This window comes from Vanellus vanellus (assembly GCF_965231255.1).
Source record: "Vanellus vanellus genome assembly, chromosome: 2".
In the NCBI taxonomy this organism is placed as follows: Eukaryota; Metazoa; Chordata; class Aves; order Charadriiformes; family Charadriidae; genus Vanellus; species Vanellus vanellus.
The window spans coordinates 145,630,971-145,766,814 of NC_138906.1; the positions used below are offsets into that span (position 1 = coordinate 145,630,971).

The 135,844-nt window shown below is 41.4% G+C and overlaps 2 protein-coding genes across 2 annotated transcripts; both read left to right on the forward strand.

Moving 5' to 3' along the window:
• The first annotated feature begins 8,494 nt into the window (after positions 1-8,494).
• MTDH (metadherin) lies at positions 8,495-43,967 on the forward strand. The gene is made up of 13 exons (XM_082480002.1): positions 8,495-9,071; positions 15,907-16,011; positions 20,354-20,435; positions 20,899-21,078; positions 22,580-22,648; positions 25,170-25,421; positions 27,547-27,633; positions 29,624-29,722; positions 32,042-32,166; positions 32,721-32,840; positions 35,280-35,399; positions 39,290-39,446; positions 41,065-43,967. The coding sequence occupies exons 1-13, from the start codon at positions 8,667-8,669 to the stop codon at positions 41,133-41,135; spliced, it is 1,872 nt and encodes a 623-aa protein (XP_082336128.1). The 5' UTR covers positions 8,495-8,666; the 3' UTR covers positions 41,136-43,967.
• Positions 43,968-58,658: 14,691 nt separating this feature from the next.
• LAPTM4B (lysosomal protein transmembrane 4 beta) lies at positions 58,659-121,635 on the forward strand (the record flags this gene model as incomplete). The annotated part of the gene is made up of 7 exons (XM_082479384.1): positions 58,659-58,859; positions 75,814-75,925; positions 82,964-83,037; positions 83,685-83,807; positions 91,918-92,016; positions 99,600-99,695; positions 121,561-121,635. Exons 1-7 carry the CDS (start codon positions 58,764-58,766, stop codon positions 121,633-121,635), a joined length of 675 nt encoding a protein of 224 aa, XP_082335510.1. The 5' UTR covers positions 58,659-58,763.
• Between the last annotated feature and the right edge of the window lie 14,209 nt (positions 121,636-135,844).

The following is a 135,844-nucleotide window of genomic DNA, read 5'->3' on the forward strand; positions in this document are numbered from 1 at the left end:
AAGAAGACAAAGGGACGTGCAGAATTTTCTTAAAGTCAAAGGCCATAGGCCAGTGAGGCGTGCTGATAGCAGGGAGACAGCACAGCTGCAGGTAGAAAGCTGGGATGCTGCCCAGAAATGCGGTGTGCAGTCTGCAGTGTTTGCATCATACTGGTTCGTGACCACGAAGATGCTTTGAAAAATATGTGGAATTAAATACCTGTGACTTTTTAGGTCTTCATTTTTTTAATGAAACACTTAGGCCTGTTCACCTTTTGGAAGCTGTAAAATGCTTCTTAAAGTTCAACACACAGAAGAATCGGTTAATAGTGAAGATGGTAAATGGAACTAAAGGGAAGTGTTCGTGAATTTGAGTTAAACTGCTGACTAGCAGTTTTAGCTAGAAGATAGGGTGGAAAATCCATATAAATTGAAACAGTTCAACTTCTTTGCAATAAAATATTTCTGCTTAGAAATGCCAAAAGCTTTAAAATACAATTTTTTGTTTCAAGAGAACTTTTTCTCATTTCAAAAATAGCCTAAGTTAAAACAAGAAAAAGACTAAGCAAAAGACATAATTCTAAATGAAAAAAGAAAAAAAGGCATGTTTCACATTTTGGTTGGCCAAAATGGTTTCTGCTTTTTCAGAAAGGAATTTTTGCCATTGTCCCCATTGTTCTGGTTTAGCTTTCAGCCCAAAATATCTGTTTATTTCCAACTTTCTCTTTATTTACAAACTGATTTTCAGGCTCCATTATGTATTTTCACAGTGTAAAATTCATTGTTTTCATCAGTATTTTTTTAATACTTAGAAGGCGGGAGCATACGGAGGAGAGTTAGTTTTGGTTTGCCTACAGAAGGGAAGGCCAAGAGGAAATTAATCGCTGTCTTCAGCCAACTAAAGAAGAGTTATAGAGAAAACAGGGCCAGACTCCTCTCAGATGTGCACAGCAAAAAGACAAGAGGCAATGGCTGTAAGCCGCATCACAGGAAATTCCAGTTGGATATAAAGATAATATTTGTCACAACAAGAGTGAGCCCAAGCACTGAAACTTGAAACTACCGAACCTGAAAAATATGCGTTCTTGGAGACTTTCAAAACCTGACTGGACAAGGCTGAACACCCTCATCAGACTTAAAGTTAGCCCTGTTTGTGCAGCGGATGGGCATATATGGGTCACTCCGACCTAATTTACTCTGTAATTCTAAATGTGAATTTTTTGCATAGCAGTGCTCTAGTTTAGAGCAAAACCATACATGGAATGATTAAGTAACGACTACATGATTACCAAAAAGCATTGGTTTGGCAGCTAATGTACAAAACTTCATAGAAATCTAGGTGGTATATCATGCTCTACTTTACACTTTCAGGTTGAGCTTGGCTAATGTCTAGGAGGAAATATTCAAAAGCAAACACTTCTATTCAATACCTATGTTATGTTAGGTGTTTTAGATATTAGATATTTGAGATATTTAGATATATTATGTTAGGAATTTTAGATAGGCCTGTTAGACAGGACCTGGACAGGCTGGAGAGCTGGGTAGAGAAGAACCTAATGAGGTTCAACAAAAGCAAGTGCAAGGTTCTGCACCTGGGGAGGAAGAATGCAAAGCACCAGTATAGGTTAGGGGCGGACCTGCTGGGAAGTAGCTTGGAGGAGAAGGATCTGGGGGTCCTGGTAGACAGTAAATTATCCATGACACAGCAATGTGCCCTTGTTGCCAAAAGGCCAATGGAATCCTGGGCTGCATAGGGAAGAGTGTGGCCAGCAGGTCGAGGGAGGTCATTCTCCCCCTCTACTCTGCACTGCTGAGGCCACAACTGGAATACTGTGTTCAGTTTTGGGCTCCCCAGTTCAAGAGGGACAGGGAACTGCTGGAGCGAGTCCAGCGAAGGGCAACTAAGATGATTAAGGGCTTGGAGCATCTCCCTTATGAGGAAAGGCTGAGAGAGCTGGGACTCTCTAGCCTGGAGAAGAGAAGGCTGAGGGGAGACCTTATTATGGCGTACAAGTATCTAAAGGGTGGGTTGAAGGAGGATGGAGCCAGGCTCTTTTCAATGGTTCCAAGTGACAGGACGAGGGGCAATGGGCACAAGTTAGAACATAGGAAGTTCCGTTCAAATACACGGAAAAACTTCTTTACGGTGAGGGTGACAGAGCACTGGAACAGGCTGCCCAGGGAGGTTGTGGAGTCCCCTTCTCTGGAGATTTTCAAGACCGGTCTGGATGAAGTCCTACTTACATAAATAAAAGAGGACAAAGAGCAAATTTGAATCATTTACTCTGAGCATTCACAGTCCTTAACCATTAGTTTGAATCCTGGGTTTGTTTTGGACCACTCCAGCTAACTTTCCAACCAAAATTCAGGCAGCGTGCTCAGGATAGTTTACTGTAAGCACTGTTGACAGGGTTCGGCTTTGTCTGGCCTACACAGTCTTCATGTGTTGAAACATCTTCACAGATCCTTATGGCACACAGCAAAGCATACACCCTTCAATTTCATTCTATAAAAACCTCTCTCTGGCAAGCTGCAATGACAGCACGTTGTTTCAGACAGTTTGACCTAAAAAAAACCTACAAAAAAACATAGGTCATAGGAACATCACATCAATGAAACCCAGGGGCACAACATATTCAGTATGGAGGAAGCCCGTCAGCTACAGGAGAGAGCTACGGGCACACGTGTGAGCCAGCGTGTGCCACCCAGGGCCAGGAATTGAGACAATCCCTGGGATTATTTTATTGAGCACTATAGACATATATACTACAGACAGTGCGGTCTTTCAGGGAGTCAGAGTTTTTACTCTGTATAGGAATAATTTCAATCTGAAGTAGGCTTTAGGAAAACTTTTTTTCCTATTTGATTTTCTAAAAAGTCTAATTGGTATGTAAATTCTCACATTAAGAATAACTAAGAATGCCAAATCAAGTACCCAAAAGTTAGGAAATGTCATTTCTAGCATTGACGGCGTAGACTGAATTCACATATGTTCTATGTATTATTCATCATTTCATAACTGACTGTTGTGGTTTTTTCTCCTCCCATGGAACTATACAGCTTTCCATCTACTAAAAAAGGGACTGAAAACCATGATACCCTAGCTCAGGCAAGGATTTGGGGCTTCTTGGTTTCCAAGAGTACAGCTGCCCAGAACAGGTCTTCTCTGTGGTAGACCTCACAGCCAAGGGTGCTCAGCCTTCACAGCACCCTGCTATATGAGCCAGCAGGAGAACAGGACCAGGTTAGGCTTCCTGCAGGAGCCCCAGGTGTGCTGCATCAAAAGCTCACTGAAACAGAGACAGTTCCCTCTCTGACTGTCATTTCCCTGAACTGGAGTTTTCTGATAACATATGGTATTTTGGAATATCCCTGCCTTCCTCTAGGTCAGAATGACAGAAAACAGTCCAGGACTGTACCAAAATTATTTATAGTAGAACACATAGGAACAACTAAAAGAGCTTGAATATGTCCCCACTGATGTCCCTGCTGCTTCTGTCACTAGCTAGCTCAGGTATTCACAGCACAGGAGTCAGCAACGTAGACTGCAGTGCAAAAGGCTAAATGCATAAATGAGCCTCCACTCTTGGATTCCGTAACTGTATTGCTAATAAATGAACCACATGGTTTCAGGTTAACTTGGCGCCATCTGTATGAACAGCAACCACCTCTCAATTAAAATGCTGTATTAGGAAAACTGTCTTGCCTATAAACTAAAGCTGTGGAAACTCTCCAAAGATAAATGTTAGAAGACATATTACAGAAGATATTTAATGTACACTTGAAAAAATACAGAAAACAATTTCGTGTAACCAGTGATATGAGCTAATCGGCCTATAATTTGGTGTTTGCTTTCTGTTAATTCGGAGGGTTTTTTTCTCAGCTGGGTAGCAAATCTTTGCATATTTATTTTTCTCAGAGCTTAGGGCTGATAGAAAGTTGAACGTGAACAGGCTGCCAAAGTGTTCTTCACCTCCCAAGACACTTATGAGCTCTATCAGTCATAACAACAATTTAACTTTGATGACTAAACACTATTTATGTCAAAGGTTTAATGAGAACAGACTTATCCTTCATCCAGGCAATTAAGTTTATGATTTTTGTCAGAATGTTTCTATATTTGAATGATATGGTTACGCACAAGAATGTGAACTATAATGAAAAATAATGTAAAATTAAGACAGACTTTGAAGAACACAGTACTCCTTGTACTTGTGTTGGTGGAAACATAGCCCCACATACCCCAAACGTTGTGTTGGATGAGACTTAAGACCAAAATATGCTAGACACAACTCAGATAAATATGTCCTCATGTCAGCTGAAGCTCAGCACAAGATTGCAGGCATGGCCCAGGTGGAAAAGATCTCAGGAGAGAGTCCTTTTGACACTCCACTGTTCCCTTTAGCAGGCCCTTTCCAGACCACTAAACTGGAGTTCCCACTTTTTGTGTCTCTTCTAACCCTTACCCCAAAACGCGGTGTCAGCTGAGCCCTACCCAACATCCTCAGCCATAGCCCAGGTGAACAAGTCCTCAGAGGACAATTCTTTTTGTCCCCTGCCCCTTCCTTTGGCAGTCCCTTTCCAATGCCCGTCCAAGTGGAGCTCTAGGCTTTCTCTCTTCTCCCAACCATAAACAAAACCAGATCCCTAACCATAGGTGCGGGCTGAGACTTAGCCCAAAGCCCAAGGCCATGAATCAGATGAAAACAGAGAAATTTCTCAGAGGGTAATTCTTTTTGCAGACCCTTTCCTGCCCCACTCCAAATGCAGATCCAAACTTTGTCTGTTCCCTGTCCCTAAGCCTAACTGTAGCCCCAACTCTAACACCTGACACCAACAGAGACTAGCCCAAGACCTCAAGCAAGGATGAGCAAGTTCTCAGAAGATAATTCCTTCAGCAACCCTTTCTCAGGTTGACTCAAAGTGGAAGTCAAGGCTTTGCCCTTTAAAACCTCTAACTTGGGCTCTGCCCTGTTAAAACTTTAACTTAGTCTGAATGCAAAGTATAGGCTAAGCCTTTGCTCCAGACCCTGAGCTAGCACCCAGATGAAAAGAATCTCAGGGAAGAATTATTTTTGCAGCCTACCGCTTACTCTGGCTGTTCCTTCTCTACCCCACACCAACTGTAGCTTTAGGCTTTATCTCTCTCCCAACCACATATATAACGTTAATACTAACCCTAACCCCAGACATCAGCTGAGCCTCCCCCAACACGCCCAGCCGTGGCCCGGATGAAAAATCTCTCAGGGGAGAATTCTTTCCATCATCCTACTCCTCTCTGGTGGCCCTTGGTAGCTCCACTCCAAATGCATCTCTAGGCATGACAACTCTCCTGCTCCTAATCCAATCCTTAACTCTAACCCTAATCCTCAGCCTGGGCTAAGACTTAACCCAAGGCACCCAGCCTTGACCCAGATGAGCAATTTCTAAAGGAAAATTCTGTCTGCAGACTACTCATCCCTTTCCTGGCTATTTGTTAACATTGTCGAGGATGGTGATTGTTGGATTGGGGAATTGTTGTTGTTCCCTCCTTCAGGATAAATAACGAATATCTGCCTTCTTACTTTCAGTGAATTATGTACTGAGTTCACGTTAAAGCCATTTGGAGTCATGATCTATGTGAGATAGTGTAGTTACCTATTGTTCAAGACTTTTTCAACTTCAGACACAAGAGAAAGTTTTAATGTGTTTTATTGGGATTCTGCTTATTTTAATGCTGAGAGGCTTAATTTGCTTCTGCTGTATCCATCTGACTTCTAGTCTAAAGCCTATATAAGCTGCAAGACACGGGGCTTCAAGAGTTTGAGATAATCATAAAAAACACATGGAACAGGTATTTTGAGATCTATGAAGCAATAACTCCTTTTTCCTCATGCCATGCCAAATGGCAGGTGCTGAGTTTTAAATATGGTTGTGGAAAGGTATTATACAGGGTATGCCTAATAGCAGTTGTGGTAAAACAAGGAATGTTTGCAGGGACAAGAGAGATTTAATTTAAAAAAAAAATAAATTAAGCTTTTTCTTCATTATTTTCTCTTTTGTAATGTGTCATTCAACCTTTTGTTGTGACCCTTGGGAGAATGTCATGAGAAAGATTTTAATATTAAACTAATATTAGTACCGAAATTAGTATGAAATAGAACGATTGCTTTATTTAATGAATACTGTGAGAGTAGTATGTATGTTCCTGCCATTTCTAATGAGTCACACAAACTTTCTTCAACATACTTCAATTTGCATGCCTATTTATGGCTGTATCTCATTAGTTCATAATAAAAAGATACTTATTATTTTCAGATTAACTTACTTCACCAGCCGAATCAGATTGAAAGTGGCTATTTTCAAGTGAGGATCTGCTACCTTTTTTTTTTGTTCGCATAAATCGGTCTCTTGCGATTGCTCAGCTATTCACGACGCTGCCACTCGGTGGTGCCACGCTTCTGCGTTTAAAATGCTTCGGCGGGTTTTAAATTCAATCACTTCATGTTGTGGAATTCAGCCCCATCAGGTTCTTGCAGCGTTTTATTTAAAATGAACAGTATCTACTGTTCTGTGGCCTGAGTTTTAAAAATATATCCATTGTAGCTGAATGATGCTTTCAAATTTGTTAGGTGTATTTTTTCAGATAATGTATTTTAAACTAAATCTACAGGATCACTGTTCTGTGACCTCATTTATGTAGGGCAACATCTCAAACAAAGAAACTACTTATAATTTATTTGACAAGCTAGGGTGGCTCAGTTATGCAACAACCAGCACAATGATAGTTAATATTTTCCAATAAATGTGCATGGTCTATGCTGAAGCATAAAAGGCTTATAAGAATACCAAAGTCTTATGACTTTGAATAGAAAAGTTAATCTTCTAAAAGTATATAAATGTCTACCAGTAAAATGCTCTGTCTGAGATTGTTGCTACCACTACTTCCAGAAATACCCTGTGTTCTAACTGAAGTCAATTAGGAAAGCAGGAATTGACTGCCTGGTGGCATCATAAAAAAAAAAATAGGACTTAGGAGCACTGTAGGAGTACTTCACTAAAAAACTTTGAGAACAGTAAAAACATATAAATACTTGTATGTGAAAGATATATTCACTTTACAAAGTAAAGCAAAGTTATAAGTATATGAAAACAGCATAACCTATCACTGTGTGGTTTAAACAAATGAATTTTATTTTACTACATTTTAAATTTTAAGTAACCCGTGCAGATTTCAATGCACTAAACCCAGATATTTTTCTAGCAAGCTATGAGAGAAGAACATCTTTTATAAGTAGAACTGCAAATGGAAAGAATGGGACACAACATTACTTTCCAGCAACGCACCACTGCAGAGGACGATAGTCACTGTGAAGCCACTGAACAATGCCAGCTCTGAGGTTCTGACAGCTCAAATTCTGCAGGAATTCTGGATGCTGTGAGACCGAATTTCTGAAAAATCAGGACAATGTGTTTGGGGTCAAATTTTTTAGCAGTCATTTTAAAATTACCTGGAGAAACACAGTTTGGGAGTTCCTAAGAACAAAATAACTCCCATTGTGGTATACACAGAACTGTATTTTTCATAAAACTATTTCATTTGATGTGTCAAACCTGTTCGTGAGTTAAAATCTTAGAAAACATGGGTCTCAAAAAATATCTATGTTGTTATATTGCCTCGTCTAGTTTATTTAGTAAAAGCACACACATTTGGGGTTTTTTTGCAAAATTTTGAAATGCCTTCCCTGCAGAAGAGACGGCCTCTGAGGGACCCTGGTCCTGGCCTGTGCAGCCTGACAAGGAGGAGCATCTACCTGCACGTCCCAGAGACCCCTGACAGGGCCCCAGGGCCGCCTCTGGAGTGACACTGGTGGTAACGGCACCCACAAACCGGCAGTTTTAACGTCCCCGCAAGTGAGCTGCGCCGCCTCTCGGGGGGGAACCGCAAACTAAAATAGAGCCGATTAGTGACCGTCACCGTGGCAATGCACCCACGTCGCCGCGGGTCTGGCAAGGCCCCGCTGTGGGGCAGGGACATCAGCGCCGAGGCCAGGCCTCACCCGCCGCCTCGTCTGGCGGCCCGGGGGCGGCCCGCTGCGCTGGGGGTGCAAGGGAAAGGGCACGGCCCGCCTACACGGTGACCGCCTCAGGCCGCGACGCGGCCCCACCGCCGGGCGGCGCCCAACCGCCCCTCGGCCTCCGCCGCTGCCGCCCCGTTCGCTGGCTGCCACGTCGAGGTTGCTCTCTGCACCGCCCCTCCCCGCGGCCGGCACCGCCCTGGGCAGGGCAGGGCAGGGCAGGGCAGGGCAGGGTGGAGGAGGCGGGGGAGGAGGAGGGCGCCAGGCGGCCGCTGAGGGGGCGGGAGGCGGGGAGTTGCGTGCCCGCCCTTCAGGCGTCGCCCTCCGCCCCGCGGTGATGGCGGCGGCGCGCTGCGGCAGCGGCGGGCGCTCGGCGGGGTGGTGACGTTGCGCGCGAGGCGGAGGGCGGGGAGGAAGAGGAGGAGACACGGGCGCCCGCGGGGCTGAGGCAGCTGCGTCCCGCCGAGGCTCCGTTCCCGTCCCCGTCCCGTCCTCTTCCCCCACCACCCCCCCACCAGCGGCTGCAGCTCGGGCAGGCGAGCGCGGCTCTCCTGAGGCCGCCATGCGCTCGGCCTGAGCGCTCCCTCGCCGCCCCGCCCGGTTTGGGCCTCTGCGGGGCAGGGGGCCGCCATGGCTGCGGGGAGCTGGCAGGAGACGGCGGCCCAGCAGGCCGAGGAGGCGGCAGCGCGGGTGCGGGACGTCCTGTCGGGCGGCCTGGGCCTGCTGCGTGCCGAGCTGGGCCTCGAGCTGGGCCTTGACCCGCAGGGCCTGCCAACCTGGCTCGCCCTGGTGGTCCCGGCCGCGCTGGGGCTGGGGCTGCTGGGGTTGCTCCTGGCCGTGGCCTGCGGAGGCGGCCTCCGTAAGAAGCCAGCGCGGAGCTCGGCGGAGAGGAAGGCCGACGAGGCGGCCGGCGCGGGCCTGACAGCCGGCGGGGGCCAGGGCAAGGCGGCGGGCACGGGCCCCGGGCAGCTGCACTTGAAAGGCGACGAGCAGAAGAAGCGAAACAAGAAGAAGGTGCCGGAGAAAACGGCGCGGGTGAGAGGGGGGGAGCTGCGGCACTGCCAGGGCCGCGCCGCTCGGGAGGGAAGGGGTGAGGACGCGGTGGGGCGGGGGAGGCGGCTCGGCCCGGGCGCCGGCGAAGGGGGGGGGGGGGGGGGGGGGGGGGGGGGAATGAAAGGCTCATTGACAGCGGCAGGATGGGGCCGGCGGCGGTGGGGTTGGCGGCGGCAACCGACCGGGCGCGAGAAGGGGGAAGGTCGCGTCTGGCGAGCGGCTTCCGAGCGCGGCTGCTTCTCCCCAGGGCTTGTACCCGGTGCCCGCTGCTCGCCGAAGCGCTCGCAGGTTAAATAGGCACCGATGAGAAAGGGGGAAGACCGCCCGCAGGGTCTGGAGGCCGTAGAGCCGCCCTGCGATTCACCTGGGTGATATTTGTCTGTGTAAGGGATGGGGACTGGGGGGAGGGGGTGTCCTGGCTGGCTGCTCTGGAGCTGACTCGTGTCGTCTGGGTTACTCGGTTGCTTTGAAAATCTGGAGGAGCAGCGCGCACACACGGAAATTACACGTTAATAGTCCCGGGCGGTGAGGAAAACGCTCGTCTCTTTTCTAGGAGCCTTTTAATGGAAACAATTGTATGAAATCATTACTTTTTTGGTATTATTAATCGAGTGCTTGCAGGGTTAGGAGCCAGTAGGGGAGACCTTAGTATGGCTTAGGTTTTCGAGCCAGGAGTTGCATCCAAGGCAGGTACAGACTATTGGAAGTAGCATTGTAAGCCCCATAAAAGCTGTGGTGATTCAAACTTGAGTAAGGATTTTAGCTGTGTATTTTCGACAGAACTTGTTAACATCAGTCTTGTGGTGAGCTTGCCTCAGTAGGAATATGTCTGATTTAGTTGTTACAGTAAGGATCATCTCCTTTAATAAGGAAATCTGTGTCTTAGCAGCCCCTTAAAAACAGCTCATTCCTGTATCTTTTTTTTTTTAAATCCTTAGTATGTGCTGTGGGAACCTTCCATCTTTGACAGGATGTGTACACTTCATGAGAAAATGAGTAGAATGCAGAAATTATCAACTGTTCTTTTAAAGCTTCTAGTTATCATAGTTTTGGGACTTGAAGGGATTGCTTCTGTAGCTTTTATATTGTTAGTATGTTTGTAATCCTATTTATGTCCAAATGGATTATAGGAATGAAAGTGGAGCAGATGTCCCCTGCCTGTTGAAACTGTCTTTTAATTATATCTTGCTCTATAAAATCTGAATTGTTTACCACATGACCAGAAAAAGGAGAGAAAATGGGTTTGTACCTTCGTTTGAGTCTGTGGCAGTATTAAAATTTGAGAAGTTTGGGGGGGGGGGGGAGGGTTAATGAGAAGCTAAGGCTAGAATATCTTAAAAGAAAACAAACAAAAAAAAAAGCCTGCATACACCACCAACCTGTCTTTGAGCAGTGAACTACTGAAGTTGATTCTGGAAGTTGCAAGAGACTGAACGCTGAGCACCAAGAAGAGGAAGCACTGTGGTGCAGAATCTTTCCAGTGTAGCTAGGTCTCCATTTTGGAGAAGGCACATTGAAGATGCAATTTTTTTTTTCCATCTGAACAGCAAATCCTTCAAAATTTAGTAGATCTGTTATGCTGTCTTGAAAACAAAGACTGATGCTAGAAGTAATTTAGGTTTTGCTTGTTTTATTTTCTTTAAACTCCAGTATGAAAACAAAGCATAAACTCTTGCAAGTCATCATTGAAGATATTAAAAAATGCCTCAACAGAAGATAGAGTGAAGAGATAGATACCCAGTTAACCTGACAGTGGTCTGTAGTGCAGGGCTTCCTAAAAGCAACCTTTGTATTAATTTTATATAAAACTTAATTAACTGATATTTTTGATGAATATAAATACTTGTACTGTGTCAAGCTTGGTTTACTCAGGCACCAAATAATGAAAATTAAGGCTATGTAAGAGCAAATATTTTCATAATCAATAAAATAGTTCTTAAGCTGTCAAGCTGTATTGTGAAGATTTTTGGTTATTTTTATAGTACTCTGTATTCATTATTTCCAAGTGGGGGGGGGAACCCACACCTCACCTTTTCCAAAAAGAAGATGCACAAACTGAATCATTACTGCAAATTTATACCAATGGCAAAGTTTAATAGGCCTACCTCATGCTTGTTTTCCAAGATAAGTTCATAGATACCTGTATAAGTATGTCCCAATATTTTCTGACTTTCACATGAAAAATTCTCAAAATAACATTGGAATTTAAAGATGTAACAAAAATTCTTACTGATTGTTGCCTAGTCATTCTTGTCTTGTGTTTCTGTATTCTGCGATGCTAATACTGAGGTCTGTGAAGGAAAAAGAGTAAGCCTCTTATCAGTAGATTTACTACAGGGTTTGCTATGCCTGGGTCTAGATTTCCATTGCGAGCATTTCGGAAAGCTTAGAGCAACTGGTCTGTAGCATTAAAGAGCACACTACAGATGTCTAATTAAAAGCTGTAGGGTTACTTTAATACAGAATTACTGAGCTTATTGTATGGCAGGTGATGCGTAACTCTCATCATTCAGGATCAGAAGTGTTCTTCCTTTCTGAGGAAGAGTATTACTGCTTTGTTTCTTGCACATGGCTTTATTCAGTTCCTGTATAGATAGGGTACAACTTACATGATATTTTTAGTAAAATAAGTTTGGTTAAATAGCACTGTGTTGACTGGATGCAATAGCAACTATGAGATTCTGTTTATTTACTTGCTATGGGCAGACTGACGGGGGGGGGGGGGGGGGGGGGGGGGGGGGGCTGAAACAGTGTAGTGTTCATGAACAGTATAGTTTACCGAGCCAGTTCTGACTTTCTCCAGCTGGTTGGAGCAAGGTAATATCGCGGTATGCTTACTTTAGATTCTGTGCAGTAAACCCGAAGCCCCCCCTCTCTCTGTTTTTTGGTTTGGTTGGTTTTTTTTTAGCTCCTGGCAGTGTAATATCTTTTTGTCTCCTGTCAGATTTTTTTGGCCCCTGTTGAGAATTTTTTTTTCTTTCCAAAAATCTCTTGATCTGTAATTTTAATTAATTTTCTTTCTGAATAATTGCTGTGCCTCTCTCTCCTACTTTTTAAACCTTCAGCAGAAAAAGGCGAAACTGTTCTTACATGGTTTCTGTACAATGTGCAAAACACCATGGAAACTTGAGAGTAACCATCTTCTGTACTCTGCTACAGCTTTAGAAAGCAATTCATATAATCTATTTGTAGATGCAGAAAATACCAAATTGACTATGTATTTCCTATTGTTTGAAGTACACCTGGACAGTAAATGCTACACATTTTAGTAAAAATATTTGCATTCATTTGAGAAAGTTTCCTTCTTGGTCTGTTTGAAAGAACTTTTCAGGCTATGACTGCACTTAGTGTATGCTTATTGCACTTAGAAACAGAACACATAAAGACTTTTTCATACTTTCAACTGATACTTACATGTTAGTTTTGTGTTTACGTTAGCCAAATTGCACAAGTAGGGCTGCAGGAGTGCTCAAAGAGAAAATTGCTTAATTTCTTTCTTAATTTCTTTCTTAAGAGAAGCTGACAGAATATTTTCTTGGTAAACAGATTCTTTCACTGGCCAAAGATATTCTGAGTAGGCATATCTTAATAATGTGTAAGTAAGGACTTTGGCTAATACAGCCTTTGTAAGACTAATGATAGCAATTTCATTACTGCCATTTGAACTGTGAGACTGAGTTATCTGTTGTGCTGTACCATATTTAAAGAACAATATTTTTCATTTTGACAGTCTCAGCAAAACCTTTATTCTACTTTTGGGTTACCTTAACACCCTCAAATGAATATGTGTGAAAAAGGTTTATTTAAATATTGGGATTTTAAGGTCAGTAGGCAAGAAATGCATTCAGAAATCAGTAGTGCTATTGACAACACTATTTCTGCCTTGTTTCATCTTCCCTGTAGCTTTTAGGATGAGGAAAAAAAATAACTAAATTGCGCAATTTGAATGCATTAATATTGTATGTGGATGTTTAATATATTACCATAAAGTTTTAAACTTAGTCTTTTTGGCTGTAGTTGTCGTTTAAGAAATGTTTCTTTTAATACTATAGAAAAGCTTTTTTCTTTCCCGCTTCTGTTACTATCTTTGCTATATCCAAAAATGGTCACATGAATTTTGGTTAAAATTCTATGATTCATCTGTGGGCAGAAAATAAATGTGGAAAGCTTCCACTGAAAAGGAGGCAATTACAATTCAGGGATACATTCAGGGAGAAATGCATCAAAGTACAAGTTTTTAAACACATTTCTTACGGTTGTTGTTTACATGATCAGATGATCAGACAGCATTTCAAACAGTCATGTGGATGAATTTTTCCAGAGGGTTCTTAATGGATGTGAATTGGTTTATTACTTCAGAGAAACAGCTGAATTTTTTTGAAACTTTTATCTGTTGAATTTTTGAGAGGGATTAAGAAAGTGGTTTTCAATTTAAGGTATATACATAGTAGCAGAGAAGCAAAGCAAGGTACAGAATTAAAAAAAGATGGCTGTAAACATTTTTTACACAATTCCAGTACTAGATGCAGCAAATCTGTTATCTAACTCTACTGCTAAATAACTTAGAAATAGTGATTCTTTCTCCTACTTAAGATCTTAAATGTCAGAGGTACTAACATGGATTGAAAGACATCACACCACTAATAGCCTGGCTGTGCAGAGTCTGGAGAAAATAGAGGGGTTCAAGAACTGTTTTTTTGGCAATGAGTTATTTTCAAAGATTGAATATCAGGTCTTTGGTATCCCTGTGGAATTGAGTACTGTGAGCTTTGTCGAGAGGAACTTTTAGAGAGTTTTGAAACACAGATCTGTAAAATATACTTAGTTTTCAGAATGCTGAGGGAAATGTACTGTATCTTAGATATGAAAAGTCTAGTTTAAAGCTGGTTGCTGCAGTAGAAAGAGGAGTTAGATGACCTGATCTTTCAATTTCTATTAATAGTTAGAAAAGAAGAAGTTGGCATGCTGGCTAACTACAGTAAGCAATACTGTGTTATGCACTGGTGAAATCATGCCAAGGGTGATTTGTAAGCATAATATAACATGCAAGACTTCAATACCTGTACCAGTTGAACTGAGGATCAGATCTGATATTTGAAGGGATAGGTCACACTAAGTTGTAATATGGCTTTTGTTTTATTTTAGAGCAATCGGGTTTGTGTGATGCAGAGTTAAAATAGCTTTTGGTTTTTTAATAACAAAAATAACTAAAGACAATATAGTTTGAACTTTATTTTAAAAAATGCAGAAATCAAAGCAACTATGAAGTAGTTATGCTTAATGTCTTATTTAATTTTCAGTCTTTATCTGAATCTTTATGAATGTGAATCTATGAAAGCTGTGTGGACTCAATTACTCCTCTTGACAGTTATTTTTCACTTGGTGAGATTAATGGCTAACAGTATAATCACAGAATCACAGAATTTTCAGAGTTGGAAGGGACCTCTAGAGATCATCTAGTCCAACTCCCCTGCTAAAGCAGGATTGCCTAGAGCACATTACTCAGGACTGCATCCAGGCGGGTCTGGAAAATCTCCAGAGAAGGGGACTCCACAACCTCCCTGGGCAGCCTGTTCCAGTGCTCTCTCACCCTCACCGTAAAGAAGTTTTTCCGTGTATTTGAACGGAATTTCCTGTGTTCTAACTTGTGCCCATTACCCCTCGTCCTGTCACTTGGAACCATTGAAAAGAGCCTGGCTCCATCCTCCTTCAACCCACCCTTTAGATACTTGTACGCCATAATAAGGTCTCCCCTCAGCCTTCTCTTCTCCAGGCTAAAGAGTCCCAGCTCTCTCAGCCTTTCCTCATAAGGCAGATGCTCCAAGCCCTTAATCATCTTAGTTGCCCTTGGCTGGACTTGCTCCAGCAGTTCCCTGTCCCTCTTGAACTGGGGAGCCCAAAACTGGACACAGTATTCCAGTTGTGGCCTCACCAGTGCAGAGTAGAGGGGGAGAATGACCTCCCTCGACCTACTGGCCACAATGCCTTGCTTATTTTCATCTTTTCTGCAGTTAAGCACAGTAACTTAAGTCATACCTTTTTGTTAACTATAAACATGACTTAAAAATTATTGCATTTTTGCATAGTGAATATACAGGCCAAGATGTATGCCTTTGCTGTCAAAGGTGATGATAAACACCAATTTAATGATTGTCTGGAGTTTTAACTTTATATGTTAAATAATACATGCTAATTTTCTTTCCTTTATTACGTGAGGGGAAAATGGTAAACTAATGTAATGCTTATAATCAAGTCTGTCTGAAAAGAACAATGGGATGTCATGCTTAGTCATGCTTCATGTTTGACTTCTAATTTCTGTTCTACTATGAAATTTAACTTGTGAAGGAAGTGAGCTGTGAGGGATATGCAGAGGTAGAAACTGCAGAAATTTGGTCAAGGTAGAAATGATTTTAAAAATTCAGCCCTTTGCTGAACTGCTACAAAGTGCTAAATGCATTCATTTAATTAGATAATTTATGGCACATACAACTGTAGCTCTTCAAATCAGTTTTCAGTTCAACTGTATCTGTTCTGAAAGCTGGTAACTTTTAGAAATTTACCTTTTGATAAGCAATTCCTGTGTTGAGTAAGATTGAGATGAAATGAGGAGACCTGTTTTCTCTCTCACTTATATGTTTGAATATAGAATTGCAGTAGATATTTTGGGCAGGGATCCATGATTCTTTCTGCTTTACTTAATAATCTTGCGAGTGTTTTTCAGTCAACAAATAGTTGCATGTCAGTAATAGTGTAATTTGAGCTTAGCTTCATTTGCTTTCTCCAAATTTTGTATTATTCACACTTACTGTTTACACAGCCTAATGGACGGTCTTTCCTTGATGTATCTGAGGATGAAGTAATACAAACGGTCCGTAAAGAAAATATAAAGCAGCCTGTGGACGCAGAAAAGAAGAATGAAAAGGTCAGTTATGGATATGAAATGACAATGTCAAAGTTTAGTGCACGTTATTTCAATATCTAATAACTCTAGTTGTGATTTGAAATCCTGTCGCTTACGTGAGTGAAGGTGCATGTTTCTTACTATGAAGAGTACTAATCTAATTTGGCGTTGGAGCTAAAGTAGTACTTTCTTAACTTCTGAGATCGTGCCTTATCATGGAATGTTTGTATCAAGCAAATCCCCTTCCCCGCCCTCAGCTAAACACTGATATCTCTGTTCACCATGTGAAAATGTTAAGCCTACAAAAATTGTGTTTCATCTTTGCTGGCTTCTATGGAGATGCAATATAATGATAGTATTGTTAAGTGGCTTGTAAATGGTCTAACAACTGGGGGACTACTATTCAGAGGATTAAGACCATGTGCCTGTTTATTTCTTTTGTCAGATATATCCATTAGTGATTAGAGTTCTTAATTTCTGGTGACAAATATGGGCTTTGAAGTCTGGTGTGAGCTTTTTCTTACGCAAATTGGACAGCTACATTAAAAACGTCTTTTTAAAGCTTGGTCTGTGGCTTTATCTAAAAGGTAACCATACTAATGCCAATGTTATATTTTTGCACTGTGAGGACTAATACCTTCTAGCTTTATCATAAATACTATCATTCATAGTAAATGTGGATATATTTATAATAGGCCTTTGACAACAATTTTTGGCTTGGTTCTTTTGCTAACATTGTGCATGAAATTTTCCTACATTCGTGGATTTCTGATTTATTTTCTTCAACAAAATGCATTTGTTCTAACTATACCAAGGAGTATTGGAAGAAAAAATGACTATGCATAAACAGGCAGAAACCAGTAGTTGATGATTGCAATTTGTTTAGCTAGTTCAAGCTTTAATTAACTTACTTGACTATCTTGTAATAACGTCTTTTGCAGTTAGTATATTGGCTAAAAGACTGTATCCTCTTAGTTGGCTATAGGGCATTATAGTTGGCTACATATGCCACCGGCAAATAGAAAGAATTTTCTGTGAAATGAGTTTGCCTTAAAATTTCATGCTGCACACTTCTTTCTCTTTTCCATGTGTCACATAGCAGATTGACTTAGTGAGATTTTTTAAATAACATAATAAAATTTGGTCCTGAAGGAATAAGTATATTTTTCTTCTCAACTTTCACTTTATTTCAAGCAGGTTTCCAAGTAGGTAAGCGGTTTAAATGTTGAACTCAAGCTTTACCTTGAAATTGCAAATAAAGTGACGTGAATTTTAAAATGTTAAGTTGAAACTTAACATCAGGAAGTCAGTACCACTATATGGATATGAATGCTTGTTCAATTAGTTATGTTTTTGTATCACTTTGGGGAACCCTGAGCAAAGCATGATTGCCTCAGGAGTTGATTGTTACCCTTCAATTAAAAACATCCCCAAAAACTTTCTTTAAACTACAGGTAATTTTACAGGCATCTAATTATTTGGTTAAGAGTCTCGAGGCATCTGTTACATTTGTAATGTTATAAACATGCTAAGATTGTAATGGGTCCTGTGTTTGTGTCTTTGTATAGCTTGGGATGGGTGGTGTAAGTCAATGGATGGGATTTAAGTAGTATGTGCATGTGTGTAGTTACATGAATCTATATAATTTATGACCTGAAGGGTATATTTTTTTTGTCTTTGAATATATGCTTTCAGTGAAAATCACACTCCCTTTGTGTTTCTGTTTTTCTTATCTGCTTTAGGGTTGTGAATTTCATGAATGCTTTTTCAGGATAGTGATTTATGTTGTATCCTCTTGTTCTGCTTTGGGGGAGGGGAAGCTTTGGGTAATGTCTGGATTGTGGCTGTTCATAGGGTTTATGATTCTCTTGACGCTTTGAATAGTTTCTTCCCTTTTTTCCATTTTAGTGACTTGCACAGTACAGGGTTTCTTTTGTTTTTAGTGTAAGGGACTGTATCTAAGAAGTGACTCTGAGGGTGAAATTGCAGGATGTTAAAATTCCGTTTCCCATTCTGTTCGCAAAGACACAACTACCTTGTCTTGGATACTAGAAATGAGCAGACCATTAGGGATGAGGAAGAAAGGTTTATTTTTCTATCGTTCTAGTATGGGGGACAGTCCATCTTAAAGACTTAAAATTATGGCAGGCTTTCTGAGTTCCTCATGTTCTCTTTGGCTTGTTGCAGAGCCAATGCTATTTCTATATTGCGGAAGGTGACGCTTTTTGAACATATAGGCTTCTGCAAAATGATCGGCTAGCTTGCTCAGTAACCTTTAACATCTTGCTGTTTCAGTCAGTTTATTACCGAGATAGCAACTGTTACAGCATTAAGCTTGGCAGGCAGTGAGTAAATTGGATAATTAATCATGGTTCTGGTTTCTCAGATCAGGTTCGAGTAACTCAGGTTAGGAAAGTAAATATGTTTTCAAGACTGGAATTCTTGATCTTTTTAAAAACTGTGTTTGTTAGTAAGAAACTTATTTTTAAAACTGTTAAATGTTGATATTTTCATGTTGCTATCTCTGTAGGACCTAGTTATTTAAGAAACTGGAGTTATAACTTTGAGGAGCAGTCATCTAAAACTGCTGTCTGGGAGACATCTAAAATCATTTCAGGAGTTCTCTTAGTGCCAGAGGACAGTTGGGTAGTTACGGCTTTGTGGGTGGGAGGTTCCAAGACCTCAATTTCCATTCTCAGTGTAGCTGAAAATGGGAGGCATAGGTACAAACTTATTAATCTTTGCTCTGCTTGAGCTCCAAGAAGCAATTCATAACTGTTTTTCATGCTGTTTTACACTTTCCTTTTTAATTCTTTCATTCAAAGTCGCTCTAGCAAATAATTTGGCTTGTTCATATTCTTAGAACCAATTCTTCTTGGGTTGCTTTTGAAACTGGCCCTTCTATTTTGGAGACTTTTCAGAAGTCGCGTAGCTGGTGGGTGGGTAAAGGTAGACTGCTGAGCAAGTAAGTGAGATAATTCAGTTTGGGCGCATCTGCATTGTGGGTCCCCTAGTGCAGTAAACCATGAATTAAGTGTTCAGGTAAGCTCCCTAAGTGTTATAGGTGTGTTGGCACAGCATTGCATGTAAGCAGTGCAATTTTTATTATCTTTGGTGCTGCACTAACAAGCTATACTGCTTTCAGTACCTGTATTGAAGCTACGTGATACTTTTGGGGCTTGCTAACTCAAAGACATGTGAGCTGCATGCCATTGTGGGCCCATAGGATGTCTGCTGCAGCCGTGGTGATAGTTTGGCAATTCTGAATTCTAGAGGGATTGCTGTACTCTTCTTGGACATGGAAGACAAGACAATCATACAGTTTGAACTCTGGCATAAAGCTGGCAATTACTAGTCTTCCTCTGGCAGAAGCGTGTATTCCAGAAAGACATCCAGCATTCTTAGAATATCCTTATTCAAATATTCCAGAGACAGCGAGTCAGTGAATAGTTCCCCTTATAGCATTTGAGTGGATAACCATTTTTCTTCAAAAAGTCTCTTTTTCTTCATTCAGGTTTAACTGGTAGTCCTTATACCTTTCTTCACTGGATTGAAAAGCTATTCAATACTGTATTTTCTTTCTAAGAAGGTAGTCAAATCAATTTGCCATCACTTTAGCTTATCAGAAGATTAAATGCCAAGGCTTTCTGCAATATACCGTTTCCCAATATCTTGGGTCGTTTTTCATCTTTTTTTTCCTCAGTATTATCTCTTTAACACTTCATATTGCTACCTGTTGCACCAAAACTGCTTGCAGAAGTAGTCATCTCTGTTTCCGCTGATTTATCTCTGCTTGTGTAGCCAAGAAGCCATAACTGGTAAAACCTTGGGGAAAAAAAAAAAACTGTATATCTGGTCTATGGACTTTAATTGCGGTTCCTGTTTTGAAGTCATTTTCCAAGCTGAAATTCTCTTGCCCACTTTTTTTAAAGGGGTCACTGGCATTCTTTATTTCTCCATGTATAACTTCATACTTCCATCTGCACAAAACGGATTTTGCCAGAGTGGGATCTGCCTGCCAGACAGTTCATACTTATCTGTGACTGTGGTGGCCATCGCCATAGCTTCTTCCACCCGGCTTTGTGCTCTGTAGCATAAGTAATCGTTCCCTGCACCTGCCGTTTATGTACTGCCTAAGTCTTTCATGTTACTTCAATAGTCTTACTTATGTTTAGGAATTAGTGTTGTTTAGTATTCCTTTCAAGGGACCGTCCATACAAAGGGTTGTTCAGGAAAATCTGTTTTAAATGTACTCCTGTATTTTGGTAGGGAGGAATTCTAAATCCCTGTGACAAGTGATCATGTTTTTTATATGTGTGTGTACATATATATATTTATCAGTACTGTTTTATTTTTATTCTAGTCAAAGAAAAAAAAGAAATCAAAGGGAGATGCTAAAACGGTTCAGGATATGTCACGCCTAGATGGAAAGGAAGTTGATGAAGGTACTGAACACAAAACACATACAAAAAATGAAATTAGACATATTTTTTGGCTTAAATGCTGTTTAAGATTTACTTGTTTGTGCTTCACGAAGAGACACAAATTCATTTTGTCATAAGTCCAGTCTCATATTATATCTGAAAATCTGATCTTTGAAACAACAGTATTTAGTAACTTTAACTGATTTTAAGTTAAAGTTACAAAAACTTGAGAAAAGTTGTGAATAGTAGGGCCCTCATGTTGTTCATGTTTTGTTATGTGAAACAAAGTATTGTGTTGCATCCAGAAAAACTTACCTTTGGCCAGTTGTTCATGTTTTCAAACAGATGTTGAAGCTGTCTGCCATGTCTGTGATATCTGAACTAAATCTCTACTCAAACTCGGCTTGATATGAAACAAGCTAAAATTCTTTCCTTTTTGCTGTCTGACTTATTTAGTGATGTTTTCATTTGCGGGATGTTTTAGGAACCTGGGAAACTAAAATCAGTAACAGAGAGAAACGACAGCAGCGTAAGCGAGACAAGGTGCTGACCGATGGTGGCTCAGGAGAAACAAATCTCCAAGGGGTGGAAAATACAGTTACTGTATCCATTGAACAACTGATGCCTACACCATCACTTCTGGCTGGTCTCAGAAAAAATAAAGGTATGATCATTGATAGGTCTGTAAACATGATCTAGAAAGATAACTTTACTTGAATGCTTAAATAGTGACTCTGTTTTGGATGTACAGTAGGTGTAACTCTTGAGGAAATGTTTTCAGGCCATTTAAAGGTGGTACTCATGGTGCAAAACTCCCCCTTTTTTTGAGCCACACTATTGGGGAAGCTCAGGAGAGAACATTCTGGAGTAAGTGGCTGAGATGCTGGCCTCCACACCAGTGCTCTGTCAATACCTTCACAGCTGCATAGGCATATGTCCCCATTCCTTCACTTGTGCTCTGCTGACTCTGCCCTTTATGTTTCTGGAAACTTCCAAGGCACCCTCAGCACTGCTGCAGGCAGCACCAACTCCTTACCTTTTTGACCACTTCCCTGTGGGAAGGTTATGCCCATGAGTTCTCTTTACACATTATTCACGGCTTAACATTGAGACATATTTTCCAACATTGATTTAGTAGTACCTGTGCTAAAGCTGTTCATAGTGGTGGGGCACATCTGGCTGAGACTTGGTGATCAACTATGATAGCTAAGGTTTCAATAAGGAAATATAGGCTTTAGCTTCTATGGCTGCTACTGTTTAAGAAAAAAGTTGCATGCGCTGGTTTAAACTGTGTGTAGGCACAGGAATTCATATTTGGCTGCAACTATGAAAGGTTTAAGAAGCTAAAAGAATCTGAAGACAAACAGTTTAGCTTTCTGACATACTTCTAACCTACTGATACAGTTGGTGCTTTAATTAGAAGAAACTTGATGTTCTAGCAAAGTGGCAAAAAGACACGACCTAGCAGCTATCTGATATGCTGTAACAATATATTGAAATTTGCATGCCTTACCTAGTGTTTTTATTGAAGCTTGTTTGCATCTTGATTGACTGAAAGGTTCTTGTCCTTGAGGACTAGATCAGTTGTTTCCTATCTTCTTTTTTTTTTTTTTTTTCCTGTCCATTTACACACAAACAGCTTCACAAAATGGTAATTCCAACTGTCTACATACTCTGTGGCTAGCCATAACTACTGTAACCTCTCCAGCCAGGGTCCTTTATGCATCATATGTTCTTTTGTATCACCTTGTACCAGACTAATCTAAAAAGAGTTCATCTGTATCTAGTGTTTTCATGTTAAGGTAGGAGTTAAAAAAAGGTCTATATTTCTGAAATACTTAGAGCTGCCCTTTGCTTGAAAATGATAGGCTCTGTTTTAGATTTCTGCTTGGCATTCTTGGGGAAACTGCTAGAGTTCTTTGAAATCTGCAGTTACTTGATTTATAGGCCCCAAATCAGTTTTGATTCATTCTGTCCACAAAATAAACACAAATAATAAAATATCTTAATTTTATTCTTAAGTTTTTGGAAAATGTCTTAATTTACTTTGAGGTATTGATGGCTTTTTTCTTAAAATATCAGTGATGGGTACTCTTTTAGAAGATTTTTACAGGTGTTGCTATTTGAAAAAACTTACTTTAGCTCTGTTTCCTCTTCTTAATCAGGTGATGTGCTTCTGAATGCACAAGTTAGCAGCTCTAAGCCTGCAAAGGGGGAGTCGTCAATTCCACAAGGTAAAAGGCTTTCATTATTAGGCATCCTAATTAACTAGAAAAGTGTTTTACAGAAGTGAAAACACAAGTTGTCGGTGCAGGATTTTGTGGAGTTATTGATCTGGAACTTTATTATGCAGCTGGCTTTTATGGGTATGCAAATGTTATACTTCTAAGTTGCAGTTACTGCTTCATAGGTTGAAAACAGTCTCCTTTATATGTAGAAAAAGGATTCAGTGTCTAGAATTTTCAGCCAGATTACCTGTTACACAAATTGTTACTTACAACACAGTAAATCTTGTTCTCAAGCTCCACTTAAATTCTTTATGCTAGCTTTTCAGACTTGCTCACTTTCATGTGTTAATGAATTGAGCATTTGCTCAAAGAAGAGCTTAATATAGATAAGTGCAAAGAGCTCAGATACCAGTCCTGGTTATTGTAAAGCTTGCACTTGTTTAAGATTGTATACATGACTTACTCCATTGAGAGGCATACTTTAAATACATTTATATTTACTTACGTTCAAAATGAATGCATGTTTATAAATAAATATGCATGATGTTATATATGTCACATGTAATTGTTAATATTTGGCTGGTTTTAGACTGTGATTGATTAGTGAATCTTAGTGGTTTTCTGATAAGAGATATTGTTATAGTAATACTTGAAGTGAATTAGTTTGGCATAATGAAATCAAAATGGTTGTTTCTTACTCATAGCCAAAATCAGTGGTGTTGCTTTAATGAAAAGTATTCAGTGCAATTAAGCAAGCCAACAAATGAGTTATTAAAAGCACCCACATCCAGAAAGTGAACCACTTTCTACTTTTTGAGAACTTTACTTTGCATGCAAACTTCCTGGACCATGGCATAGAAGGAGGGAGCTGTGTTCTTCAGAGATGCATTATGGAAGGACAGGAGGCAATAACCAGGCTTCAGTAGGGGAAATTCTGACTGGCCATGAGGAAGAAAGCTCTTCATAAGATTGCCCAGAGATGCCTTGAGCTACCAGCCATTATGATTTCCAGAACTTGAGTAAAGTGGTATAATTTTGAAGTTAGCTGTGCTTTGAACAGAAAGTAGAGGAACTAGGTGACTTTCAGAGATCCCTTCCAGTCTTAGGTATTCTGCGAAATCTTACTAGTCACATAGAAGGTAAATATTTGTGACAGGAAAGTAGTATGATAAACACAGAATAATCAAGCTCCTGCTTCAGGACTTCTTGCAAGCTATCTTTTTGCAAGGTTGCACAAGACTTTTTCCGTCAGCTACACTTCAGTTTCTGTCTCTTTGCTATTTTTTTGTTGCCTTGCCCTAAGATGTCATATTACTCTTAAAGGACGTTGACTGACATGAGTGTTAGTGCTGTGGAGTCACATAGAGAAGGGGCAGTGTTTTCAGGTACAGCAATGGTCACTTTACAGATATCTATGCTGGAAATTATTTGTCGAAGAAAATCTAGGCACATCTCACCTAATCAATACCTTGCCAGTGAGGCCACCTTGAATATGGTATGTTCATGCTGCCTGAGCTATGAGTTCATTTAAGGACTGAAGTATTTGGTCTGTAGTTTTTGTTGGCATATGATACTGACTTACTCATGCATCAGGAGATGTAGATATTTCTTAATCGTTTATAAATGAGAAGTTTTTCTGGTGTTCACATTGCATGTATAAAAAGAGAGAGGATTTGATATACAGAGGCCTATGAGAAAGACTTGTGATATATATAGGAGGTCAGGCTGGGTGTACCAGATGACCATTAGCCTTTATGTTTTAGAGAGGCATAAATTAAAAATAATTTTTTAAAGTTTCTAATGATCTTTGTGTCTCAATGTACTACTGACTCCTCTTAAAGTACACATTAAACTTGCTATGACTAGTAATTCCTCAGCAGCGTAGACTGTTGCGGATAGACTTGTGGTCTTTTACCTTAATGTAACATAAAATGTATTGCTTATGAATTATTTTGAGGGTGTTATGATTTTTTTTTTTCGTCTTAACTTTTATGAATTCTGTAGTCGATATGATAGCTCTTTGCAAATTCTGTGTCATGTTTGGGAAGCTTTTTCTAATCCTTGGTCACTCCTTCCTGCCTAGAGAACTCCTGTGTACAGGTATGAAACAGAAATTATTCTCAATTGAGTACGTTAGGCTTTCCACAAATCATCAACATACTCTGTAAGAGAAATTACCTGGCAGTGTTGGAAGCACCTCCACTCCCTTTTATTTTTATTTTTTTGTGATCTAGCAGACTGGTTCACCAAGGTAGTAGCCCTATAAAGAAAGGGGCGCAGGAAGGAGAGTACAGTTTAGTACTGTTTTTTTCCTCACTCTTCAAGTTAGTAGACAGATGGTGCATATCATCTCAACTGGAAAATCAGCTGAGACAGAGCACCAGCTCTTCTATATCACACTGGTGTAGCAAAGCTGCTGTTCATTTGTACTCTTTTTTGTTATTAAGTCAATGTGCATGTAAGTAATACTTTAATTCTTCATCTAGTTCTTATTTTATATAATGCTTTCATTATGCTTGTATTTAAGTTTCTCCAGGATTGAGTGAAAGCCATACAGTAAATGGAGGAAGCTGGAATGAGAAGTCTGTAAAAATCTCCTCACAGATTGGTGTAGGGGAGGAGAAATGGACGTCTGTTCCCTCAGCTGCAGCTGGGAAGAGGAAGACTGAGACATCAGCGTGGAGCCAGGACACTGGAGATGCTAATGGAAATGGAAAGGACTGGGGTGTAACCCTAGTGGGCAGGCCCTGGAAAGAGCGTTCTTTGTTCACTCCTATTGGTAAGCTTTTCTGTAGAAAACTTGCTTCACTTAAGTATATTTTTACATAAGTATATTATTTTAGTAGTCAGTCTCTTAAATAGGTTTATGCTTATATATTAAAAAAAATGTTGGAGTAGTCTACTGAAATATGAACTAAGCAGGTAGTTTAAGTTCTAATGGTGTAACATCTAAGTCTCTGTTTACAGTTCAGCTGGGGTTTTGGAGTTTATCTGAAATAATTTTATTTCTGTGAAGGAATCAAATTTTTATATCACTTTCCTAAAATTCTGAAAGTAATTACTAAGTAATTTTGAAGTGTAACTTCTTTTTTTTTAATGAATGTCTTAACACTTATGACATTTGTTCTGTTGATCCAATACAATGGTTTTTGCAGATGTTTGTTTCAGCTCTTGTGACATTTAGTATTACACTGTTTTTCTTATTAGAAATTCTTTCTAGTCTTTTCCGCTGTTGTTTTTTGCCTCTATCACCTGTACTTGTACTATAATAATAATGACGAGAATTCTTCGTTTCTCTTTGGGCATCAATCTTCAATTTATTAGTAGATGCTGTAATATGGTCCTTCCCACTGTTCAGTCTGTGATCCTAGTCTCTTCCAGAAAGCAGTGTTCCTTTGCAGTCAGCGAAGTTGCTTTAGTCTAGACCTCTTGTGTCTTGCATATCGTGAAATGTGGTTCCTGAGGCTGGACCTGCTATACCGTTGGAAGCTTTACTATTGCCAAGTAGAGGCAAAGGGCTTTTTTCATATTCTAGTTAGCTGTATTCTGCTGTATGTTCTAATAAGGTAGTTCTCAGTCACTGTGACCAGCTGCATGTTGGTTTTGTTACTGAGCATACATCATGCCTGACTTGGCTGACTTGCTTCTGGTAAAATGACTAGTTTTGTAGATGGGGTGGAGTAGCGGTTGTCTTTTATGATGACTTTTGTAATGGTTTCAACGCAGTCTCTCACAGTATTATTGTATCCAAGTTAGGATGATTGAAAAACTGGTTAGGCTCAAAAGGTAGTGTTTCGTGAGTCATACTCTTCCTGGAGGCTGGTAACAAGGGGGATATCACAGGGTTCTACTTAAAGCTGTCCTATTTATTATCTTTATGAATGACCTGGAGGAGGCAACAGAGCGTTATGCACATCAGATTCCCAAACTACGCCAAACTTGAGTGGGGAACCAGTTTATACAGTCCAGATCAGGGGTGCCATCCAGAGGGACCTAAACTAACTGGAGGAATGGGCCAACAGGAACCTGAGGAATTTCAGCAAGGACAAATGTGAAATGCTGCACCTGGGTAGGAAGCACCCCTGGCTGGGGACTGACTGTCTGGAGAGCAGCTCTGTGGATGACGGGTCCTGGTATATGCCAAGCTAGACATGAGCCAGCCATAGGCCCCAGTAGCAAAGGACAACAACAGTATTCTGAGCTGTATTAACAGGAGTCAGTAAATTGGAGATAGTGATTATCCACTTGGATCACATCTGGAATACTCTGTCTGGTTTTGAGCACACTCCCCTCCAGTTAAATATAATTCTAAATAAAAGCTACTACTAGTTTTTATTTAGAATCACATTCTAACCAAATGTTTCTTTTGACACATAAGTGCCACTGATTATTTCTGCTTATTTTCGACCTTACATTTAACAGTCAAGTATATCTTAATTTTTAAGTACTATCTCCTACTTGTCAAAAATTGTTCTGAACTCACTTCTGTTCTTTAACATATGTACAGTTTGCCCCAAGCTAGGTTTCACCTACAGAGTAAATAAATATGCTTTTTAATAACTTAGTTGATTGCAATAATGGGAAGGAGAATAATAGTATGGGGCTTAAACCAGAATTTACTGTTGCTTTGTGAGAAGTTTATACATACAAAAGGCTGTAGAGGGAAGATGATCTTAGAAATCTTGAAATTTGTTTCAGACTCAGTGTTCATACAGTCACATCTCTATCAGCACTGATTGTCTGATGTAATAGGCAAAATAACGCCCTCAAGTTATGTGAAATGTTAACATGGCTGGAATGCCCACTGTTTTTCTGGCTCTATTCATAATTAAATAGCTAACTTTCTCAACATTGCCAGCAGTGTGAAGTTTTTTTCTTTTCCTTTTTCTTTTCCTTCCCCACAGCTGCTTGGAATGTGGATGCAAGGATTAATACCTCTGAACAGAATTCTACTTCTTTCTCTTCATTTGGATTAACTCCTGGAGTTTCTGGTATGTATGCCCTTCCAAAGATTTTTCCACTCTCTTCTAATCCACCAGGTAGAAATAAAATTTGCCAAGTGTTCTTTGAAAATAGTACTGGTAACTGGAAACAGGATGAAGAAAACATTTTATGAAAGCCTAGAAAGCTTTTTTGTTATGCTGAAATTATACAATAAAGTAACTAGTTTAAATTGATAATCAAAAGCTAGATTAGTAAGAAGGTGATACTTACTTAGCCTTCTTGTTTGTGCGTGGAATCTAAATAACGGACATAAGAGATTGCTCAGTGTTGCTATGCCTCAAGTTGAAGATCTGAAGATAGCTTTCTAGGAAAGCCTTGTTTACCCTGATCATCTACGAGATTTGTTATTTGATGGTTTGGATTTTCCCCTTCAAGGAACGGAAGACTACTTTCAAGATATATCCCATAGGCAGGATTTAAAGTCTTGAGTCTTTTGTCTATATGACAAGTGGGAAGGCTGAGCTCTGGGGTTTTCTTTTTTTGAAGGGTGAAATTGCTATAGAGTGCAAACCTGGCTTCATGTGTGTTAAACTACTGACATAAGTGCTACAGTGATTTATTATGCAATAAAGGGATCGTATGTCAGGTTTTCTGCTCTTGCTTGCTTACTCCAGTTATCTAACGAGCTTGGCACATCTATTTTCTTTTAGGAAGTAGTTGGCCAAGTGCTTATGCACTTAGGCTATGTTTACTTGTACTGCAATTTACAGTCTTTTAACTGTGGAACTCAAGCTCAGTGTCCTACAGCTCGCAAGTGCTTCCTTCTCTGTGCACATCTGAGCCAGGATAACAAAGAAGTTATAAATGCCAAGGTCTAATTTATCAGACTCTCTAAAGAACAGTTTGCTTAACGAAAACTTAACAGAAACCTTGTCTTAAAGAAATGAAGAAACAAAGTCTTAATGGTACAGAGCATTTTAATAAAATACCATTTCCCAGGAAGCCATTTGAATTGAAGTTCAGTCTCTAGGCTAAAACCTAAGAAAGTTTAGTTAATAAGGTGGGGCGAAAGACTGATCTGAGATTCATCTGCAAAACCACCATTCCAACTTTAATTGACAGAAGTGTGAAGACAGTGAAGTATATCGATCATCTTTGCAGCTTAGCCAACAATGTTGTAATGCAAAGTGACCACATGAATAAACATTTACTTCATTCTTGTGACTGGCTAGCAAAAAATGAGAACATGTCAAGTTTCCTGTCATCGGGGGATCTTTTGCAGAGGTGCTTATAAAATAGAGAGACCCACGTAGCTATGGTCCTATTTAAAATTCACTTCAGAAGTAAATCTTATCATAAAGTAATATTAATTTCTTTTAGTCTTGCAGTTAAGGTTTTGGGGTGTGGGTTGTTTTTTGGTTTTTTGTTTGTTTTTTTTTATAAAATGGTTTCTGTTTGCTGATGCCTTTTCTTAAAATAACGATGTTAGATGTCTAACACTTCCTGTTATCATGACTGGTATTTGCCTTAACTGTTGTTTTTCATGATGCTTTTATGTTCCTGAAACCTTTTACTTGAAATGAGAATTAGACTCTTAGTAATGAATAATTTAATTCCTATATCTGCAATGTAATTGATGAGGTTTCTTTCTACTACCCTTTTCTTTTAAGCTTCTCTCTGTAAGTGTTGTTATTGATATAGGGTAGTAATTTTACTACCCATAAAACTTCATTGTATTTTGCAGTTTGAGGAGACTACTGTAAGCTTTATAGAAGGCTGGTATTCACCCTTCTTATCTCTTATTTCTGTATTCTTTTCCAGACTTAATTTTGTCTTCCTCCTTCAGTTCCCTTATTTTCTGAATATATCTCATTTTCAAGAGCCTTGTCGTTTTCCTGTCCCATGCAGTCCTTAGGATCAGATGTCTTTTCGTTGAGCCTTCTGTCTTCCTTTTCTACTTCAATTGGAATTTCTTTACCCAAGAAAATCCAGGAAACTTGCTAACTTACAAGTGCAATTTTGTTTATTCCCTTTCAGGATCCAACAGTGAGTCAGTTTCTCAGGCTGGTACTTCTGATTTTCAGTGGGATTTGAGTCATGCTCAACCCCCGGTTGATGACGAATGGTCTGGGTTAAGTATGTTCCTCTAAAATGTTCATTAACAAAATTTTGTTAATTACCCTACTTTAAAGTGTGGTTACTTATACTAGCTACTTGTATTTGCCAGTTGTGAGAATCTGAAGAAAAACATGGAATGTTTCACTTCTGTAAAGCTAATTGACAGTTTGAAGAAAGCAGGAAGAAGTATTTTGAAAAATTATAATAGAAAATGGTTAATTTTTAGGAAAAATACTTGGATATTGAAACTCAGAAGTGAAAGGGATCATGCATTTTAATGTAGTTCTGGCTTTTGCTAGAAAACCTTGGTAATCAATTAAAACAGTCTTACTGCAAATGATGAGAAAAATCTACTGCAAGCCTGCAAAAGACACATTTCAGTCAGAGTTTGCTTTTACATGTCTGTACCTTACTGAAAACTTAATGTGATGCACAACGCCTGTATTCAGTCTACCTTACTTTCTCATTTAGCAAACATTAGGAAGTTCTTACACGTGTAGAAAGCATATGCAGGGTAGAAATTACTGAAATTACTTGGGAATTATAGTAAAACTGGTGTTTGCTCGTCCCTTTCCTGCCAATTTTAAGATATTCTTGTAGATCTTGCCAGAGTCTCTTCCTAAACAGGGCTGAGTATAATAAAGTTATGGCCATTCTTAAATATTTACTAGTGAAACTGTACCTGTGAAGAAAGCTTTCAGCCTTAAATTCAGCCTTAAAACTGCCTTGTAATATAAAGCTTTATTCAGTCAGATCTAAAAATCTTTAAGAAAAGCAGTTTAGTGTCTCTCATGAGCTGAAAAATTGGTCAAGAAATTGACCAGAAAAGGTGCCTTGCTTGGTACCTTCTCTCTAAGAACAACTTCTTGTTTAATGACTGCAAAAGTGGAATGGATAGATGCAGACCTTGATTCCACCACTTTTGGCATGACTGCTTTGATACCAGATCCTTTTGAAACTTAGCTTTTCTCTTTTATCTGGTTTAAGGATAAGGGAAGCACATTACTTTCAAATGATTAACTGAAATCAGTTTTATGTATTATCAAAAGCATAGTTTATTCACATTTCTAAGCATAGAATGTTTGTCTGTAGCTTCTGTTAATAGAGTAATTCAGTCATAGATATCAACTAATTGAAGTGTACGCTAATAGAAGTGTGGAAATTACAGATGTTTAGGCCAATGTCATACACAGATACACCTTATTGCGTTATCAGATTCAAGACAAGGAAATTAACTGTATGTACAATACTAGTAATTTAATTATTAATAAAAAAGAATGGATTTTTTTTTTCCTTTAAGCAGCTAGTGAGAGGGCAGTCTATAAACTGTAAAGTATTATGTTAGGTAGTAATTGTTTTCTCAAATGAGTAAATTTTAGTGTCCAAAGTGTAATTGAGGTAATACTTTTATATGAAAGCAAGAGGTAGATAAGTATTACAAGTAATCTTGAGGTCTCTTAGCGTATGTTTGGTTTCATAATGTTTGCCACTAATTGGGTTTATTACTGCTTTTCACTTTGACTTAATTTTCAAACGTTTAAACTGAATCTCACTGTGGTTGGCAGACCAAGTTTCCCTTTCCTCCTTCAATTTGGCATAGATTGAGGCTGAGAAGTATTTGTGATATTAATACAAGTGTGAAATGAAAGATGATCTTTTACAAGGTGTTCTGTTTTAAAATGGGCTTGCTGTAACTCTGCTAAACAGACAGTCTATGGCTTAGCTCTTCCCTTCAGGTATTTTTAATTTTTATAGAACTGATCCTTTAAATTTAATCATTCCTGCGTGACAACATAAATATGTGCCATCATAAAAGAACGATAGCAAAATGGAGTAGAGACTTAGAGTCTTAGAAAAAATGTTACTAAAAAATGTCAGTGTTACAAGATGACTCTTAGCTCAGTAAGATTTACACTTTCAGATATATCACTTGTAAAGGATTCTTACTAAGGTAAGACTGATCAGTGTTACAGTTCATCTTCATTTTTTTCACAAAATAGTAGGAAGGTTTAAGATAGAGAACAACTCTTAAAGTTGTCCCTCGTCACAAAGTCTAGAAAATGTATCTCAAAGTGCTTTAATTGCTTCTAGCTAGCTGCTGCTGTGACTAGTTTGTAATCGGATTGCTCTGTAAAATAACCAAGTCCTACTCGTTACTTACAAAAGTCTTCCACCTACCATTAAAATCTTTAAATTTTTCAGAAATATGGGACATGAATATTTATATCTTGATATCAGAAGTGGTTTTATGCATAGATTTTATTTTTTCATTTTTAAACTGTCAAAGAGCACCTTAAACTAAGGAGACATTCCTGAAAATCTTTTTAATCTTTGCAGATGGACTCTCTTCAGCTGATCCCACCTCTGATTGGAATGCACCAGCAGAAGAGTGGGGAAACTGGGTAGATGAAGAAAAAGTTGCTTCTGTTCCTCAACCTGAAGAGATATCTGATGTTCAGAAGGTAAAAGGTGATATTTAGCCCTTAGCTCCAAGACTTTGCCCTTACCACTGCTGTTTCTTAAAGCAATTTAAGGGTGATGATAAAGGTAATCTCTCATATCGTTTACACTGATAAGAGTAGCACAATTGTGTTTAATGTGTATACAGAGCAGGAAAATGCTGACTGTTACTATTGAGAAAATAGAAGCCACTTAGCTCCATGTCAAATCTTAGCGTCTCACCATAATGTAAGGATTATCTTATCATTGTAGACTGAGAGGATTTACATCTGTTCTCGTAAATACTTCTTAACACTATTTAATTTTCTGTATGAAAAACAACATTTCTGTGCCACCAGTACATGGTGCTCTGTTGCCTTTTTCATTCCCATCTCCTGCACCTATATTACCAGATAGCATGTAAAGAATGCAGTCTTCTGAAAATGAACTGAACAGATAAGATTGTGTTCATTTATACTTTTATATAAGATTAAATTCCTTACATTCTTGTTTAGTCTATAGAAGGCATGTTTCATTGTCATCTTAAATGCTAAATACCTTATATTCCTGTGTGAAGGCTTCAGATAATGAAAGAGAAAAAGCCGAGCCAATTCTTCAGAGTTCGACAAGTGGCAAATCCAAGAAAAAGAAGAAGAAAAAGAAGAAGCAGGGTGAAGAAGCTAACTCTCCTGCACAGGTAAATAGAACAAAATCTGGATAGTCAGAAAGGCAATTGTGAAGAAATCCCAAAATCACCTTATTTTGTGTATTGGTGTCTTAAGCAAAAATTATTTTGGGGAAATAATTTTCCTTATGGTATTAGATTGTCTAGTATTGTTTCTCTAGAGTTAAAGTAATACCTCTCTTACTAGTATTTCCTTTAATTTGAATTATTCTATGTTTGGCTTGTGTATACAACATAGCTTAGCTGGATTTATGGAAGGCATGAAATACGTGGAAAGTATTCATCCTGAATTTTTTATTTTCTATCAAATCAGGATTCTGTACTGTAGGGACTCCTCCTGTCCTTTGAAAGACAGCTGCCTTGGTGGACATAGCTATCTAGGAGAACAGGAGAAATTGAAGTTTTCTCTTAGGCTGTCTTAAAGGACAGTCTTACGAGAACATAGTGGTTTTCTGAAGTGGTGTCATAGTTTGATTTATATGAAAAGGTAAGTAGCAATGCTTCAAACTCAGTAGGTGGAGCTACTCTCTGAGTCAGATTTGAATGAGAGAAATAGTATTTGCAAACTGCGGATGGTTGGAATTTTCTGTTGCTTAAATAGCTTTTGAAGAATTACATTGAAACAGATTTGTTGTAAAAATAGCAAAAGCAGATTGCACTTCACTTGGCAATTGAATCATGTTTGAATAGATGAAAACAAGTACTTTCCTAATAGGAAGAAGCTTTTAATAGCTGATGATCAGAATACATCCTGCTTCTGCTTGTAGTGACAGCCATTCATTATTTACATTCTTTACAAAATGTTAAATAAATGCTCGGTTGAATCTGACTGGGTGAATTGGAGAAAGCAGGGGGGAAGCATTACTTCAGTCATTCTTGCTTCAGATTTGCTTTTTATGATTATCATGCTTTCAGTCTGAGATTTTATTAAAGCAATTTTAAAAGATTAAATTCCTATTACATAGAATTCTCTTAAAGTTGTCTGTGTTGAGGTGGACGCTTGTGTCAGTTTGCAGTGTTTCTTTTGAGGCAAATTCAAACTGAGGGTACTAGGACTGCAGCTTTTTTTTGTAATTGAAATCTGTCATGTTTTGGTATCTGCAATGACTGTAAGCGTAAATCAAGATTAATAGGTTATGGTCAACAGGTGTTTGCGGATGTCTCGCATGGATCTTATGGTCAGGGAGTGCATTCTGAAATTACTTTATTTTCCGTTGCCTGTGAGCTGCCTTTTACGTTGTGTATGTCAAATGGAATCCTACTGTCCATATTAGCATAATCAGATTCACTTATTCTGCACATTGGTCTCCAGCCACTCTGATTTTGTTACCTTTTCTTTCAGTCCATCAGCCTGAGATCATCAGTTTAAAGATGATAATTTCTCTGTATTAAGTTTTTATGGAAAATTAGGGGGTGTTGCTTGATAGGAGCAGACAGAACTGCTAATACATCACAGATAATTTATCCTTATTATAGCAGTTTAGTAATTTAACTTGCCAATCCTAATTCAAACTCACTTAAAATTTGTGTGTTTATCCTCTGAAAATTGAACGTGTTCATTTAAACAGTGCCATCTTTCTCACTGATTGTACTTAAACACTAAACTCAACAAATATGAGTGTGAACACTTGTCAAGGCAGTGGAAGCTACCTTCAGAGCTAGATAAGACAATATATATTCTTTCATGTCAGGAATCAACACACTTAGTGACTGTGTTTTCACAAAGTTCCAGGGGGAATAAGTGAAGGAGCATTGTTTCAAGAGGTATTTCCAGCTTAAAACCAGAGGCTTGTGTTCTGTTCACCGCCACAGGATTCTTCTGGTGCTATAGACAAATGTAACTACTCTAATTCCTCATGTAAAATGAAAACTTTCCACCATTAGAGCGTTTAAGAAGTAAAGGTTGAGACTCTTGGATACTTCAGATACGTTTTCAGTTTCTGTACTGAGAGGTTTGTCTTACAGGCATCATGGCAGACTAAATTAGATTGCAAAAATATTTCTAAAGCTTAATATAGGATAGAAAACTGGACAGGTTAATATGCAGAGCTTGCATTTAAGAACATTTTACATGCAGCAAAGCACAGAATAGACAGCAGTCAAGTCTCGTCCTGATATTTTTGCAACATTTTTGGAGTAACTTCAGTTTAATTTCACAGGACTGAAGTGGAGTTCATTCAGAGATTGGGATTTTTGTTAGCAAATTGCATGAAGAGTACTGCTTTCCAGGATTTATTGGGTTCTATGGGTATTCTTGTGTTATGGTCTATAAATTTTGAATGTTAGCATAGGCTAATATTAGCTTGTACGTAATTTTTTTTAGATATATTTTCCTAGTTATAGAAGCTGATTACCACAACAGAACTGATGTGCAGGGAGAGTCAGAACTTTACTGCAAACATAGGCTCTTTTTCTTTCTCCTCCCACATCCCCCCCCCCCCCCTTTTGTAGGACACTGAAGAACTGGATAGAGAAGCTGGAGAAGAATTTCAGGAGGACACCTCAAAAGTTCAACCACAGCAGGAAATAGCTTTTTCGCTGAAGACCATAAGTACTAGTGAACCAGCTAAGGTAGGGATACAAAACTTGGTTTATGTTACACTTTCTGATTTTGAAGTGCTCAAAGTCCATTGAAACATTAATTTGTGTAGGTAAGGTTACAGTAAGAAGACTGCTTCAAGCTCTATGCTTATGAATATAAAGGTGATGGAGAGGTTGAATTTTAGATGTAGGTCAGGAGTTTTAAAAAGCATGTCTATGCTGAAAAGCAATATCTTCTAAATCAGTAGTCACTTTCATGACACTCAAGTTATTTTCTTGTTTGAATACTTGAGCAATAGTTTAAAACTTTGAAATCTGGAAACCTAAGACCTAATAGGTCAGTGCAAAACTAATAGCATATTTTACTACTTCATTGCAACAGAATGAAGTGTTACTAACTTACTACACTCTGACTTAAATGCAGCCTAAATTTGACTGACTGACTGCTTAAGCTCACAGTTGAAACAAATATTCTAGAGAATACAAATTCTCTTTAATCTTTCTCCAACTAACAGCTTTTCTAGATACTGTTATCCTACAAGCATCACATTGTAGGAAGAAGTAAAGTATTTAATATTTCTAGTGGTATTTGGTTTGTGTTCCATGAAGTATGAACAATACCGGTGAGACAGCAGTTTGGTACTACAGAATATCTGTCAGAATATTGAGTTTTACTTCTTAATTGCTAAGCATTTGTTTTGTAAAGATAACAAGGTCTTAAGATTCAAGTGAAAACGTTAGAATGGAATCCCTTATAAGAGGTTGCAGGTCACCAAAGAAAAAGAACAGTGTTTATTGAGAACACGTGCCTTGAAAAGCGCGTTCAGACATACTTTTAGCTTATTCTGAATATCCTACGTCAAAGTAGAGCTTTTACTATAATTATTTAGTTTAGGTTCAGTTCAACCTTTATTCAGGGTTAGCAACATATTCTGACTAGAGCAAAGTTGATTTTTGTGGGTTTTTTTGAACCTGTATCTGAAAAAAAAAGACATCTGCCTATGTGTGCAAGTGGCTTTGTTCCTGGCAGTGTCTGTTTTTTTTAAAAAACTTAAAAGCAAATACATGGGTTTGTTTTGGAGGCCATAGTTGAAAATGTATAGACAGAAAACTCACACTTGGATTGTGACATCACGGTGGGGGTTTTTTGACGTCTAGAAAAAGGTGTACTGGTGCATCCCAAAAGGCTAACTTTTGCTCTTTAGAAATCTAAATTGATTCAAGAAATACTTTTCAGCTAAATGTAATGATTCTTTTAATCTGCAGTTAGTTAGTTTACTTTTTTCTCACAAGGGGTTGGCACTGCCAAAGTATCAGCCCGGTTTCAGCAGACTTCGCTCAATTGTTTAGTGTTTAAAACCATACCAAACTCTAAGTGATTCAGTGGCATCAGCTCTGATGTAGACTTACACTGTGCACTATTTTTTGCGTGCTCGAGTGCTCCTGTTATTCTTGAGTCTTAAATTCAGTCTGCTCATATATGTGCCTGTATAGCTGTGTTAGTGGCCATTTTGTGAAACAAGTCATAGCCTATATTAAACTTTGTGTGAGGGCAAAAGACAAACAAAACTATTAACAACATTCCCTGGAAATTAGTTGGACTTGATAAAGGACAATTTGTGAATTGTTGTATCTGACAATGCAGATGGTCTGTCAGTCTTTCTCAAGTCTTCTTGCTATCAGATTTGGCTGTGCTGTAATTTCACACATGCAAAGATGCCTTCTGATGTTGTTTGACTTGACTGTTCCAAAAACTTTTAGAAACAGTCTGTGACTGATGTGTGAAATGAATGACTTAAGTTTCCAAGGTTGGTAATCTAGTCTTGAGCAAATGCTTCAAAACATGAGAACCAAATATGAGGAAAAATAAACTGATATTAGAGTACAAATAAGTTGTTATCCAGAATATCCTCATAAAGACCAGAAACAGCTGAATGTTGAACACTTCAAATTTTTACCTGGTAATGATGTTTTTCCCATATTATACATTGGGCAGTGTGGAAACCTTTTGGCATTTTATCAGCAGGCACAGGTTTTTAATGAAGAGATATCTTTGGAATCCTTAATTTGTAACAGTTTCACAAGTCACTACTTCATTAATAAATCGTAGAGTTATGCATATAACTATATTATCAGATAGGCTTTATTCATTGTTTCAGGTTTCCTTTCTGAACTCGTTTGTTAACGCAGAATATCCTAGCAAAGAGTAGTACCCAATTCTTAATGTTTGATATCGCTGTCCACTTCCCCTCATCCAAAATTCAGACAGAAGTATGGTATTTGGAAAAATATCCAGATAATGCTGTATGTAGCTGTATCATTACATTTGCAGTAATACTGTGTGCATTAATATTCAAGCTGTGGCCTGTTTGTTAGTCAACCTGAGACAGCTGTATGCCATTTAAATCTTAATTGAGTTGCTTTACCCGCAGGTGGAGAGTGACTCTGTCCTAACGAAACTATGGTACCAGTGACCTGAGTCAATTCCCTTGCACAACTAGGAGCTTTAAGTCCCCCTTCTGTTTTAGAGGCCACATCCTTTTTGTAGAGTTCACGTTATTTACGTAGCTGATGATTGCTAACCATTAGACAACGTTGGAATTAGCTAAGCATGGAAATCCTGTAGGATGGGAGTTCATTTTATCAGCATGGTTGATGATATAGTAATCTTGAATTATTTTTTTTATTTTCAGTAGATTAAGAGGAAATATTGAAATTCTAGTTATTAAAAAGCTTGATTCAGTTGATGTGTAAGGGCACACCAAACTTCTCTATTCATAAAGGCTAGAGAATGGCTACCCTCTTAAATTCATATGTTGGGTTTGTTGTTTTTTTTTTAATTAAAGCTGTTTAACTTCTTGCTCGGTATGGTGTGATTAAAAAGAAAAGTAAAAAAGTGTCTCCTGCTTTTTTGTATATTCTGACTAAATTTTTGAGATGCTTAAATTACAGTGATGGAAACAGTACAAATGGGTGACTATATTGTAGGATCTGTGTTACATTCACATCAAGGGCTGGATGTAGACTTCACTGTTTTGTTATGATGATTCCAAGTCCTGTCTGTTGTGGTGCAACTACAGCCATGACTTCTTAATCGCATCCTAAAGTTTGGGGCTTATTGCCTGACTGAGCACTGTTTTGTAATACTCTTTTACTTGAATTCTTTTGTCAGTAGGTCACCTGCTGTGGGATCATACGGTTTTTCTGTTCTGACTTCCCTATTGGAATGTCAAAATGTTTTTTGCATTTTGACTTCTGTTTTACTGTACTTCAATTTCAGTAAGTGCTACACAGTAAGCTACAGTTACATCTTGTCTCTGTAGTGGGAACCTTCAAAATAGACAGGATAATTGGAAAATACTAGGAGTATCTTTTACTTGGCAGCTCTTCCTAAAATAGTTTCCACTGAAATACTTTTTGACTGCTCTTGCAAATATCTTATGTTAATATAAGCGTACAGAGTGTATTGAGCAGTTGATAAGAATGGCTGCAATTGCTTTCTAAATACTAAAAGTTTTTATTTATTTTGAGTTGCATATTTGGACCTATGCAGCTTGCCTGTTTGCCTTGCAACTAAATGCATATGTGTCACCGTCTTGCATCTCTTCTGAATATGTATTCTAGAATCTTTTTAGGATTTTAGTGGTTTTTAGATTGTTCTCCCTTTGCATGTCATGTCTTTTAAGAATTCGTGTAGTTTGTCTTTGTCTGCAACTAAGAGTTTTGGCGCTAGATGGCAGTGATAGTCTTGCAGCCTTGATTTAAAATTTTAAAGGTTTTTAATATTGGCTTAACTTTTCAATGCCATCTTTCCAGCAGCTGCTAAGTATGCTGCCAAAAATAACACTGTATGAGAATGTTTTACTGTTGTATGTTTTAATAAACTTTTGGAAATTTTTTTTTTTCTGTTTTTCAAATAGCCTGAGGAGGCTCCTTCGCTTGCTGTTTCTACTGAGCCATCTGTAATTGTATCAGAGAGCGGTCCTGACAAGATCGCTTCCCAAGTGCCACAGATGCTGCAAGAGACAGATGTTTCTAGTCCCAATATTAAGCAAAACAGTGTGCCTCCTCCACAGAGTAAGTATCTCAGTACAATTCATTCGTCTGTATTCAGGGTGTGCTTTTTTACCTGTGGAGCATATATAGTCAGAATGCTTTGCCCTGAGGTTTGGTTTTAGAGTGCCATATCAGGTACTTATGTATTTCATTTATATATCTTGCCATATTTTAGCTTTCAGTGAAGTACTTTGTCACATATGCTTTCACTATGAGGAAAAACTGGCTTTGTATGCTTGAATGACTGAAAATGTCTGTTGGCCTTGTCCAGTCCTTAACAGACATTTGGACGTACTCTTTACCATCAGGACTGGAGCTCCATGCTGTGACTAAGTAGTTCTGCCAATACTGTTTCAAAGGTCTCCTTGCGAGTCTTCAGTGGAACAGATGGGTATTAACATAGCAGTTGACAGGGTGTTTAGCTACCAGAAATTTGGAAAAAAAAATATAAGCAATTCAGTTTTCAACCTACTTGGGTTTTTTTGACTTCTCAACTTTGCTCATTAACATCTTTTTCCATATGCTTCCATGAAATGTAGTAATCGTACCGGAAACCAGGTGCTAATATGGGAGTAGAAAGGTACTGGGTGATACGCTTTTGTTGTAGCCTAACAGCACATACATCAGGCTGAACTGCAGGTATATTGCTTTTTAAAAATAAGCTGTGCCCAGACATGTCAAACGTATCCTCTGTTGTACTCGGCAAAAGTGCTTATACTGAACTACTCACCCAGTAACATGGAAAAATTAGAAGGGAAGTCAGGATGTGAAAGGCATTGCTTTAAAAAAAAAAAAATAAATGTTTGAATTAGACTTTCTAATGAGATTAATACATACTGACATTTCGTAAGAAGTTTCTGGCTAAGTGTTGAAGTATTAAATCAGTTTTTAATGACTGCAGAAGAAACTAGATGATTTCATAGTATTAGTCTGCACAAATTGGCTTCTTGGTTTTGAATATATTAAACTATAGAATCTTTCAAGTCAATGTGTCGGCTTGCAACTTTTTGTTCTGGTCCTAAAATATGAAGGCTTTTGTGACTGATTCATGCCTCAGCAATTGGAAGAATACCTCTTAGGTTCAGCATATAAAGTATTTCACCTGATCTACCACTTCTGGCAGCCAGCATATTTTAAGGCAGGCTGTTCTAGCGAAATAACATAGTGCTGTTTCATTTGATTATGCATTCCATGTAACCGTGTCTTTATGTGGTTCACTATTTTTAAAAATACTCTTCTGACATGTCACTTATCAGATTACACTGGTTTTAAGCACTAAATATAAAAGTGAACAATTAATGTCACTTGTGCACATGTACATCGTTTCCAGTTAGCCAAAAAATAATAATGAGCCTACTGTAAACAATACACTTACAAAATGAATGACCTTAGCTGTGTATCTCTCTTTCTGGTGTAAAAAAAAAAAAAAAAAAGTAGGTTGAAATTAGCAAATGTTGGTTTAGATGCACTTCAAATTAGACTGTGGGGGAAACAGGTAAATAGAACTGTCCTTCAAAAGTCATGCTACTTGATTGTTCTGAATTACTTCATAATAATATAGGGTGAGCTAGCCAAGATTTTAAAAGTCAGTTTTGTGTAAACTTTCTCAGTCCTAACACTAGTTATATTTTGTTTTTAGCAAAGTCTGAAGAAAGCTGGGAATCCCCCAAACAAGTTAAAAAGAAGAAAAAAGCAAGAAGAGAAACGTGAACTTCCTGAGATGGACATGTGTTGCTGAATACTGTCATGAAGATTATGCTGTTTATGCAATAATTTGTGAACATGTACAGAATTTTATATAAATTGCAAACAATTTTTAAAAACAGAACTGCTGTGAACACAAACATCTTTAAAAAGGAATCAAAGGAAAGTAACTATGATCTAGCAAACAGAACATGCTACATTTGAAAGACATTCTGAAGAGTCTGTTTTCCCAACTTTTGGAGAGAGATCTTAATTAAAAAAAAAACTGGTTTTACAACACAGTGCCCTGTTTACAACAGATTATACTCTCATCTACAGCTGCGGAAAAAAAGATTGGTTTCAAGGAAGGGTTTTCTGTAAAAACAATTGTCTGTACAATAGTGGGTGTTTCTTGCCTCTCTTACGAGTGATGCATTAGAAGCACAGAATGTCAACCATATGAATTTGTTTCATGCCTAAATCAAAGTGCTTTGATTAAATACATAATCTGCCATATCTTTACAGAAAGTTGGTTAGCAAGCCTGCTAGCTATTACAGGAATCACAAGTGCAAATCATTAACCATTTGTACAGTCAGACCTTCGTGGTTTATTATATGAAGTTAACACAATAAAACTGCTTTGGGTTAAAAGTTTGAGAATGTGATTTGAAACTTGAGTATGGTTCATGAAATTATTTTTGATAATGTCTATTACCTTACTTGAATTGTTGAAGATAACTATATTTTTAAGAATGCAGTAATGTGCATAAAATTGGTTTTCTGCGTTCCCTACAGTTCTTGATTGATTCAGGCTCCCATCTAAAACTGTATCCTTTTGACTTTTAAACTTAAGGAATGAATTGAAATCAAATGTTCCCTTCCCTTAACACTTCTTAACTTACCATACCCAATTCTGTTCTGCCATACCCAATTCTGTTCTGTCCTCTATTACTGAAACTCTGTAGAAAGCAAAGCGAACTTCTTTCACTCACAAATTATTTGGGATTTCAAAGATCTGTTGGAGAACTGGAGTGTCTTCAGACAGCTTTAATTGACATTGTCAAGACCAGTTATCAGGAACACATTTTTTTACTGCCTTAACCTGTAGTATGTAGAATGTGTCTAGACTTCTGGACAGGAGTTAGTGTTTTTATATAAAAAAATAAAAATTCATGCAAGTATAGCAGTTGTAAAATAAAGACCATTTTCCGCTTGAAACTGTTAATTAAAATGGTGTTTAAGATGTGTTGTCATTTTCAGGCACTGTGTTATTACATGGTATCAAACTGGCAGATGTGTTTGTGTCTGTAAGGTGCATGCTCAGCCATGTACACTGTAAATAGCCTTTACGAAAATTTGTTTGATAAGGATGGTAATTAACATCACCTGGTAAATTCAGTTAAAGAAGAGCCAAGATTTTATTTTTTTTAAATGATTGACTTCTGGTTTTGTGGCACAAACGGAATTGTTAACAGCTGTAACACGTGGTACTGATCAACAGCCTTGTACTGTCTTGCTGTGCTTGACTGCAGTTCAACAGCGTTGCAAGGCGAGACGAGTTAATGCAGGAAGCTGGTTTTAATTGTACTGAAAATGCACCTTGCTACTGGAGACCTTTCCTAATAAATGGAAACTAACTTGCACAGGTATTAACCCCTGTATACCAGGAACATGTGACACTCTAAATTGATTTGTTAAAATAAATTGAGCAAATTGGCAGTATTGATTTATTTACTGGGAGGGAATAATGGCTGATACCTGTCAAGATTTGTGTAAAATAAATTTAGAACTGAAGATCAGCTTTTCAAGGAGTATCTTAAGGCAAACACAAAAATAGGATATTACGAAACCGTGCAGAGTCCTTTGCATGTAAATAAAATTATAATTTTACTTGTCTTCTTCATAGTAAAGGTAAAAATACCCTTTGAATTCAGGTTTGTAATGTATGTCTGAAATGTCTGTTTCCAATCTGTATGTTGTGCTACAAGCCTCTTGTAGAAAATACAAAGATTTTATGTAATGAGAGAGACTGCCCCCGAAGGCTTTCACTGCATAAATTCTTTTATTTCCTCTTGAAGATAAAATTTGTGATATTTCTGGGTTAGTAAGCTCTAGCTCTTGAATAGCTTGTCATTCTGGAAAAAAAGGAAACAAACGAGCTAACAACATAGCAGCCCTGCTAATTAACAGCTACTACTAAGCAGGATCATACAAATACATAGCCTTCCTTTCAAAATGTTCTTACCTATTTAGCAGCACCTCTTACTGTTTTCTTAATGTGCAGTTTCAACGTCTTAGAAAGCAAAACTTGCTTTATTTGACATTCATTAAAGAGGTAGTAACTGTATAGCATATTGTCTATAAATAGAAACTTGGTTATCTATGTACTGTCATGTTTCTATGACTCAAGCAGTGGTTAGTCTTAATGATACGCTGTATCCAGACTTTGGTACTTGGATAGAAAGCGAAAACACCATTTAAAGAAACGTAATCACTTCTTTCTTTTTTTCTTTTTTTTTTTTTTTTGTTGTTGAATGCATGGAATGGTTTCATAAATCCAATATGTTGGGTTTTTCTAAATACTCTGGAATTATTTGTATGCGTAATTTAAACTTGTGATGATGTGTAATTGGGTAGTCATGGCATATTTTTATTTCTTTTGTGGGGAGGGAAAGGTGTACAGAATTCATATGTGCTTGTTACGAAGGTAACAACTGTGCATTGGTTTGGAGGGGGGTGAAAACTGTATTTCTGATGCCCTTTTAGAAGTCTAAAGAAAAAAGTGCAAGAGAAAAGCACTACTTTAATATTTACTAAGAAAGAATGTACATATTAAAAACATTTCAAACTTTATAGAAATACTTCTAGTACTGTTGTGTTGTAACTGAATTGTATCTCATTGGAAACTGCTTTATTAATAGTTCCTAGCCATGGGATTGTCCTGTGAATAAGGCTTTTGAAAAGTGCAGACATCAGAACACATGGCTTAAGCCGGCTTTCAGCTATTATTAATCATAGTTGTTTTGTCTTTAAATTGGTTGCTGGTCAAAATATCACATTTTTTTATTTAAAAAAAAAAAAAAAAAGTGTTTTGCAGCCACTTGTACATGTGCATCTCATTCTAGTGACCGCTGAGCGCCAGTGAAGGACAGAGTTTCTGTTTTCCAGGCCAGTACTGAAAGATTTCTTCATTGTTCTGCCGTAAATGGAAGAGGGGGGGAAAAAAGCACTAAAAAAAATTGAATTGCTTCTTAAAAGACACGGCTGAAATTATTTTACTGTTAAAATTCCAAGTGAATTGCTTCATTTAAGAATGAAGAGCATCAGCTGAGTCAGTCTGGGTGGGGGGAAGGAGCAGGAAGGGCTGTGTGGCCAACAATTCTTAACCTGAAAGTAGTGTGGTGTCACCGTGGGTTTTGTTCCCTGCAGGACTAACCGACCTGCTGTCGGTTGGGATGGATGCTGGGAACAAAGTGGGGGAACTCGTATTTTGTTGGAGGGGGTTGGAAATCATTGTTTCCTGTACTGAATAGCATGTTGCTAGTAGCGGTTCACAGGCTGTTCCTATTGAAACTGGGTTGAATTGCTAAAATTGCCTAGTCTCTCTGTATTGGGTCCCTTCAGTTTATGAAACTATTGAACTTCTGTTCTTTTAAATATCTGGTTAGTTGTACCAAGCTGAAGGTTACTGGTTCACTGAAAATCAATTTCTTTACTGAAAGTGTGATATCTTTAATTTTGGTGTATTCTAGAAAGGAAAAACGCATTTTAAACTCTTAACATGAAACTCCTGGTTTCAGGGTTTCATACAATGCTCTTAATAAAGCACATTTAGGAACATCTGCAGCTCAGAGCAAGTACATTTTTCTATCCTAATTGTAGCATCGAGTGACCTCTTAACTTGGCTCGCTCTTTTTAATAGAGGGTAAGTCAGGGACCACTCAGCACCGGATCACCACAATGAACTCATAAAGCTGTAGTTCAAGACGGTTCCCTGTTTTCTCAGGGACAGTGAGTCTTACACAGTGTTTCCACTTCGCTGCTCAATAGGCTCTGACTTGGGGTTAAGCGATTCCTTATTTCAAATATCTGATGAAGTATAAACCGAATACTTTGTTACTGAGAGCTTTGTTTTCGGAGGCGGTTCTGACTTAAGGCTGCCACAGCTTGTTTTTCATGACTAAACTATTTCCTTAACTGTCCTTATCCATGTAGCTAATGAAGGAAAGTTGTGCCTTGAGCTACATCTGCTAGCGAAGCTCTGGATGGGAGATGACAACTCTCCCATGTGATACTGTAACTTGGACTCCCTCGCTCTTGGACAGCCAGGCTGGAATGTGTCTTTTGAAGAGGCTTGCTGGCCTGGAGACGGGTGTCTCTGAGCCTTAGCTGGTTAGCTGAAAGAATGGGAGCTCTGTCAGCTGCTGGGCCCCCCGCTGCTGAGGGGCTGAGCGGCTGGGTGTATATCCAAGGAGATGGACAAGCTTTGCTTCTGCTCTCAGAAGCCTGCGAAGGCATCATGAAAGACGGGTAACGTCGCATTTTCACCAGTACACACAGGCAGCTATTGTACGTGGGAAATATCTGCAGCCACGTCTGAAGTCACTACAGAATGAGTTTTCTCAAGAAGTTGTCGTTGTTGGAAGTTAGATCTGACACAAATCCAGTCCTTACGCGAGCAGAGCGCAATCATATGTGAAATGAATGTGATGGTCCTTACTGGTTTATAGCCCCTGGTTACTGAAACAAGGCAGCATCTTTCTGAAGGGGAAAGAGACAACCCTGAACCTGTCATTACAAGTTACGAAGAATTACAGGCTGGATTCTAGATTGGCTGTAAGAGTTAAATCATCCTCATTTAAAGTCGTCTTATTTATAGCTCAAATTAATTAGTTTTCCACTTTTAGATAGTTAGCTAGTTTGCTATTGAACAGCTGTGTTGAACTTCCTATTTGTATATCCTGTGGTTTAGGTATTTCCTTAAGCTTTTCTTCATTGCCTTGAAAATGGAAAGAATTGCCTTACAGAAGGCCGAGAGGAGCTCAGGCTGCTCGGTTCACTCTCCCTTCCTCTGAGCGCTGCCTCGTTCAAGTGACGGGATGCGAGTCGCCCTGCCGTGCCAGCCTCAGCTTGCGTTTGACTCAAACTACTTTTGTTCCAGTTTTGTGTCTTGGTTACGCCAGCCTTTCGCTTGGCTGCAAAGCTGGAGGCTTTCGAGTTCTTTGAAGCTTTCGCAAATAAATCTCCGTCTCCCTGCCCACCAGCACGGTCTGGGTAGCCACTTCAAGAAGAACCAAATCTGAGACTGCCTGGTGACTCGGGCGCTCCTGCAGCCCACCGGCCAGCGCCCTGCAGCAGCAGCGCCAGTTCACCCCCGCCGGCGCCGCCTCTCTGACTCCGCTCCAGAAGGTGCAAGAGGAGCTGTTAAATAAGGCTGCGGTGGTACTCGGGTGGTATTCTCTCTCCGGCATTTCTGCTGTTCATCAGGTCTGTGGCCTGTGTAGAGTAAGGTTAATATTGGTGGTACTGTAGGTATGAGACTTTCACAGTTGATTTTTAACATGAGGTTCCCCCCCTCCCCCCCCCCCCCCCCAGATAACTTCCTTTCTACTTCCTTTTTTATTTTGCCTGTCACAGTCATGCTTGGCTGATTAGTTTTAAAACTTGTCTTAATCATAGCAGAGTTTTGAAATATTTTCTTCCTTTTTGGTGGAATTCTTTTCTGCAGGTTCCAGGGACAGAAGTCCAAAAGAGCTGTCTCCTCTGAACTAATGTGATGATTTAATTTTATTTTTTTTTAAAAAGGGGGGGGGGGGGGAAGTTTCTTTTTAATAAGCAAAAATAACATTATTCAGATTTGACTTAGGGATTAAACACTTTTGAATAGCAGTAGTAGTAAAATGTATTTAAGTGCTTTTCTGGAGTGGGCTCAGGATGCTCAGCACTTGGTAGAAGCGAGCTGGAAAATCAATACTGTGCTATTTTATATTCATATACTCCAGAGATGTGGTTCAAAGTCATTCCAGTCATGCAGCCTACTGTTAACTGTGAAACTTCTTTATGGTTTTTTCAGAGCATGTCTCTTACTGCAAGTCCTTAGTAGGCATGCAGAGCAGCAGGTGTGGTGATTGGGTTTGTAACGATTAAAACACTCGAGCTTTTACTACCTTGAATATAAAAAATACTTTGTAGACTGTGACAGAGACATGTAATGGAAAGGTTCCAGGGTCTGGCATGTTGGTGACTGAGGGGTCGGGTTTTACATACCCAAGGATTGCCGTGTGTTGGACTTCTGTAGTCATATCATCCAAATTCTAGGCTATGGGAAACTTGAGGTCAGAAGTCATGTGTGTCACATCAGAAAATAGCTTTTTGCCTGCTCGCTTCCAGGCAGAGCGTCTGCCGTGCAGCACAAGGTCAACACGTGGAAGCAGGATTGCAAGTGCTTCGCTTTGCATTAATAATTCCATCGCTAAAATCTTGACTTAGTGCTGGTATGCCGCTGGGACTCGTCGCTCTGTGCTGCCAGAGAGCACCGTGCTGGAACGCATTTTCTTATGTAAAGACTTAATGTAATGGTAACATCTCTTGAGAGCACCACACGCTGTCTTTCAAAAAACATTTTACTTCTGCTTTGTGTTGCTACTGTATGGAGGACATGATACAGTTTGAAGCTTTAAACTCTTTAGACTTAATTGTTCAAAACATTTCTTGAGCAGTCCACCTCAAAGAAGGTATTTTGACAGGTTAACTGGGGGAAGAATTCCTAACTGCAAATTGTGTTCTTTACGGGTGGCAAACCACTGGCTCAGCACTGCCCCAGACGAAGTGAGCTCTCAGTGGGGTGTTCTGCCAGGGCTTTAAGGACATCCCCATCAGCATGGGAAAAACACTCAGCAAGGCGTGCCGACTGGCCTGCAAATATTAAGGTACCCTATGTAGCAGTTAGGTTGTTTAAGGGCTCATATACACTAAACATCAAAGCTGAAGGGGAAAAACATGCAGATTTGCATTTTCGAAGTAAGTTTGGTTTTGGAGAATGTCATATTGGCGATCAGGTTATTTTATGTTAGAGCTGAAAAGAAGGTTGGATGCTGAGAAGCTGAGCAAACAGCGGTAGGTACTTCAGTACAAGAGTGTGCAGGAGGCTGCGGGATGTGTAGGAACAGCGTTGTTGGGGCGAGTCGGTAGGTACGTAACAGTACAAGTTTGACTTAATTTCAGAGCACTTTCAGATTGAGAATCACTTTAAACATTTTCCAAATGTCCATCGGGTCACAAATTGGGAGTGCACTGATGTACACTCAAACCTCAGGCTGAATTTAGCACTTGAAATCCCAAGTCAGTGCGTGTTACCTGAGCTCTAGCAGGAAGGCAGCAGAACACATGACCGAATGAGGTTCTGAGTTAGTACAGAATAGGAGGTGCTGCTCTCCAAAGTGACAAACACGTATTGTTCTGATCTGCAGAGATGGGGTTTCTGTATGCCACGCCGAAGCCACTTGTACTGCAAAGGTTTGTACACAGATGTTTGACACTAAATGAGCTGCAGAAGAGATGACGAGTTAGAATTGTGTGTTATTGCAATTAAACTCTCTCTATACCTTTACTGAATACCAACATAAGTTGGGATATCTCTGCAGCATTGGCTCAGTCGGGATTTCCCAAAGTTGCTTCAGACTACAATCAAACATGTTGAGGTGCGTGTGCCTATAAAACGTTCTATAGTCACACTATAGTAATATACTTTGTACTGATCGCTTATGTAGAGAGACAGCAGAAAGCAGTGTGAGTGCGAGACATGCTTTCTGAAGTCACGTTTACGCTGCACTTGGGGATCAGTTGCCAAATAATGCTATTTCAGTAGAATTAATATTGGTATTTATGATGCTATTTGCTATAAAGTCAAGGATTAAAGATTAGGCTTATTACTTAAACTATCAATCTTACTTCTGGCATGAGGGACCCTAAGGGGACGTTTTGGACATTTGGAGGAGCCTGTGATGAAGAGAAGCCAAGAATATCTTTGGTTTCTATAATTAAAAGAACAGTAGCAGCCTTGATCTGTCACTCTTCTAAAGAGACAATATAAAATATACAGTACTATAGAGCTTCAGCCCCCCCCCCCCCACATACACACCCAGTACTGGTGGCTCCATCTTATTTTAATGTAATTTTCCTAGCTGCGTTTCCCGGTTCATACAAAAGATTTATAAATTGGGACAAGCTTCATCCAATTTAACTTTCTGCGCTACCAGCACCCGAAAGAAATGCTTTCCTTGCTCATGAAGAAACAAATCCGTCTGTGCTGTGTCTCTGTACTTCATGAAGGACGTACAATGGGCTTGTAATATATATACAGTGTACATGAAAGGTATTCATTGCATGTACAGTACTTGCAGTTTGCCTCTGCAGGGGCTGCAGAAAAAGGCAAATGTTGGCTGTGTTTGTACCCTTATCAAGTGCTCAGCAAGTCAACCGTCAAGGGGATTCAGGACAGAGTGCTGAAGGTGGCAAACCCAGCTGGCATTGTCACAGTATAAAGCCACCAGTTACTGGGGCGTGTTCTTCAGGCTTGGCTGGCAAGCAAGGGACCTCCATTGGTGACCCCATATTAAGCAGAAGATGGGTAAATTGGCAGAGGATGTGACACTAGAAGAAAGTCAAGCACTTGTCTTAGCACAGAAAATAAGAATATGGGTGAGACTGGAAGCTTCTGTAAAGCTCTATGGCAAACCTCTGCCTGTGGCGAACACTGGTGAGAAGAACTGGAGTTTGCTCAAGAGTCTGGCAAACTTGGAAGTGAGCAGAAAAGAGGAATAATTGCATAGATACACAAAGTAATGATAGTGATGTTATTCAGTTGCTTTAACATTGGTGATAACTCAAAGCTCCATTTTTTGGTGCTTAATGTGCTAAAGAACAAACTGGGTTAAGGGAAAACCTAAGCAGGCTCGTGGGTAAAGCGGTGAGTTACTGCTTGAAACCTGAGCAGCATCTGAAAAGATGAATCTGGGAAGTGTTTGCTGTGTAACTTACAGGCAGCAATAAATTACAATTATGGAAGATGTGTTGTTTTAATTCCTCTTGACTGTACTTAAAAATCAGTGTTGGGTCTCAATAGGATGGAAGAAAATGATTTATCACTAGACTGAGATTGTTAATAAAAGTCAAAATGATCGTGAGTTCTACTAGATGTAATTAAAAAAAATCCAAACAAATATGTAAACAGAACATGCTTGATGAGCAAAACTGGGGGGAATATCTACACTATTATACATTAAAAAAAAAAAAAAAAAAAAAAAAAAAGAGAAAAGTGAAAAGTGAGTGTTTTTAAAAAAAAAGAGGGGGGGGGAGGAAAACGCATAATCACATAATGAAAAAGGGAATAAAATCTGGCAACATTCCCAGTGTTGAGCCATACTCAAATGATTCCATAAATTAAACATTAACTAATCTAACTAATGGAACTAAAAGGAAGTAAATACTATTTGATGTATATTAGCTTTTCTTAGAAGGTCTGCCTTTCCTATCAATCAAAGCCCTATGACCTCTCTGACCGCAAATTCAACTCCGCATTAAAATCTGTCACTGAGATTTCCTTTGCTCAAGCAATCTGGCAAGCAGTAAGACACTGCTGCCAACACAACCACCTCTTTATCCAACAGCTCCATCTCACCCTCATATGCTGTATTTCATGTTCTAAAATTGGTTGCAGACTACGGATAAAATGTGTCCATCTGTACCGGTCAGTTTACTGCTGCATCCAGCATAAGCACTCAGGCCAAAAGGCCAAAAAACCTCCAAGCATGACCTTCTACTGGGTCACTGCAGTAAAAGGACAAGTGTAAATCCGGGGATGTTTGAATCCAAGTAGGTAAGAGGAATGGGGGGTACATTACACATACTGTGTCCATCCATTAAATAATACTGTCATGTCTGATGCCCGCAGTTTTAAAGCCTTTTACAAAACTGGCTAGATCCCTACACTACTGAGAAAAGCAGTAAACATACCTGAAGGCCTGGAAGCAGCGTCTGATGGGTAGAGGTTAAACCTGACAAAAAGACTTGGAGAGGACTTCATTGTAGAGTAGACGTTACTGGGTTATGAAGTGCTGAAGGGCTCATTAGCCTGCTGGGGGAAGAGACGATGAGTTTGAGTTGGATACGAGGCACCTGTGCTTACCAGTTTGGTTGATGACGGTTGGAAGCAGGCAGCCGCGACTAGTGGTGGTGTCTCCACTTCTCAGTGTCTTCAGGCACGCTGAGCCAGCGGAGGGGAAAAGCCAAAGCTCTTCCACCCCCGTGGGTGGTAAGGTGGGGCACAAGGTTCACTACCTCTGTTTCTCTGGGGCAACTAAAGCTGTTACAGAAATTCACAGATTTACCCTGGGTAAAAGGAGAGAGAATTGGTGTTCTTTATTTATTGCTAAGGTACTGGTTAGTGGGATAGAAATGCTGCAGGGTAGAAAGTTTCAAAGAATAAACCTGCTTTTAACACATCATACTCCATCTTTAGATATACTTTTCAGACTCTATTTGAGTTTATATACTTTACTTTCATGTATTAATCTCGTAAGCATCTTTACTAACATCAGTTAATACGTGTATAACAAATAAAAGTTATCTTCAGTCAAACTTGCATTAGCATGTCTAAAATTTCCACTGAACTTGCAAATTATTAATAACCAAAAATTATTCTAGTGAGAATCATTTTGGGTTAGTAATCCTCAAAATTAGCAAACTTGTTACGTCTTTATTTGTTTTTTAATTGACATCTAGATCAGTCCAACCTGCTTCTGTAACAAAATAGTTCTTGCGTACCACCACAGTAAGGTTCGTTTATGCTGCCTGAATTTCTTTGGTGTATGTGATGAACACCAGAGTCAGACAGAGCTATGAGACATTCCAAATTTTCAGACCTGCCATGTCTTCTGCTTTGGCAATGTCACTAGGCAGCAGCTAGGCTTGTGATGGTTCCTGTCTAATCCCAATGGAGAAAACCTCCATTATGAGCCACAGCGTGGGTTTCTGGTGGTTAGTGACCGCCAGACCTTCTATCTACAGACACTCTTGTGTGGTCGCCGGCTGGCTAATTAGTGCCCTTAGTTTTATTTTAAATAGTTGCTTCAGGGGAAGCCCTTGTGTATTGCTTTCCCTGGTACCTCTGAGTGCTTTTTATCAGAAACTACCCAGTAAGCTGGGGAGGTGACCTGCACGGGGCTGAGGAACATGCATAAGGAGGAAGGAGTGGCCAAAGGAGTCAGTTACACACCAATGCCAACCCTCTGGTGCTGCTGTGAAACCCCAGGAGACCAATGTGCTGTGCTGTGCTGCCATGGTGGGCCCGGTGTTTGCTGTGTGCTCCCAGTACAGCTCTGGAGGGACCAAGAACCCTCAGTAACATGGGGGAGTTGGGCTGATGGCCAGCTAATGGGTGGTGGCTTGAAAGAGCTCAGGGCAGTCCAGGGCCTACACCACTTCGAAATACTGCCCTGCAGAAGGGAGCAGGGCTTTGGGGTCTGCTGATGGAGGGAAGTGTGGAGCAATGGCCCAACTCTGCCAGTTCCACAAATGAGATGCCCCAGTGAGGGGGCTGGGGAGGAGTTGCAGTTATTTTGACTGCCAGAGGTCCCCTTATAGGTGAGGGACCCTGAAACAATTGAGAACGCTAATGGCATGTCCCAAAAGCCCTCACAGCTAGACACAGTTACAAGCACCCCTGGGCTATCACCTGATGAGTTGGTGGGGCATCCTGTTGGTCAAGGTGGGATCTAAACATATCAGACTAGTGGAGCACGCAGGAGGAACAGTGCCATTAGCAGCATGGCCAGGAATACAGAAAATCCCATGGTGTGGTTGACCTTGAAAAAAGCGTCAAGAAAGGCTGAAAACTATCCATGCTCTCACCCTACAGACCTGGGACTCACAGATCTTCCTGTTAATTTTTCCTGTTGGTCTGTTAATTTTTGGTTGGTCTTCTTGTGAGTCCTATATCTTCACAGCAAAACTGAGAGGCTTTCAAGTCAGGAAAGGGGAAAAGGAAGGAGGCACTAAGGCGAGCTTTCTCTTGGAGAACGTTTGAGCTCTTGGCTTTTCCAATTTACAAGGGCAACATATCAAAATATTCTAATGACATGTTTTTTAAAACCAGCAACTTTAAAACAGAATTATTAAGCTGTGGCCCAAGGGAGCTAGAGTTGCAAATGCAGTTTACCATCATGAGAGAAAATGTGTAAGTAAATCAGTTATCTAAGAGATCAGAGTCACTATCTTCTATAAGGTAAATCATGACAAAATATCCCAGAAGTGAGCTAAAAAGGTCCAGGCATTTCTCTCAACAATTTCTGAAAAGTCAGAAGAGAACTTAAAAGGAAAGAAAAATAAAATCATTGTTGTCCGTTGTTTGGTACAGAAACATGAGCATTTGACTAGCTCTGTGGAAGCGGTTGCACAGCAAAGCTGTGTCATTGCGATGTCTCTCTTATAGGCTTCTAAGGCATATTCCGAGTTGTAACATGCTGGAGAAAAATACTGTTCTCACTCTGATCTTTTCTACACAAACCAGGAGAATGAACGATCTCTTGAACCCACTTTGAATTGTGGCAGCAGTCCTATTTTACTGCATGTTGGCCAGTCTTTGAGGCAGAGAGATAGTGTCAGATATTTATTGGAGGGTATTTTTTTTCAGAAAGCACAGGTGTTTTTTAAACTTTGTTGAATTTCTGTAGCCCTGAATACTTGAATCTTTTGCAGCCATCGTGAAGCACAGGCTCTGAAGCAACCCGAACGACAACTTGGACTCTTAAAATGACTCTTTACTACAATCACAGTCACTTTCCCGATGTTGTCACTGCCCTGTGCCCAAGGACAATACCCAGACCTTGGTTTCTGGACAATCTTTAACCCTTTTCTTATCTTGTCTTAACCTGGCCAAATACAAAACGATTAACAACTTCTTTGCTCGCTCTGGAGCACATGGCTAATTCTACAAGCAGAAGATGTGGTTCCCTTGAGCTGCCCTTTTGTGTAGGTGCTGTAGGCAGTGCTGGTCAAGAGCGTAACTGAGTTATTCAAGGCCACTTGAACTATGCTCCACCATCTCTGTGGACTGTGAGTACAGGCGGAAGGTGGGAATGACAGGCAGCTTCTAAGCTACCTGTCCTCTTTAAGCAACCTTGTTCAGATAGGTATTAAAAAGGTTGGGAAGAGGAGTACCATTAACCCATTTTAGTGAGCGCTAGAAAGCACAAGGAAATGCCAAATGGATCAGAGCATCCTCTGGCAGGAGGGAGAAGTTGTCCCCTGGAGTGAGAAGATCACAGGGGACACATGGGGGAGTACAGAGCAGAAGCAGGACACAGAATAGACTGGATTTTTTTAACAGCTTGCAGCACAGAGAGGAATTGGCAATGAACTGAAATTGGGCTAGGTCCTTCCCCAGCTGGCTAGCGTAGCTCTCAGGGTGTGCTGCAGGGAACGAGTGGCTGTACGCAGGGAGTTTAGTGATTTACAGCTCCGCTGTGGAAAGGAAGGGCAGGCAGGAGCCGTGAGTCTGCATTTCTCTTCTGGATCCATCCCACAGCCTACACGCCAACCTGCGGCTGGGCAAAAGTGGGTCAGGTTTTGACCCTGTGCCATGTTTAATTTCAGAATCAAAGTTCACTTGGAAAAAGTTCTTACCATATCGCGGATCCCACTGGAAAGATTATCTGTTTTTTCAGCACTACTAAAACAAGTGCTTCCGAGCAGGCTGTTTATTCACTTGACTTTATATCACTTTCTGAGCAAGGCAGTGATACTGGTCCTCTTCAAGTCTGATGTATAAAGAAGATAATCCAGAGTGTCTCTTGTGCCTCTGGGACCCTTGATAAAACTCAGGTATCTTCCAGTCAGAAGTTGTCACTGGTGCGTCCTAAATGATCTTCCACCGTTCTGGTTGCTTTTGGGGGTAAGGTCAGATATGATGGACTCAGCGCCAACTCTGTAAGAAATGTTTGTTTTATAAGGCAAAGTGAATGGCACGGAAGCTTGAACTGCGGAGGCTGCGGTTACGGCTCTGCAGCTGTGGTAATACTCGGGCTCTGAAACAAATTAGTAAACACTGAGTTTTGTATATTTGCAACCACCTTATTTCTGTTGAATTTCTCACTTGATGCACACTTGACAGCATACTTCTAAGGCCTTTAAAGGTACATGTAACAGCCCGAGCAAGTGGGTTTCCTCCTGCTAAGCGGTGGCTGAGGAAGGTCGTTTGACATCACTGCCGGTGGAGGGGCACCCAGCAGTGGGCGGGCCTGTGTTGGTGGTCAGGCCTGGGAGGAGGAGACCAACGTGGTGCCAGCAGCTGCCTCCAACAGAAATGGACACCTGGTGCCAACGTCCCGCCAGCCAGCCCTCCTTGCAAAGAGCTCACTCGGAGCCGAGGCAGGAAAGCAGATGCTCCTCTGGATGAGGTTTTGCAAAGCTGCGCGCTTGACTTGCAGCTGCCAAAGTGTCTTCTCCGAATCCATTTGCCTGCAAGAAAAACAGATCGCTGTGCAGCGGGGCCCAGTGAACCTCATGCTGTAATCTGTGTTGTCACCACCTCCACTTTTCCTGCCCTTTGCATCTGTTTTTATTAATTCAGTTTGGGGCTACCTCTTTGCCTCCACGAGGAGGTAGCGAGGGGAGTGAGCTGGGATCACGGGTGGGTTTCCCCAGAGCCGGTGGGGCTCCATGCAAGTGCAAAGCAGCACTTGTGCTGGGGCACGGTCAGCTGCTGAGGAGAGCTGAAGAGTATAAATGCTGCGAGGCAGGGACTAGGTCTTCCATCTGCAAAGTACGTGGTATGCCATAGAAATAAAAATAGAAAGGAGCAGATTGGACATTGGACTTCATCGTTTCTCTAAACTCTGCCTGTGATTTATACTTCTCTGGACTTCTAGACTTGGTTATAAATCAGGAGTGTGATACAAAGCCTGACGCTTCCTGATCTTTCCCGTCCCGCTCTTTGAATGGAAATTCATAATTATACAGGAAACTACTATGAAGTAATTAGCATTCACCTTCTCATTCTTCTTTCCTTTTTCTACTGAAGATATCCAGATTAAAGCCACTGATGGGAAACCATAGGCAAAAGGAGATATACAGTTCATTTCTTGTAGAGATGAGAGCTGTGCTGAAGGATGTTATACATGGCTGCTCCAGGGCCTGGGGTCCCTCCTGCCCAGCTGCTGCTGCCCAGCTTTTTGTGCCCATCCCAGGCCTATGGATGTGGCTGCTGCTTTCCCATTTGCCGGCATAGGACACCAATGGGGACAGCTATGCAGATGGGCACAGGCAAGGTGCTGCCTTTAGCTGTGCCTCCTACATATAGGACTTGCAGAAGATCTAAGCACAGACCAGCTGGTCCATCTTAACCTTTACAAGCAAATAACACACACACACACACACACACACACACGGTTCGGGGCAGACACAGACCCTCACCCCCCCAGCAGCCAGCCCCAGGCACACAGGCTGTGACCCACGGTCCCACTCCAGCCACCAGTGCTGAGCCCCTCGCTGAGCCCCCCTGAGCACCTCGCTCATGCTGGTCCCCCCAGTAGCTGGCACTTATTCCTTGCAGCCCCCCCCCCGTGTGTAGGGTGAGAGTACACAGAGAGACAGTTAAGAAGGGATTTAAAAAGAAAGGCTGATCAAGCACAGGGGTCAGTCCGGTAAGTGTACTTTACACACGATTGACCCCTTTTATACCCCTTTCTGTTTAATTCCCCCCTTTGCTCCTTCCCACTCCCCTTCCCCTAATCATTCCTTCCTAAATTTTGCAAAGTCCCACAAAGGCCATCCTTGAATATCCCAAATCCTCGAGTTCCTCTTGTTTGCCCCTTCTTATCAGTTACGAAGTCCAGGTGACCCTCTCCAAAGCTGTCCCTGAAGCTCCTCAATGACCCATCAATCAGTAACCAGAGACTTTTGGTCTTTGGCATTGTCTCCGTTGTCCATTGTCCCTTGTCACCAAGGTTTGCGTCCTTGTTTATCACTTCCCCCTTATTATCCCCTTTCCTTTGAAAAGATCAGCTCCTTGGTCTGATAACCTTAATGAAGCAGATGCTCTTACCTTGCCCATACCCTTACAAGCCATACAAACAGGGTTTAGTCCTTCTATCGTGGTTTCTCAAGGTTACCAGTAAGATAGTCCAGACCACGTTGTTTGTGATTTTCCTTTGGTCTCTGGAATATTTGTGTTGTCAAGATGGATGTTTCATTTTACTAGAATTTTAGTGTCATTTTTGAATATGAATCTTGAAAAGACAATATTTGGCTTATGCATATAATCCAGTCAAAATTTTAAATTCAGTGCCATGTGGCTTTTCTCTTTATGCACACACACACACACAAAAAAAAAACCTTCAAAACCCTGGAGGTTTTAAAAGGACAAACTAAGAACAGAGGTTATGTAAAGTTTGTACTTAAAGTGTTTTTAATGTAATTCACTATAGCGGCTTTACAAGTAGGGATAAGGCATAGTTAGAAATGTTCCTCCTTGCCAAGTTAGCTTTTATCTCGGAGTTCCTGTTCTGTGCAGATGTACGTATGACATAAAGAAAAGCCCCAAAGCAACTATATAGGGAAACATTTAAGTACTTTCCAATGTTATATTTTGATGATAATTTGTGGGATTTGGTAGGAAGCCAAGATAGATGGCAGTAAATAAATTATTCTTAGGGTCAGGCTAGGCATACAGACCTCCTGGTAGAATTTTCTTCCTTATTTCCTCTAGAGAATGGTACAACTCTCAAATAAAAATAAAATATGGAAAAGTCAGCTGCTTGGTAGGAAGTTTAGTTTCTACCTGCATCGGTGCTTGAATACACTGCATTGGGCTCTTCCTCCTAATTCTGCTTCTGCCACCACCATCAGGGCATTAACTACTGGTAGTGACAATGAGGTTAATGTTAATTTGTGTATCAGTTACACGAGGCGATTCCAACCTCCTTAATAGCAGTGACTTTGCGAGTGCATTAGGAGGGCACTGTGAAAGAAAATAAACGCTCATGGCTTCAGAATTTGGGGCAAGCCCAAAGCATTCCATGATCTCCTCCGATATTATCTTTCTTTATAGTGGAGTTTTATTTCTATGGGCTTGCCAGTCAAGAATTGCTAGACGAGCTACATACAAGCTCAGCCAAAGAAGCACCGTCCCGTGTTCGCTCCCATCACACTAATTCCAGGTGCAGCCTGAGAAGGGCTGGGTGGGACCACCAGGAGAGAATGGCGCTGTCCCACCATCCCTGACACACCGGGGACACTCAGGCCGGGCTGTCAACTCACTGAGTCCCCTCAACTTTGTATTTTAAAATCCTCCCGTGCTTTGGCGTGATTGCTCCAGCGCTCGGGGGTTCTTCCTGCCGTCGGCTGGTTGGCGGTGGTGCCCGTACGGGCCCGGAGGGGGTCGAAGGCGGCACCGCGGTCCGTAGAGGTGCGGCTGCCGCCCCGGGGGACCGGCGGGGACTGCACCCCCGCCCGCCGCCGGCTGGGCTGGGTCCCGCCGCTCTCGGTCCCGCCCGCCGGGAGGGGCGGCCCCGGCCCCGGTGCCGGCCCCGGTCCCGCCTCCGCGGAGCGGCGCGGTGAGAGGCGCGGAACGGCGCGGAGCCCGGAGGAGCCGCGGAGATGCTGAGCTCTCCCTGGGCGCGCTTCTACTCCAACAGCTGCTGCCTCTGCTGCCATGTCCGCACCGGCACCATCATCCTCGGCGTCTGGTACCTGGTAAGGGCCCCCCGGCTCTCCCCATATCCCCCCCGGGGATGTCCCCCCGCCGCGGTCGCTCGGCACCGGCTGCAGGGGCTGCTGCTCCGCGGGGGGGATGCCCATCGCAGCGGGGGGGGATGCCCATGGCAGCAACTGGGGATGCCCCTCGCAGCCCAGGCGTTTTTTGGAGATAACCCTCCGAGGAGTCGTGTTATTATTAGCAGCGTACTGCTCAGCGAGCTCCAGTGAAAAGCTTCCCGGCTGCTAAGCCACGGGTTATCCCCCGGCGAGGTGTTTAAGGGTCGGGGGAGCAGGAGCAGGAGATGCAGAGCACAGGCAAGCTCGCCAGGGTCTCCAGCAAAAAGCTGGTTTGGGGATGGAAATGTGAGGAGTGAAGATCCCTCGTGTGAGGGGATTTCCTGACACCCCCAAACTTGGGAGCAGTGTTTCTCTGGCCAGGGCTGACTGCAGCACTGAGGCCCCGCTGGTGCGTTAGCTCTGGCAAGGCTGCCCGGACCCTGACCACTCTGCGCAGAAAATCTTGTTTTATCATCACTGGTCGCTGCTTCGTGAAGAAGTCGGGTGTTCGCATTGCTGCTGTTCCTTGTTTGGCAGATAATCGTTTGCAGTAGTATCTTGGTCTGCCTGGCAGAGAGACGAAACCTTTCAGGCAGCTACTATCAGGTACTAGAAAGACTTCTTCCCTCCATCAGGGTTATAGGACATGAGTGGGGAATTCAAGGCACAGCTTTGTTATCATCAGTCCCAGAGGTTGTTTGACACCCAGTTAGTTATTCAGCTAGGGGAAAGACTCGGTGAGGAGGAGGGGCATTAAGCCCTCAGTTCTTCTCCTGTCTTTGACAGTCCTTTCCACAATCCCTCCGGTAGCAATGCAGGAAAAGCGGCTTTCCCAGAGCCGGCCCTGCCACAGTCGCAGGGTTTGCAAACGTGTCACAAGAATAAAAAGAGCTGGTTCGTTGCTTTGGGTTATGTAGATGCACTTCTCAGTCTTGCCTGTTCCTTGGCGCGAGAAATCAGTCTCCGTCTGAACCCAAGGCCACGCAGAGCTGTTTGCCAAGCATCATTTTTCAAATGATTGCAGACGGAAGCAGATTAGACCCAGGCTTATTTGCTAACTACTGAAATTCCCTTCAGAAGCAAGTGAAAAATGCAGGGCTGGCCTCCATTGTAGGGCAGCTCATTAAATAAATTCAATCAGCATAATAAAAAGGCGAGGTTGACATCTATGTCCTAGAAATCATATAAAATGCTCTATGTCTGATAAAATACGTATTTCACCACTGAGAGAATGGTGCATTAGTCAAACAATTTCTTGCTCCTGGTTTAATAAAATATAGTTAAATGCAATATCCACAGCCTGTGGTATGTGGAATACTGGCAGTATTGAAAAGAACGCCTCTCTCTGCCTGGCTGCAATGAAGTTTCAATAAGTTTTAATATGACCTGAAATCTTTTGAGCATTTCGTCCAGGATGCTTGTTATTTCTTTCTGCTTTCAGCTGAATGAAGCCTCTTCACATTGGCTCCACAAAGACAGGGACACAGATATTTTAGCTTTTCAGTAGACCTAAAGATATTTGAGGAAGAGGGAATTAAATGCATCAGCTGGCCTTAGGTATGAAGAAAAGCCTGATGGCTTTTTAGACTTTGTTACCTATTGTGTTGTTAACACTTAAATACCAGTGCCCTATTTCACATAGTATTTTTCTGCAAAATCCATTTTAAAATTTTCTTTTATAACTAGCAGATATTTCCTGATTTACGTCTCTTCCAACTTTGCTTCATTCGCTTTTATAGATTTTTCAGGGCAGATTTCTGAATGACTTCAAACTGAAAATGACTCACAAGACATCAGGGGGCACATTTCTTTCTGTGCTTTCTCCTCTGTTGCAAATATTTAGATATTTTATGTTAACTATTAAGAATAGAAATTTAGATGCTAGATGATAATAAATGCTAAACCTTTTTGCTAGCTTACAGAGTTAGGAAGTGAAAAGTAAGGAAGGGGGAGCTCCTTGAGTAAATAGCTACCCTGGTTGAAAGGTCTGGTTTGCAAAGTCATGTACAAAAGTATTGTTTTGTTTCAGAAGAACAATTATGATTTGATACCATGTGCTATTGAGGTTTTACACAAAAATAGATGCTGTCCCGGCAGCAAATTTTTTCTCTGGGTGCATTTTGGGTGGCTGCATTACTCCAAACCACAGATGAGCTATGAACATTACCTCAAATAAAGTTCAAATAAAAAGCACCATGCCAACATGTATTCTGTATACTGTTTGCCACTATGCTTTACAGGAAATTACTCGAGGAAAAAACATTCCCCTAGAGAATGAATAGTTTTCTTGCTTTTTCATATCTCGCTACCTGTGAAGTGTAAGTTTTACTAACTCTATGACTATGAATACAGTGATTCAGTAGTAGAGGCTCCGGAAGGAGGGAAAAATAGTAGCTTGAAAGTTTTAGCAGGCTTTTAAAATAACATTTTCACATATTGTACCAGTTTTGAGTTCGTGTAATTTCAGGAGGCAGAATTTCATGTCTGAATAAATGCGGGAAAAATAGTGTATGTCTCTGGGATGATGTTTTAGCTCTTCAGTTTTAATGTTTTAATTGGATGTTTGGGATTCTACAAATAGTTGATAAAGTGGGGAGCTGAGTGCAGGTGGAGTCATCAGGACTGCATGATGAGAGCACTTTCCCACATAGGTAAGGGGAAGGAACGCTGTGTGCAGTTCCACTATATGCTCAGCAGCCACGGATGCTTACCATGGTCTCATAAAGTATCAATAGCTGGGAAATAAATATTTAACTTTGCTCTATTTTAGAACGTAATGGATCTCAGAATGCTAATGTTTCTACAGCTACTGTGTTTCAGTATTTTCTTCCTGGTGGAGCCATAGTTACTGCATCTAGAGTAATATAATATAATATAATACAGCATTGCATGATATTGCATAGTACCTAATACAATATACATACTATCACAGAGCGCTGAGGTACTTCAGTGTAAAAAGTAACTTGTAAGGGATGGAGCAGCCAGAGGAAATTTCCTGAAAAGTATATCTAATCGGGTTGCAGAACAGCCTCCAGTTCAGGAACTAGCGCGCTGCCTTGGGAAGAAAAGCTTAAGAGAAGGTGCTGCAATGTTGAATACAAACGTTATGCTGAAGATTAGAAGGGCAGTAATGTGGCTGGCTGGGGGCTAATATTTCTTTCGAAACCTGAGGAGCAGTTTGGTTCAGCTAGTTATTAATCTTGGGGTTTTATCCCACTGGCGTGGACTTCAAACTTCTCTGTTTGGCATCAGAGGTCACGAGTAATAACACAGAAACATTACTGGGCACAAAAGCCTTACAAGTGTCATATATGGGGGGGGGGAAATAAGGAAAATGAGAAAGTCGCTTCCACCAGCTTAGTTTTGTTCCAGACAGTTGTATCGGAGTGCAGTTCAAGGCAGTGACACTGCCGAAATGAGCCAACTTCAGTTCTGATCTCCCCCAGGTGCTGGATTCCAGGGGAAAAGCCATCATTTTTGTCAAGTGACCCAGTCAGTACTGGTGAGTCAGAATAACATCCCCATCAGTAACAGCGTTTCTAAACACAGCATGTCTTCTTCCAGAGTAAATGGACTCCCCTTTCTTCACCTAAAACACAAAGAAAGAACAGCATCAGATGTGCTGACAGTGTCATGAAAGGGTTTCCCGCTCTTCCGACACATACGGCAGTGGAGTTTATGCACACCCTGGGGCTCCACTGGCACCATCTGGGACAACGGGAATTATTTCCCATCGATTTAGGAGTGGGGAAGAAAAAACAAAGAAACACCAAAAAACGTTAAAAGAAGGAGTTTTAATTTTTGAGCGATGTGTGCCCAGTGCCGCCTGCTACCTGCCTCGCTGCAGCCGTATCCTGGGCATGGGGTCCGAGGTCCCCCAGGACCCCCCGCTCCTCTGGGGAGTGCCGGGAGCCGCTGCCAGAGCTGTGCAGCCCCACCAGAGCTGCCCATGGCTCAGCGTCACCTCCCTCCGCCCTCCCCCGGGGCCCGGCAGAGAGGGGCTAAAAATAAAAGCTAATGGAAGACCGAGAACATTTTATAACTGCGAGTTAGCGAGTTGCGCGGCTCCCTCTGAAGGACGTGCGGTAAGGACAGAAATAGAGCGATCCGGAGTTTTTAGCCGGGGTGGCTTCAACGTTTGAGCTGCTATTTGTGGAAAGCTCAGCATGAATTGCTAGTCCTGACATTTCAGTTCTGGATTTTTCTGAATATACTGTTGAAAACATGCATAATTTCTGTCTGTATCCCAGTCATTTTTTAATAAAAGGATTGAGCCCTAACGGATGAAAAAATGTCCTGGTAGTGGCCTTTTTATACTGTAAAGCAAAAGAAAATCACTGCTTGCTATGGCCTCATTGATTTGCAGGTTGAACACCCTGCTGACATCAGTAGACTGCACTTGACCTGATGTCAAAAAGAGAAGCAAGGTATACATTTTGCGACTGCGCCACACTTATTCCCTTCTCATTTTCAAGCCCTGTGCAAAGCAGCATGTGTGGCAACGTGCTTAAATACCAGTTAGAAGATTACTGAAATCTTGGCTTACTTGGCAGGGAGTAGAGATCAGCATGACTGCTCGTCTAAACAAAATATACCTACACTGGCGTCCTTCTAAGCTGCTCTGTCCCCACTCCTGCTGCCGTTACACCGCGTGAGACTGCTGACCGCGGCAAGGGGATGTAACCAGGGAGCCCCTGAACAGGGTGGAAAGGCCCTTTCGGGCAAAATAAAGAAACTCTACGAGAAGATAAAGTTATTAGTTATTTTTCAAAGCTGTAAGACATATTGACGTATTGAAAACTGAAAAAAGAACTGAAATTGTGAAAAGGGGAAAACTGCACCATTAGAAACCCTGATGTTACGGGGAATTGGAAACTTTGTTATCCCAGTGCCAGGTTGTAGGAATTTGCATGGATACAAGCATAAGGCCTTATATTTTACTTAGAAAAATAGCTTTCTTTGGTTTTATATGGAATGAAATTGGCTAAGAATAAAGGATCTCCAACTTTATCTACATACAAATGGTCACAGTAAATCAGCCAGCTCACTGAGGGCTCTACTCCTTCATAACAGCCAGGGATGTCACTTCCCACATCATGCCAGTGTGATACAGCTTGGGGGTTGGGTCAGGTTATCCTGCAGGCAACGCTGCCTTTACCACCTCTACTAACAGCCCAATACCGGTGGCACCGGCGAGAGAAGTCTTGCAGAATAGGGCTTGCTGTGGGCTCACCAGGTGATTGCCCCTCAGTGGCCCAGACCTGAGCAGTATGTTCAGGGGGACGAACTGGATGGTGCCGATGACATGGCTAATTCCCGGCCCTTGATAGGAGATGGAGTGTCAGCAGCTGCGGAGGTTTCTTCACCGGCAGGTGGTCAGGATATGATCTGAAATTACTTGAGAATCCTGGTTCTTGTAGTGGAAATGGCTGCAGTGACTAAATACTTATGTCCCAAATGCTATGTCTATAAACTTATCATTAGCTTTTCTGTACTTCCTCTCCTAAAAAAAAAAAAAAAGGTGACATCTTGAAAAAAACCCCAGGAGCATTCCCAAGTAACTCACTGGAGACTTGCTGCTTTGTGCACATGCTTGCTTTTGAGGAGATTGGAGAGGGTACTTGGAATCCACTATGAATAACGAAAAATATGAATTCTAATTTCAAAGGCTTCCCAGTATGATTGATGTACATGTTGGATATCCAACTGAGACTGAAATCAGAGGAGGTTCAGGGTATTTGCTCTTGGAGTGGATCGCCTCAATTTCATTGTCTTCTTCAAGACCAGCGGAAAATAAATGACCGATCCCGCACACAAATACCTGCTCAGGGCCCGCATGGTATTTTCTTAAGAAACTGAAATATATGTATGCATTTTAAGCATGTTAGAGCAAAGAATAAAGACCACCACTGATCGTTAGCGTGAACAAAATCTATCTTGTCTGGAGGACCTTCTCAATAACTACATTCTTATTGTAACTTATCTGGAGTGACAGTATTAAATAATATAACCATTAATTGCTTCAAGAATGGCTTCTGGAGAACTCCTTAAATAACTCCTTCCTACCGTGCACAAACCTAGGCTGGTTTCTGCAGCGCAGGACCTTATCCCACCTCCTTCCCTCCTCATTCCAGTTCATGTTTCGAGGCCTCTTCAGTTAAATTACAAAATAAGGGACCATATGGGAGGAATTTAAATCGTGCAATCAATAAGACAGCTTGCAAAGACCCGAATCACTCACGTCTGTGTGGCAGAATCAATTGATGAACGGGCCAGAAAGACTATCTGAAAAAAGGACAGATTCATAGGTGTTACCTGTGCTTTCTGTTCTGAGTGAAAACAGCAAGCTTTCTGTGTTTGCTGTGTTGCAGAGAGGAGCAGAAACAGCATTTCGTCAGTCCTTCCCAGACTCTGTCACACATCAGTGTGCTTCTTAATGTTTTTGTTTTTAAAACCTTTTTAAGGCATTGGAGGGCTAAAATTTCTTGTAAGCATCTTTTGGACAGCCCTTGCATTTACTGAATTGTTTATTAGTCTGTAATACAACACAAGAATTTCTGAAAACTTTTTAAAGCTCTGATCTCCTTACATATGCGAGTTTTCTTATATCCCCAAATACCACAGTAGGATTTTTCACAGAGTGTATGAATCATTACAGCTATAGCTGATAATCTGCATCGGTTGTCCAGGATAACGACACAGTTGTCTGTTCTAATCAAAACAGTTATCAATTCAGGAAATGTAAACTTTTGTAAACCACCCTTTTTTTTTCTTAGTAAGAAATATTGGATAATAAATTCACTGGGATTACAAAGAACAATTGTCTCCCTCCAGTGATAAAACAGATGGTTGGTTGTAAGAGGAGCAAAGTTTACATAAATGCTTGTTAAAGGAAAGAACCCCATTAAGAGTCCAGTATGCTATAATTACATTTGGTTTTATACAAAAACCATGAATGTATTTATAGAAAGGAGAGGAGGTATTACATTAATCAAGTAAAATGTGTTTAGAAGTTCTGTTGAAGGTTAATATGTATCTCCTAGTGAGCCAGAGGAGAACACATTAAGCTTCGTAAACTGATCGTTGATTAGACTGACGTCAGTGAAAATGCAATTAGTCTTATATATTCCTGGACATATGGAACGGATGTTGCAAAATAGCCAGGAATTAATTTCCTTGATTACTTTATTTTTTTTCCGGTTTTACTGTGGGGTTCATGCTTCGACTGTGAAACTCTGGAAGTTTAATGTGGCCGAGCCTTGAAAATGTGCGTGGGAGTCCCTGTGGTGTTCTGCAGCTGAGCTGGAGGTTTCAAGCCCCAGATCTCCAAAGAGCAGAATAGAAGGAGAAAAACCATGCTTGTTGCTGATGGGGAGAAAGAGTGCTCCTGGTTGACCTGAGGTAGTGCATCTGCCAGCAAGGCATCACCAAAAAAATAATCTGGGCTTGAGCCTAGCATGCTGTTCCTGGACCTCCTGTGGGTCTGCTCTCTTTCGGCTGTCTGCAGTCAGCTCTGACTACCATCACCCCAGTTCTCTGCCTTAGAAGAGCTTTTTAAAGTGCTGTGACTGTTTTTCATTTCATTGCTGGCTTGTGCTGAGCCAGGTCTTGCTCCGTCAGGAGATATATTAAGCTACTTAAAACAGAGAGGAAAAATGCTTGTGGCAGAAACACAGGTTTGTGGGAGATGTTAACCTTGCAGAGGTGCATTTCCTAACTGTGAAACAGCTGTGCCCAGACAGATCGGATACATGTGATCACGTTGTTTACTATTTCAGTAATTATCTGTACTGTAGCATCCTTTGCGGTGTGCCGCTTCTTCCATGCATAACTAAATCCCTGCCTTGGGTTGCAGAGCGATACAAGGACGCAGTTTACTACTGACAGCCCTGGTCCCTTGCATGGCTTCTGTGGATACTGCCTGTGGTGACTACTTACGAATAATTATCAAAGGTTTGGTATGTTTTGGTAGTTTCTTTAAATTAAGTGGGTGTATGTGACTTGCTATCAAAAGTTGGGGCAGACTCCTCTCACCAGCGCAGTAGCACATGTTGGAAGAGGCTAGAGGTGAGTCTGAGCACAGACAGCATCATGGGCTGCCACGGGTGGGACACAGTAGTTGCTGGCCAGGGCCAGCTGCCTTGGGCAACCCAATCCAGGTGCTCAGTTACAGCTGCGTTGACTGGCCCATCCTCTGTCACAAGTCCACATTAAGGTGGGAGCTGCCACAGCTCACGTCAACAACAGCACTTTAGCAGGTCTGCCCTCAACCTGTCACAGTGACCTGCAAGACTTAAAAATCCATTTTGAGAAGTCAAGGACAAATGCAGAACCCAAACAAAACCCAACTGACCAGTTGAACAACTCTTCTTCTAATACGATTTTAGCACCTACCAATTCTTTGCTAGCTCTCCACAGCAGCCTGAACCAAGATGTGCTTTAGCAGAAATTGTGATTTGGTCTGGCAACGTTATAACTTGAACGCGGGTATATGATTGTATTTCCCCAGGGCTGGGCAGAAGACCTCAGCAATCATTTTCAGGACTTTGCTCAGATACAGGTTCAACTTGCTTTATATGCAATGTAAAAGTAACAAAGAATCCACTGATAAATTTGCATACAAATATCCTATTAGGTTAAACCATGAAAGGACTAAGATTAAGTATATAACAAATTAAACTCTATATCTAGGGAGGCAGAAATCTCTAGTGTGCATCCTGCATGGTCTGTCCGTCTATTTTTATTTTTAAAAATTTATTCATTACCATATTTCATTAATAACAGACCACTTGCGGTTTGGGTTTTAGGACTGTTAAAAGGCTGGCAGTAGGCAGTAGTTGAGTCATTTGTATAGAATAGTGCTGATAAATTATGCTGGACTTCCTATATCAATTTAATCAGCATAGCCTTTAAAGTTCAATGCTTAGTGACATTATAATAATCAAAATTGAGATTATATATGAAGTCTTATTAAAATATTTCTCACAGCTTTCCATTATATGTTCTCTATAATATGCAGTTTGTAATATGCCAGTCTGAGCCTGCCTAGATCATTCTTTAATTTGTCATGAGTAATATAGAAAAATAAGCAACAGGAATTGCAGACTCTACCCTGTCTTCTCCAGATTAAAGAACATAAAAACTTAATCGTTACTTCTGATCTGACTAATGCTCTCCCTATTCCAGTGCAGCATTTCAGGTAGCAGCCAAAAACATACGCTTTAAGAAACCACACAGGGAAGTAAGAATGACATGTGCAGGGAAGACATATTATTTTATTCTACTATTATTTTAAGGTCGGGCAATAACCTGAAGCAGGAAGGCTTATATTGTGTTTTTAAGATGCTTTGTAGTATGACTAGGCACTTGAATTTCCTGAACAAACAGCTCATCCTTTTCTGCGTTCCTCCAGCCTTTCGGCTCCAGTAACAATGTCTGATAATGAGTTTCACTGGTGAAATGGGTGAAGGATTCCCTTTTAACCTAACTTTACATGGTCATCTTTCTGTTTCCCTTCAGACTGTTATGTTTCATTGGGTGAAAAGATGACTAAGTGTGGCTGGGTTCCCTTCCTCGGACCATTCATTATTTTGTGCATCACTAACACATCTGCAGTTTGTCTCCCAGACTGGAGCGATGAAGCATTTTCATTAGCATGAAGCAGAAGGCTTACACAGCAGAAAAAAAGAGAGAGAGGTATCTGCTCCGACAGCCATGGTTCTCCTGCTCATCCTTTCCTAGGAGTTCAAGCCATCCAATGACACATGCTCAGACGCAGCTCCTGGGTCCAATGTGCCCTGAGGGAGATGACAACTGAATCATTGCTGTGAGATCTCTAAAGAAACTTGGGCACACAGGGGGGACACCTTGTTCCTTCTTACGTTTTTGCCTGTTCTCCACAGCAGCCAGACAGCTGTAAAACCTTTATTGCTAAAATTGCCTCCTTGCTTCCTCCTTAATCAGAATTCAGAAAAAAAGAATACACTTTGCCTAACAGGGAGAGAGAAAGAACAGTTGAAAAAATCTGCCTACACAGGGCATTAGATAATAAACTTTAACTCATCATCAATGCTAATAAAAGAAGTTTGGGAAAGGTGCCCCAGACAGCGTAAATCTACCCTGAACTATTGAGTTAAGCTTGACTTTTTTTTCCCATTTGTAGGGTTCTTTGGTCCTCTTGATGAACAAAAGTGTTCTTGCATTTATTAATGTCTTCTATGCTAAAAGAAAAAAGCAAGAAAAGTGCAAAGAACATGCCAAGTGGGAAGGCAAAGGTAGCTGAAGAGAATTAAGGTTATTGACTTGCCTTAAGTATGTATTTTCCATACATTCTTATTTTTTCTACAAGTAATACTGACTTCAAATATCCAAGTATTCTAAAATATTTACAGACTTCTGTTGTTAGTTTAGTTTCAAGGAGCAAATTATTTTAAGACTGGGGGTTTGTTCCTATAAGGAATGAACACCTAGAGTCATAAACTTACCTTGAGATTTTGGAGGGGGATAGAGGCGTTTGCTCTGAGGTTTGCTTGAGACTTTATTTAGTTTTATTAAAAACATTTAGGATTCCTTACTAGTAAAATTAGCCACATTGGTGATTCGCTTCAATAATATCTCTGTAGAGAGCAACAAACTAAACCCTGCCAGTTTTGTGGGTTTTTAAAATATGCTAGAATTGTGTGCACCAGTTCAAAACCTGGCCAAAGTTTCGGAGCCTTGGTCAGCAAGACCCTGAGATGGATCACTGTCCAAAGTCCTCAGAGAAATCTGCTGTTATTCGCTGCTCTGTCACAACTGTTTTTGCTCAGAAACATCATCTCCTCTTTTCATCTGGTAGCTCATACTGTGTCAGGTACAGGACTACAGAGTCAACTACAGTGATATGATGATAACACAAAACTGGGAGGAGTGGCTGACACGCTGGAAGGCTGTGCCACCATAGAGCATGACCTGGACAGGCTGGAGAGTTGGGCGGAGAGGAACCTAATGAAATTCAACAAGGGTAAATATAGGGTACTGCACCTGGGGAGGAATAACCCCATGCATCAGTACAGGTTGGGGGCTGACCTCCTGGAGAGCAGCTCTGTGGAAAGGGACCTGGGAGTCCTAGTAGACAACAGGATGACCATGAGCCAGCAATGTGCCCTGGTGGCCAAGGAGGCCAATGATATCCTGGGGTGCATCAAGAAGAGTGTGGCCAGCAGGTCGAGGGAGGTCATCCTTCCCCTCTGCTCTGCCCTGGTGAGGCTGCGTCTGGAGTACTGTGTCCAGTTCTGGGCTCCCCAGTTCAAGAAGGACAAGGAACTGCTGGAGAGGTTCCAGCAAAGGGCTCCAGAGGTCCCTTCCAACCTGACCATTCTCTGGTCTCTGATTCTGTGATGTAGTAATTAGCTGTCTATATCAATCCCAGTATTATAATTCACTAATATGAATTACAGAAAGTTCGGTGGTTAACCGAGAATGACTGTGTTTTCATTAAATCTATTTTTTCATTATTTTCTATATCATAAAAACAAAGCTTATCTTTGCAGTTTTCTATTTTTCTCCCCTTATCTAAAAGTATGGGGTTTCAGACCCAAATGTTACTGGGATGTTCACTGTCATTAAACCAGTTCTCTGGAACTGTAAAGGCCCCCCGACAGGGAGCACAGGCAGTGACTTAGTGCTCCTCCAAGGAAGAGATTTAAGAAGCATGCTTAAGTGGATCTCTCTTGAGTTCAGTGAGGCTGAAAACAGACCCCGAATTAATAGTGTGCGTACATCTTTCACTGCATAGACAGCATCCAGACTGTTACGTCCATGGATTCAGTTATAAATTGAACCTTCAATATAAATAAATCTGGGGGGTTTTCTTACTTTTTCCTATAAACATAAGGATCTCTCTTCACTGCATTAGGAAATCTTGGGAGAACTGTAGTTGAATATTTGTAGAGGGGACCCTCTGGACTTCAATAGAAACATCGATGTGTTTTTAACGTAATGTATGGAGTTAAAGTAAGCTTAATATTTCCCCTTCTAAACTCCTTTATCAGGGCAATTTTATTTCAACACTTGACAGTAAGCTGGAGGAAGGCAGGGACAACTTAAGCCATTGAAACTCCTAAAAATTCTTTTAGTATTTATGGACATCTATGTAAGTTGCTGGCTTGAGCATTTCTCTCTCTGCTTGAGTGAGGAATCAGCAAAAGATCCATGTTAATGGCATACTCTTAGGAGCTACTGAAGCTGATTTTATTTTAGGCAAGCTGGGATAGATACCATGCAGCTGCACTTCTGTGAAGGGTCTGAAATTATAGCGGTACTCATTTTCTCATGACCTGTTGATGCAGTGGTTCCTGACACCTTCCCTCCCCTGCACTTTGTCTCCACGGGGCACCACAGTTCACTGCTGATCTCTGGAACAAGCAATGTGGAAAAGAAGGCAACTCACGCATTGGTGGCAGAGGTCTGAAATTTTAGTGCATTATATAGTTTCTAAACATTGATGCTGTCTGTGGAAGACATGAGATTGCTTCCTTGCATCCTAAACGCTTCACGTTCCCTCTAGCAGAGCTGCCTCATATCACACATAAGCTGCTGGTTCTTTATCACGGTACAGATGGAAGCAGCAGCACCGGCTGGCGGTGCCGGCCCTGGTCTCAACATGTCCTGCCTTTCTCCCTCATGCCTGCATGCCCCTTCTCTCACACAGTCGCTGCTGTTTAAAATATCATCTGCTCCAATCTGAAACTGTGTTTGGTAAATCCAGAGCAGGAAATCCAAGTAATGCTCCAATATTTGGACTAGCTATCTCCTCCATAATATTTCCTGTTTTCCCCTTTTCATTATACGTTTTGTTAACTCTACAAAGCGGAGTTATTGTCCTCCTTTACATTGATAAGAAGCTGGATGTATTCCATCTGGTTGCCAGAGAAGCAAGACTTGGGGATGTTTTAAACTATTATTTTATTCCTGTATGAGGTTAAGAGGACAGTTGGGCATTTCTAGGACTTTCTGTGGGATCTTTGTCCAGTCTCTTTTTAGGGCACTCTGGGCATCACCCTGCAGGGGCTGATGCCAGGTGCAGAACTGGGGGCTGATAATGGGGCCCATCAGCAGTCCCCGACATGGCCAGTGATGAACCAGAGCCAGGGGCCGTCCAGGGGCCTCAACCAGGAGCAAAAGGGGATGAGACCAGGGACACAGCTGGAGACAAGCTACAACATGCATTCAGGGAGTCCATCCAGGAACCATGGCTGGAGACCGGCACTCCTGTGGTGCCACTGGAGCAGGGACTGATGACACCGGGCTGAGCTGAAATGGGGTCCTGGGCCTTGGGCAGGGATGTGGGGAGGCCTAAGGTGGGGCTGGCAGGGTCGGTAAGGCCTGTTAGTGCCCCTGGGTCTCCCTTCATGTGACTCTGGGTCGCAGCAGGACCCAGTGGTCACAGTTCTGACTTGGTAGTGCAAAATCTTGCATTTTATTCTTACCACTGAACACCACTTTGCTGCATGTTCATGAACATGTTTCTGTTTCTCCATCCATAAAAGGAGGATGACATGGGAAGGCACGGGGCTTAGTGGCTTACTGAAACTTTGCATAACGGATATGCTTCCTCAGCATTGTTAACTAGTTGTTACATTATTTGTTGCTGAAGGAATGTAAAACACTTTGAGGGAAATCTTGGCCCTATTGAGAGAGCAGGAAAATCTCCTTTGCTTTTCCTAGAACAGAGATTTCAACTCTCATGCCAACAGCATACATCAAGAGGGAATCACTCTATGCTCTTGTCCTTAGTTATGTGCCCTTGGAAGATGCTACATCAGTAAGTTTTTAGGCACGTTACATCTATGCATTAAAGCATTTTTCAAAATTCAATAGTCGCATCACTTTCAAAACAAAAGAAAAACCCTAACAAATACAATACACCCAACTGTGCACACATTTCTCCTCAGAGAAAGAGCGTGAGCAAATAAACACATGGTGTATTTCACTGGCACTGCTGACAACACCGTTGGAAGGTGCTCAGAGATCGTTATGAGGATCTCAAGAGAACAACCTGATGGAACAGAAAAGCATTGCACTAAAGGGCATTAGAGAGATTCCTACTGACCGCAGACTTCAGATCAGGCGAACACAATCTGTGTCTTGTATGGAGACTTAAAGGCAATGCTGACAAACACGTAATCTGAGTCTGGACATATCCATATGGAGAAAGTAGTGCCTAGGTCAGTACTTTATGAATCGTCCTGACTATATCTGCACAAAAGGTTAAACTTGTATGCCTTTAAAATAACAACACTACATACATTTACAGTTTCTGATTGCTCGGTTATTTTGAATACTCTCCTTAAGTAACATATTTATTACTGGCCTATGGCCTCTAGCTTCCTCAAAAGAGTATAAAGGAAGAACTGGCTTGCAATATAAAGTTATACATAATGTTAAAAATTAGTAGGATTTATAGAATGTAACTTTGAATCTCAACAGTCATCTGATCTGCCTTCAAAGCCAAGACAAGACTATCTATGGCTATAGCATTCCCAACACAAAGCTATTTAACTGTTCTATGAAAAAATGCAGTAATGAAGGTCTCTAACCCACTCCAGACAATCTCTTCTGCTCTCTAATTGTTCTTATTGTTCAGCAAGCTGCCTAACCTAAATTTCCTTTTGCTGTAATTCAAATCTGTGATTTTACTCATCTCCCAGCGGATCTCATGGAGGAAAGTCTATCGCTGCCTTCTCTTCCTTGCCTTTCTGCACATAAAAGACTGAGAGCATCTCCTACACTTTCTCCTTGCTAAGCAACCCCAGGTTTTTCCCTGTCAGTCACACTTTCCAGATGTCTGATCATCCTCTGTTCTGTTGCAGGATGTTCCTCGGGGTTTTTCTCGGTACGTTTTAGAAGGACTTTGAACCGGGCCCTTTCTGCAGAGGCCCTGTGGAGGGCTAGTGGGAGGATGACTCAAGCATCTAATACCCAGGTTTCTGCAGTACTGCCCACCACTATGTGGCCACAAAGATGAGCTCATGGGGTGGCACTGAGTCACATTCAGTCTATTCACTGTCATACCCAGACTCCTTTCTGAGGAACTGTTACAGTTATTCCTCTTATTTTTCTTCCACGGTTTGTCACAAATGTGATGCTCTACACTTGTTCGTACTGAATTGTGCTCTGTTGTCCGAATTCTGCCATAGTTGGTCAAAATCTTTTTAATGTTTTCTTCTAAAGTGCTTACAGCTTGGCATTATCTGAAAATTAAAGAAAGGTACAAGTCACAAGTGACTTGAAATACCAAATCTTTCAATGATACTAGAAAGCCCTAATCCATATATCTTCCGCACTGGCTGTGAATCCTTGACAACTATTCTGTCATTACAGCTATCCGGCTGGCTGTGCGCTCACCTTCCTGAGCTTTTCACCAAATCAGGTTTTCCTAGCTCATTTATGAGAATCTCATAATGTCAAAAGGCTTGCTAAGATGCAAAGATATGATATCTACTGCTGTTTCCCTGTCTACAACACTTCTTCGCCAGTCAGAGAAGGAAAATAAGATGAATTAATTATGGTTTGTCCTTGACAAGCCCATAGTGACTGTTGGTTATGACCATACAAATTTGAAGTGCTAATGGGGAGACCCATTGATTGTCTGTTCTCAGGTTGGTTTTCTTCAGTCTATCTAGAAATTCTTTACGTGGCCTTCCTGTTTTGAAAAGGTTTAAACTGTGCTTGCCCTTTCCCTGTCCTGTGAACTCAGTCTATTCTAAACAGTTTTTCAAAGATCATTGCTAACAGATCTGGTATCAGCTAAACTTCATGGAATTTGCCTACCAAAAAGCATTTATCTTACCCAAGAAATTCTCTAGCCTGTAATGTCTCATAATAGCCTGTGTTCCTACACCTTTTTGTTGCTGTTAGTAACCTGCGATCAGATTAGGATGATTTGGAAGCGAGAATGAAAGCAATAAAAATCCATCTTTCCCAGCATATTCTATTATCAGCTTTCTTCTCTCCGTTTTCCTGTTCATCGCTTATCTTCCTAGTTCTGCAGAATAATCTTTTATCTGGGCTGCATTATTTCAAGCCGAGCAGACATCTTTTCTGCAATTAGCCCTCTTCACTTCAGAGTAATGTGAGCATTTTGTTCAGACTTGTTTTAAAATATAGCTCTTGGCTACCTCCGCGTTCCTCTCACAGCTGATACTCGACAGTCTGCTTCTACTGAGGCACTTGATACTACATTCTTGCGTGTAACTCAGTGCATTTCATAGCCAAGGCCTCAGTGTATGTGAATGTCTCCCTGTGCCGTCTTACGCAGGAACGTGCACATCAGACACTGGGCTCACATTGCCACCTACTCCTGTCCCCCCCGAGGCCGCCTCATTTAGCAGCTCGTGTGAATCAGCTCATCACTTATGGCCTCTTAAAATTCAGCCTCTTCCAGCAAATCAGCTCCTCTTTGATCATCTAGCAATTTCACAGGGCCCGTCGCCAGTTCCAGCTCTGCCATGCTAATAATCCTCGACTACAGCACTCATTTGTAATAATCTCGAAATGATTATTTTTAATTGATTTTAGGTTTTGCAACAGAACAAACTGAAGTGGATGTGCTAACATGTTTTATAATCTGAAAGAGCAGCGGTAACTTTTCTGATGGTGTGGGAGAGAGTCGGAACAAAAAAGGGATAATCCACATTTTGTTTCATTTTCCTGCTGCCACTTGGGGAAGAAATAGGTTCTGTTTACACAAATCCAGAGAAACTAATTGCAGTGTTAGTTAAATACTACAGTTGTAGACTTGGAAAAGAACTTCTGCCGTAGCTGTCATGGACTGTGGTGGGTATATGGTGCCCACAGGTTTTTCACAGATTACCTTCACAGCCTGACCCTTTTCCCTTTTTCCTCTCTGCAGATTATTAATTCAGTGGTATTGCTGATTCTGCTGAGCGCCCTCACCGACCCTGACCAGTACCACCTAACCAGTGCTGAATTAGGGGGTGAATTTGAATTTATGGATGATGCCAGTAAGTAGAAACTGCCTAAATAGTAGCATTCATTGCTCCAGCATTTATGTAACTGTCCTATCATTTCACTAATTACTGTCCTTTAATTATTGCTTCACCTTGGTATCTTACAGGTGCATTTTTATTAGTAATAAATATCAGTAATATATGTTAGTAATATTTTTATTAGTAATCCATCTGCTCTGCTGTGTCCTGGCTTGGCAGTTGCAGAGCCAACCCTTGACGCGGAGATGTTATCCCTGAGCATGACGCTGAAAGCCCCAGGGCAATTTTGCAAGCCACGGGGAGATACGGAGTCTCTGCACCTCCCAGCACCATGTCCCGTAGTGCCTGCGCATGCATAAGAAGCCATAATGCTATTTGTGTAACTGGCTGAATGTGTTCATTCATGTATATATTTACACACACCCCATGTGCACATGGCATGACTTGCACAAAACTGCTGTGATAGATGCAAGTATAAATATTAGCTGTATAGTCATAGGCATATTAGTGACAGCACAGGGCTGCTTCCTTCTCTCACCAAAGGACATCGTAGAAAATCTTCAATACAGTTACAGGGAAGGGTGAGCCGGGCCATTTATGTCTCCTGCAAAAGCCTCCTGTCCTTTGCAAATGTTGCTTTCTTCCATGACTGTTTCAAATTATTTGGTGATGTTTGGTTTGTTGATTTGCTTTAACCATTTAATTTGTATCTGGAAAAGTTTTCCCCCGATGCGATTTTGATAAAAATGTCTGTTTATTTTTCCTTCTGCTCACAAGATTGTTACATTCAGCATTTCTCACAGTAGTCTGAAACAAGGTCTCCTGCTAGTTACACTGGTGTCTTGCTGCTCAGAAGCACACACATCCACAGCAAAAGGCTCAAAGTCCTCTCCTCGTTCTTACTGAAGTCAATAAAAATATCAGTAGGAAAAGGAATAGCCCCACACGCGAGAAAAATAATTGCACCCATGGTGTGTCAGAGCTGCTGGGTATCAGTTAAGGGATGCTTATTTCTACAAGGTCTTTAGTGCAGATACACCTTGAGGGTTTACATTTCATTAAAAATAAGGGGCAATTGCGACTTTATTGTGTCTTCATTGTAAAACCACCTACAACTTCCCACTAAAAATCTTTTTATATAACTGGATTTAAGAAAGTAAGGAGCATAGTAGATACAGATGGGCTCCTAGCTGGTTCTGACATATTAAAACTGACTGCCTTGTCCTAATTCTCAGAGATTAACCTTGGTAATGACTGTCTGTCAGTGTGGTTTTATATAGCCGACATCAGAGGCCTGCCAGTGCCCAAGGCTTTAAAATAGTAATTCTGTTTTGTAATGCAATAGCTGTCAGATCAAGTACATTGGGGATTTCCATCTACACTTGAAAATTGTATTTTCTATATTTTTTTATCAAGGCTTCTGAAGTGAACCCTGCAAGACTGTAAAAGGATGGCTTGTGGGCCAAGCGACCTCATTTCCATTCAGTAAAGGGAACATTTCACAGACAGTTAAATTACGAATGAACATTTGAATTAATGTCTCCTTTTATTCTTTGACTCCCTCTGGTTTAATGCCTTACTGAGTAAAGGCAGCTCAATCAAGTTACTGGCTTTTATAGTTACTGGAAATAGCTGGCAGGAGATTTTTTTTTTTCTTTTTTTCTTTAAGTATGACTATATTTGTTCAAATCTGAGGAAATGTTTTCTTATGAGATAAAACATCAGACAAACCTCCACATTCTCTTCTCTTGTCCTACTTTTATTTATCTTTTTTGAAGAAATATTTCCCAGGTTGGCTGCATATCATAGATGTGAAACCATGTGTACAAAATACAGGAAGATACATTAATTTTTATCCTAATTAAGGTCCCAAAGTTGTTATCTATATGTGCTTGTGTTGATCAGTAATAATGAGGGTAATGCTAGTAGCCATTTTTACTACTTTTGATGTTACTATCAAGAGCAAAAAATAAAAAAAAAATGCAGACACAGACTTTCCATGTAAAATTGTCACTCCCTTTCCCTCCCTTTATAAAAGATCTGAAAATATCAACTGGAAATAAACTTATCAGCTGAGTGGCAGTAGTGGAATTATGGCTAACTGGAAGTTAACAACAGGTTTCCCTTGGCTTCCAAGAAACCAGGATTCCCCCAATATTTGTATTCATATTTATTTCTGGCTTGATTTACAAAGAATTTTCAATTTTCTGTTCCAGCAGCAGGAAAAATTCCTGCCACGTGTTGAGCCAGAGCCAGTCTAGTGCAAACTGCTTGAAAATGCCAGTGCAGCATCAGTTCTTCTGTGAATGGCTGCTCAGCCTTAATTTCAGGATTTAACGTGGTTCCCAGGGCATTGCCAGAGGCTCCGAAATGCCTGTTTGATTAAGTAGAGAAAGGATTTACCTGAGCACTTAGAAAAAAGCTGTAGGTTATAGCTTTTCCCTTCTATTCTAGAAAAGGAAACAAGGGGGGAGAAAGTCCGCCAAGACTTGCCATGCGGCAGATGGAGGTACTGGAAGACACCAGCGTGTGTGGTTTGGCTGGCTCTCCGAGACGTACATCTGGGAGCCGGGGAAAACGCTGGGTTTCCTCCTGTGCTGGATATTCAGCTGAGCCCATTTAGTCTCATCTTTCTTTTTATTATTTCCTTAGGGCCTGAGGGAGTTTATGAACTAGAAGCTGACACGAGGAAAAATTAGAAATGTGTGAGCTCCCCAATGTAATACTGCTGCTGTTAAAAGACTAATAATCTCTGGGCAGGAGATGGAAAAGCCCTATAAATCATTTTGACTTCCCAGAGTGTTTCACCTGAGCCTCCTGCTCAGCTTCTCCAGATATACAGACCATGGTCCTGACAGGTCAACAGCCCAAACAAGCAGTGGGTGTTGCTTGGCTTTAATTACTGCCTTCACAGAGTCAAAGATGTGTGTGATACCTCATAAGCCGTATGACAACAAGGACCAAAATCCTATGTGTGCCCTATAGAAACCGAGGGGAACTTTGACACCGATGTCAGCAACTCAGACCAAAATCCACCTGTGTCCCTACCCTGGGACAAGCAGACGAGACAAGCAGAGGTCTCAGGCCAGGGCAGGATGTGATGGGTGGTCTCTCTGCTGAACGTGACATGCAGATAATTTCAAATAGAAAAAAATTAATAAAGAATCCTACAGACAGCAGGCTTGGACTTCTCTTGGGGGGTAAATGGAAGAGGTAGAGCAGGTACCCTTCCTGCCCAAATCCATCAACACCACCCACGTAGCATAAGCCCCACGTCGCAGGGAAGGGGTAAAAACTATATCCCTGCTCTGACGCTGCTTATTCAGGGCTGGATCTTCCCCTCTGGCCTTACCCTCTGGAGTAAATGAGCTGGGCTTAAAGGTGCAGAAAACTCTTTTCTTGTCATTGGCCTCCTTTCTTTGCCGGAGAGGAAATGCCACTGCCGCATGGGTTGTGACCCAGGAGGCTGCACGGCCGCTGGCATCAGCAGCACTGAGCTTGCTCAAGCAGCTTGGAGGAGAGAGCGAGGCAGTAATCCTTAGCTGGCAGTAAGGAGGCCAGGCTGCTGGATAAATAAGGCTAGGAGGGTGGGCAAAACTGCCTGAGGATTGCAGGCTGATGACCAGCAGCCTTCTGGCCCCCGCCGTCGGGGCTGTGAGCCAGCGATTAACTCCAGGGCTGGGGCAGGTGATGAACTGGAGGATCTGAGGTCTCCATCACTCCACACAGGTCCTGGCTCAGGATCTGGCCTTGCTGGCTCCTCCTCCCTGTCTCCACAGCACCCGCCACCAGCCTCCTCTGCAAGAGGAGAGGGGAAGGCAAGGAAATGCTTGTGGGATGGGTTTGAGGGGGCTCCAGCTGCAGAGCTTGCCGTGCACGCAAGCACCCCACGGCAGGAGCTCTGCCCAGCCCCAGCAGCATCTTCTCTCCAATGTGACAGGAAGGTAGGATCTCACTGCAAGGCATAAGAGGAAAAAAAACCTAACTGGTTTATTTAAACTCGAAAAGCCATCTATGACAATAGGGTGTATAACCACTGCAGTGGTCCACGTACAGCCCTTCTAGCCATGGATGCCACGGAAAGTACAGCAGGGCTGGAAAAAAATTCACACGCCCCTGTTAGCTTCTCATTGAATGTGCTACATATCTAGTTTCATTCTGATTAATTGAAGCCGACGCAGCTCAAAAAACCCAATGAAGCCTTAAATGAGAAAGAACCAGCTTAAGCCAACTAGGACTTGGCACGGCGGAGCACAGCTAGAGAGACACCAGAGACGGGGAGTACGAGTGGGTCAGACCAGAGCTTCAATGTCAAGTTTATCGCAGTTTGCTAAGCTCTGGCTCTGAACCAGTACTGCCGTGGTCACGAGCAAAGCGAGGCCGGTGACTGCTGCATCTGCTGCAAACGACAATGACAGCAGCTTCCCCTTGGATACAGTGAGTAGGTGACTGGGATTAGGAAGGGACAGAACAAATACGAGTAGTACCTTCAAACTGGTGGTTAAAATAAAAATATTGATCCAAGACCATTTTTTACAAGAGGTTCAATTGAGGTTAGTGGCTAAAGGCAGCCATTTCCATTTCTTCTCTTTCATTCCCTCGATTGTACCTGGTCTATTCAAAATCGTTTTGATTTCACAGGATGTGTGTGGGCAGCCAGAGTAAATGATGGCACAGTGAAGAATGTCTGAAGAGGCTGCAGTACCTTTTATTAGTAAAGGTTTGTTTTGTGGGTGCTTCTTCCTCTTGAGGGCAGAATTCAGATCACCTCTAACAGGCACAGCACAGTCTTACAGCTCCTAAAAAGCTGGAGACTGGTCACGGCAATGCAGCTCAGGCACCTGCGCTGGATGTCTGGATTCTCTGCACATTCAAAGAGGAGAAGGAGGTGCCTCTGAAGTGCAATTAGGGATGAAGAGCAATTTGGGATGCACTGAGATGTCACCCCTTCTCGAATTATGAGCAGGGAGCCCAGCTGCCTCCCAATGGCATTTCCAAGCACCAGCAAGTCGAGCTGCATAAAGCCACCGGGTAGGAAGCAGTGAGCGCAGGGGTGCAGCTAACCTCAGTGCTGAGTGCTGGTGCCTCTCCTGGGTGAGACCTGCTTATTTTGACAATAAGAAAAAGATCCAAGCATTTGCACTCTGAGTAAGGACATCCGGACTCCAGGCCCTCCATCAGACTATAGTGGTTTAAATGCGCTCCTCCAAGTACCCAGGAAAGGGGCTCCATCCATTAAATTAGCAAGTAGCCTGCAAAAGGGCATCTTCTGTTGCATTTGAGTACTTATGCAATCACAAGGACAAGATCTGGGGGCAAGAAAGAGACAACAAAAGTCCTGAAACCCAGGACACAGGCAGTGTCCTGGAAAAGGAGAGACTTGGGTTCCTAACTCCTTAATCCTGCTGGTGGTAGGCATGGTACCCAAGGAGCCTGTAGCCAAACATATGTAAGCACGCTCTGGAGACACCCTCACCAGCCAGCAACCGTCACTGCTTGGTCATTTTTCTACCAGCTTCACATGTCTCAGGTTCCTCTCTGCATCAAGGGCCAGCAGAAATCTGGATTAGTGCCAGCAGGAGCTCTGTGCTAGTGCAGGGTTTGTGTTCCCTCAGGCAGAGAACGATCAAGGACTGGGTCCTTTGTCTTCTACATGGATAATTGTACTGGTAGGCTGGAAAAAATGACAGGCAAAACTTAGTGTTTGTCCTTCCTTTTCAGCCATGACCCAGGTGAAACTGCACTGCTGCCTGGTGGTGGTAGGTGACACCTGTCCACAGCTACCAGATCAGGACTTTTCGGGGACTTCGATGCAGGCTCCAGGGCACCTACTCAGAACCTCATTTTGATGCAGCCAGGGAGGTGGAGGGACTATCCCATGCTGTGTGATGCTCCTCATCACATGCTGCAGTTAGACATTGTGGCAACTCTGTGATCAAATGGAAGCATCTTCACATTTTGAGTGCCTCCAAAGTCAGGCAGCGATGGGTTGTGAACAGCTTGAACACTGTCATGTATTTGTGTTATTTGTGTGTCTGAAGTCCATCAAATATCTCTTCAGGGCAGTTAGTTTAAATGCACCTGGTGACAGCAATGTGATCAGCAGGTACCTCACAGATTTGGACAGAGGGGGCATGTCCTATATGCCTCAGGTCCTCTGTGCACTGGCTTAGTCTTGGAAAAGTAGCTGCAACACTCAGTTGCATTCCCAAACTCCCTAAGGTCAGGTTCAGAAATACACTTCTGGTATCCTGACTATGGCCTGTAAGGACATCAAGGGAGATGTATACGAAAAAACCAAACACATGTAATTTTCCCCCCAGGATCTCCTTCCAGCTGTTTGTGGCTTAGGAACTTCTTAAATCTAATGAAAAGTTAATTGAAAGCTGAGCAGCAATAGAAGAAAAAGATGGGAGTCCTGTAATTACTCTAATCAAGACCTTAAAGAATATTTTCCTTTCTCTACTACTTCACCTTTTCCTTTACTTCAGGGTTATAAATTTTCATTAATAAATGGTATATCTCTGTAGTATTCTTGGTTGAAATGAAAATTTCCAAGATGTTATTTCTGCTCTAAGATACCTCCACCTGCCAGTTTTGCTTTTAAAAATTCATTTCTCCTTTTCCAGAGTTTTTAGAGATACGTGAGCGATGGTATACAGCAGCTATTAGCACAAAAACAATCAGTAGTGCAGAAAAGCAGACACTTTCTGACTACAGATGTCATCATCACTAGCAAAATAGTCTTCTTGTCAAGACTGCTTCTGATTTTTGAAAATCCCCGCAAAAAATTAAACCATTCATGGCATCTCCACAGCCTCACAGAGGCTGCAGAGGCTTGCACACTGTAATCACTGTCTGTGCTTCTCATATTTAGGAGGTTTCCCATAAGAGCCAGCGATTTCCTCCAGCAATGGTTGAATTATGCACCTGAGCCCATCTCCACCCACTTCCCACCCTGCCCTTTGAGATGCTCTGCACGAGGTAGATGGCAAAATAACTGAACCAAGCTCTGAATTTATCTGCAATCATTTTGATGTGCTTTTCTTCCAGATATGTGCATTGCCACAGCAATTTCTCTTCTTATGATTCTGATCTGTGCGATGGCTACGTACGGCGCATATAAGGTAATTCATTATATTCGGGGAAGGCATGAATCAAGTGAACTATACAACTTTGTAGAAACAAAATTAAGAAAATTGCTTTCTAATGATTTCTTGTTTAGTTGCTTAGCTGAAAACTGGGAGGAAAAAAAAGCCAAAGAGGCAGCAGAACTGATTGCTTAGATCAGCGGTACCCCAGGGCCCCGTGCTGCAGGCAGGAAGACTGCCCAGTTGTGTTGACTGTCTGCAGTTTCAAATATGAGTAAGCTCTGGGCAAAATGTGAATTCAGAGAACTAAATCTTGTTCCTACTGAAATTAAAGTGTTTTTTTTTTCCCCATTCACCTCCCAAGCCTGTGGTTTTTCGCAATATTAATCCTATTAATTAGGGGAAAAAAGTGTGTTATGTGGTTTCTAAATGTCCCAGTACAACAAGTCGTGAGACTTACTTACAGCACACATATTACTGCAGTTCAGCAGCCAAGCTGGCTTGACCAACCCGTTTAGCTGAATGTCGTATTTCTTTTAGCTGATTTAACAAGTTCTTTTCTCTTATGGCTTCATGAAATGTAATACATTGTGTCAAATATTCCTTAGATCTTAGTGCAGAAAGACATATAACCTTCTATTTTAATTTGTGGCTGATGAGTTTTTAATTTATCTCCTTTTTAGCAACATGCAGCTTGGATCATCCCTTTCTTCTGTTATCAGATCTTTGACTTTGCTCTCAACACGTTGGTTGCCATCAGTGTACTCGTCTATCCCAGCACAATCCAGGACTACCTCCGCCAACTGGTAAATCACTCAATGTTCACAAGCCTTTGGGGGGAAAAAAACTGTGCAAGGTGCACTGTTTGTCCTGTGTTTCTAGCCAATGGTTTATTGTTGACTTCCTACGCAGCCCTTGAAATGTCCTCTCAGTCCTTGCTAGTCTGCGTTCAACAGCTTGCAATGTTACGTTACCAACTAATCACAACATTTGTGCAGAGCTCTGGAGTTTTGCAATGTTGTGGAAGCTCTCAGCACCACTTCATTTAGAATGAGACTCATATTGCAAGACCGATAATAAGTAATTGCTTTTGTATTCAGAGTTATTATGTTCATATCCAGTGGCATATTTTTGGTGCTATTTCAAGGATGTTTTGTTGCTCCTTTTAATTTATTTGGTGGCATTAACACAGATTTCATAAGGCAGGAGTTTGATTCAATGCAGGTTTGGTTTTGCTAGAAAATATTATCGGATTCTGTCTTAGGGACAACTAGAGGCTGCCTTCTTGCCATGGTCTATTTTGGGCAAACATCCATAGCCAGTATTGTGCAAGCTTACAGGCTGTGATTGCAACCACCCACAGCAAAGACAAGAGTGCACCAGCTTGTGGCATCGCAGGACCGCATGCTGTGTCCGACAAGATTCAGGTGCAGTTGCAGAGCTCTGGGAGAAGCTAACGCTGCTGCTGTGTCTGAAAATCTGCCTTAAGAACCGGAATACAGATTAGCTTGGCTGTGAACTTTGTTATGTGGATGGAAAACTAGCTGGGGCAGTATAAATAACAGGTAATGAGAAACAGCAGGCAGATAAGTGGCCACACAAATCTGCGGGAAGAGGCAATCTGTCAAGCGAGCGAGAGCTGGGATGCACCAGGGGCCTGTTATCCTTTGCCTTATTTAACACCCGCCTGCATTCATGGCTGATGCTGCACTGGAAGCGAAGCAGAGGAATAATTCAAAAGGTTCTCAGAGATACGAGTAGAAAAGAGCAAATTATACCCATAGCTTGGCGAGTGCTTGAAGCTGGCACTGCAGCTGGCTGGAGCCCTCCAGCCCGTCCTTCGCCTGCAATCTCTTGCTTCTGCTTCTGTGCCAGCCCTGCTCTGGTCACAGCACAAATGTCTGTGTGGCTGTAGGAACTCCCCCCCTTCACAGAGCATGAGTTGTAACCAGATTTCGCTCAGCCTTGGTCACTGTGTGAGTACATGAGGGGAGCAGACTGCGACCTGCACACCGAAAAGCCCCTGCTCTTCTGCTGAAAACCTGGTGCCACATCTGGAGCTGGTTCACCAGGAGGGCAAAGAGTGGCTGATTCTCTGAAAATGTCTGCTAAAACATCACTGTCGTTCCTGCAGATATAAAAACAAATAGGCCCTTCCATAGCAGAGATACAAGGAGCAGGCCTTGCAGGGTGGTGGGAACAGTGCAGCAGAGCGGTTTGTGAGCCGCGCTGCAGCTCTGGAGCATTAAAACCTCTGGTTGCACGCATCTTTGTCTTGCTGCTGTAAATCTTTTTCCGGACTGGTAATGAAATGCCGCAAGACTTCAGGAGTGCTAAACTGTCAGTGCTTAAAAGGGCAAGGGGGATTTCCAGGATAATTATAGGCTGATTAGCCTGACATTGCTACCAAGCAGAATAACAGAAGTGCTGAGATGAGAGTCAATTGATAAAGGATTAGACCAGAGGAATATGATTAATGACTGCCAGCACAGTTTCACGGAAAATCAGTCCTGCAGGCAAACTCATTTTCTTTCCCTGACAAGATTACTGGCTTTGTCAATAAAGATGGACAAGGGCATAATAGACTATTGTCAGACATTTGACTTCGCAGCATGATGCTCAGAGTACAATAAAACACTAGATCAATAAAGGATGTATCAAATGGATTAGGAGAGGTTAGCTGGCAGACTGCAAAGGGTGGTGGTCAAGCCGACCATCTGCCAATGAGTTTCTATTTTGGGTAGAGGAAGGTCTCCCGGAATCAGCACGAGGTTTCATGCTCTTCCTGACTTCCATTAATAACCTTGGTATCCAAGAGGCCATTCACAAAGGCTAATGGCAGCCTTGGGAGAGCTTCTCCACTCTCACTGTCTAGGGGGAGCGAGTCCTCTAGCAGGAGGTTGTGAGCAGCAGCCTAATCCAGTTACTCTGTGTCATCCTCTGAAAGACCCTATTGCCCAAAGTGAGCACATCTCTACATTTCCCAGAGGCAGTATTTGTGCCTTTTCCCAGCAAAATCACTTCTGATAAAACCTGTGGCTGACACAGAGATTAATGAAGAAGTAAATAACACTAAGGACAGAGCCATTAATCAGTGTGAGCTAGACTGACTGAGAACCTGAGTTCAGTCACTAATGTGTGTTACACTGCTAAATGTGAAAAAATGTAAAAAAAAAAAAAAGAGGAATATAAAGAAGCATACAGTATGGCAACTGTACCTGGGATGCAGTGACCCTGTAAGCAGTCTGGGGAACTAAGTGCCAAAACAAGACTCCCCGAGTTTTTTTGCTGTTCCCCAAAACTGCTCGTGGGATTTGTGGACACAAAACCCCAGCAATGAACAGTAATGGAGAGGAGATTTTCCTTCTCAGTTGGTGATTAGATTTCATCTGTCTGTTTCTGGGTGTGAAGAACAATGTTTAAAAGTCAGAAAATATGCAGAAAAGTTCCTCTGAAAACTATATAAAAGCTGGATACATTGTAGTATGATGACAATCAGCTTTCCTGCTTCGTTTACCAAGAAAGGAGACCAAGAGGTGATGCTGTTAGAGTTTTCATATGCAGAATAATGAGGTATTAAAAGGTTGCTTAAATTAGATGAGAGGCATAATGATAATGAGTAGCTAAAAGCTTGTCCAAGTTAAGTTCATTTAGAAACACGGAGTCATTTCTATTTTATCATTCACAGTGGAGATTAGTGATTGGCAAAAACTAGCAAGAGCTGTGAAGAATTTTGTACCTGTAATGTCACCTGTTCAACAAAGTTTTGAAGCTGTGTTGAAGCTGTTTTGCATCAGTTTTGAAGCTGTTTATGCCTCCTGTGTCTCAGCTGTGGTCGCAACCACAAGAGGCTCAGCAGGAACCCCCTCGTACCCTTACCTAGAAGGGCCACATCAGTTGGCAAAAGATTGTTGCCTTTGGTTCAGAGCAAATACACTCGGTCTGAGGGGGCAGAAGCAAAAGGGAGAGGTGAGGATCACATCCACTGGTATCAGATACACAATGAGATGAAACTAAAAACAAGCTTTTGAAATTTTTAGCAATAATGCCATCAGTGCAGTGCTAGCACTCGAATATTGTCAACCAGGCTTGTACCCATGGACTTGTTTCCCTGTCTTTTAATAATACTCACAGTAAATAGATTTGTCATCTTAAACACCACGTTTAGAACAAGACTGCAGATAATACTTTTGTTCCCATAGGTGAGATCTGAGTCATGCCAGTTGGGTGTGATCCCTCCTGATGATTTATAAATAAGCTCTAGAGTCATCTTGCCCTCACCCCCTTCGCAGAGGTCTGCCAAGATAGGCAGAAAGCAAGCAAGGGGATTGTGTTTCTTCTTGGCATTCTTACAGTTTTTGGTCCTCTAAAACTGCTTTGAACTGGGGAATGATATTTTCGGGAGAACAGCTCCATAAGGGAAATGAAAAATCCCAATCATTCTTCAAATCCATTACTGAAAATGTGGAAGAAGGTATGCATTAGGTAATAGAATATATTTGGCAGTCTCAGCAGAACATTTTTTTCTTGCGAAGGTGAAAACCCCATGTTTTTAACCATTTCTATTTCCCTACTCTAGCATCTGGAATGATGTTATCTATTCACTCTGGTGCACATCTGCCAGATTTCAGTCTGTCCATGATGAGTTGCAAGCTACCGTGAAACCCTCCGTGTACTTGTAGCAGGATGATAAATAAGTACCTATCAAGAGGCTAGGCAGAGCCCTAGCTGAAAATGTTGCGACTGTAAAATACAGAACATTGTGTTCACAGGGTATTTGGTAATGTCAGCCTATACTGACTGCTCCTTTCAGAGGCACACGTGTCTTTGGAAACTTTTTGTTGCTTTTTAATACCCACTTGCACACAGGTGCGCCACTTGATTCCCATAAATTGCAAGAGCATCTCAGCATGAAGGGTCATGTAAAATAAGCAGATGTTACAAATCTAGCATTTGAAATGTTGCATGGCAATCACGTGATAAAACTTCCCAAGGGTTATGTTGGACAACTTGGTTATTATCATTGTCACTAGGAAGACAAAACCCTTCACATAGAGTAAATGCAGCATGTGTAAAATAAAAAAAATTTTTGTTCTTGGAGCAGTAATGGTCTAAAGCAGTGTGACCCAAAGCACATTTCATTTCTTTAGCCTCACTAAATCTTTGATATATGAGCTTTCTAAAGCCTTCAAATTAAACACTTTGTCTTCTGTCATTTGATAACAGTATACAAAATGAATTGAAGCAGAGGTGCAGAACAGGCTAGTCTGCAACTGAGTTACGCAAACTTGGTTTTTATTAAAGTACAGGACTATTACAGTTCATCTAAAGAAAATTTGAAAGTATATTAAGTACCTTTACTATGGGACTACCTGTCATGCTCCTGTCTAACAATTCAGGTGGTATCAGTCACACTATTAAATCCTAGGGGAAATGTTTAGAGAATGTAAAAGACATTAAACCTAAAGAAATTACTCCTATAAACCAAAGCTTAAAAAAGGAATATTCTTTCTGACATTTTTAATGCCGTTTTATAATTCCAAAGAAGTACTACTAACTTCATAGATGAGCTTTAAAAATTCTACAGATGCATTACTGTTTTCTTTCAATTTTTTAAGATTGTGATATTTGGAGGCTTGTAACTGTTGAATGAAAATCCACACCACCATTTAAAGTGGATTTTTTGTGGTCCAAGTGAAAGGAAAATGTGAAAGGCTATGCAAGCAAGCTGAGGGAATGAGAAAGGGCAACAGCTTTGCACTTTTTATTTTTCTTGTGTATTTGTACAATGTCGATGCAGTACAAATATACTTTCCATGCAAGTTTTAGATTATTTTTAAGAAGTGTTTAATAGAGCTTTGCTATGTATAAGCAGTAATTTGTTTAAAATTGAAAGTTTACCGGGTATGTTATTATGTATGCAGCCTGCTCCGTGTCCATGACAAGGTTATAAATGACACTTTAATTATGACTTTAGCATGCCGGTGCCACACTACTAAAAGTACCTCTTGTTTGTATAGAAAATTTCAACATGTCCTGCTGCAAAATCACTCCTGCATTCACAGTGACGGGCTTGATTTTTCCCACCCAGCCATATTTCAGACTCAGCTGCATCAAACCTTGCACAGCATTTGACACTGAGCCTTTCCCAGAAGTTGCAGCACTGCGCCCATTACCCGGGGCCTTCCCAGCAGCAGGATTTCAGCTACTGGTCTCGCCACAGGAGAGCAAACCCCCAGCACAGGAGCAGAATTTCTCTTCCCACCTCGTACAACCACATCAGTGTTTAAGCTTATCATTGCAGTCAGTGGAGGGAACAGTTGCTTGATTCATCTGAGCCACTCTTGGTACCCATTTTCCATGGGAGTGAATGAGACTTTGGGAGTGGCTGCTGCCTTGGGCAGGCCCCAAGGGCCACCTGATGGCACCAGAACCATGATGGTGCCTGCACCGGGCAAACCTGGAGCCAGCCGAGATGCTTCCCATCACCTTTCCTGCTTCTTTGACAAAAGCTGCAGGTTTTATAAATTGCTTTACCTACTGCACTGAAAGGATTGTAGCTGGGAGTCAAGATCAGATGGCTTGTAGGCCAGCCTGTGCAAGCCAGCATTAAACGTCTTCTGGTGGGCAGGTGCCACCAGCCCCATTACCAACAAAGGGAGTTTCTTCCATGCTGACTCGATGCTCCTGGGCTATTCATCACGGCCCTGAAAGCTTTCTCTCCCACACAGCAAGCTGGGAAGCTCCAGGAGGGGCCGGCTTTGGTTTTCACACCCCGCACCAAGATGTCCCAGGTGCCTGTGGGTGGGGGCAGCCACCACATGGGTGCAGCACCCATGGCCTTGTTGGGGCTTGCTTACACCTCACATCTCTTCAGGACAGAGACCCAGAAGGCCGAGCCTGAAGAGGACAATGCTCCTCATGTGCTTTCCTGGCTTGCTGCTTTCGGTGCTGAATTATTGTCATTTCACCTGAAATACTGCTTGTATACGAGAGGACCAGGCACCACCCTGATGCACGTGATGCTCCCAAACTTGGCAGGACTCATGGCTCCAGCAGATATTCCTGCTCTTCAAGGTAGCTGGAACTTACTTGGTCATTTTCCTGCCCTGCTTTTGCCCCCGTGCCAATCCTGGTTGAGTTGACATCTGAAAACAGGCCATTAGGTTATGGCCAAAGACCCCAGCATGCAGTCATCCAGTCTTTGACTGAGTGTAGGAGGATGAAAGCCTCACTAGGAGTTTTTTATTACATTCACAAACTAATTTCACTAGTTTTTTAATGGCAGGTCAGTACTAAAAATATTGGTTTGGGGCAGTCTTACTGTAACTGTCCTTAACTGACTGGACTTTCTAACCACGTGCAAGGCCTCCCTCCTGCTTGCAGGAGGGCAGTCTGTGCCGTTGATACTTACATTTTCTGCATATAAGGTTTGTGTTTATTTTTCAGTGCATCTTTTCTTGGCATATACTCTTGCTTTCTTGGTCTCTGGGTGACCACATCCACTATATTTAGCAATAACCTTCTGTGGAAAAAAAAAAAAAAAAAAGAAGCAGCTTCTTGAATTATAGCAAGCTAGTTCCCTACAAAAGCTGTACCTCGACAAAGAAGATAACGTGATAAAAACTTCAGCCATGAAATTCAACGCAGGCACAGAAACACTGCTGTCAAGAAGCGGAAAATGTGCTTATGTAATGTTTTTCTGCAAAGGGTTACAGCTGCTGTTGATGTTAACCACTCTGAACAGTTCATGGAAGCACTAAATAAAGAGCTATTCTCACCAGCAGCTGTCCAAAAAAAAAAAATGAGAATTTCCTGGTGCACTGGGCCAAGTGCTGGTATAAGGGATATTAAGAGGTTACTCTGGATTTGTACCATCATCGCCAAGAATACAGTTATAGCTCGGTCTAGTTAATTGTCCTGACAAGGATGCAGAGCTGGCCTGGTTAAGTAATTAGACCTGTAAGGGAAAAGGGGGTTGTCTGCATTCAGTTATAATGAGCGAGTGTTGCAGCGGAGCTATCTTTTGTGGAGAACAGCTCTGTCTGTGAACAATGGTTTATTCTAACTGAAACAGGAACTTGTGTCTTGCAATATTTCAAAACGATTTGGAACAATCGTTTTAAAGGGTGTGTTTTCTTTAAGCAGCAACAAATACAGTAAAATATTTTTAGAGGTTGTTTTTCAGCCAGTGATCCTAAAGTGTTTCACAATTGTAACTAACTAGAGCCTACACTAAGTAGGAAGATTAATTTTGTCACCTCCATTTCATGTATGAGATAACAGATGGACCTGGAGCACATTTCGAATTGAAATCATGACATTGCTTTCCTGTGGGATCCACGCCTCCATGGGGCATGCATTCAGACAGCAGCACTAACAAGTGCTCCCGGAGAAGTCATTCAAATTTAGCCAAAGTAAGATAGAGCAGAATAGGCCCAATATCTTTTGATCAAATATTTAGGTCCAGCTTTTCCTGCTTTGACTTTCTCGAAGGAGCTGTTACTGATCTCTGGCAGCCAGTGCCAGCACAATATAATGATTAGTTAATAAGCACAGGAATTGCCTGCCATTGCCTAAGACGGCAGATTTCCTGCTGCAAAGCTCCCAGAGAGATGTCCTTTGCTAGTTTGTGTCAGATACAAACCCAGCGTGCACAGAGGAGAAGACGGCCCACATCACACACAAAACAAACAGCAAACCCCACAGCCCCCTAGTGAACATTTGGGCAGCTGAGTCTTTGCGATGCCTGTTCGAGCCAAACTTACTGAAACTGGTTATTGGTGCAGAGAGCTCCCGATTTAGTAGATCACAGCAAGTTTTGTAAGCTGTTAATTATAGAGTGCACTAATTGAATGACTCTTAAATGACTCGTGAGATTAATTTACAGCGTTTTGCTTATTTTTGCTTATGCAGCCCACCAATTTTCCCTACAAGGAAGAGATTATGTCTGTGAACCCTACGTGTCTGGTTGTGATTATCCTCCTTTTCATAAGTATCATTTTGGCTTTTAAGGTAAGTGCATTACCGTGTATAAAGTCTGCTTCTGGTCATGGGTGAAATGTTCCTTGGTGGGAGGCCTGGCTTCAGAAGAGATCTAGGGCACCACAGACCAGGCAGCATGACAGCCATCCAGAGCAAAGTGACAGACATTATGGAAAAAAAAGCAGAAAATCTCATAGACAAACACATGAACATAAGACCACAATGGGATGGGGAAGCATGGTGCTCGTTGGGGGAAGCTCATGACACATAAATCCTTTGAAAGAGCAGGTCATCCAGTGGACAAGGGGAGAGCCTGTTGATATAGACTTGGTTTTTCAAAAGGCATTTGGTGGAGTCTCTCATTAAAGGCTTTAAAAGACACCGTAAGATGTGTAGAGATAAGAGGAAATGTCATCTCAGATTGTAGCTAGGAAATAGAGAATAAGGTTAATTTATCAGTCTTTACAACAGTGAGACCCACGCTGTTTGGTACATTCGTAAAAGGTCTGGGAAGGGGAAGGACATCTAACAACAACATTTTTTTGCAATGTCATTCAAAATAGCGAAAACAATCAGCCAGGAAAGCTTTGCAGAAGGATCTCATGGCACTGAGTGACTGAGCAATGAAATGGCAGAGAAATTCACTGGTGATAAATTCTAAGTGGTGGGCACAGAGGAAGCACAGTCTTGTTTCACAGACACTGCAGTGGACTCTGAACTAAGTGTGACCGCCTGAAAAAGGGATCCTGTAGCTGTAATAGATAGACCTGTGAAAATATTAGCTTACTGCTCTGTTTTGGTCAAAAAAGTAAATCAATTCCTAAGAATATCAAGAAAGGAATAGAAAACCCAGAAATCTAAAGATTTCTTTGCCAGTTTTGATGCCTACCACCTCTGAAAGAATACATTCACTTCTGGTGCCCTATCTCAAAAAAGATGTTGTAGAGCAGGTAAATAGATCCAAACAACCCCTCCTGGGAGGGACAACATAAAGGATTGTCACACCAGGCAGCAAAAGGGCACAGGGAGCAATGATTTATTTGCCGTTACACAAACCTCACAGTGAGAGGGCTGGAGGTGGCAGGTACCAGATGAAGGGGATATGTAGCATCCCTCAGCGCAGCCGGAAAGGGCTCATGTGAAAGCCCCATGCCCAGGTTCACAGGTCAGTGAGGTCAGCCCCCGCCTGTTGTGCAGGGCAGAAGTCCAAAAGGAGCTCAGAATAAGATCCAACAAATCAATGTATGTAAAACAACCACCTGTGGCTCAACCAGTCCCCTGAGCTTTGGACCTCTTGGCAAGTACGCTGCTATGTTAGCCCTCTTCTTGCAGCTTTCTGCAAGTTTCTCACAGCGCAGAGCTGCTGGTCTTGTATGTTGGGTTCTGTTTCGGAATAGTTCTTGCTCTTTCTCTGCAGAGCAATTACGCATTAGGTTAGAGAAGTCTCAGAGAGCCAAGGTGGCACCAGGGATGTTGCTTCCAGACAATATATTGGACAACACGAACAGGGAAAGTTATTGTGACAAAAGAGGTTTATTAGATTATTAAAGCTACTTCAAAATTGAAAAAAAAAAAAAACCCAACAACTGAACCAACAGGTATGGTATCTTAAGGTGCTGTTGGAATTGATATTCACTTTTCTTCTGTGATTTAGAAATACAGTTTAGCCCTTTGGCTTTATGTGTTCACAGCCGTACAGTTGATTCTGCTTGCACTTTTAAGAAATATGTATGAATGTAAGAAATATGTAGATCTGTCAGGTGACACAGGGATGTGCTCTTTAAATTTCTCAGATGCAAGGCTTGTTTTTATCCCAGGTGGGTCTGGGGTAAGTACGGCGAGGAAGTCTCAAGCTTATTAAAAAAATGCAACTGAAATCACAATGGCAAAAATACTTACTACAGAAAAAAGAAACCTAAGAAATTAATAGTGCAAAAGACTTATTTTGGTTTAAAGTGGCTGTTACATGTTTTTTCCAAGAGTATATATGTCTCATACAATGCTCATTCTAGCAACGTATTATCGTGCAAATGAGTCACAAAAAATATGACTCACACAGAAACACATGCTAAATTCCAGTTAGCATTTTTGTTTGAATTTCTTGTATTTCCAGAAGAGCTGCTATGCAGATTTATGCAATCTGGTCCATGAAAAGAAAGCTGGACACTATCATATGCATCACACTTTATCACTGATAGACTTAACAGATGGTACCACATTTATATACTGAAACTGAAAAGGTACTGTGCATAAAAATATGCCTGAGCTCCCTCTACCTCTGGAGTTTGACTAGAAATAGGGAGAGAAACCAAAACATTGTAACCTAGGAAAAGCTGCATTCAGCGGGTGGGAAATATGAAACAGAATCACATAATTTCTCAGAAACATTTGGCATTATGATATTTTTGGTTTGGGTGAAGCTCCATGCAAAGGAAAACACTATTGAGCAGAAATTAAGATATAGCAGCACTAGATGGTGTTTGCAGTCATGGGATTGTGGAAAGGGAAGGGGGGGACAAGAGAGGGTAGTAAGAAAGCGAGCCAGCTAACCACACACAAGCACTTGTCTTTTTAGTCCTTAGGATTTACTTGGATCTGAAGCAGCTAATGGATATTTCAGGTGCTTTCGCACAGAATCTTTTTCAGGGTAGACCAAAAAGTATTATTCCATTTACTGTGTTTGTCTAGAAACTGAACCAGAGGTACATACCATGAAACATAGGTGCTTCCTATCCGGCTGAGGAAGGACATCCAGCAGCATAAATATATTTATACACATGTACACAGGACTTCAAATGGCATATAGCCAACACAGTGGCTTTAGAATCATGCCCTCATCTGCAGCTGGTCTGGGGAACAGGGCCTCTGTTTCCTCCGGCCAGCCCCAGCTGCTGCGACACAACGGTTGAGTCTTCCACCTCCCCACCATGGGCAAAGCCCCCAGGCCCAAATGAGCTCGGCTCAGGTGAGCCCAGACACAACCAAAATAAACCAGGCTGCCCTGAGCACTCTGCAGCCGCTGAGTACGGCCTCCTCTTCTTTTTTGGCCTTTCTTTTTCTGGAAAGTAGGTAGGAGGAGGCAGTTGCCAGTGAGGCAACTGAAAGGTATTCCAGCTCAGTGAGACAGGCATCAGCAAACTTCAGCAAACTGAATATTAACCCTGGTCTCCGTAATATGTCCATAATGTATGAGGTGTTGAGCCTCTGCATGTCCTGGTGTCCTCAGCAGATGGGAAAGGGTGATGCAGAATGAAGTTTTATGACCCTGAGAGAAGTTTTATCACCCTGAGAGATTTCGTGTCTCAGCCCAGGGGGACACCTCTTGGCAGGGCTAACCCTGACCTGCAGCACATCGCCCCAGCCTCTGCTACCTTCCCACAGGGGTGATGGAGCAGCAGTCGGGACCATGAACACATCCCCAATAGCCATGCTCTGACTCCTGCTCCCAGGAAGGGCCAGCACAGGGCCGTGACGTTGCCACCTGCTCCACGAAAGCCTGGGGCAGGTCCCAGCAGTGGGCTTGCTGGGGGCAGGGTACTTACAGCACTGACTTACCCCTCTCTAAAGCAGGGGCCATTTGCTTTAAATTGCTTACCCTTGTATGTGCGACTGTGAGCCAAGAGGTGATGTCCTGGCCTGTATAAGGTGACTTTTAAAATGTTGCAGGCCAGTGGTTTGGTTTGACATCATTAAGTCTTTTCAATCACAGCATTATAAGGAATGATTCTTGTACAGCCTTTTTATACTCAGAAGATGATACACATTCTAGCGTGCCCAGAAGATGGATTTAATTGCAGATTTCATCAGCACAGGAACCCATTTTTTCTCCTCCTGCCGCACTGACATGTGAAATACATGTGGCTAATTGGTCTGCCATTAGCATCCCTCTGAAATCTTCATATACATTTCAGTTTGCGTAGAAACCTTTATCTCATTTTCACCAGTTAGCAAAGACCAGCCCAGCTCTGTAAATAGAAAATTCAAAGCAGCTGGAGAATAAAACGGGACTCGGTGCAGACGGCTCCTAACCTAAGGGGGCTCTGTCGGGTCTGCGGCCTTCACCCTGCGCTTGCTGCCAGGGAGGGAGCTGCCCAGAGGGCTGCTGTGACCCAGATCAGCACAGACTTTTCCTTGCTGCGTTACAAGAAACGGCAGCATACAGCAACCTCTAATTTCCACAAACATGCCTGTCAGCTGCTCAGGCGCGTGTCTGATGAGCAGAAGTTGTGCAGTACGTTGCTGCTGTTTTGCAGCTTCACAAGCGCATATGCAATACCAACGGCGAGAGGCAGCGTTGTACTGTTTTGTGGGTTTCAGTTCCTTAGGGGCTAAAGTCGTTTACCACCACTCAGACAGGAGGACTGAAAGCCAGTAGGAGTAGGAACCATGCCTGTTTCCACACTCAGCCCTTCTTGTGCACCCGTCCTTTCACGTGGTGGCTATGGGGGCTGCCCACCCCCCCCACCCCCCCCACCCCCAAAAAAAAAAAGGCATCTGTCAGCATCCTGTGCTGTGGTATGCGGGAATACCACTAAGGGTGGATTAGGCTCAAGTGACTTTAATGCCTTTTACGTAGGGCCTATTCCAAATGTGAACATTGGTCTCCTGAGAGAAAAATCGATATATTTATATACTGCGTGTCCAGCCACACATTTTAAAGCAGTATTGGAAATCTCAGCCAAGTTTTTCAGGAAAAAATCAGTAACTGAATCAGCAATCTCATTTAATGGTGCAGCAGCATCAGTAGAAAACAGTGAATAGGAACAAGTTTAAAGAAGAAGTTACAGCTTGAGGAAGCGAGTTTCCATGACTCACGATTTGCAGGCCAGCAGCACATATCCAAAGCGCCTGGACAAGGACATGCTCCGAGCTGCCGCCACTCTCAGCCATACGTGGGTCAGCGTCTTAGGGCCAATTCCTTGGTGTGTGCTGGCTGATGACCTCTTTAATTCAAAAGCTGGAACAGACTTCACCCACTGAGAAATAGCCCATGCATGCAGGAGAAGGGCTGATAAGAGCTAGGGCACAGAGCTGGAAGAGCTGTAGGGGTTCATTGAGCACTTAAATGTGGTTTATTCACTGCATTTAATGGAATGGGAACATTCAAAAATAAATCTCCCACTAGCTTCTCCCAGATAAGACAGTATTATCTGAAACAAGGCTTCCCTCAGTTTGGATTCTAACAGGAGTAGTATAGAAAATGGTTTGCAAATAGGTAGGCTTAATGTAAAGGGTTTCTTACCCAGATGGGTCGTGTCCCCCAGAAGTGTATATGTATATGTATGCATATGCCTTTACACCACTTGGTTGAGTAGCCTAGGGCAGGCTTGCATAGCCTGCGGCTCAGGCTGTGGAGCCAGACTAACCTCTTAAGACTCAGCTCCCTCCAGAAGCCTTTTACTCTCCCCGTTCAATGGTAGAAAGTATTATCAAAGTCTGTGACAGCTCCAAGTCATCCATGGTCTGTCAGACACCGTAAAAAAGGGGAAGCAAACTTACTGGACTTCAGCCAGCTCAGCCCCGGTGGAAAAAACTCTTCCTGGTCTGCAAGCGAGCCATCAGTGAGTCATGCGGCATCCCAAAAACCGCAGCTCATGTGTGACAGCTCTGGAGAGGGTGGAAGCACAGGGCAGCTCGAAAGGATAAGAGGCTTTTGGAAGGTCATCAGTGCAAGTGAGTCACAAAAATATGACTCACTCGGAGTGAGACACACGTGCAAACCCAAGCAGTGCTGGTGGTTTAATTTGGATGCACCAGGTTTCTGAAAAAAATGCTATGCAGAACCTACTAAGTAAAAATATAAGTTGGGGACCATCAAAACAAATTGTTCTCCTCATCACTGTCATGTGTGACTACATGAGAAGCAGAAATCTCCAGAGGGAACTCTTTAGTCCCAGCAGCCTTGTCCCTGGCATGCTGAGGAGCTGAGTCCTGCTCCTCCACAACGTGTTACTGCCTCCTGTCTGCCTTCCAGTCACTTTGCTCATCTCTGCTGGCCCGAATGGAATAAATCCTGCTGGTGAAGCAGATGATGGATGTGAGCACTTTGCCCAACCAGTTAAAAAGAAAGTGGAGATGACTAGTTGTTTGCCAGGCAGCAGCCTTACCCAGAACCAAGTGAGCTCCAGGAACAAAACTGGTGAAGTTTATGATCCTGCCGTAGGATTATTGCTGCAATAATGTTTTGTTTTGGTTTGGTTTTTTTTGCTTCACACTGAAAAATAATGAAGTATTTGTAATAATGGTTAAAAGGTCAGAAATAATTTCAGATTTCAACAAAAACTTTTACACTGGTAATTTTCTCTAGTCAGGCAAGAATAGGAAGATCCCAGACCATTCCAGTCATATGGAATACATTGATTTATTGTCAGATTAAATGAAACAGAGCATTGAAACAATGCAGATGACATACAAGATCATCACATAGTCATTGGCCAGGCTTCCATTCACAAGACAAGAAGGGTTTCCCGTAATTTGCTTGATGATTATTCCATCCCCAGCATGCTTGTGCTCTTTTTACTGTGGTTTGCTTCTACTTTCTAATACTACTAACCCCCAGTTGACAATATTTAAACATCCTTACCATGGCGGAATCCCGAACTGGTTTCTGTTTACTTTTTACTGCTGTCCCTGAGATATTCTGCATCTGCAGCACCTCCTCTTTTTTGTCACAGTCTAACTTGTACCTTCATTTTATGTTGTAAAACTCATGCCTGCTGGTACGCAGTATCCCATGCGCGGTAACAAGGTGTCTGGCTGAACTCATATCTCTCTGTAGTTCTAGAGAGGTATAAGAAAGCAAACCAGCATGTGACCTGCTCATTTAAGTAAAACGGAGGTTAGATACGCAAAATGATGTTGCTTTAGCTATACTCAGGCTCAAAGAAACTGTTTCTTTTCAAAACAATTGGTCTGCATTAAGTATGCTGTAATATTAAATATCTGGAATATTAAACTTCATTCAGACAGGTCTAGATTGCAGTATCTCTGGCTTCTAGTGCAACACAAGTATCCCTAATCACAGAAACATATAATCACAAAATGGTCTGGGTTGGAAGGGACCTTTAAAGTCCAACCCTCCTGCTGTGGGCAGGGATACCTTTCACTAGATCAGATTGCTGAAAGTCCCATCCAACCTGACCTTGAACACTTCCAGGGATGGGGCATCCACAGTTTCTCTGGGCAACCTGTTCCAGTATCTCACCACTCTCATTGTAAAAAGTTTCCACCTTATGTCCAATCTAAATCTATCCTCTTTCAGCGTAAAACCATTGCCCCTTGTCCTGTCACTACGGGCCTCGGTAAAAAGTCTATATCTCCATCTTTCTTATAAGCCCCCTTTATATATTGAAAGGCCACAGTAAGGTCTCCTCTGAACCTCCTCTTCTCAAGACTGAACTACCCCAGCTCTATCAGTATGAGGAATGGTGTTGGATTGTTTACAGAGTCCCTACATACTTACACACTTACAGTCACTGCAGCCAGCAAAGTGACTGTCCCGTGTTTCTATCATCAGGCCCATATTCTTATTTATATAAGACTAGAAATGCTCTAACAGAAAAATGCATATGGTTTATTTTCTGAACAGAATAATAAACGCCTTTTCTTTTCAGGGTTACTTGATAAGCTGCGTGTGGAACTGTTACCGGTACATTAATGGCAGAAACAACTCGGATGTGTTGGTGTACATTACCACCAATGACACTGCGGTAAGGATGTTAGATAGCAAATATTTGTCTAGTATTATGCATTTAATATCTTTATGGTATATTAATTTCTGACTCTTTAGTTAACCAGCTAATTCCTTTGAGATTCCTCATGTTTGTTATGTTTAGACTTGAGATTCAACAGTCTGGTGTTCTATGGTTACAAATCACGTGTATTGCTAAAATACTGGTTTTATTTTATGCATATAATCTGTTAAAGAACCTGTGTTAAGCATAAACTACAGCTTACGTCGTGGCCCCAAGAACGACCCTCAACTCTGAGCTCTCCAGCTGTGTGAGGATCTGCACAGAAGGGGGGACTGATTAGGACCCAGGGATGCCACGTTCTACACCTGCTGTGAAATGTGGATTTAGCTATAGAAACTGTGATTTAGGACACTCAGCATCTGGTGTAGTGCTTTACATACTCACGGAGAGGAGCTAAAAGGCAACAAAAGTTCAGTGATTCATCTCCCAGCACGTGATGGGTTTTGCCTAGTGAGGGAACAGAACGAAACAAAGATGGACATGAAAGAAATGAATAACCAGATTTTAACTTCAAATAATGGAAAATGTCTGGTCACTGTATAGTAGTTTAGTGCTGGCATGCATATGTGCAGGGCACGACTGCTAAGCAATGTCTTGCTTGTTGCAGAAGGCACTGAAGGAATACAAGAAGAAAGAGTCCCTGGAAAGAGCCAGTTCTGTTTGCAGCGATATCTCCGTGGAGCTGCTCGGTTCCACCCAAACTGCACACTGAGGAACTGTGCCAAATCTGTCCCTGGGGTGACTCCACTGGCTGATGTAACGAGGGCCTTTACATCATTTACATAACAGAATGAGAGCAGCATGAACTTGGTCCTCTGGATCATTTGGGTAAAATTTCAGGATTGCCTTCCTCAGGTTCTCATAACCGTGGGTGGTCTCCACACACTGAGGTATTAGACCATCAACTTTAAACCATCGGAATAAGCGATTCCCGTGCAGCCACAAGGGCTTAGAAAACAATTACTACTTTTACATGAAGGTTGTAACTCTTGCGTAGTTATTTGTCTTCAATACCTGGAGCTTTAAGAAAAGCATAAGAAGTTTTACAGACTATGATCACAGCTGGCAATCAGGACATTTAAGTACAAAAATATGAGTTTATTGAAAGCTAAGATGTATTACTATTTTCTTTACTGGAATCTACCTTGAGTAAAACCAGTTTTATGTGAAATAATCGCGATAGCTCTTTTGTTCAGCCTGTGGGTAGCTGTAACTCAGCTTCAAACATTGCTAACTCGACGACCCACAGAACTGGCAGGCTCAGTGGTGGGAGAGCGTCGGGTGGATTATGTGGGAAATTGAATTTACCAAGGCTTTTTTAAAAGCTTCGTTAACCCACCTGCTCCACTGGTGCCTTTACAAAGCAGAGGACTCTGGTGTTCAGAGATGCCTGGTTGCCAAAACTCCTCTTGGTACTTTTGTATTTTGCAATTAAAAAAGTGCTGTGAGCTGCATCCTCATCTTTAAAGCATTTGCAAGTGTTTCTGTAAAGAAAGGAAGCCCTTTCATCCCATTTACAGATGACATGTTCTTGCACTGATAGTATAATTTAACTCTGCTTATTTTGATCTTACAAGACAGCTACGGCAGAGGCAGGTTTTGAGAAGGGCTGTGCATTCCTAGCTAGTGTCCTGACCATTGGACAACTCTTCTTTCCTTAATACTTACGTCTCCTTAATTTGAATACGGTCAGAATCTCTTGTTTTCAGGTATTGTGCGTTTGTTGTTCAATCTTTCTAAGTAAGTTCAATGGGATGATACTAGATCAGATCCTAAGAAAAAGCTGTTTGGGAATTTATCAGCTAACCAAAAAATTCACCCAAAAAATCTTGTTCAGGAGTACAGAAAGGCTCAGGAGCAATGCTGCTGGAGAAGAGTTTCTCAGACCCAGCCAGAGAGGCAGGAGGAGAGTCACTAACAGCCTGGGGTCTGAATTATTTATTTGAGGTGGAAGCAAGCAAATTCAAACCCGTGTCTAGTTGCTTCTCTCCAGTCAGGATGAGTTCCTGCATCCCTAGGTGATGCAGTTGATCTCCATCTCTTGCATATCCTTCCCTGACAAAACCCATGGACACCCGCCAGCACAATGCACTCAGTGATGTGATGGAGGAGCTGATGTCCTCCTGAGCAGCCCCTTTCTTTCTTCTGCTCATTGCTGAGCTTCAGCAAGGAACAACAGAGTTAGTAGGGTTAAATCCTCATCATTCTCCACTGTGAATCAGAAGATTGTTCTTCCCTCCCTTCACCCACCCCCTCAAATCACAGAATCAAAAAGATTTTTCTTTCTGTGTCTACATTGAAAGACATCAGCAAAAACCCCCATTCACATGACTATAAAAAAGTAAACTCAACACAATTGGATAAAAATGGTTTCAAAATGAAGTGTGGAAGAACAGGGCTTTAAAAGTTGAACGCTGAGGACCTTTGAGAGTTTAGGGCTCTTGAAGAAACCTCATGAAATTTTGAAATGCTGTGATAGGTCATTGCTGTCTGTTGAAATGTATAATATTCCCCCAATACTCAACTGTACTTTTGTATTAAATGACGTTTTTTCATTCTTATTGATGCTGGGAAATTTCTCTCAGCAGGGCTTCTTCACCCCAACGTGCCTTTAAATGATAAATTACAAGTTTCTTTAAAAATGGGGGTCAATCTCTTCTCTCTGCTTTGAAAGAAATGTGTCATTTTTAGAATCAAACCTACTAGCTGAATTCCAACAGAGCTGCAGGTCATATCTGCAGGGCATATTCTTGTCTTCACAAATGGTTTTTGATATATACTTATCATCAGCATTAGCTGAAATAATACCAATCTGTACAAATGGAAGTGAAAATCTAAGCATAAATATGGAACTGGGCATAATAGCTACAATTTAGCATAACAAGTTTTACATATTCCCCAACGCTTCCAAAATCTACAGATCAGATGCCAGCTGCTACTGGCTAATAGCCCTTGTACTGCGTAGTAATTAATGTATCATCTCATCTACAATCTGCACACAAGATTATTTTTTTTAGAGTTAATAGGTTTGCAAGTGCTAGACTGTATTTACAAAAAGCATTTCATATGGAGTTTAGATATGGGCTACAGTATGGGTTAGTTTACTGCCAAACTTAAAAGATCTGGTTTATATATTGGGATGATTAGAAATTCAAAATCTTTCAGTGGTTACATAAATATTTTCAATGAATCTAAGAAATTTATTACTACAAACATTTTATTACTGTGTCTTACAATGTTTTGGGAGAGCTGTCTGAAAAAACGTCTTAAAAATGAAATGTATACCCTATTTCTAATATAATTTGCACTTGGGGAAAAAGCAATCTCTGCCTTGAATAACAAATCATCAACAAATTCATCCTTGAATTCAAAATTCTATATACCTGAAGGATTTGTACTGAAAATGGAAAAGGAACGGGTAAACCCCTGTCCTCTAATAACTTTAATTACAGACAATTAAATAGCCACAAAAAAAATGCATTAGTGTTATGATTACTTGATGATTGTTGTGTGCCATTTTTTGAAGGGAAACCTATGTCTGTTGTAAGCACAATAGTTATGCTGATCTCTGGTCTGTTAACATCTTGGCAGAATCAAATTCTCAGATCCTCCTTTGCCAGATAAATACAAATTTACTTATACTTTCATAAAGATCATTATTTTCCCTCTTCTAACTTTTGAATTAGAGTTGCCTGTTTTACCTGCTTGGAACCCTTGAAAAATATGTTTAAGAGTTTCAGTTTAACTGGAAATATGATATTAATGACTGTTCTTTTCTTGAGAAGAACAATCAAATCCTTACTAGCTGGGATACTGTGGCTCAAGAGATAGGACGGGTCGACAGTTACTTACTGGCTGCAGCGGCTGTGAACCCTTCTGAGATGCCTGGATTACAGGTCTCTCTTAGGAAAGGACATTTCTTTAATATAGATCAGTAGGATTTGGTTCAAAAGAGTAAGAAGCTGTGGTTGTATATAATTGGTTCTCTAATCCAGAAAGTTATTCTGAAAAGAATAACCAGATTATCTATTGTTTTACTACATTTCTTAATTTACCCATGGCAAGATGTGTATGCACACTTCCACATCACATCCAGATTCGATTAGGAGAATGGGTAACTCCTTAAGCACAGCCATGCGGGACTGCTTCTTGTTCCTTTTTCCTTGGCCCTCTGCATTCAGTAAGTCCTTGATGGGTCTCACAATTAGTTTCCCCCGTTTCTATCTAAAGCAAGTCCATCATAAGTCTGTAAATGTTGAGAGTGTACAGGTCCCAACAGCAGCATTCCTCTGTCTTCTTTTTGGCTGGTCACGTGGTAGAAATCTACTGATATGTCCTTCCAAGAGATGAGCTTTTGTGTTTTCTGTCTTCATACGGGACTGCTCTGCTAATGCCAGTCACTGTCATACCTTCTCTCGCGCTCCTCATGAGATCCTCTTCCCAGACTCCTCTCTGTTACCAGCCCCTCAATTCAGTAACACTTTCTCTTAAAAAATATTCAGCTGTCTCTGCCTTTCTACTAACTGCCTAATTTTCGTACCATTAAAAGCCATGAGAACAACTTAAGTGTGCACTGATCGGGGGGGGGGGGGGGGGGGACACGGCGGGGGGAATTCCCAGCACAGAAATTTACAGTCAGTTCCCCCTGATCAAACTGGTTCTTATCAATAATGCTGATAGATCTGAACTGTAACTAATGTGATAGCTATAGTTAGCGACTAACAGATAATCTGATTTTTGTCACTCACTGTAAGTGGTTTAAGCCCTCCTTTTTGCAAGCCTGCCATCTGGAACAAACTAACATCCTCCCCACTGCAGGCTGTGAACGGGGAATTACTGCTGCCCCTGTTAGGTGAGAGGTCCTCCTTCTGTGGCCCTTCGTCAAAGTGAATGAACCACATGAATGTCCCCAGCTCAGCTCCATGAACAGTCTGCGTTACGGGTTGGGGGGACCAGCTGGTGCTGGGCTGGGGAATGCCATGAGCCCCAGCTGATGGGAAGACCTGACCCTCTTATGCTCCAGGGGTTGATAAGACCAGGAGCTGGGGATCCAGCTGTGTACTTTAGTCACAACTGCAGCGGAGTCACTTGAGGATGTGTTAACTTCTCCTTCGAAGTTTTTTTCCAGTACTTCTCTCTCCTCGGTTCCTGGAGGTAGGAGATTTTGGCATGGCAGTAAGGTGGCTCCCCTGCAGTGAACCATAGTAACCCAAACATTCTTTTTTCCACTTTCCCAATCTGGGGTTGCTTTTTCCTGCCAACTGCTTCAAGCAGACCATGGATGAAAATTAATTTTCTACACTAATTTAAACTGTGACAGTAGTACCATGGAAATGTTCGTCCAATTTGGAAAAATTGCCAGCGTACAAGTGTGGAAGATAACCCAAAGTTAGACATTTTGTTCTCCAGAGCAGGAACAGCTCCTTTGTGCTCTTCGGTAGTCAGGGGATTTCATTTTGTTTATTTTTAACTCTCACTGAAGCCAATCAATGGAAGTTTCATCTCCACTCATGCTGCCATTGGGGATAAAACCTAAAGCCGTAAATCTCTCTTCAAAGCGGGATTTACATCCTTACTTACTTTACCAAATCACTCCAATGGATCCTACCTGACATATATTTATCCACAACAGTTAATAAGTTATTTGCTTTTTCAGCACAGATACATTCCTTCTGTGGACGTGACATCAACTAAGTAGCCTGTAATTAATCTGCCAACACTTTTGTTTGCTCTCCCTTTCTCAAAGCAATAGGAGACCTGCTTGAGAAGTTAGGTCTTTCATTCCTGCTGGCTGATTCCTCTGAGCAGAGGAGCAATATTCTTTGGTAAGGTTGGAAGAGCCATTTTTTGTGTTATTTTGTTATTCTAAATGCATGAAAGGTGATTAGTTTGGCTATAGATGGAGAGGAGGACTCCTAGACTCATGCCAATTAAACAGACTGAAGCACGAGATGGAGCCCAGAGGCAGACAAACAATGTACGAGAGCTCTTGTTTCTGTCAGGTGTTTTGGGACCTGTGATTTCCAACTGCTGAGCCAGTTTGGGGATGGTACATGTCAGAGTAGAAGACAACGTGGAGGGAGTCCTGTCTTAAAGATATTTTCCATAATGTGGCATAAAAACCTTACAAAATTGGCAATGTTCACCAGGTAGCTGGTCTTGTGTGGCAGTTTGTATGCATAACATTATTACTGGGCCACTACATCAGAGGCATCTTTTTCCAGTGAGTAGTAATCATGAACATACTTTAAAGTGAGCGAACACCACAAATGAATACCCCTGGCATGACTCGTTCTCTGAGCATTTCTCAGGGCCTCCAACTGAGTCCAGGCGGAAGAGCTCTGACCTTCCCTAGTGGAAAACGTCTGATAAAAAAAAACTGCAGAGGGAAAGCAGTTAAAATGGAAGGCAGAGAAGAAGAAGAAGAAAAAAAAAAAAAGGATATAAGCAGAACTACTCAGCGCTTGAAGTAAAGACATGCAATAGTCTACATGAGACATGGGAGTGTGGTTTAAATGCTGGATCTGTTTTTCTGCACAACTGCACTTATTAACATTCCTAGAGCACTGTCTTTAATCAGAGAATCTTCAAAGGGCTCAGGATCCACGTGCATGCCAGCATTCATGTTTTACTAGAGTGCATGTGCAACGTGTGCACTTCCTTCTCTTCTGTTTGATTTTGAGTTGCAGAAACGTGACAGTCTGCGTCTGCCAAAAAACAGCTTTTCAGCTGCTCCAACATTTCACATTTTACCTTCAGTGAAGTCCCATCTATTGTCAGTTGTCCTTTAATCTTAGCAAAGAGATTGTTTTTTCTTTTTTTTTTTTTTAACTTTCCCATCTTGTCTTGTCTACTCAGCTCTTTCTTCCACCGCTTCCTTGTTTATGGAAGGTTTTTGTCTTAAAATCCAGCATTCCCTGTGGTCTGAATTGCCTCATGCTGCCTGTTTGCTCTGTTGCTTTGTGCTATTTCCTAATCACACTTCTTGTTATAGGTCTCACCTATTACTAGGTGGCTGCTGTCAGAAGCCAGCTGTGCTGTTTGGAAGAGGCTATTAATGGTGTCAATTTGGGGCAAATACCCTCTAAAGTTTAAAAATAAGATTTCTAAAACACTTTCACTTGTCATTACAGTCATTAAATCTACTTACAAGTTAAATTACAAGATCAAAATATACATGTTTATCTCTTTTCCCCAGTAGGTTTCAATTTTAAACACAAAAACTGTATTTATGTTTGCAGCTCAAATACTGGAATTATTCTAATACATTGCAATTCATAAGAGATTTGCAATAGAAATAGACAGATCTGTTCTCAGTGTTCATAATTAGATTAAAACCAAGACACAAAATGGGGTTGTCTAATTTAAATCTTCCAAACCTTTTTGATTCACTAATTGGGAGTGTTGCAATGTAGGAAACACCAGTGTTTATAAATGTGCTGTGTTTCCTTACAGACCCTTTTTTTCTAACAGGGTTGATTCATTACCGTCTGACAGCTGCTGTTTTGTGGGCTTCAAAAAACGAGCCGAAATCTTCAGTGTAATTCCAAGGATATGTATCAGTGCGGCAAAAGCCGATGACAACTTAAATCCCTGTTGCCAAGGATATATGGGTGTACAAGCTGAGCCGTGTGTGAATTTTTCAGGTCAGGCTGAAGTCGTAGTTCCACTGTGCCAGGAAGGATGGGGGAGGCCTGAATTCATTCAGGCAGGTATTGCTCAAACAAGGCAGTGCAGCAGGGTGCAAGAGGCCAAGTCCCGGCCGCAGCGAGCCATGCTGTGGCTTCAGAGCCATACAATTGGCCCATGCTAGAAGCCCTGCCCTTCTGCAAAGCTCCTCTTCCCAGAGGTGGTCCTGCCTTCAGCTCCAGCACCAGCTCATCTGGTATCCTTGCATCCCATCCCCTTGTACGGTGCAAGCCTGGCCTTTGCCAAGCAGAGGAGGAATTCCTTGCACGTCCCAGTTCCTCCAGCCCAGAGCCTCTGTGCTGAAACCTACCTAGAAGATCAGCCACCAGTTGGGTGGGAGAGAGCTGCTGCAGCTGGTGGTTCAGTAGGTGGCATTGTTCTCCTAGAGATGAATGGAAAGTTCAGCTCCCTACCAGGGAGGAGCACCCAGCTGCCCTTGTTTTGCTGAGGGTGTGACAAAAATCGAGAGGTCTGGCTTCCTGCAGCTATTAACGGCCTCTGGTGATTTCTGGACCATTCTTTCAGTCTGATTTCAGTTCACTTTAATGGCTCCCGGAGAGCAGCTGTGCTTTTCCCAAGCCTCCCTTAGGACTCTTTACGGACACAAGACTGGCTGCCCGCTGCAGTCTGTCCTGAGCTGCACAGCACTTGTGGTTTTGGTCCTCTGTCTTATGAGCAGTGAAGAAAGTGAGGTCTGCTTTAAATGAATTCCATGACAAATGTTCCTTAACTTTAGAAAGAACAAGGCTGGTGGGCATTCATGGACCAAATTTAGAAGATCTGCAAAAGCTGGTGGGAGTTTCTAGTTGACAGGTGCTTTACAGATGTGATTTACTAACATTAACAGATTTTTATATAAACATAAAACTTTTCCCTCAAGCTGCCAGTTCATCGCCTTTCATGACTCTAGTACTTTGTAGTATTAACACAGTATTATAATAATTCCGTTATAAACAAAGTATTCCCTTCAGCATTCACTAGGAAAAGCCTAAATGCACTTCGCAAGAAAAACTGCATTTTATATGGCAATATTATACCTTACTTTTTAATACTGATACTAAAAGAATGTGTTTGTGTAAAAATAAAAATAAGTGAAAAATATTTATGGAAGACAGAACTAGAGATTGGTCATCTCAAAATCCCAGATCTTACTGCTCCCAAATGTTACAAGACTTCAAAAGTTAACTCCAAACTTTACAATTGGCCCATCTCTCTTTTGTGCTGCCCAAAGACTGACATTGGGTCACCCCATGTCCCTAGGCATATAGATAGGGAAAACCAGTCCATCCGGTGAGAAGCAGCTAAGATGGAAGCCTTTCCTGCAATATCTGCAATGCAAGCATGTCTGTGATAACCCCACTCCTGAGAGATGACCAGTCCTGTTAAACAATTTGGCTGCCCCATGTGAGCTCTGCATAGGTTCCCGTCTTGTTAACTCTTGAACAGGATAGACAATGTAATTGTAAAAGGAGAGTAGGTTAGAAAGATATGCAGGTTAGCAATTAAAAAGTCCATCAAAGGATAAGTGCTCTATCACAGCCTCTGTACTTAGGGCAACACATCAACCATCTGTTATGCAAAATATATTTCTCTAAGTCATCAGTACTGATGACATGCAAGCAAGTACTCCCTGAGAAAGCATGTGCTCATGCGGCAAATGCTCATTTTGAAAAAAATCAAGCAAAAATTGAAAAAACGAATATGCTCTGTCCATACAGAATCACGATGCGCAACTAGAGATGCAGCAGTAGAGGGCTGGCCAAGAGGTAAGAAAGACTTCTGTGGCCTGAGGTGGACTATCCCTCCTTGCCTTTGAATGGAGAGGGTAATTACACCATTATTCTTGATGACTTTTATGAGGTTGCACATGATGGAAAAAGACAATAGCTTCCCGAATCCAATTTTCTTCCCACGCAAGGGTAATCACAGTCTGTCCCTAAATATTGCTGTGTCCTAGTAATATATACATTTATTCCTCTATCTGGAGTGCTGAAAACACTGTGCTGCTTCATTACAGAAACCCATAAACTCATGTAAAGTTTCTTAAATAGTGTCTTGGAGAGCTGGTAGCTTGGAATAAACAAGCAGTTTTGTCAAAGGAAAACAACACATACCAACTCCAACTTTGCACAGATGATTTTGCAGCATTGAGGCCTACTTCTTCTCTGGATAGGGTTATAAATTATCTCTGAGCTATTCTGCTTCCAGTTACTCCATCTGCAAACATTCTAGTGTGGTTTCTAAAGGAAATGCATACATATAAACATGAAAATACTTCCTGTCCATGTTGAGAGGAAGGTTTCTTGGGATTTATTTGACAGACAACATATCACGAAACTCTTAAATAGTAATTAACTAGCACATTTTGGACAAACTTTTCAAGCAAAAACATCTGTGCATAAAGCAAAGTAAAACATTTCTCACTTCATATTAAAAATGATTTGGCTCGGATATGAAGTTTTGGCCCTATACCCAAGGCTTTTTTATCTGGGGACAGGGGAAGGAGAAAAAAATGGGAAAGGTTTTTTGTAAGCATTGCTCTCTGACTTCCCCAGAAACAGTTGTTTTGACTGGACTCATTTCACCAGAGCAGCCATTTACATTGTAAAAAGCCACCTCGGAAGCAGATATTTGTAAGCATTTATTTATAAGAATCGCTTCTAAAGGGCAGCTGATCTCATCTGGAAGAACATGTAACACAGATCAGGTAGGTGAAAGTGCCTGCCGCTCTCCAGACACGAAGGAAGCTTCATCCAAATGGAGGTCAGCTCCCTCCCCAGCACTCTCCTGACTGTAATCCTTCTCCACGTGCCTGGTCTTGGAGCTCTCTCTTCAGCCTGGGCCCAAAACTGTCAAGTGAGTTTCTTAGTATGAAGAAATTAAGTGTGGACTGCACTGCAGGGGAGCAATGATCCTTAATGGGATGAAAGAGGGACAGAACAAGAGAGAACATGATAAAGGTTTTTAAAATCATGAGTGGCAGAGGAGATAAGGAGGAACAACTGCTCACTGTCTTAGCAAAAGAACTAGGGGACATTCAATGAAATAGCTAGTGGCAGGTTTTGTAGCAAACCAAAGAAGGTATTTCTTCACGTAACACCAAGATTAGCTGTGGGAATGCTTACCATAGGACATTGCAGGTGCTAAAACTCAACATGGGTTGAAAAGCAGGCTAGAAAAATCAATGGAAGAAAAAATCCTGTAAGACACAACCAGTAATTCAGCAAGTCGGTGACATTCAAATTTCTGACAGTTTGGAGAATATTCTGGGCAAGTCGGGACTATACATGCTTGCACTGCTCTTTCTTCATTTCTTTTATTGTTCTGTCTTGCACTTCTCTTTGTCCATCACTTACTGCTGTGATCTGGATGGACCTTTTACCTGATCCAGTAGAGCTGTCCCTACATCCACGTGCTTAGCTGAAGCGTGATGAAAGCTAATCCCTACTTCTTTCTCCAGTGCTTATCTTGTATGCAACACTTGACTGCTTCTCACCACAGAATTATTATTATCCCTGCTTCTTCACTACTAGGAAAAAAAGCTCCCTCTTCTGACAGCAAAGACACGAGGGGTAGTGATAATTTGGTAGCTACAGTAGTGTCTGAGTATGATCAGGTGCGAATTAGGGCTTGTCCCCCCAAGAAAGTGGCAGGACAATTAGCCCAGCTGAAGTGCATCTATACTAATGCACGCAGCATGGGAAATAAACAGGGGGAGCTGGAGGCCATTGTACAGCAAGGAAACTATGATATAGTTGCCATCACAGAAACGTGGTGGGAGGACATACACAAGTGGAGTGCTGTAATTGAAGGCTACCAACTCTTCAAAAAGGATAGGCAAGGAAGGAGAGGTGGCAGGGTGGCCCTCTATGTTAGGGGCAGTTTTGAATGTCTGGAACTTAACAGTGTGGATGACAGTGTTGAGTGTGTATGGATAAGAATTAAGGGGAAGGCCAATAAGGCAGACATCGTGATGGGAGTTTGTTATAGACCTCCCAATCAGGATGTAGAAGCTGATGAAGTATTCTATAAGCAGCTGCCAGAGGTCTCACGATCATCTGCCCTTATTCTTGTGGGGGACTTCAACTTCCCAGACGTCTGCTGGAAATACTATGCAGCAGAGAGGGAAGTCATGGAGGTTCCTGGAGTGTGTGGAAGACAACTTCCTAACACAGCTGGTGAAGGAACCAACTAGGGGAAGTGCCCTACTGGACCTACTGTTTGTTAACAGAGAAGGTCTTGTGGGGGATGTAAAGGTTAGAGGTCGCCTTAGGCAGAGTGATCACGAAATAATAGAATTTTCAATTCTTGATCAAGTAATTCTGCTGGCAGGGAGCCAGCAGAACTGCCACCTTGGATTTCCGAAGGGCAGACTTTAGCCTGTTTAGGAGCATGGTTGAGAGTGTCCCTTGGGAGGCAGTTTTGAAGAGCAAAGGTGCCCAGGAAGGCTGGGCATACTTCAAGCAGGTGCTCTTAAAAGCGCAGGAGAAGGCCATCCCCTTGTCTCGAAAATCGAGCAGACGGGGAAGATGACCAGCCTGGCTAAATAGAGAACTTTGGCTGGACCTCAGGAAAAAAAGGAAAGTTTACATTCTCTGGAAAAGGGGGTTGGCAACTTATGAGGACTATCAAGATATAACAAAGCTATGTAGGGGGAAAATGAGAAGGGCCAAAGCTCAATCAGAACTCAGCTTGGCCACTGCAGTTAAAGACAATAAGAAGAGATTCTTTGAGTATATCAATAGAAAAAGGAAGACTAGGGAAAATGTAGGCCCACTGATGAATGAAACAGGTGCCCTAGTGGTGGAAGACACAGAGAAGGCAGAGTTACTGAATGCCTTCTTTTCTTCGGTCTTCACTGCTAAAGCTGTCCCTCATGAATCCCATACTCTGAAGGCAAAGGGGAAGGTCTGGAGAGAGGAAGATTTTCCCTCAGTTGAGGAGGACCGTGTCAGAGATCACTTGGCCAAGCTGGACATTCACAAGTCCATGGGCCCTGATGGCATGCATCTGTGAGTGCTGAGAGAGCTGGCAGATGTTATTGCTAGACCACTCTCCATCGTCTTTGAACGGTCATGGAGAACAGGAGAGGTGCCTGAGGACTGGAGGAAGGCTGACATCACTCCGATCTTCAAAAAAGGCAAGAAGGAGGACCCAGGGAACTACAGACCAGTTAGTCTCACCTCTGTCCCTGGGAAGGTAATGGAGTGACTCATTCTGGATGTCATCTCCAAACACGTTGAGGAACAGGAAGTTATTGGAAGTGGTCAACATGGATTTACCAAGGGTAGATCGTGCTTGACCAATCTGATAGCTTTCTATGATGTTAAAACTGGTTGGCTGGATGAGGGGAGAGTCGTGGATGTCATCTACCTTGACTTTAGCAAGGCTTTTGACACTGTCTCCCATGACATCCTCATTAGGAAGCTGAGGAAGTATGGGCTAGATGAGGTGACAGTGAGGTGGATTGAGAGTTGGCTGCGGGACAGAACTCAGAGGGTGGTGATCAGCAGCACAGAGTCTAGTTGGAGGCCTGTAACCAGTGGTGTCCCCCAGGGGTCAATACTCGGTCCAATTTTGTTTAATATATTAATTAATGACCTGGATGAGGGGACAGAGTGTATCCTCAGCAAATTTGCTGATGATACCAAACTGGCTGGGGTGGCTGACACCCCAGAGGGCCGTGCTGCCATCCAGCGTGACCTGGACAGGCTGGAGAGCTGGGCAGAGAAGAACCTAATGAGGTTCAACAAAACCAAGTGCAAGGTCCTGCACCTGGGGAGGAAGAATGCTAGGCACCAGTACAGGTTAGGGGCGGACCTGCTGGGAAGTAGCTTGGAGAAGAAGGATCTGGGGGTTGTGGTAGACAGTAAATTATCCATGGCCCAGCAATGTGCCCTTGTCGCCAAAAAGGCCAATGGAATCCTGGGCTGCATAGGGAAGAGTGTGGCCAGCAGGTCGAGGGAGGTCATTCTCCCCCTCTACTCTGCACTGCTGAGGCCACAACTGGAATACTGTGTCCAGTTTTGGGCTCCCCAGTTCAAGAGGGACAGGGAACTGCTGGAGCGAGTCCAGCCAAGGGCAACTAAGATGATTAAGGGCTTGGAGCATCTCCCTTATGAGGAAAGGCTGAGAGAGCTGGGACTCTTTAGCCTGGAGAAGAGAAGGCTGAGGGGAGAGCTTATTCATGCTTACAAGTATCTAAAGGGTGGGTTGAAGGAGGATGGAGCCAGGCTCTTTTCAATGGTTCCCAGTGACAGGACGAGGGGTAATGGGCACAAGTTAGAACACAGGAAGTTCTGTTCAAATACACGGAAACACTTCTTTACAGTGAGGGTGACAGAGCACTGGAACAGGCTGCCCAGGGAGGTTGTGGAGTCCCCTTCCCTGGAGATTTTCCAGACCCGCCTGGATGCAGTCCTGACTAAAGTGCTCTGGGCAATCCTGCTTTAGCAGGGGAGTTGGACTAGATGATCTCTAGAGGTCCCTTCCAACTCTGAAAATTCTGTGATTCTGTGATTCTCCTGAAGGCTCTCAGTCTTTTCATATGGTCACTGTAAAGTGTGTCTTCATGTTAAGGAGTTAAAGAGAAAACTGAATTCTTAATTGATTTAGTCATAATACTTCCTAACTGTTTCAGTCAATTTCTCTCCCTTGATAATCCCAGTGTGCATGACCCACTGTTCTTCAGGGCCAAATATTACCTACTTTTCTAAAGTTACCTCTGAGACGACCAGATCAGATGACACAAAGGTGCAGTGTGAACTGAATTTTTAAATGTAGCAGAAGCCCTTGGGTGACTCACTTCTGGGACATCTGAAAAGCCTGGGGCTTAAAAACTCTTGGGCACCCATTGTAGAAAAATCACGTTTCTTCAGAAACTCTTGATAAACGCTACTTCTTCCCACCCTATGTACAGAAACAATAGAAACTTTTGAAGAGTCTGTCTCTATAAAATCAGTATATATAGTAACTTCTAGTAAATTTTGTACAGGAAATAAAACATGTGCTGCATTAGTAGGCGTATTTCTTTTCAAATGAAATACAAAATTAATTACATAATCAGTGATATTTACATATAGTCCAGTGCTCATTGTCATATATAGTACTAAAGGAGATAGCTGCCACCTGATGCCTTGATTCTCCAAAACAGGTCTCTACTGAGAAGATCTGGATTTCTGAAAATTTTAAGCAAAAAATACAAATAGGGTTTTTTACTAAATATTTCAGACAGTTTCTTATCAAACATTTTGTATGCCAAACATGGTATTTTCAGCCAACTCTACTCAGTACACTAATAATCACCCTAAATCATTATGTTACCTCATCTTAATTTTACATTTTCCTCTGTAATCTCAGACTTCTCAGAAGAAAACCGCATTGCCAAACTTGATAGGAAAATGTTGCAAAGAGAGAATTATTCTCAGCCTTTCCAGCACGCAGAGTGAAGCAATCAGACAGCTATAGCTGTTCATGCACACAGCAATCTTCTGGTTTCCCCAGGTGATCTTCATAACATTTGTGTAGCCAAGAGCCCCACAGTAGGCGAGGGCTGTTGGGACTATCTTGAACTGGACAGGTGGTCACGTCGGCAGCCTTCCCTCTAGAGCTCTTGCTAGGCTCCCTGCTTGCTTCACTGCAGCTGAGCATCGTTTATGTTGCGGTTAATGGTTCCTCAAAGCACAGCAGCTGTGGGAGGAAATTCCACTCCTCTTGGCTGGGTGAATGACAGGAGGGCAGGGAAGTAAACGCGAAATTAGTAAATGTGATTGAATACCATTAAACCCACTCCAAACTGCAGAAGGGTATCAGCTCGGTACACGTCGGTGGTGGGTCTCGAGCTAGAGTCACTGAGGCGAAATGAACCTGGAGTAGAGGGCTGGTGCAACTAGGCACGTGCTGCTTAAAACCACCACTTTCCATTCAGTTGTCTTTGAACCTGACGCACCAGCCCTGTGCTACGCAGAGAAAATTTATCCTCAATTAGGAAAGGAAAAGCATGAAGTGACTGTATTTCAGCCTGCAGCTGTGTCAGTCTTCATCCCATCACCAGGGCAAGGGCTGCACGTTGGACAGAGGCTCCCGGACAAGGAAATTCCTGTGGTTCAACATTTTTACCTGTGAAACGGTCCAGCACTGGTTCTGGCGTACTCTCAGCATCTGCCTACCACTATTCACTTTGTAGTTACTCTCCCTCCCTCTTTAAGAAAACAGAGAATAAGGCCTGAACCGACTGACACTTTGTATGTGAGCTGTGTGAAAGAAAAGGTTCCTTTTGCCCTGTCTCCTTTTCCTCCTTGTGTATTCACACAGGCCTCCCAGAAGGATTCCTGGTAGCGGTTTGGGTGTCTGAAATGTAAATGTCGCTTCTGCAGAAGCATGATATATAGTGTATGCGTAGCTGTGGTGAAGAGGTGGAGGGTAAACATTTCCAGGCATAGCCTGAAATTTCTGCAAGTATATGTTTAGTTTTAAATATTTCCACAATTTAGTCCCTGTCTCATACAGTCATATGCAAGCTTCATCTAACAGTTCTAAAGGTTTCCAACACCTTTAAAGATGTTTGAAATAATATGCCTGTTTTACAAATAGGAGATCTTCCTAAGACAAAGTCAACAGATTTGTCAAAATTTAAAAGGTCAGCAGCGACAGACCAGGATTAAATTGTAGTAGTGATGACCCTAATTCCACTCAACTATTCATTGTCACCTGTCCCTGTCTATATACGTATATTGATGCAATGTGAAGTCCTTCAGCGTAAAGGACTGGAGTTTTTATTGAAAATCTAAAGTTTGAGAAAACATCCTGAATGCTCACTACAACCACCAGCACTTACCATAGACTTTTAATCTATAGCTTTTTTGGCATTATCAAGTGCATTTCTGCTGTAGAAGGTGTTAGAGAACAGTACATTAGAGCTGTCTTTAACAATGTTTGTTTCTACAAAACATCAACAACATGTTTTGCCATGGGAACTCACAAAAGTTTTGTATAGCTGCCAGCCAAAATGCTGTTCAAACTCAAAGCTGTTATGGGACAATTATACCATTCCATCCAGTGGAGAATACAACTGGCTGTGGGAAAAAGCGATCCAAAGCTCTCTTGGGACACAGAAAGATTTCTATTGAGTTCAGTGAGTTTTAGGTGAGACCCTTAAGAATGCAGAAGTAATCAATTAAGCAAATATTTAAGTTTACTCATACAGGACTAAGCACATCTCCTCTAGAAATGTACTAGACATCAAACAGATCTAAGAGCTGGAGTTCAAACAGGAATAACTGCAGCAATATGAGAAAACTTGCACATATGCTGAAGGAAGAAAATTTTCTTGTGGAAGTTCAGGTAAATGTGGAATCAGCTGCAAAAATACAAAGTGATTATTGAAATGATGCAATACCTCCCCCCCACACAATACCACCTTTGGGCCAAGATTAATTTCAAATTGTTTGAATGTACAGATATGTACCTATGTTTCTTCTTAGGCATATTTCCAAGCAATGGCCTTAAAAACTTCTCCAAACCCAGATTAACCAGGACGTAAAAAATAAGAAGTGACATATGCTTATACTAACTGAATATGTTATAGCCATTGGCAAATTGCATGGTAACTATTTCTTCCAGAGAAGGTCATCCTGTATCATCTGCTTTATAATAGAGAGATGCTTATGTAATGCAATTATCCAAACCACTTGGATGACACCAGCTAAGTCAGGACCCGGATTTCTTATGGGTCAGTTCTGGATTATTTCTGCGCATTATACAACAAGACTGCTTATTGCAAAATGCTTAAATGGTATTGGGAGCAAAGCCCAGAACCCAGGACTCTCCGTCCTACTTAAGCACCCTAACCACGGGGCTACATAGCCACACTTTTTCCTATTTTCTTTCTTTTCCCAATGGATTCTGGCATACTTGGCTTCAATGTGATAACAGTTGGTCCTTCCAACCTAACTGAAAACCTTGTGTCTGGAACACTCATATGCCAGATAGGAGCTGTGGGTTTGAACCCCTGTGGGTTTGGGAGCCTCTACAAGCTCTCATATCAGAGTCTCTGTGCAATGCTTCTATCACTAGACAACTATACAAACGATAAGTAATGTCATCTCCTCCTCTGGCTGTATATTAAAGGACGATGTTAAAAAGCTACGTGGTCCTTAAAGTCAGTTATAGGGATTGTGAAAGAAGTTAAGAGCTTCTGTACTTTGGATTTTACGCATCCTATAGGTCTGAAACCATCTTACAAACTTGCTTGCTGGTCTACCAATGAAAAGCTATAGCTTCTTTTCACAGGATCACTGAGTTACAAAAAATGGGTGTCCTTTGTACATGCTTTTTTATAGTAACTTGTGAGTGACAATCTTGACAATCTCAAACACTCTGTAAACATTAGTCCCTGAGCATCCAGGGGAACTAACATACATTTTCCCAATTCACAACAAACAAGCAAGGAAATGCTCAAATGTAGTGCCTAGGAAGCAAAATGCATCAGTTGTCCTAGTGCATGTTCTGCCTTGGGGATACCATGGACCTAAAGTATGCATATATTTTTGTCCTTCATGAATTATTTTAGACAGCATCCATTCTAATTAGGTTCTCGGATAAGACTGTATAGTGAGTTTCTGTCTATTTTTCCAGTTTCTGAATTCAGCCTTTGGCTCAGTGACTGGCTTCCATTTTTTGTCTCTGGAGAGTATAACGCATTGCCTGAATAACTATGCTGTTTTATGTCCAAGGCACTTATCTGCTTCCATTAAACCACATTGAGATTTAAAATTATCACAAGAGAAGGGAAAACTACTGTCATCCGGGTTTTCATCTCAGCTACTTCGGTATAAATTCAATGATTAAAATTCTAACGGAATTCTCTTTTCCTTGAGATTTTTGTAAACTTTTAACCATTTTGACAGTAAACAGTTAAAAGCTGAGATAATTCATGTTCTATCATATTTCTCCCTTTTGCCAAAATAGACTTAATTGAGAAAAGATGGAAGAAAATATTAAGGGAAAGTACTGGCCTGAAACTCTGTTCTTGTCAAAAATAACTAAAAGGTAGTCTTACAGAAGCAGAGTTGCAAGATTTGTAATTATAGAGTGGTTGAAGAGTTATTCAAACTGCCTTGGAAGCTGAAGGATGATTATTTAGACTTACAGTTGACAGATGATTAAGTAACAGTAACAAAACGATATTGACTGAAAGTAAAACAGCTAAATGAATTTAAAGGACTTTTACTATACTAATGACATGAGATACTTGAGGTCCCAGCCGTTGCCATGTATTCCACAAAATCCAAGTGCTTTCTTCCAGGTGTTGTCCATCGCGTTCATTCATCTTAACCTTTGTTTAATATCCTGTCCATATTTTCTTTGTCTAACTCAAACACTACTAAGCAAAGGTAGTAATTTTGAATTCTGCTCATTCTACACTCATTGTGTTTTATCACTATTGTGTTCATGTCAGGGAATGCAAGATCAGGATATTTAAATATTTAAACACAAAAATGTGTGTGGAGTAACCCTGTAAGGTTGTCACTGATAGAACTGCTCAGACAAATAACCTTTTCCAGCAGTAAAGTGACCCTAAACCTTACAGACATTTGGCAAATACTGTTTAGCCTTCCGCTGTAGATGTGAAACTTCTGAACTTTTTTAGTGGTTTCCCCAGTTCATACCCCACTTACCTTGAATATTCCTATAGAAATCCCTACACCTTAGGATTTAGCCAGTGGCTTCTCTGAAATGGCTCCTGTAGGTATTCCTGTCTCCCCTCACTTCTTGTTGAACTGTTGATAAGTGAGAAAGCGTCTTCTGAGGATCCTTGGGACCCATGTGCGAGTTTTGGGTCCATAAAGCAAAGGGAAGTGTTCACTTCCCAAGAGGTAAAAGCCTTACCAGGAGGCTCTTCTTCTACTGGACAGATTTAGTTTCATACAGGAGTGAAGGGAATGAAGAAGCTCACTCATCAGTAAATCCTCCAGGAGACCTACTGCAAATGATAGTAACTTCAATGCTGAAGTAGTAATATTGATGTAACTACGGTAGTCTTAGGACACATAGATCTAAAAGAGGATCAGAGCACAGGAAGAGGTGCTGCCCCTTATTAATCGATTCGTAGACCTGGAAGATGGACAGCTTTTTGGATTGTGTCTGCTGTCATTTCATATCACGCCTGATAAATTGGACTCTGGACCTTAATGGAATGGAGTACAGTTTGGGACTTAGCATTACAGGAGTGCAATAAGATGGTTAAATCTTCACAAAGTGAACCTGATTCATTTTCAGAGTAATCTGTAGATCAGATTTAATTACTAGTTATATTGCTTCATAATCAACTAATGAACCTGTTTCAGTACATCTGAGAAACTTGTCCCTTTTTTAATAACACAAGGATTTTACTAGAAACCCTGTTATTAAACCAATGATCAGCACTAGGGAGAGGATCTCGACTGTTGTGTTTTTCACAGTTCACATGCTTTAGCAGTGTGATTTACTGAGGTTACATTGCAAAATTTATTTATGATTGTTATCACTATATTTATTTGAAGTTCTATATGTTGTCCTAATTTCACTATATAAGTAGTCTGCCATAAGATGTTCACACGCTTTAAAGTTGACATAATTTATTAAATGTTTTTTAATACAAGGCTTTTTAGATTATGTAGTGGATAGGTGCATAGTACATTGCATTTACAAGCGCAAACATATGGTATTAATAAAGAGTGACGGCTCTGACAATTTCCTTTTCTAAATAATGAAACTTTTTTGATTAAGGGCTGAAGATGCCAAGGTAGCCACTCTGTAATCTAACAAACATTTGCACAGATGTACTTGAACATATGGTCATCAACACATGTCTGTAAACTTACATAAGTATAACGTGAATCACTCTTGGAACTATCCCACAAAAGCCTGATGCAAAGTCTATTTAAATCTATAGAACGATTCCCACTGATTTTTCTTATGTTGTGGATGAGGTCCAAGAGGGATAATTACGGATGTTTCTTTGCAGATGCAGGTTATCAACTTCTTTAAGAACTGGTGTAATGCTCTCATGGCAAAACTTCTGTTGACTTTACTGAGATCAGGACTTTCCCTATGTATGTTTAGACAATCAGCTTTATGTGCTTTTCAGTGAGCAAGAAGCAATGCTGATAAATATGGAAATTCCGTCATGAATAATTGATCTTCAGCTGCATAAAGTATCTCTGCCAGTGCACTACAACTGATATTCTTGCACGATATTGAGATATTTTAAGCAATGTACACTCATTCTTCATTCAGACATCTAGTTTATCCTCAGTCCCGGCTGGGATTCACAGGCCAAGTGCTCCTTTGCCTTTTCACGTGCAAGCTAATTAATGTCAGTGCTGGTGCCATCAAAAATTGCATGCTTGCTAGCACGCTTGCTTAAAGAAGTAGAAATCTTGGTTCAAATCCTTCCTCTGCCCTGTGTGGCCTGAACTTACATCTCCCATGTCCTAGGAAGCTGCCTGGCCTCCTATGAATGGGGATGATATATGATTAAAGCTGTCCTAATTTCTATCAGATGTTTAAGTATTCACTGAAGGACTTATGGGAATGCAGGTCTTCCTTCTTACAGCTGTGTGCCCCAGAAGCACAAAACTGGAGATTTATTTCAACATTGGGTAATTTGTTCTCCATTTGCTTTCTTTCTCCCCACCCCAAAATAATGATTAGCTATTCCAGGGAGACCTCAGAAAGAGAGGGTTTTGAGACTTTTCTCACTCTGGCTTAGCAGTTTGAGCACTCCTCCAGGAGACATGGTTTAAGCGCTCTTGACAGAGAAGAGCTGCAGAATAAGCAGCTACTGTCACTGCCAGATTGAACAAATTCAGGTCCCAGCAATGAATGATCTTTGGCTGAAATCAAACTGTCGCTGAGGTCAATAAGAAATGAGAAGAAGTCATGTTTTCCTTCATAAAGAAAACAGGCACACAAATCGAAAAGGAGGAGCTTCAAGCTAATACTGTTTCATTTTCTAACTATTCTGTTCCTGCTTACTAATTTAGTCTTTTTTGTTATTTATTAGGACAAGGCCTTAAGGGTTTTCTTTTCCATAAATTTTATCAGCTGGTTTCTTTTTAAAAAATATAACTTTTTTCCTTTTCTGCAGGTCCTGTTGCCACCATATGATGAACCTGTGAACGGAGCTGCTAAAGATCCACCACCACCTTATGTGTCAGCATAAGTGAGAGAGTGCTGTGTACCTGGGGAGGATAGCTTTACTCTTCAGATACTGGAGCAATAGTTTGATAATTTCACTTCCAGGATATAACCTCTATGGGTTATACATCGCTGTTTTGCTGACATATTGAAACCTAAATTGTGTGATTAAAATTCTGTAGATAGTTTTAATAATTTGCTGCAACTACAGTAGTGTTTCAGAAACTAGTGAACTAGTTTCAGAACAATTCTGGGTAGCGCTAAGGTTACGGTAGTCACTGAATAGCTTTTTCCACCATGTCTGACACGCAGTGCTAAAGAACATAGAACTTTGCATTCTCAATCAGGTTCGGAGTGTAACTTTCTTTTTTTCATTTGTAAAACTTCCAAAGCGTTACAAATATGTTTCTCAGATGCCCACTTTCACCTTCAGAATACAGACCAAGTCCAAAAAAGTAACATTCCACTTCATTCCTGTTCTGCAAGAATGTATTAAGTTATTATGCTATGAAAGATTATGATTGAAAGAAGAAGAATGAACCTTATGCGCTATTCGCATTAACCTGGCTTATGGGAAAAAACTTTAATTGGGAAGAATAAGCATGGGAAATGAGAGTAGACAAAGCACTCTGTGATGCGTAACAAGCCAGAACCTGTGGTCTACATGGACTCACTTTGTCCCAGCCTGCAACCATTCCAACGCTCAAAAAGAAAAAAGAGTTCTTACCAACTTCTGGTAATTTTCTTTTCCTGCCTACACAACTTTTTTCTCTGCAACAACATCACAAATGGTATTTTGAGGTCACAAAATCCTTGCTTTTAAAGTCCCATGGTTAGGTGACAAAGCTGTCTCTTTTGCACTCAATATGCAAATGTTTTCCCATTGGAATGTGCCTGTAAATATCGCAATGTTCTGCTGAGTGTGAACTAAATTATGCAGATTCTAAGATATATGTTCCCAACCTATGGGAAACTTATGCATGGAACTTCCTCAAGCATTAGCAGATACGTTTTCGTGTTTCTCATATACAGCAACGTGGAGATTTTAGATTCCTTTTATGACTGAACTGGTTGTGCTGAGAATCTTTCTCATGGGACTCATCCATCCATAAATGCTTGTGTGAGGTATTTATGTCTTCCCTGGAGAAGTGCCTCCTACACATGTAACTTTTTGTTGGTGGTGACGGTTCTACTTTTAATTGAAAAGGAACAGGAAAAGGGAATATAATGTTTGTTTCTACCTCTCATCATTTCCCCCTGTGTTGTCTCCTCTGCATTTGGGGTGATTGAACAGACTGAAGCTGGACTGATATTGCACACTGCCCCAGGTAAAGGGCAGTGCAGAGCTGAGCCACAGTTTGGAGGGGCACCAGCAGAAACCAAGGTGCCATCCCCCCTGTGACTGGGCTGGCATGTGAGTCCACAACCTTCCTAAGGAGGACACCTGTTCTCACCCTCAGTGCATTGACTCTATTCGGCAAACTGAAGGAAAGTGAAGGTTTTCCTAACTTTTTCTGGAAAAGAAACTTTCCAGGAGAACACAGGACTAACAATTTCTTTTCACGGAGGTTGCCACTTCCTTGCAGAGGCCAGGAAACGAAGGGCCAGACTCTTTCTGCCCATCTGTTCCACACCCCTGGGAAAAGGCAAGTCCCTATCTGCTTGTTGGAATTTTACTTCAGGGTTCATCTACTCTGAGATCAAACTAACCAATGCTTTTGACTGAACCAGTCTTGAAATCCATCCATTGATCTCTGCCATAGTCCTATTGCTGCCTTCAGAATAATTCCATGTATTATTATCTCATCACAGTTATCTTTGGGAATTAATCTGAATTTGGGGGTTGGGCTGGCTGGCTGGGCTTCTGAGCTTCGTTTTCTTTCATTCTTGACAGATTTGTGAAGGATTTTAAACAGTCATCTGTTTGAGAAAAGCTGATTGTAAATACATCGCATCTGTGTATACAAACTTCTCTACAATAAAAGGGTGTTTCCTCAAGACTATGGAAATCATTTTTGCTGGTCTTCCAAGCACAAACATACACAAATTCCTGTCCAATCAAGCTGACATGGCAGGATTTTCTCTGTAAATTATCTAAACAACAGTTTTTCAGTTCACTCACCAGTCCATTTGCCAGCTTTCCATCCATACTGTACAAACGGACAATAGAACGGTAAGTTCTATAATTTATTGTACAATAAAAACAAGAGATAATTCAAACTTTTAGTTCATTGTCCAGAACCACAGGCAGTTTTCCAGGTCTGATGAAGTGTGTAATACAGAACAGGGCTATACTGACCTACACCGAAAGCTGGGGCTTCTTTTTCTCCACATCGTTATAGGGATAATGTTGTGCTAATTCATGTGAAATTTCTGTAGACTTTAGCTTGTCGGACTAACGAATCAAGACTTCTTCACACACACCATATGTGCATAAGTGTGAGTGCATGTCTCCTGCCAGTACTCCTAATACCTTTCTGGATCTTGTCCAGTTTAAGTTAAAGAGGGCAGGGAGGTTATGGGATCAAAACCATGGTATTCCTGCACATAGTGTAGACAGACAGCTGGGTGGGAGGGAGCAGATAATGTAATATAAGTTCAACTCTGCTGATGTGTCAGAGGATCCATGTGGGAGATGAGTTCCCCTGCTCCCAAAGAAAAACAAGATTCTCTGGGTTACTTATCCAGCTGAAGGGGTTTTATCCTCAGTTGTTGAATTCATTCTCCATTTCCATGTCTAATCCAGGGGAATTCACTCCACAGCTTTTCTGTAATTCATTTTTAATAGTCAGTCATCTGTGACACAGAAACCCATTAAAAACCTGGGTTCTTAAGTTTCTGTGCTTTGGGAACTGCCTGCTCCTAACAGTGCTTTTTTCATTTTTTTTTCACTTGCATTTTTTCCTTTCTCCCAGATATTAGAAGCATGTGCTTATTCAAATTGTCTCCTGTTTTCTTATCTTAAACTCTAATATAACAGTTTATTATTAATAATTTCTAGTAACTTAAGAGTGGAAAGAAAATATTTTCAAGGTATGTTGACATAGAACATCATAAATACGGGGCTAAAACCAGCTAGTAGGAATCTAAACCTTGATAGTACCAGAAATGTAAGTAGATCTTTTGCTGAAATCTTGTCATTTTTTGAAATATCTGTTATAAGGCATTGCAGGCTTCACAAAGCCTACACATCCTAAGGCACAAATCCCATTTTTCTCATCTGTGCCTGATGCTCTTATTCCTGATGGAACAATGCGTCTTCCCTTCATCGCACACTCATCCCTGCATTGTATTGGAGAAAGCAAAGAGGAATTCATAGTGGTGACCCAACAGTGTGGCACTCGTGCTTGTAAATACATTAAATTTTCTAATACAATTATTAACAAACATTATTTTAGGTGTTAGCCTGTCCGTACTTCTTTGTGAAAACCTCTGGTTGGTAAGAGCAGTCCAGACTTGATATGTTACCAAAAGCGGTATCAGATCAATTTATGGCCAGAGAAAAGCTTGGCAAGGAAGCAGAGGGAATAACTAGTCTGAAACAAATTCCCAATTCTGTGCTTTCAAAATAGTTCATTCCTTACCACTTCCCTGTTGGCCAAAGCATAGCAACTAGAGATACCATGGACAGTTTTAACAAATTTTTGCTAATATCAACAAGGCTGCACCCTGATGCTTGGAACATGCAAGATGGGAGACTTAGTTACTGGTAAGGGCAGAATGGAGAGCAGAGCAGCAACAGGTACAGACCGTGGGAGGGGAACCTTCATGTATGTCCTTTAAACAGCACAGAGAGGCAGATGTCATTGCACTGACAGGGTTCACTGCTTCAAACCTGGTTGGCTTATGTGCTCTCTTTCTCCTGTGCTATGGTCAGGAGGAAATATAATTACTTCTGTAACCTGTTACGTTAGCTGTTATGCCAGTTCTGTTTCAGACTTTTATCACTGGAGTGGGTGATACCTCAGTCTTACTTGTTGCAAGGCAAAGACACCTACAGATTTATTTTTCTAAACCTAAAGGACTATTGGTTAAATTCCTGCCAAACTGTCTAATTTGACAGAAGATTCCAAGCTGCTTCTCTGGAGCTAAGTTATGTCCTTAGAGGTGTCTCTCCTCCTTAGAGTCTCTCTCCTTAGAGAGAGACTACTCTCCTTAGAAGCTCTCTTAGAGGATGCTGTCCTTAGAGGCTGCTTCTCTGGAACTAAGTAATATCTTTCCCATTTACATGTCTCTATTAGCTGCAGAAATTACACTCAGGTACCATGAAAAAGCATTTCTTGCAAAATTTCAGTGCCTACGGCTACAGAGATATTCCAGCACTATCTCCATTCACAGCTCCGAGAAGCCCAAAACAGCAGCCATAGCTATCTAAAGGGAGGCTTGGCTCTGATAAATCAGGATTAGAGTTCTTTCAGGGAAGGACTCTGGTATTTGTAAATGATGTCTCCACACCCATGGATTTGACCCAAAATGGTTCTGCAACGTGGCCAGTTTTTCAGCTGAATAGCTCAGCGGGGTGTGGAAGCCAGATCTGTGACCTTCTGCCTGCAGCCTGTGTCTACCTCCAGAAGAATAGGATACCGAAGCAACAGGAGTGAAAACCTCATTGTCACTCAGCCAGCAGATATAAAGTTTTTTCAAAGCAAAAAGGCAGTTCTACAACCATATGCTATGCAATGAGCTACAACAGTAGTTTATTTTAATGAAGAACTTATGTAAAATTTAATGCAGTAACTTACTTTTCTTTCAGATTATTCAAACATTTCGAACAGGAGGGTTTTCAGAAAGTCACGAAAGGTTTCTCCTTTGTAGCCAGAGCTGGAATTAACTAGTTGGTGTGATCAGAGACCGCAGGGTCACTTGGAATGCTGAACGAACAGCAAGGAGATGCAGCAGGGCTGGCCACGCGGCTTACAGGAGAAGCGTGCTAGCCAGCAGAGACAGAGAAGCTACTCTGAGAGAGGGAGCTGCAGCACAGCGGAGTCTCTGCAGCCATTTCAGAGGACTTCTGCTTGCTCTTTGAGGTCAACATGACCAGTGATAGCAGGGATGAGCCACACACAGCTTTTTAGCCCTGAACCTGGGATCATTACGGTACCTAAGTGCATCCTGCTAGTAACTCCAACAGGTTTCTGTTTCCATATAAACTTTGCCCAAGTATCCAAATACTTCTGTGGGGTTTTTTTGGGCGGTGTGTGAGAAATTTTTTTGTGATTCCTTCTACTTCATCATCAGGAACTCTGGGGAGTTTATCGCCTGTAATTTTGAAACTGTTTCCCTCCGAAGTGCCCCATTTCAGGTCCCTTCATGACAGCAGAGTCAAGGACGCAATTAGAGACAGAGGTTCAACCTTGGTGGACTTCTAGCATCAAATCCTCTGAGTACATTCAGTGTCAGGATGAGGAAGGTGTTCTTAAAAATATGGATATGTTCTACTTTATGGATGTCAGATCTTTCAGGCTCCTCTCTGGGCCAGGGGCAAGCACAAACAGGCGTCCTGTCTCTTATGAAGAAAAGCTGGCTGGACAGGCAATTACTTTTATATTTATATTTTGCAGATCACCAGAACACCAGTTTAAGACTGCTAGATAAATAACAAATTGGTGGGACACTCTGGAAGATTGGTACTATTTATACAAATGTGGTCATTCTTAGCAGTATCAGATGCACTCACCTGAGTGCAGCAAAGGAAATGAAAGTAAAGGAACAAAGGCAAGAGCTGGCAATTAGTTAGAAATATTTATCTTTTGTGAGTTCATGAATTCCTCTCCCCATAAAATCATTAGAAAATTGGAATGGGTTTCATTTCCTTCACTGAATTAGAGCTGAGGATGAAATTAGCTTTATCAGTTGCACAGGCCAGCTTAAATTTCCTGCTATTGTGTGGTCCCACTTCTTTACTTCTCATAAAGAAAAAGTAACTAAAGAAGTTCAAAATGCATTTCATGAATGAGAGTAGTTGATACAGTAGCTTTTGATTTTGTTGTTTTTTCTCCAAAAATATTGAAGTTTGCTTCTTTTCTTAAAGCAAATATTTTCCTTTTAAATACAGATATTTAGAAAAGGTATCTGTGACCACATTTTAATCTTAGGAACTGGCTGGTTTCTGTTTCAAAGGTATATTTTCTTTGTGGTTTTTTATCTTGAGAATTAGCAGAAAAAAAAAAAAAAAACAAAAAAACAAAGCACAACATAATACATCATTATCTTTTCCTCTCTTTGCAACTCAATTGCTCAGCCCGGATAAAAAGTTCTAACCCAGTGGTTTGAAAAAATAAAGGCAAAGTATCATTGGGCTGAACAGACACTGTAAATCAAGTGGTCAAGAAAAGCAGACCTATAAAAAAGCAAAGCTCAGAAAAAGTCGTCTGTAACTGTTGTACTCCTATTAGCGCCGAGCAATGGGACTTATGTTTCCATAATTGCCGCTGCGTGGGTGTGCAGCAGCAGCATTTAGATGTGGGCTGTATCTGGCCCTGAGAGCAGCCTTATCTGTGGCCCTTGTATGAGACGCTGCATGGGCAGCACAGCCCCAGTTGAGCTGGGACCAGTTCGTTTTGTATGAGCTGCCTGAGGATGAGCTACAAAAAAGGATGTCTGAGGAAAGGAGGGAGGTGAAGGTTTGAGGAAGTGTGGCTTTGCCTCATTATGAGACCAGATAGAGCCACAAGCCGGGAAAGATTTGAGACGTGATCCCTGATCATATGTTTGTGATGTCTACATACACCCAACATATGGTGTCTTTTCTGGACATTTTTTAGTTCCTAACCAGCATTCCTGCATTCTACTTGTCACAGATAACAAAGCAGATAATTGATTCTTCTTTGCTTTTGAAGCAAAAAGAGTTTATTCATCTCATTGTGAGTATACCTTTCCCCTCCGGGTTGGATTCATTGGCAGTATTAGCAGTACCCTTTTACTACCTAACCCGTTTAACTCAGCTACAAACTGTAACAAGGTTACTACAGATCTTTGGTATCTCATACTTTTTCTTTTACTGTAATTTTTCTCTGATGCCTTTTTCTGTGAAATACCATCTTACATTTGGATGGATTTTGCAAGTATCTGGGGGGAAGGAGGATTGAGGACTCTTTTTCTAACATTACTAGGAACATATAAAATTAAGATATATCTACAATGGTATAGTAGTATTTTCAAGAAGTCTTTCATTCTTTGTCCTTTGCCTACAACTTCTTTTTCAAAGTTTTCTTCCTCTTCAGTTTTTAAAAGCATTGTGATCTGGTGCAGAGCCAAAACATTGGCAAATGCCACCACCAACAACTACGGTAATCAAAAAGCATGTTGTGGAGAGTTCCCAAATTAGAATTTTTAGACTTCAGGTATAACAGAAGATTCATCATACAGGGCTATAACTCAGAGAGCCTGAACACTATCCCTGGGGATTTTTTTTATGTCACTTCCTACCTAAATTTTTCCATAATTCTGTCATTTAGTGCATTAAACAGCAAACTGATGATAGAACACAGGACTGCTCAGAGAAACAGACTTTTTCAAACTATCCTTTTTTCTTTTCTTAAATGGGGCTATAAAATGGATCAATATGGGGTCGGGCGTAAAGATTAAACATTGGAAATTTCTTAGGCACTTTGCCTGATACAACACAACATTTGACTAGGGAACTAGAATAATATAGCAACAGCATTGCACATATAAAATAGACCACAAAACAGCTGATAAATCTCAGCTGCATGTGAGCAAAGAATTCTCAGTGAGTGCGTTTCAAGAGAAAATCTGCAAGGATCAGTTTTGACTCCATGGTGCTTAAAATTCTTCATCCATGACTTTAAAGAAAGCATAAATCATCACCAAAAAGGAAAAAAAAATATTTTGCCTATACCTTAAAGCTGTGAGTAATTTAAGCAGAATGTTTAAAAAATCTTGGAGTGGGTTAGCAAAAAGCTGAAAGAACCATTAGAGAGTTGGAAAATATGCCATCCAGTGAAAAACTCGGGAAATGCAGTGCCTTTAATAATTGAGATTTAGGAGGTGACTTAAGGACACCATATAAGTAAGTACATAGGGAACAAAACTTTAATAAAAGGTGTCTTCAATGCAGCCAACAGAACTGTAACAGCACCTAATGATAGAAACCTGCAGCTAGAAAAATCAGACTAGAAACAAGCTGTTTTTCTGCTATCCTACATCTCCATCCTTCATATTTGATAATATTTTGTACGGGATTTTCTTCTCCTTGGCAATTTTTTGAGTAATAAAGGAATGTTGTTGTAAGTCAATTCATAAATTAATTCAGGAATGAATTAATTCAGGGAAATTCTGTAACTTTTGGTATGTAGAAGGGTCAAAAAATAGCTTGGATGTTTAATTCCAAACCTGGTACCTAGACAACATATTCAATGACTGCCTAACCTTACAAATGCTTCAACTTGCTCGATGTTTCACTGCTGCCTTGGTGCCCACAGTTCTGCATTGTGCACCAGGTTTTCTCCAGCCTGTGGAGCTCGGCATTCATCTAGAACCCAAGGAGATCCAGCAAGGTAAACCACCTAATGATTATGTTTAACGCACCCCCAGTTTGGACAGGGCTGAGCAGGCTGGTGCCCAGCTCATGCACCAGGTTCCCTGAAGCCGTACAGCCACCTGAGTCCACCTTTGTGCTCTTACAACACCCCCAGCACAAAGTGGCAGAAATCTGCTCCTCACAAAATGCAGAAGTTGCTCCTGGTGTCTTTTACAGGACAGTCCGAGGTGCAGGTGTGGCTTTGCTGTTGCCAACTGCTGTTTGCACAGAGGCTTGGAGCATCTGCCCTGGAAATATGCCTGAGAACAAGCACAAGGACTCGTGGAGGTTCAGGTAGACCTGCCACTCTTTCTTGGCTCACAAGGTCCTCTGCACAGTCCTGGCAGCAAGGACCAGAATTCTTGTCTTATGGGTGTTGGAACAGGATTGGCAATAAAGGGAATTAATATCTACATTTCCTTATGCACTTCATGAAGCACCAAGTTTTCCCAGGGCCGTTGCCACAAACCTAGGTGTTGCAGGGCCAAACTTTCAGGGGTCAAATATTTTTTAAGGTGATTTTTTTTTAAGAAACCACCAAAACCTCTTGTCATGGCTTAACCCCAGCCAGCAACTAAGCATCACACAGCCACTTGCTCACTACCGCCCCAGCAAGATGGGGGAGAGAATTGGAAGAGTAAAAGTGAGAAAACTTGTGGGTTGAGATAAAGACGGTTTAATAGGTAAAGAAAAAGCTGCACACACAAGGAAAACAAAAACAAGGAATTCACTACTTCCCATCAGCAGACAAGTGTTCAGCCATCTCCAGGAAAGCAGGGCTCCATCATGCATAATGGTTACTTGGGAAAACAAATACCATCACTCCGAACATCTCCCCTTCCTTCTTCTTTCTTCAGCTTTATATTGTTGAGCATGATGCCATACGGGATGGAATATCCCTTTGGTCAGCTGGGGTCAGCTGTCCCGGCTGTGTCCCTTCCCAACTTCTTGTGCACCTCCAGCCTACTCACTGGTGGGGCAGTGTGAGGAGCAGAAAAGGCCTTGATGCTGTCCAAGCACTGCTCAGCAATAACAAAAGCATCCCTGTGTTACCAACACTGTTTTCAGCACAGATGCAAATCATAGCCCCATACTAGCTGCTATGAAGAAAATTAACTCTATCCCAGCCAAAACCATCACACCTCTGAACACATGCTTAACTTGAAGACCATGAGTAATCTCCTTTACACCTAAGTTCAGTACAGGTTTGGTGCATCCTATTATCTCCTCAAGATGAGTCAGACTTAACTGAGGGTCAGCATCATAGCTGTATCGTAGCCAAAAGAAAAGATGCTTCCAGTATGCAACATTTAATCAACACCAAACTTGTTCATAGTAGCCACAGTTCTCTGTATTAATTTATATACCTTACCACAATAGGCTTTTAACAGAACATATTTCAGCTGGGTCATTCAGAGGGAGGCAAGTTTAACTAATCATATTTTTTGTATTAACAAAATCACCCAGGGATATGGCTGGATTGGCTACCACTTGGTTGCTTGGCATCTGAATCACCAAAATTTAAATGTTGATGTAATTTTCTTTGTTTAATCTTTGATCTACATATTTCTGTACGAACACTGTTAGGTCAAGAGCCAGACTGCCTAAATTCTTTGCCAATTCATAGTCCTTCAAACTCTCTGATCTGTTTCAATTCCCCTGGTTTTATATATATATATATATACAATGAAGTTCACAAACCATGAACAGAACCATGCAATTCATGTATCCATCACTAACGCTCAGGTGAGTCCTTTTTACCACAAGTGAGAAATAAACACTTTGTCATTACATTTGTGTTTGAAACTTTATTGATTTCTTTTTAACCAGCAGCATGTTCTTGGAATTATGGAAAGCGTCAGCTGAATGGAAAGGATCCATGTAAGAAAACAGAATGGGTTATCAAAAAAAATCTCTCTCCACTTATTTTTAGAGACTATATAATGTACTGTGTACAAATTAGAATCATGTAAGTGTCAAGGAGGTAGTTAGCTATGGAAGAAATGCTCAAATCAACAAAGAAAAGAAGTTAAGCGCACAGAAAGTAGAAAGGGCTTGTGGACATAGGAAAAGGATAACATTTTTGCAGGGATGATGAGACATAGCATATTATCTGTCTGCTTCTTCAGGAAAACATATTAGATATAGCACTGAAACCTATAGCCTTGTCTTTAATTTAAGTGATTTTAAGTGATAACAATGGAGAATCATAAAGTAATTGACAACTACTGACCAACTGTAATAAGCCTGCTTTACATGACAGTAGGTTTAACCACAACAGACATCTAAGCCAAAAAAAATCTGTCTCGTCTTTATTTAGGAACACTAGTAAAGAAAGAAAAGATTGATAGTTTTACTTTGAAGCAATTGTAGAAATTTGAAAATCCCGCTGTAACTAGAAAGAACTTGCATTGTATTTTTTTCAAGATACTGAGTACTGTCTGATCCGGCACTGCAAGAGTCAGTGGAGACAGCTTCATTTCAGTGATCACTGGACCCAGGAAAGGGCATCTCTTCTAATTATATAACTAAGGATCGTGGTTCCGTTGATAGACCCCAGTTTGCACATGCATTGGAAACTGTGCTTGATTAATTGCAGTGCAGCATGGCTTATAAACCATATGAGTTAATACTATATGTGCATTATAACATTTCTAATCATAAGGCTGCCAGATATGGACTTTTGAAGTGATTTAAAAAACATGGTTTGATTTCTCTATAGACTAATAAAGACACTTAATAGTATAACAGCTTTATGATCTTGTTTATGGGCATTTCAAACCTTGCATGTCAATAAATAAAAAGCTGAATTCCTCCACTGGCAAAAGCCATAGACTTTTTATTGCATTAACAACCACTTTTATGTATTTATTTCAAACTTTTTTACTAAGATATAAATATTTTCTCATTTGCAATAGAAACTAACAAAACTTTTATCTAGGCCTTTGAGAAACCTGTCTTGTTTCTGCTTGTCTACCCAATGCTAAAGACCTTGCTATCTATAAATATTTTATTACAGTCAACACAGACAAAGGCAGGATAATAAGCAAGAGCAGCAGCAACTACAAGCATGGGAGACATGAACCTTAAAACACGTTCATATCAAGGGCAGCAGACAATTTCCATCCCAAATGACAGCACAAGTATCATACCAAATTTTCTTAGCAATTGGATTGAGTCAAAAATGGTGCCCAATGAAAAGCAATTCATGCCTGTCCTGGTTTGAGTGACACAGGACTAATTTCTCTTCTAATGCTTGGGAAGACTGCACTTCTAGAAGACTCTAGTGTCTGAATTTGTGAAAATATTTACTATACAGCGATCTATGGTGTGTGGGTCTCAAGGCCTCAGTGTTTTCAACCTGGCCAGGTGCAGGGACGAGGAGGAGCGAGACCTGAGCACTTGACCCAAGCTGACCAACAGGGTTATTTCATACCATGAACGTCACAGTCACTATAAATTAGAAAGTTTGCTGCAAAGTTCGCTCCCTTCCTTGATGGCTGCGATCCTGAGAACTTCATGCCCTGGTGCCAGACTCCTGAGGCCTTCTCTTCCTCCCAAAGCCGTAGCGCTCGCAGGGTCCAACATTTACTGTCCACTGCTGGGAGAGCACAGCTTCTGCTGATATAATTGGCTGAGTATAATCTGCATATTCTGTATTGGTATTGGGATCAATATTGGTTCTTGCTATTGGGATCAATATTGGTTCTAGTGCTATTAATGTTAATTATCTAATCTTACTCTATTAAATCTGTTTATACTTCAAATCCCAGGTTTTCTTGTTATTCCCTATTCCCTTTCCCAGGTGGGGAGGGGTCATCGGGTGATAGCATGATTGTCTAAATGACAATAAATTGTTGTGAGTTTCTCAGACCATAACAATAACTTAGAGCAACTTGATTTGTACGAATGCCATCTCAGCTTTTATTCTGATCCAAGTAGTACTAAAGACTTCAGAATAAATTCTGAAGCAAAGAATAATTAAAGATGTTGCAAAATATAAACAAGTGATAAATGTACGATTAGTTTCCCAGCATTGGGTTGCACTCATCTAACCTGCTTTTTTTAGGCAAAGGAAATGCGGTAGATCTAATCTGTCTGCACTTCAGAAAACCATTGCCACAGAGGAAATTACTAGTTGAAACAGGAACTAGGAGAAGGACTGTGAGCTAAGTATGGACCTAGCTCGTGGCGACAGGAAAATGGGATGAGGGAGTGCTCAAAGGGGAAAGTTAGAGAACTAGAAAAGAGATGAAATACCATAGTATAAAATGAAAGATCATGCATTAGGTAGGATTTACCCAGTGGCAAACAGGTACAGCTGCGTATATAAACTGAACACGAAGATTTTAAGGCCAGGCTGGATGGGGTTTTGAGCAACCCAGTCTAGTGGGAGGTGTCCCTGCCTATAGCAGGGGGGTTGGAACTCGATGATCTTCAAGGTCCCTTCCAACCTAAATATAACCATCAGCCATCAATGGTGATGCAGCCACTGAAAATGCTAATGAAATCCTAGACCACCTCTGGCAAAGTATTTTCAGTAAATAAAAATGTTCTGGTGAGAGCTTGTACAGCGTGTCACATTCAGTTCTGCCACATGCACCCACAGGAACCAGCTCAGCACATACACACCAAGAACTTTCTTGTTGAACAAACAAGAGTGAAGACTGAAAAAGAAAATGACTGCTGTCACTAAATACACTACCTAGACAAGCCTTGGAGAAGAAAAAGAGCTGTTCAGGTAGAAAGACAATGTTGGTACTAGAAAACAAGTATAAAATGGCCATAAATACATTTAGGCTGGAAATTACTAGGAAGTGTCTAACTATCAGGAAGATCTGAAACAGTCCTCTAACAGCAGGAGGAAAACCAACTCACTGCTGTTTTACTAAAGTACCTGCTTTTAAGATGGAATGTACTTTCTGAAGTGTGTTTTTTACGTTATGTGGTTGCCTGTGATAATTCAAAAGCAGCCTACATCACTGGGAGTTTCTTCCAGACTGAGAACTATCCTTCCAGGCACTGTGAAGAGCCAGGAAAGAAAAGAGGGTATTCAGAAAGCCTCTGCTATCCAGTTAGGAACCTTCAAGAAGCATAATAATTGCCTGCAGATCAAAGTATGGTTTGATGGAAGCCTCCAGCTTTTTCTAACTTAACGTCTTCCAGATTTCCCCTACTCATCCTCCCAAATGTTGACAGACTGAACAATGGCTCTGCCAAATCAAAAAGAAGTCACACTATGGGAGCGGAAGACAGAAGCTCATCATTTGAGGAAGGACAAGTGGTGAAGAGACAGTGAGACTCTGTAATGTGGGGATTAAATAAACAGCAAAGTTGATTAATCAAGTCAAATAAAAAACTCCCCATTTTCTAAGCTGTCTCTTATGAAACAAACGGATGCCTTCTCGTGCTGACTCACTGCCATGATACCCCTTCCTCCAATCTCCATCTGGAATACCTTCTGTGTGTTCAATCTGCCAACAGCAGCAGGCTGCGTGGCTTCTGGGAAGAGCTGGTGTTGGGATTATACAGAAGTTGGAGCTGAAGCCACCAAGCCGAGCCTCTGGGCGCTCACATCTTCTCACCATCACACTTTCTCTCCTGTGTTTTGTCTTTCTCTGGCAACTCAGCTGGTCCCTCAAGCCACAGCACAGTGAAATCTTCAGGGGTACAGATTCCGTATTTTGAGATG

Excerpts from the sequence above, each read along its gene's own strand:
- MTDH (XM_082480002.1), top strand. The coding sequence starts at position 8,667 with ATGGCTGCGGGGAGCTGGCAGGAGACGGCGGCCCAGCAGGCCGAGGAG. Across the intron at positions 20,436-20,898 it reads TGGAAAGGAAGTTGATGAAG|GAACCTGGGAAACTAAAATC; the intron begins GTACTGAACACA and ends GGGATGTTTTAG. Across the intron at positions 35,400-39,289 it reads GTACTAGTGAACCAGCTAAG|CCTGAGGAGGCTCCTTCGCT; the intron begins GTAGGGATACAA and ends TTTTTCAAATAG.